At 43.6% G+C, this 106375-nt stretch overlaps 1 protein-coding gene across 3 annotated transcripts; it reads left to right on the top strand.

Annotated features, from left to right (window-relative positions):
- Positions 1-14144: 14144 nt before the first annotated feature.
- On the top strand, positions 14145-74754 carry Cd86 (CD86 molecule). 3 transcript variants are annotated; one of them, XM_057765160.1, is made up of 7 exons: positions 14145-14256; positions 49931-49977; positions 59248-59583; positions 61421-61723; positions 64127-64273; positions 73402-73443; positions 74695-74714. In XM_057765160.1, the coding sequence occupies exons 1-5, from the start codon at positions 14243-14245 to the stop codon at positions 64267-64269; spliced, it is 843 nt and encodes a 280-aa protein (XP_057621143.1). In that variant the 5' UTR covers positions 14145-14242; the 3' UTR covers positions 64270-64273; positions 73402-73443; positions 74695-74714. The 3 variants fall into 3 exon arrangements, with proteins under 3 accessions (XP_057621143.1, XP_057621142.1, XP_057621144.1); XM_057765159.1 differs by lacking the exon at positions 14145-14256 and adding an exon at positions 36383-36438; XM_057765161.1 differs by lacking the exons at positions 14145-14256; positions 64127-64273 and adding an exon at positions 36383-36438 and having other exon boundaries at positions 74695-74754.
- The last annotated feature ends 31621 nt before the right edge of the window (positions 74755-106375 follow it).

The following is a 106375-nucleotide window of genomic DNA, read 5'->3' as shown; positions in this document are numbered from 1 at the left end:
CAGAGACTACAGAGATAGCGGAAAAGCAAATATGCCACTCAAGTGTTTCTGTTCCCTGCCTGTGTTTCTCTATCCTCTTCTGGACCAAAACAGAAGATGTGAACATGAATTCCTCCTATTCAGTCTTGCTGCCACTCACTGCAACCAGCTATGAGTAATTTAATGGTTCCCTTTCCAGTGCCTGTGAGCTCAGCCCTGGAACAAGGGATCGAGGGGGATGAGGGGAATGTCCACACCACCATCACCACCACCCTGGTGCTTCTTGCTTCTCTAGCAGGATCATTTGCTCTCAAGCCATTTTAATGAGAAGCAGCCCCTGTGTGCATATTTTCTGTAAAGTGGGAGGAGAGTCAGAATAGCTATACTCACCAGTCAGCTTCAGAACGTATGATTCATTCAGTCTACGGGAAGGCCCAGGCAAGTGTTCCAATGTGCAGAGTTGAGAATCTAATGAAGGATGAGCTGAATGAGAGAATGTTGCACTACACATCCAGATAGGGCATTCCCCAGTGCAGTCCCTAAGTGGAACAGTTCCCAACACACATTTTCTAGCAGCTCTCACTAGAAACCATGGTGCCAGCTTCTATGCTGACAGAAGGGGAGAATTTCTACCCCTAAGACCAAGATTTATGATATGTAACTTTTCCCCTTTCTTGCTCCTCTACCAGGACAACATGACGTACTCCTCATATATGCCAACGGAAGTGACTTTCGGGACGTTTCTACCGAGTACTTGTGTAATTCACCACAACTCAGATTCAGAGATGTCTGATTGGTTCACTGAACTGCCATAATGCAAAAACCAGTCCCTCCTTCCTATTCTGAAGGTAAATGTCATCTTTTTTTTAATTAACTTTTTTTAATTTTTCTTTTTTGAGACAAGGTTTCTCTGTAGCTTTGGAGTCTGTCCTGAAACTAGCTCTTTTTTTTTCTTATTAATTTTATTGAGCTCTACATTTTTCTCTACTCCCCTCCCTTCCTCGTCCCTTCCCTTCTACCCTCTCCTATGGTCCCCATGCTCCCAATTAACTCAGGAGATCTTGTCTTTTTCTACTTCTCATGTAGATTAGATCCATGTATGTCTCTCTTAGGGTCTTCACTGATGTCTAGGTTCTCTGGGATTGTGAATTGTAGGCTGGTTTTCTTTGCTTTATGTCTAAAAACTACTTACGAGTGAATACATATAATTATCTTTCTGGGTTACCTCACTCAATATGATGTTTTCTAGATACATCCATTTGCCTGCAAATTTCAGCCATCATGGCTTCTTATATTATAGATTAGTTTTGCCTCCTTTTATATAAATGTTTATATAAAACAATCAAGTTCAAAATTCTGGGTGTGTCTCTTTTGCTTAATTATCTATTCATGAGCTCCATCTATGTTTAAGATTTATTTATAGTTTATTTTCATTTCTGAATAGTAAGCCATTATATTAGAATACACAAAAAATTTTAGCGAAGCTATTATTGGCAGACATTGGTGTTGTTTCTACTATTCGGCTATTGTGAATGATGGCATAATATTTTGTACGTCTTTCTAGATATGCACCTAACTATTTTTGTTTCTGAAGCTAAAAGTAAAAAAAAATGGTTTATCAGGTATGTGTCGCAATTTTTAGGATAGGTTCATAGATTCCACAGTCCTCCTCCCTTCAGAAGAAAGAGGATAAGTTCATACTCTCACATGTGAGCCGCGGTCACTCCCTTCTAATGAACAGAATAGGAGAAGTTGGGGTGTCTTGTGTCAAAGTAGAGCAAGTAGGCATTGTAGCTGTGAGAACCCAGTTGTCATTTCAGGAGAACATTTGAGCTGATCTATATAGAGATCTATGTGGTGAGAAGGCAAGGCCTTCTGTGGATAAGTCATGTGACTGAGTCATTGTGAAAGCAAAGTCTCCAACTGCAGTCGAGTCTGCAGAAGAGCTGCTATCTACTGAAAACTCACAAGAGACCCTTAGCCCCAAATCATACAGTAGAGCCCTTCCACAGCACTGACACCATGAAACAGCAGAGACATAGATGTGCATATCACTCCCAGCCACTAAACGGTGGAACCGTTCATCACCCATATGCTGGCTGTGCACGTGTTCAACCTTAGTGGACATAACAATCTTTTTCCTCTCAGACCAGTGTGTTTGAGACTATTTTACCTTTCCAAATACTTGGCCAATATTCAGAATCAATAGAATTGCCAATTTTGGCTCTACTGAGTGAGCAAGTTACTTACACTGTGGTTTAATTTGCATTTCCCTGATGACTAAGGAAGTTAAGTGTGCTTTTTTTTTTTTGTGGTAACTGAACTTTTAGACATCACTTTTGAGATTTTTGAAGATTTAGATATCACTTGCTCCAGTCTTTTTTATCTTCCTCTAAGGAAGTTTTCTATCTTCCTATATGGTTTTGCAGGACAGCCCTACACATAAAATAAAAATAAAACTTTTTAAAAGATCTTCTGGCTTATGACTTGCTTCTTTGTTCTCTGACTAATACTGGTTGATGAGCTGATACTTTTATTTATTTTAAAAACATTTAACACTTTTTATTGTGTGCATGAAAACATCTTGTTGTATGTATTGAACTTATATCCAGAGAACTCATGTCAGAATATACTTTTGTCAATTAATTTTTTTTGAATGGTCTCATTGGCTAACCTCACTATGTAGACCAGGTTGGCCTTTGAACTCACAGAGGTCCACTTGCTTCTGCTGGGATTTAAAGGCATATAACGCCTGGTCAGGTTTTAGAAAAAGTATATTTGGAAAAGTATGTAGATTAATCTGGCTTTATCTTAAAGATGTAAAGAGCTAGAAAGAGTAGCTCATGCCCTTATGGAAAAGAAAAGGTGTTGGACAAAATGCAAGCTAATGGAACTTCTTGAGCCCTTAAAAGAACTGAGGTCACAGAGTAAAAAAAATTAACCAAATATGGGAAGGCATTGGTTCATACCTGGGAAACTGTGTGGCCTCCTTCAGATGCCATCTAAACCAGTAACAATCATTGCTGGGAAATGTACTTATTTTTAATAATTTACTTATTTATTTTTATGTGTGTGGGTATTTTGCCCAAGAGGGCATCCAATCCCCTGGAACTGAAGTTACAGATGACTGTGAGCTTCTGTGTGGGTGCTGGGAACTGAACCCTGGCTCTCTGGAAACGTAGTCACTGAGTGCTCTTAACCACTGGGCCACCTCTCCAGCTACTCACCTAAAATCTTGTAATTATTACTCCAGGTTGAGTGTAGCTAGTGAGAGAGCAAGCATGCTGCTGTTTACCCCTTGCAGTTTTGCTGTTAGAATCCTGGTAGGAGTTCACAAGGAAACTTATAGAAATCATGAGGAAGGTTTTCCTCATTAGGCATACAAAGTTCCTTGGCTGGAGAAGAAGAGTAACCACCATCCTCTGCCAACAATTCATCTGTCCAAGCTAGGCGGTGGTGGCACACGCCTTTAATCCCAGCACTCGGGAGGCAGAGGCAGGCGGATCTCTGTGAGTTCAGGGCCATCCTGGTCTACAAGAACTAGTTCCAGGACAGGCTCCAAACTAAAGAGAAACCCGGTCTCAAAAAACCAAAAAGAAAAAAGAAAGAAAAAAAAAATTCATACGTCCAATCTGTCCTATCTTATCCTATGTGTCTAGGAAGAGTGCTTACACTGTTTGCAAAGACAAGTGAAAACATTTCCTTTGGTAATTCAGAATCTCACTGCTGCTGGGACCAGGAAAAGGGAAAAAGTGTCCCTGAGAGAGAGGCAAGAAAGAGAGTCTAGAATTGGCAGTAAATGTGGAGGAGGGGTGGGAACATCAGTGGAGGCTTCTAAGAAGCAGTGTCTGATTAAAATGGAAAATAACTGGAGTATCAGAGACCCCCCCCTTGTCATGGTGACTACTCTAAAGGAGTACAGCTGTATAGAAGATGGGTAGAGCTGCAGCAGAACCGACCACTAGAAGCGGCGGGGGCAATCCTCTCTGTGCGAGTTTCGTTTTCTGTTTCTGGTGCAAAACTCCTCACCATTGCAACTGGGGGAAAGAAAGGTATCTGAGTGTGAAGGGCTACAGTCCATCATGGAGGGGGGTATAGTGGGGAGGGGGAGAAGGGGGCAAACCTTATCTAAATAATCCCTCACAGCTGTGTCTGAAGGCGTGCTTGCTAGGTGATTCCAGATCCAATCAAATTGGCAATCAAGTAGGCATCATAGTCTCTATTAGGACGGACCAAAACGAAGAAACCATCCTGCTGCAGGAGCTGAAGCAGAGCGCCCACCCGAGTACAGGGAAGCTGAGGCAGAGATGCTGCAGAGTGTGGAGCTGCACCACGGCCTCACGGAGAAGGGCATGAAGGGCACGACACAGTTCAGGGACCAAGTCTGAATCCGAAGGGATTTGCTTAATAGAACACCTGAAGGAACTGCTTTAGGAGAAGCCTGTCGCTCTCATATGCCCCTTGCCAAGTATGGGGAGCTGCTAGGGATGGAGAATGTGCTACGTGGTGCCCATCCCATCCCAAACCCCTGCTGCAGCATCACATTGAGAGCCTGCCTACCCATAATCCTCTGAAATAGTGGGGAAAGCTGTCCTAGAGGCTCGGTCAGCCCTGTCTACCACTTAGCTGAACCTGTCAACCCTTACCTCCAAGGAACAGCCAGGAAGTCCACTCATCCTGAGGATATTGTCCTCTGAAAAGCAGCGAGGTGGCCCTGTCACCAAACTCAACCAAGAAAAGGAGCCGGGTGGTCCTCAACCATAAAGCCTTGCAAAGGCATTCAAGTGGCCTTTGGACAGAGAAGCCTCCCCCTTCATGGCTCCTAACACTACATGGCTTATGAGAATTTGTTCTTACTCTTATGGGTGCTGCATTGCACCTGTCTGGGCCCCTGCAGTGACTGACCAGTGGCTGTCCTGTTCCTGGCACCGGGTAATGCTTTGTTGGAGTGATCCTATCCCAGTGTGGCCTGTGGAGACCGAAGGCCTCCTTTGCCCTATTACTACACACCCTTCACCCAAAGTCAGCAGCTGCAGATAAAGAAGCTATACAGAGATGAGTCTACTGTGATCAGTTAAAGCCCATGTCAAGGCAATCAACCGAAATGATACCCTAAGATGCATCTTCAGGAAAAAGCCTTTTACTATGAAGACCACCCTATAAAACACATAGAGATAAGAGATCAGATGTCCAACGACACCAGAAAGGCAATTTGTGATCTGAATTAAAAATTGAGCCCAGAGATGAGATCATTAAAATCAGAACCAGATTGAAATCTCAGAGCTGAAGAATTCCATAGATCATATTTTAAAACAAAAGTCTAGCTGACAACCTCAATAACAGCCTAGATCAAACAGTAAGAGTTTCTGAACCTTAAGATTAGTTCTTTGAAAATAACCTGAATCATGCAACCACCTCCAACATGCCAAGAAAGAACAGGATACAGCTAGAATTATGGGATTCAGATTTTTTCTGGGGAGCACTACAAAGTGGGGACTCAGAAAAAAAATACGCAGAGAAACCCAAAACGAAGCAGACATTCAGAGAACAGCTTGGGCAAGAAACCGCTACCCCAGTACAGTATTTCTAGAAAAATCTGAGGCTTATCATTCACTGGGGTTAACCACAGCAACAGCAAATTTAGACTCCAACATGAGCGTGAACTAACAGAAATCCCTCTACCACCATCTGAATGAGAGATTTTATTCCATTACTAGGAGGAATTTTAAATTGGTGGAAGAGAAAGCCAGAAGTGAGCAGAGGATATTGGAATGACTTCCTAGGAACTTAGCTATCTCTTAGGTCTCACATCTCAGACAAGCTAGCGAAACCAACGTCACAGGACCAAACCTCAGGCTGAACTGCAATCTCAGAAATTAGACATAAAAAGAAGTCACACTTAAAACTGAGAACTAAGACTCTGTCTCACTAAGAGGGGTTGGGAAAATGTTTGAATTTTAATGTCAACATACTTGGAAAAGAATGTATAAAGATGAATATATTACAATATTGCCCATGGTTTTAAGTTCTGGAATGGGGTCTGGCTGGAGAAGCAGCTCATAGGGGCGTGTATGCTGAGGGGCCATCTTTTCCCAGGTTCCTCTCCCTTGCTGGTCCTGTTTCCTGCTGAGATGATTTGAAGAATCTCCCTGTTCCCACTACCACAAAGCTCCAAGCCACCAAGGGAACATGGGTTGGGCCCTTTAAAACCATGACCCCAAATAAATTTCCCTCCTTTAAATTGTTTTATCATATATTTCATACAGAAATGTAACTAAGACAGAAAACTGTTAGCGGAGAAGCAGGACATCTGTCACAGCAAAAATAATGGCCAAGAGAACTCTTGCTGTGGTGTTGCAGGCTGCTCTTGCCCATCCTAAAACATGGCTGAAGCTTAATTCTTCTGGGTCAGGAAGGTGCGGCACACCTACCCCAACCCCAGTCAGATAGTAGGAATTTCAAAAAAAATGATCTCTACCCCAGAATCCCTCAAAGGTGAAGAATAAAATGTTGGGGAACTGATAATTTATTTGGTTGCTAAGGGAGGCAGCCATCTTTAGAGAAAATGTTAACTTGCTTTTGAAGTACCCTGTCCTTTTGTTTCAGCTCAGACCTTTATGGGGGAGGGGAAAGTGAAAGAGAAAGTAAAGAGCAGAAAGTAAGAAATTAAGTAAAGGAAACGGCTGTGTGCTTTATAGGGGGCAGCTCCCTCCAGGTGCCCTTCAACTCCCTGCTAAATCTCTCTCATCATCCCTTTACAAAGGCCATGTTTTCCCTGTATGTTGAAAATACGTAATCTTTTTATTTTTACAGAAGATCACAGCTAAAAGTAGGTTTTTAATCTCTGGGGAGACTTTGAACATGGAATTTCAAGAAAAGGTGGAGTTGTGTGTTTATGGAGATTTCCAGGGACAAACATGACATTTTTGCATTGTGAGATGCGCATGAGTCATTGGGGTCAGAGATAAAATGTTAAGGTTTGAAAATGAAATATCACCTATGAACCCTCATCCTGAGGGTTTGTTGACAGCCAATGAGGTTTCGGACTGTGACTGATTTTGCATCCTGAAGGCTCTGATCACTGCTGGATTCATAGTATAATGACAGGGAGTCAGAAAAAGGAAATACAGTCTTCTTACAGGAAGTAGGCCTTCTTAGTAAGATGGCATCTCGCCCCTTCCCTTCCCTCCCCTCCCCTCCCCTTCCTTTCTCTTCCCTCCCCTTTCCTCTGTCTTGTGGTTTTTAGCTGCTACCACGCCCCACCTTAATTCACAACTCAAATGTGGTCCAGCCAATCCTGTCTGGATATCTCTGAAACAGTGAGCCCAAATAAATCTTTTCCTCTTTAAAACATTCTTTCCAGGTGTTCGCCTCAGTGATGAAAAGTCTGAGGAACACAGTTTCTCTGTCTACTGTCTGCATCACGTGTCCAATAATAAGACATAGTCAGCATTTTGGCTCCTAGCAGGCTTTGGTCATCTAGAGTACATTATGCCCAGTCACTACCCGATCTTGAATTACACAGAAACACGTTTTGTATGGTTAATGTTAACCACCAACTTGATTGGATGAGATTATATCTGGAAGGGTGTTTTCAGAAAGGAAATGAGGGTCATGAATGAGGTCCGTGAGGGTCATGAGTTCTTGAGGGTCGAGACCTAATAGTGTTATTGTTGGGAAGGGGTGTAAAATAAAAGGTGTGACCTAGTTGGAGAATGTAGGTCACTGGCTGCACATTTTAGGGGTGCATCTTGCCCTGGCCTCACCAACATCCTTTACACTGTTTTCTGCCCCTTTTAAAATGAAGAACTTTGCCCATTTATTCTTCCACTGGATGCTGTTCTGCTCAAGGTCATGAGGGTAAGGAATCACAGACAAAGCATGAGTCAAGAATAAATTACTCTTCCTTGAAGTTGCCCCCCCTCCCCCCAGCGTTTTGGTTAAAACAATTAGAACAGTGATTAATGCAGAGTCCCTCAGCCAGACTTTGAAAAGGTCAGAAGATTGAATGTACGTTTCTTGCTTATTTCCCCAAAGGAGGGGTGTCACTAAACTGTATTGTCCCTGAGGTACTCCAAGGCTGCTGGAGCAGGGTCCCACCCATTAATATCTTCTCAGCAGTCCTCGGGTATCTACAGTATGCTAGGTCCCGTCGGTGCACCAAGGCATACATGAGAGAAACCAAAACCTCATTTGTACCCCTCCCCCACAAGATAGGCACATTAGATGTGTGCTTCAGTCTTCCCTCTGAGGGCAAGTCTGTCGCAATATCAGCCTGTGTGTGGTAATGTTGAGAGCACTCTGGAGCAGTGGGCAGAGCAATTTCCTCATGTAGCCCTTCTCCAGAATCAGAGCTTTGCAAACATGATCCATCTCTGTCTCTCGCCAGGGACTATCCAATATTCGGAATTTTTTTTCCAACTGTGTGGTGCTGGACCAAGGAAGCAGATTCCTGCACCAATATGCTGTGAATTTTCCCTCTGGCTTAGATGTAGCTGGGTTTATGCTCACCTGGTGTGAAGGGGCCTCTTCACTGACTTCCAGATTTCTCACACAGAGGACTGTGAACTGTGGTTTATCATTAGTTGTAGTAAAGAGGCTGCTAGTTTGTTCCCAGCCACTTAGCCCCAAAATAATTACACAGAAACTGTATTAATTAAATCACTGCTTGTCTCATTAGCTCTAGCTTCTTATTGGCTAACTCTTACATATTAATTTAATCCATTTCTATTAATCTGTGTATCACCACATGGCTGTGGCTTATCGGCTAAAGTTCCCAGCATTTGTATCCAGCTGGCTCCATGGCTTCTCTCTGACCTCCACCTCCTTTCTCCCAGCATTCACTTCAGTCTTCCCTGCCTACCTAAGTTCTGCCCTGCTATAGGTCCAAAGCAGTTTCTTTATTCATTAATGGTAATCACAACATACAGAGGGAAATCCTACATCAATTAGTTTTACATTTTCATGTAGAGTAGTTTTGTTATTGTTGTTGTTGGTGTGTGTATGAGAAAGAAGAGAGAGAGAGAGAGAGAGAGAGAGAGAGAGAGAGAGAGAGAGAGAGAGAGAGAGAGAGGAATTGCTTTGGCATCTGTGTGGAGTCAAAAAACAACTTTCATGAGTTGCTTCTGTCCTTCCACACGGAATCAACTTTATTTCCTGAGCCATCTCAGCCGGACCATGCGTGCTGCTCTTGAATGGACATCTTTGTGGGCGGAGGGAAGTTTCCTATTCTGCCGACTTGCTGACGTTGCTGTGGTCATGGTTTGTATTTCCCTGATGATTAGTACTTTTGAAACATAGTTTCCACATGCTCATTGACTCTCTGTATACCTTCATATCTGTTTCTTTGTCTATTTTAAAGCTGAATTTATTCTGGATATCAATCCCTAAGCACTGCTTGTTTTGAGCAATTAAGTTTTAGGATAACTATTTATGTAGCAATGGATGACAAACAAATACTAGAAGTTCATATATAAATATCTTAATACAAAGTTGTTAATTTAAAAAAAATACTAAAAGTTATATACTATCTGACATTTGGGAAATAATTTTATTATAGTATTTTTGTTTGATATACTATCATATTAGTCACTTTTCTTTTGCTGTAATAGGACACCATAACCAAGGCAACTTACAGAAAAAAAAATGTTTGTTTTGACTATGGTTCCAGAAGGAGACAAAAATCCATCATGCAGAGTCATGGTGGTGAGCACAGGCATAAAGGAAAACCTGGCAGCAAGAGGAGGAAGCTGAGATATCATGGACTCAACCACAAACATGAAACAGAGGGGGTGAACTGGAAGTGGGACCAGAATATGAACTCACAAAGCTGGTTCCCAGTGACCTGTTTCCTGCACCAGATACATGAGTTTATGGGGGACATTTCTTGTCGTATCACAACTATTAATACACTAACACAGTACATACATAATCCTCCTTTAAGTATTCCTTAGTTGCCCGTAGTTCTTTTCCATGGGTGGAGCTCTGTGAGATTGCCCCCTTCCATGTCAGCATGTCTATCTGTATACTTCTTCAGGCCTTGTTTAGGCAGCCATATTGCTGAGGTATCATGCAAGATGCTCCCCCACAATTTCTGTGAGACACACTCTCACGGCAGATTTTCCCAGTCCTCTGGCTCTTACAGCCTTTTGCCCACTCTTCCGTGATGTTCATAGATGTGCGAGTTGTGTTGCAGGTGTGTCAATTCAGGCTGGACACCCCCCCCCATGCTCACCTGTTGTATTTCAACCTGCTGTGGTTTTCTGTAATGGTCTCAGTTGCAGAGAAGTTTCTTTGATGAGGTGTGAGAACTGAACGTGTTTTTGTGTGAGAGAATAGGTGTTTAAAGCAGTTTGAATTGTCTGGTTTAATGAAGTGGAGGGGATTCTCTTCTAAGGCCCATGACCTCACTAACTTCATGTGGTTGTCTAGGTTTCCAGGACCAGGCACAATTTCCCTCTTGATGACTTCAGGGAAACAAACACGACCTTGTCCCTTCATTCAACCCCAACGGGCAGAAAACAGCAGAAAAAATATCTATAGTTTTGAGTTTTGGATTCTTTACCTAGCTAAAATGCCAGGCAAGTGTGAAATTCATAGAAAGAGACCACCAAGCTGGTAAGAAAACAATAGCAAAAAAGACTGTTGCCAGTGTTCTTTCCAAGTTATTTTCGAAGGGTGCATTTTGGGGAAGTTGGGTGAGGGAATGAATTCCTGGAATGCCAGCATTCTGGAAGTAGGAGAATGGAGAGATTGGGGTTCAAGGTCATTCTCAGCTGCAGAGCAAGTTCAAGGCCTACCTCAGTCTACTTGAGATACTGTCCTTTCTTTTTAAGGCCCCACACATTCAGGAAAAATTAAGGAGAAAGAAAGCTCATTAATGACAGCATGATCCTGGTCTGACTAATGTCTGAAGAGGAACCACCGCAAACAGAAGGTTTTACTAACTTACATAATACACCTTAGGCTGATGCATTCCACAATGCTGGCATCCATAAATTTCTTTCTGGTGCTGCCTCTCTCTGGTTTATACTTTGAACAATTTAAACAAAGACAAGAAACTGCAAGACTAGCTACTTGGGCAGATGGGAGATTACACAGGAAAAATATTAAATATTTCCGGAATCATTTTAAGTACATCAGTGTTCCTCTTTTTCAAATAGTTTTTACCCAGGCTCATCTTGTCCGCCAGGCAAAAATATGCTTTTCTCAAAAAGGGAACTGGGGCTTTATGGCAGTCCAGGACTTAATGACAACTGTCACCCTGTGCTGCTCAGTGGAGTTGCCTGTTGGATGCTGGTTCTCAGATGGAGAAATGGGGATGAAGGCTGTTTGTAAGTCAGGGCTGTCTCCCTTTGTTATGGGAATGAATTCGAATGACTGGTGAATCCTGGGGAACAAACATTTACATCCTGGCATCCTAAATCTTTCTTGCCTCTAACAGGCCTAGCTAGAAGACCTTTTACTTTTGGAGTATTTTGGAGACAGTGCTCCTTAAGCTAAATTCTACTTTGTGTGACTAAATGTCTCCTAAGCAAATCTACTAATATCCTTTATAATATCAGTCCTGTTACTTTCAATCTCTTCTGTACTGTGAGAAGCACACAAAGTGGATTAAGATTGAAAGCCTTAAGATGAAGAAGCTGGAGTGGTACCAAAACAATACTAAGAAAAATGTTTGAAGTAAGCTATCTATATTATTTTAATGAAGCTTGAAAATAGCATGTCAACGTTAGCTGGAACAAAGAAGAAAATCTTGTTTTCTTAAAATAAATATGTAGGAAAGTTATCTCAACTTTGATAATTTCATCTAGATTTGAATATTTTTTAAAACTATGAAGATAGTGAAATACATTTGAAATAGAATAAAGAACCATATTATTTTTATTTACCCATAATTGTATACATGTAAGTCTGCATGTATATATGTATACATATATACAGTTGAAATAACAATACACCCTACAAGAACCATAAACTTAACAAAAACCCCAATGACAGAGTGAGAAACCCCCTTCTAGTTGATCAGAGCAGTTCAAGGAATCCCAAAACAATGTAGGTTGTTGTTGCTGCCTTTCAGAGGTTGAATAAAGGTAAATCTCTATTGCTGAGAACATTACGCACATCAGACACAAGACTCAGAAGACCCTAACTAAATTATGAACGTCTGTTCTCTGAGGACTAGTTGTCATGGGTTCAGAGGTGCTATTAATGTTTCCAAGGAGGGAGGTAATCAATAGTCTTACAGAGCTCTAATGCCTATGAACCATGACAAAGACCACATGGCCTACTGACCAGCTTTGTCTAGATAAGAATCCACTTCATAGAATTCTCAGTAGAGGAATCTCAAATGGGTGAGAAGCATTTAAGTGTTCAACAGCCTTAACCACCAGGGACATGCAAGTCAAAATTACTTTGTGATTCCATCTTACACCTGTCAGAATGACTAAGATCAATAACACAAGTGACAGCTCATGCTGTCAAGGATGTGGAGCAAGGGGACACTGCTCCATTGCTAGTGGGAGGGCAAACTTGTACAGTCGCTATGAAAATCAATATGATGTCTCTTCACTCATAAGTGGATATTAGATGTTAAGTAAATGATAATCACGCTACAATCCACAGACCCAGAAATGCTAAGAAACAGGAGGTAGTAAGGGGGACACATGGACCTTCCTGGGAAGAGGAAGTGGCGATTTTGGCGGTGACTGGGGGTGTGGTAGGGATGGGAACAGGAGGAATCAGGTGGAGGAGGGCAGTATAGGGAGAGACAATTGGAATAGGGGGCATTCATGGGGTGATGTGGAGGCCGAGTGCAGTGAGAACTTCCTGGGACCGACGAGGGTGACTTTAGTGAGGGTTCCTAGTAGTGGAGGATAGGGAGCCTGAACCCACCATCTTCAGTAACCAGGCAAAGTTTCCAATGTTAGGGCTGGGATACCAACCCAGCCACAAACCCTTCAATCCACATCTGCCTGCTTGCAAGATGTACTGGGGGCAACAGTAGTTCGGAGCTTGTGGAAGTGGCCAATCAATGGCTTGTCTAACTTGAGGCCTAAGCCCTGAGAGGGAACCCACGCTTGACACTCAAGGAACCAGAAACTTGATGGCTCAGAGATCTAGGGTAGAACCAAATACAGCTGACAAAAAAAAAAAAAAAAAAAAGTCAATGAGTTAATACCTAGTGATATTCTAATATTCTGCTATATTCACAGATTGGTGCCTTGTCCAGCTGCCATCAGGGAGGGTTCCTCTGGTAGCTGATGGGAGCAGATTCAGAGACCCACGCCCAAAGGAGCTCAGGCAACCCTGTGGAAGGAAGAGGGGAGGAAGGATTGTAGGAGCCGGTGGGGTCAAGGACACCAGGAAGACACCAGGAGAACATGGCCTAGAGAATCAAGCAAGCACCGCTCAAAGGGACTCACAGAGACTGCAGTGGCAATCATGGGGCCTGCATGGGTCTGTACCAGTCCTCTGAATATATCTTGTGACTGTTTAGCTTGGGGGTTTTGTGGGATCCCTAACAGAGGTGGTGGTGGGGTGTCTCTGACTCTTTTGCCTGCTCTTGGGCGCCTTTTCCTCCCACTGGGTTGCCTTGTCCAGCCTTGATGTAAGGCTCTGTGCCCAGTCTTATTGTAACTTTATTGCTGCCATGTTCAGTTAAAATCCCCGGGAGGTCAACTCTTTTGTGAAGGGAAACTGGAGATTGTGGGGGGGTGGGGGAGACTGAGAGGTGTGGAGGGAGGGGCGGCTGCGGTCAGGATGTATTGTATGAAGGAAGAACAAATAAAAACAGAAAAGAAAAAAATTAGCACCCATTAAAAAAAAATCCCACTTGGTAAATTTTGTTTTGGCTGTTTTAGCACAATTTCCAGACAGTGCCTTTTTTCATTCAGACAAGAAAACTTTATCTTATGTAGTTCCTGCTTTTTTCTTTTTCCTGTAGCCTATTGATTTCAGTGTCTTGGGCTTCTGAGTTTCACTTGAACATCGTGTCTGGAACCAAAGGCACTGAATTGTTTTTAAAAATTCAAGGTTTAGACCCAAATCAAATAATCTACAAAGCAAGGAAAGGGTTAAAATATCTTCCTCAAGTCTAAGAAAAGAGGAAGAACTCTTAAGTAAAAGTCAACGGGGTACACAGTCATTGCTGAGGAAGGCAGAGGAGCGAGCAAGAGCGCGAGAGTGACTCCTTGGGGGCAGCCACAGACTTAAACAACCGGACTCGCGGTGGGCTTGTGCCAGAACTTTCAGACACCTCAAGATGGATTCCAGATGGTGAGTGATTGCTTCTACTCTTTGTGCTGTGGCTTCTAGATTATGGCCTCAGCAGGAGTCTGAGACTGGAGACCATACTCTCATTTCTGTCCTTCCTGCCAGATGCCCCAAGCTCTCATGAGCAATGCCCAAGGGTGGCCCAAAGTGAGAGTCCCAAGAAGCAAGAGGGCGATTTATTGAAAAGAGTAACTGGAAAATGTTCCTTTTTTTTTTTTTCCCCTACAATGACTCTGTTTCTACAAATAAAAAAAGGGGGGGGGGGTAAATGCATAAGCGTTGTGGTGAGAAATTAGAAGCAGATTTCTTTTCTTTCTTTCTTTCTGTTTTTTTTTTTTTTTTTTTTTTTTGACATCAGAGTCGTTTGGTCAAATAGAGACTAAGACCACACAAGAGGAAAAAGGTCAAAGAAAATTCAGAGGAAGGGCATAGCCAGTTCTGTGAATGCGTGGGTTCCACATCCATGGACTCAGGGGCCAACTGTGAGCATCTTTCCATTTAAGATAGAAATGTAGCTGGCCTACAGCTGTGCTTATACAGAGTGAGCACAGGGCTCCCGCTGTAGCTCGTTCACATGGTATAGGCATTGTATGTAATCTAGAGATCATTTAAAGTATGTGGGGATATGCAAATTACTACCCCTCGTTTTAATTGGAAACTTGAATGGCCAAGAGTTAGGTATTTGTGAAGATTCTTGGGGGTGACAAAGTACAAGAAAAAAGAAAAACAAAGCAAAAAAGAAAAAAACCAAAAAACAAAAAACTGAGACATGGGCGACTGGAAGTGATTCAGTTATCCAGAGTCGGGGGAATGCCTGGTGTGCTGTGTTCTTAACTAGTGTCTTGTATTAACGTCACACTTCACAATGGTGTCCGGACAGACAGTATAGAATGTTCATTAACAGCTGAGTAGAGAAAAGGGAGAGGACTCTCAAGGCTACAGAGCTCTTGCCTGCTTTGCCGTGGCAGGTTCCCAGGACACGACTTCCTGGAGGGAGCCATGCCTTCCCTTCTCTTGCTCGGGCAGCTGGAGGCATCATCATTTGCTCCCCTTTATTGTTACAGCGTTTTGATGTCCTCCCAGATACCCCAGCATTTACTGATTTGAGAACGGCCTTTGCTGCTTTTGTTTCAGAAGATTAAAGACTATTTTCCAAGTAAAACTTATTTTCCTCTCTAGGAAAAAATTTTAAAATTTCATGTATATGTGAAAAAATTTCAGGATTTCGAGTTTTCATGGAACTGTAGGCGTGATCCCACTGAATTGTGCTGGTGCTGCCTGCAGATGTCTATATGATCGCAGACTGTTGTCTATATGGTTCTTGTTTAAGTCGTTCTTTGTTTCAATGCCCCAAGCACGTTATGAGCAATAAATAGCAATAAATAGTGTTGAATCTTAGCAGAAATAAAACTGATGTAACTCATAGGTGTAAATTATCATTTTTCTCTGTCAAGGCGGCAGATGTTAAATTTCACAAACAATTTCTCCATGTTACTAAGAAGAGAGGGTTATTTATCTATATTTCCCCCATGGCTATGTAATCCTGTCTAATAACAAACCAAATATACTAGCTATACTTTATGTTATACGTTGTCTAACAAAATGGTCCATCTTTTTTTTTGTTTTTTTGTTTTTCGAGACAGGGTTTCTCTGTGGTTTTGGATCCTGTCCTGGAACTAGCTCTTGTAGACCAGGCTGGTCTCGAACTCACAGAGATCCGCCTGCCTCTGCCTCCCGAGTGCTGGGATTAAAGGCGTGCGCCACCACCGCCCGGCTGGTCCATCTTTTAGGATGCAATAATATATGACAATAAAAGTTTGATGACATAAAAGTTGTTCATGCCATTTTTATAATGAGAAAAACCATAGGAACAATTATTTAAAAATAAATGACTATTTATGAAGCCTTCATAATGGAAATCATGAATTTATTTTTTTAAAAAACCCTCTATTAAAGAGCAATCTCTAATGTGCTCAGCTTATAGGGAAAAGCAGAAGGAATGGTGCTCTTTGACCCTTTGGTAAACGACTCTTGCGTGTGTACAATACTCATTAGAAGCATGGGTGGGTTTACTTTTTACTGCACTTTTAACCCTGAAGCATGTCTGTGGGAAGAAAATTAAAAGCTGATTTTTTTAAAAAAAGAAACCAAGAACTACAGTGATTTTTGTGTGTGTGTGTCTGTGTTCACTCAGAAATGGTGGGAGTCCACGGCTAGGGCTCCAGGCTTTTGCTTTGAATTGTGCTGTTCTGGTTTTGGTGGTTGCTGGGTATTTGAATACCAGACCCCACATAGACACAATTCTGGCTCTGGGCTTGGACAAGCTGCTCAGTCATTCTAAACTTCAGTTTCTTCCAGTGTGGCTGACAGTCGTGTGTGGATGTGAGGTTTAAATATGATGTTCTATATAAAGGGTTTAGAATTTTGCTTTATTAATTACCTTTATTTGTCACTTTATAGTTACTGTTATGGTTAAGAAACGAAAAGAAAATTACGTATCAAAGATTAAATAGCCATATAATGACATTCTTGGGACTAGAATTCGGGAAGCTTGGTGTCCTAAGTCCTGTTGTCCCTCCCCAGAAGTGTCCAGTGTCCTGGGAGCTTGGTAAGACAATCCTTAGCTATATTTCTAGAGGGCTGACCTGAAGCAAGCTGGTCCCAAGGACAGTGACAGCCTCTGTTGAGTGGCTGGTTCCAGTGGGAAGCTGAACCCTGGGAAAGGAAACAGAGGGCAAAAAAGGTGCGGGGAGAAAGCATGAGCAAAGGGTTAATGGAAGACAGGAAATGGCTCAGAATCTAGTTACGGCAGCATCAGAGCAGAAAGGACGAGTGAGCACTGGGATCCACAGGGTTTGCTTGGGCTTTGTTTGTTCTGGTTTTGTTTCTTTTGTTGCTCTTATTAAGGTTTTGTTTTTGGAGACGGTCTCTTTACCTAGTTCTAACTGTCCTGGGACTGACTATGGAGACCAGACTGGCCTCAAACTCACAGACATTGACTTGCCCCTGCCTTCTGAGTGATGGAATTCAAGGTGTATGCCACCATGCCAGGCTTTGTTTTTGTTTGTTTAGTTGATTGGTTTTTTGTTTTGTTTGTTTTTCACGTGTGTGGAGGCTGGGAAAGGGAGAAGAAGATACAAGCGTGTAGTAGCTTCTCTAATAATGGAGAACAAAGGCATGGAGTGAGTTTGGGGCAAATGGAGGGAGGAGACCTATGAGGGGTTCATTTGCTCACAGGGAGTTTGAGCGGCTAGATAGAGATGTCTGCATCGCACACATGTTAGTGCCGGCCCAAGGAAGACCTGGGGCAGGGCAGACGTTGAGAGTCCTTATCATAAGTAGAATTGGTAGTCGAAATTCTCATATGGGTGAATTCTCAGGGAGCAGGCTAGCGGGTTTAGAAGTTTCGATGAAAACTGGAAAACCTTGATGGAAGAAGATAAGGAAGAGCACTCTAGAATGAACATGAAAGAGGGGCTGGGGACTTGGAGTCAACCAGGTCTAAAGTGGTATCGTGGAGGCCGAAATGCAAGAAGAGAAGAGCAAGGATGTGTTCATGGAGGGACAAAGCATATTGGCCAAAAATTCTGCATTGAGCGATATGCACATGAGTTGTAATGGAGAAGGTGATTCCAATGGTTGTGTTAAGGGCCCTTCTCCTGCCTCTCAAGCCACATGTTGAAATCTAATCCTTCACTATTTCAGAATGTGACCATATTTGTAGATGGGGCTTTTTACGGAGATAAAGGAAAATGGGGTCATGAGAGTGTGTCTTAGCCTAAGTTTGTAAATGAGGCAAGGACATTTGGGTAGAGAAACAAACATCGGGGAAGAAAATAAGCCAGCTAGTCAAGAAGAGTAGCCAGGAGCAGAGTCCTCCCTGACAGTGCTCAGAAGGAGCCAACACAGTAGATGCCTTCATCTGGTACGTTTGGATTCCAGAAGAAAAAAGGAAGAAGAAAGGAAAAGGAAAAAGAAAGGAGGGAGGGAAGACGGGAGGGAGGAAGATGTATTGTTTCTTTATTTGGTCTTTGCTACTCTGTTACCACAACCCTAGCAAAGGAAGAAGCATGGTGAGAGTGCAGAGTGCAGCCTGGGAAACTGAGCAACCGTGTTCGAGAGATGGGTGAGACACTAGAAAGGGATTAGGTTGTCTTGGAGGACAAAAACATTACACGAAGGAGAAGGTAGTCTCGGTGTCAAATGCCATGGAAAGGTGAAGAAGTAGCATGTCCAGGAGTATCCAGACTCTCGGCGGCCTTTTCAGCGCTCTCAGTTGCACAGAGAGAACTGGCTTCAGGGAGCCTAGAACGGGGAGGCAGCCCAGAGGGATGCCTTCTAGAGAAAGTTTGATACAAAAATAATACCTGACTCCTGAGTAAACTGCACAGGGCTGACACAGGGTTGGGAGCTCCAGAGATAGCTCAGCAGTTAAGGGCACCCATGCCAGGCAGCTCACAACCACCAGTAACTCCAGCTCCAAGCGAATCTAATACCTCTGGCTCTGAGTACCCATGTGCTCGTACACACAGATAAACATAATTGGAAATAAGTCTTCATAGAAATGACATAAAGTCTTCAGCTGGACCTGAAATACCCTATTCCCACGTTAACAAACTAAGCAAAGAACAAAATCAATAATTCCTTTTCAACCCAAAACTGATTTGGAAAGGATTTCAGAAACAAAGGAATGTGTACAGCTACCATTTCACATGGTTGGTGTACCGACACAGATTCTGGACTGTATTGTTGCGTCTTATCTGAGGCTTCTCGGAAAAAGATTTTGGTGGTCAAACAGGCTTAACTGAAACCTCAGGGAGCGTCCATAGTTTATATCAGTAAGCAGACAGAAAAAACACAATAGAACTGGAAGACAGAAGTACAATCATTTCTTGGAAAGCTTTGAACAAAAAAGAATACATGGCCAGGTGTGGTGGCCCAGGCTTTAACCCCAGCACTTTTAAGGCAGAGGCAGGAGGATCTCTGTGATGCTGGACACTTGACTCTATCCTGGTGAGTTCTAGGCCAAACGAGTCTACCTAGTGAGCGAGACCATTTCAAAGAAAGTCCAAAATTTGGGATGGAAAAGTGGCTACGGGGTTAAAAGTACTTGCTGTTCTTCCAGGAGAACTGAGTTCAGTTCTCAGTCCCCATATCAGGCAGCTCACAGCTACCTGTAACTACAGTTCCAGGGAATATAACAGCCTTCCTGGCTTCCTTAGAAGTACTTGCACACACCTGGTGACAGGCACACACACACACACACACACACACACACACATCGGTAAAATAAGTCTTTTAAACAGGAAACATCTGTACTAATAGGAAACCATTGTATAAGTATAAGCAACCTGATTAGCATAGATCCATATCGTTCAGGTTCAAAGTATTCATATTTAATGAGAGTAAAGTTCTAATAAAAATAGAAATGAGTGAACATGTGGTTATGTGAGCTGGTTAGTAAATGACGGCCCGAAATTGGCAAAACTGGGAAAACCTACAACACTCAACTAACCAGAAGGTAAACCTAGTTTGTCCTCCCCATCTTACAGTGAGTTTCAACCAACTAAACAAATATTTATCAAGAATCTGAGAGTTTGAAAGCACCAGAGGAAATACACACTAAATGAGTGGTGTTTTATTTTATAGTGTAATTGGAAATAGAAGCAATTAAAAAATGGCTAAAGAAACCCAATGCAGTTAATTATTCAATAGGCAATATCTCTCTTACTGTGTCTCTGTCTCTCTCTGTGTCTCTGTCTCTCTGTCTCTCCCTCTCGTGTGTTTGTTAGGCAGGTGGGCTTAGGCTTAGATCTTTGTACCTCTACCTCTCAAGGGCTGGAATTCCAGAACTGTGTCACTATGCCTGGCTCTCTACTCACTTAGTTGTTTTTTTTTTTTTTTTAAAAAAGACAAAATATTCATCTTGCCAAAAATTAAATAAATAGCAATCAAACACTATGATCACATTTTCATTCATCAGCCAGAACAGTAAAATCAATAATCCAATTAGAAATAGACAAAGCATGTAAAAGGAGAGTCCTCCAAAGAAGACAAATCACCACATGGCAGGATGATCAGAATTATTAACTCTTGTTGAAATGAAAGTTAGCGCAGCAGCAAACTATTATCACGTCTCTATTAGTGTGTTCAAAATTTAAAAAAAACAAAACAAAACCAGCCACTGGCCCCACCAGTGCCGGTAGCATGCAGAGAAACAGTACCGTTCTGTTTGGGTAGGGTTGAAATGGCACAGGCCCTCTGGAGATATCTTTGATGATTTTTTACAAATATAAACACACTCTTACTCTATAACTGTGTGACTGTATTAATTGCTGTTTATCTCAGAGAAATGAAAACTTGTGTTCACACAAGCATTCACACTAGCTTTGTTTAAAACAGTCAAATTCAAAAAAAGAAAGAAGAAGACAAAGAAACGGCTCTTAGTGTGAGGAGTTAAACAAGCCTGGCACATGTCCACCATGGAATAACGCTAAGCAATGAAAAGGGATGAGCTATTTTTACACCTCAAAACTCCGATGAATCTCTGAGGAATTACCCTAAGTGAAATGCCAGTCCCCACGTTACAAGCTTCTTCTTCCACTTACCTGCCATTGTAACAGAGACAGAGACCAGATTGGTAGTTACCATGGTTATGGATGTGGAAAGTAGAACTGGGGGCTACTGGGATACACAGTTATCAAAGGTCAGCACAGGATACTCATGGGGAATAGCGTCATTCTTTATCTATTAAATATTTTGTTAGTAGTATTTTAAGTTGTGTGTGTCTGTGAGTAGGTACGTGTACATGAGTGCAGGTGCCCGAGGAGGCCAAAGGTAGAGTTGGGTCCCTGGAACTGGAGTTACAGGCAATTATGAGCCTCCTGACATGGGTGCTGGGAACCTAGCTCAGATCTCCTGCAAGAGCAATGCACACCTTAACCACTGAGCCATCTCTCCATCTCCTTGTTCTTGGCATTGGCACTCATTACATGAGCCTACATTACCGATGTGATAGAATTGCATAGCACGTCACACAGAGAAAGATGAGTATGTGTAACACTGGTGACATCGGAATAGGTTTTGTGGATTGTTCTTTGTTGAGTTCCTGGCTTTGCCACACTAAAAGTCACTTCCATTAGAAGACACTATCATTAGAAGTAATTGGTGGAAGGGGAGGTCTAGGAAACAGAATCGTACCTATAACCTAGAAAGTACACCAGCTGACCTCCTAACTGTAGACATGAGGGAAGGCTAAATGCAGGAGAATACGCTGAGCCAAACCACAGAGCCACCTAAACTTCACTTAGTAAGGTGGAATGCCCAAAACATTGAAGTAAAATCCTGCCCCATAATCGGGGACCTTGTTAAGATTTTCAAGAATTGCTTATGAAAATCTGTTTTCCGCCTTTTGGACTTTAATATTTACATCCGCTTCAAGGCTCTGTGAGTGCTGGCAATCACTCTGCAGCTGAGCTAATGTCTCTAGCCCCTTTTATACAGTTTCAGAACTCACTAGTAATCCAGGCGAGTCTTGAACCTGTAACGTTCCTGCCTTAGGCCTTCAAATATCTGAGATTACAGGCTTTTGGATGTGTGCCCTGTGTTCATCTCTCTGCTTCGATGTTGCAGTGACTGTTTTAAGCGTTAGTTCCTATGGATGGCTATGCCCACATTTCTACTTCAATTCTTTGAGACAGATGAACAACCATTTTATATGCTATCAAAATGCGTATATGCCTTGCGATAACTTCACCTTCGTGGAAGCTCATTAAATAATGAGAAACAAAGAAACAGATTTATGCACAGAACTATCACACCATTATTTAATATAATAAAAACCAAGACTCAACCTAAATGTTTAATAGTGTTTAATAATTGATGGATAGATCCAAAAATTAACCATGAAGCGGAAAGTAGCATTTTAATAACAGAAGATGGCACGGACTACGTGACGTAGATATGGAAGCGGCAAGCATGTCACACTCAGTGTCTGCTTCTAGACCGTGCAGTTATGAAACAAGGATTCTTTGACAGCAATTGCCAAATCCACAGTAAACTTACATCATCCTGCTAAACTCAGGGCAAGGTTGTTTATAGCAGTCTTGTGGTCAGACTGGAGAGTTGCCTCATCAATTAAGAGTACTTGCTCCCCTTCCAGGTGACCTGGATCTGATTCCCAGCACCCACGGGGTGGCTTGCAACCATCTATAACTGCAGTTCCAGGAGGTTAGACAACCCTCCTCTGACCTCAGGCACCAGGCACACGTGGTACGCAGACATCCATGCAGACCACACACCCACACCTATAAAGTAAGGGGAAGCTTTAAATGTAAAGTACTCCACTGGTGAAGGTGAGCTTCTACACAGGCCTGGCCGTCAAAGACCCTGAGATGCCAGACGTGAGTGTGTGGGTCTGTGGTTTCTGTCTAGCCTGTGAGGTGTGAATGGCGGAATCGGCATTACGCCTGCCAGTCTGCCCCTCTCCAAATTAGTCTCCATACGGTTGTCCTGTGGAAGGCAAGGCAGGACAGCCTGGTCTTGCTTTTCGGGAATTAGAAAGGTAAACATCATAATCATTTGATGAGATGCCCTGACTTTTACAGACCGGCTCACTCAGTGTCTGGAAGGGCTTGCTTTGGCCTCTGATACTAGTTTTACTTTGACCTCTTGACCTCTGTCAGGACAACAGGGATCCAAGGGAGAATGAGCGAGTGTGAGGGAAATGGTTTAGAAAGATCAGTGGGGCCAGGCTGCAGTGAGTCAGGACTAGAAAGGCCGAGGCTGGGACTGTTTGCTTATTAATTTACTCAGTAATGTTGGGGAAATGAGGGTGAATCAGACGGGGATCCTGTGTAGAAGCTACGGCCACTCTACAAAGGGTGAACACCGGAGCGGACAGTTCTTGCTCTCTGGCAGGAATAGTGTTACTTGATACTATATCATGCTATCTTATTTAATCTTCATAACTGCAGATGTTCTTTCCTATTGGTCACGGGTAAAATTTCAGTCTTGAACATCACTAAACTATCAGAACCAGTCTGATTCTAGGCCTTAGCTCTGTATGTTATGTAAGATTGGTGTGTGTGTATGCATGAACGTGGGTGTATATGCATGTAAGTGTGTGTGTATGTGTGTACATGTCTGTGTGCCTGTGTCTGTGTGTATGTGTGCCTGTGTGTCTGTCTCTGTGTGTGTGTCTATGTCTATGTCTGTCTGTGTGTGTGTCTTTCTGTGTCTGTGTGTCTGCATATGCCTGTTGTCTGTCTGTCTGTGTCTGTGTCTATGTCTATGTCTGTGGGTATGCCTGTGTGTTTGTCTGTGTCTAACTGTGTATGTCTGTGTGTCTCTGTGTGTATCTGTGTCTGTCTGTGTCTGTGTCTGTGTCTGTGCCTGTGTGTGTTGGGGAAGTTACTTCTAACAGCACAAGAAATTATGATTATCTGCAGAGATTTGAACTCAGGGCTCAGGAAATGGTTTAATGGGTAAAGTTCCTGTTGTATAAGAAAGAAGACCTGGATGCGATCCCCTGGGACCATGTAAAGCCAGCCATGGTGCACACCTGTAATCCCAGTGCTGGGGAAGCAAAGACAGGTGGAGCCTAGAGCATCCGTGGCCATCAGTCTAGTGGGGTCAGTGACTCCCAAGTTCAGAAAGAGACCTTGTCTCAAAAATTAATGTGGAGAATGGTTGGGGAAGACACCAAGCGTGACGTCAGGCTTATACACACATACATGTACACACAAACACGAGTCTTCATGTACACGGGCACACATACCCCCGCCATAGACTAGGTGGCATGAAACATGCTCTGGTGACCAAGCAATAGGGAAAGGAGCCAGGAGAGAGCCAGTAGTCTGGGACAGGAACAAAATTAGAGAGTGGACAGTAAAGGTCATAACCAAGAAGTGGTTCCCAGAGTCATCAAAATTGCAAAATAAAACAAAAGCCTTCATTAAAATCAATGGCCAATATTTCTTGTAATCTAGAAAACTCACATAAGCCTGAATCCTGTTTCCCCCCCCCCAAAGGATTTGAGTGTCTGTAGCTATAGGCCATATTTCCCACAGAGAATGCAGTCAGTCAGTAGAGCCTGCCCACCTTCAGTGAAGAACAGGGCTCCATGCCCACGTGGCTGCTTCCACCCGAGTGTATGACTTTCTTAGACTTTCTGTACATGCATCTAAGAACCTTCGAGTAGAGAGAATAACCACTAACCAGGGCAAAGCAGGCAGGAAATCTGTCAGAGACAGCCGCACGCACGTCAGAATCCAGTCAGACCACCTCCTCAAGGGAGTCAGCCAGGCTCTCCTCTGAGATCTCTGCCCTGGAAGGAAGTGATTTGGGTGTAGACAGGAACTATATTGAGAAAGCAGTGAAGAAAGGGAGAGTTCGGAGAGCAGAGATCAGAACAGTGAACATGCTTGGCCTGGCTCATTCCTGGTTCTGTTTCCAGGCTTCTCTGACTTAAGTGTTCATGACCATCAGGGAAAATGGAGGTCAGGAAAGAGGAGTGGAGTAGGGGATCCAAAACCCAGACTCGTAAATGCCTGTAAATGTATTTTCACATGAGCTTACAGTATTGTCTGTTTACTTACTTACTCATTTTTGGAGGGAAGACCAAATAAGAATTCAGTTCTAGGGGGCCTTAGGAAATATTTCCTCGTATTGAAGGAAATTTACACAGGTTGTTAACTTCTCTAAGCTACAGTTTCTGTGTCTGCTGGAAAGCTGAGTGGCTTCAGACTTTCGGAGGATAAGGAGAAAGTGAGGGAAAGGAGAGGCATCGAGGGTGGGAGGAATGCGACGGAGCACGTTGTTTCTGTGCCCAGGACCCATGCTGAAAACTCTCTGTGGTTGTCAACCCCAAATCCTGGCAGCTGCCTAATGGCTTAGATCTTTTCCACCAACGGAAAAGAATTTTATGATCCAGCTGCCAGCTCAAGGTGGCACAAATAGTAGGCAGAATAAGGGGCTTGTTTGCAAAGTGTCGAGCCATTCAGCAATCACGTAACAGTTTAAAAAAAAATAAAAAGTATGCTGCCATCCTTCTGTCGCTCTGACACCAGTCACATAGCATGACGCACTAGCAGTTAAAACAGACCCAATTCTATACCCCACTGGCTATTTGAAGTCACAGGCTGTGTCTGTGTCTGGTAAGGGAACTAACATCCTTGAAAGTCAGTTTCCTCACATGTCAAACATTTTACATTCATGATGAAGATGTCATAAAGAACTAGAGGCCTAGAGTAACAGCAGGATGCCGGCCTTGCTGGTTGGCAGAACCCTGCCTTCAATGAGCAGATACACTGAGCCACATTCTGGACCTGCGACTATGTATCAAGTACCATGAATCCAAAGGGGAGAGAACAATGGTCCCAGCCCTGTAGCTTGCAGGACAAGGAAATTGAACCCAACAAGAAACTGTTGTGACGGGTGAATAAATAGTGTTGTCTGAGTGTGAGGAAGACACGGATATCTTGAAAAGAGTGGATGAGGTCAACAGAAAGGCGGCAGGGATAAAGGATCCTTCATTATGAGGACAAGGAAGGGGTTCCAAGCACGAGGGCCAGCTTATGTGACATTAACAGAGGCAAAAAGTCTTCATGGGGCCTGGAGGTCAGAAAGGAGCAAATGCAGGATAGAAGCAGCAGGTACCTCGTAGAGGATGATCAATGAAGCCAGAAAAGTGAATTTGGGTTTAGACAGTGAACAGCACTGAGTGTCTTGCTCAGAAGAGGGACCTCACTTGTGAGGAACAAGGAACAGGTCATGTAAGCAGGGAAATGTCATGGCCAGGAGACTGATGCTATAGTCTAGCAAGAAGTGACAAGGAATCCAAAATTAACCACTAATGGATTAGAAGTAGATGATGAGGGGGAAAGGAGAGGAAAGAGTGACGCCAACACAATGCATGCGAGCCAGTGTATGAAAATGACCCCCCACTCCTTCCTGACCACAGCCATCCCAACGGACCAAAACAAAAACAAGAGGACCCCTCTTTCAAAAATAATCTCTTTTGTTTGCATGCAAATAGGCCAGGCATAGTGAAAGTGTAACCTAGATGCCGTGTTTGTCTCCAGCCCATGTCACACAGTGGTCATATTGGTCCTTCGGCATCTCAGCTCTGCACATCCCAACAGTGCCATTCCGTGCAGGCCTCATTTCATATTGCTTTTGGTCTAAGGAAGGCGGAAAGTGAGGCCCTTTTCAGAAGTGAGTGTCAGGTGGGGTGATGTTGGGTTTTACCAAGAAAATTTCTTTCAAGTAGCATCATCTGTTAGAATGTTCTAGATAGAGAAGGTACGGGGAGTAGAAAGGAGTTTAAACAGGATAGATAGACAGACAGATAGACAGATCATACCTCAGTGGTCCTACACTACTGATTTGAAATCTAAATCAACCTTCTTCTTCTTCTTTTTTTTTAAATAGACTCTGTTCTATGTGCCTGATCTATTTTCTTTTACTTTGCTGTGCACGTCTTATTTAGACTTTTGCACAAATATTTTGCATGAGGTACTTTCATCAATCCTTGGCTTCCTCAAATTTGCACTACGCTGCCATTTGCTAAAATGTGTTACTTTTGTTATGTGTGCTCTGCCTTCTTTTGCAAAGACAGAAAAATCATGGACCAATGTCTTCCAGCAAGTTTGACATTTAGAATATTACCTCATTCTGAGTTTTCTAAAAGACGACCCCAGGGAAACGGCAATTTCTCTGAATATATATGCCAACAGAGCACTTGTCATACAGAGCCTGGGTTTCTGCCTTCCCATTTAATGTTCTCAGCTAATGCTAAGGTTGGAAGGAAAGTGGATGTAGGATCAGGTATTTATTTTGAGTTCTAGAAAGTGACCTCGTATTGCTTTTTAAATGCTCTGTATGTGTTTTATTTGTCACAGAAAGGTTTTATGCTCTTTGCCAACGATGAGGCCACCCTAACTCAGGAAGTCCTAGGATAGTAGATGCTACTCAACAGCAGAGTTAGGATATACAGTTGTTAAAATGGAAGGTGAGTTGAGGATCCTTCCATCTGTCTTCGCCCCATAGCTCCTCTCTGCTTTGTTATGCACCGCCTCTAGTTACTTCAGCTGTGCTGTGAAGGGAGGCCATAGCTCCTGGAGAAGCCAGGTCTTGAATGGGGGAAAACTTTGAGTTGTGACCTGAACAGCCTAATTAGAATCCACTCTCTGCTTTCAATGTGGTATTTCATCTGCAGGAGGGTGGATCTGACTGAAGCTGAGCATGTTGACAATTGCCTGATGGTCAGCACCTGATCTTGCTGGATGGGTACAGGTCTCCTGCATTCAACTGCAGGCCCCCAAAGGGTAGAGAACCTTTGATCCCAAGGCCAGAACTTTCTAATGGCACAATGACATGTGTAATTTCAAGTATTGCTGGGAAATGAAAAATATGGCTGATATACAGAGGAATGAAGAGAAGTCACATATGTGTGCATCTGCGTACGTCTCTATAGCAGTTAACCCCGGTTCCTACGCAATACTGATACCCGGCCAGCTCTGTCCATGCGGTGTCTGGGTGCCCAGTAGGATAGGAAGGGTCCTCTGATGTCTTCTTACAGTACTCTGGTCTCCAGTGTCCCTGGGGAGTGGTGAGCCCCTCATTTCCCCCTGCCATGGTCCTTCTCAACCCTAGCCTCACTTCCCTGACCTTTGGTCTGTCTTCTAGTCTCCACACACTTCTCAGAAGCCCCTGAGTCCATTTTGCCATGTCTTCACCAGATGGTAGCCCTCTGCCAGCCCCTGGGTGTTGGGATCATGAGCCCCCAGTCCGCTGTGGCTGTCATCACTAGCCTGAGGTCCACCCTGGCTGACCTCCTTCATAGTCTCTGTTGCCTAGAGCTTTAACTATGTCTCTGCAGATAGATCAAGTCCTAGCCCAGCAGCACCCTGTCTAGAATGTACACACCGCATGGCAACTTCCATCCACTCAACAACTTTTCCATATAATCCCCTTTTACTATAAGTGTGTGACGTCTTCGGTTCACACACGTGTGAGCTGCTGTCAAAGTCCAGATTTTTTTTTCTCTAAGTATTACGTGGTGTGAAGAAACAATCTTTGCAGTTGAAAGTGCCCCGCAAATGCCCCATGTTGCTCTCCTTTCTGGCCTCCCCCTCGCCAACACCCTGGTGACCTGTGTCCCTGGGCTCCAGGTTTTATGTCAGAAACTAATAGACTACGCCCGAAGAGATTAATAGACCTCGGCTCTTTCCTAGCATGCATGAACGAGGGCTGCAAATTTGCATCGCGAGAAAGTGTGTAAAGGACACCCTAGGGCAACTAAGGAAGCAGAAAGGCCTGGGAGGAAAGTGGCCTCTGTTGGAGCTTGTAAGAAAGGGGCTCCCTTCCTGCCTCACTGACTCACTGGTATGACAAACTACTGAGGCTGAAAAATATTGGAAAAAAAAAAAAGGAAACTCAATCTCAATGCTTTTAACTGTATAAAACATGCTCATGGTACAGACCACGATCGCATCCTGCGCCCAGCCCCCAAAGAGCAAAGAAACTCACTCTGTTTCTAAGAATGCTCCTCCAGGGGGGAAAAAATGAAACTGGAAATTTTCATTTTTCTTAAGTTTACCTGTCCTATGGAAAACAGTGAATTTTTTTTCTTTCATGTACTTAAGGAATTGGCATTTAAAAAAAATCTCTTTCTGCACCAGAAGTATGCATAAATTAGTAAAAGAGAAGCTATAAATACGACATTGGAGATTTTTCTCAGCACTGCTTTCTGCATGGCATTTTGGTGACCAGCGTGGGACTTGGGGAAGTGAACCTTTGGACTGTGAAGTTAATGCTAATTCACTTTCCCACTCGTGTAGGAGCCCTCTGAAATGTCACATCATTAATTTAGTTGCTTTGCCAGGAATCAGGGTTTGTGGTTAGTGTGTGTATGTCTTTAAATTAATAGCCTTTATTTTTAGAACAGTTTAGATTCATTTTTTTTTTTTTGGTTGAGCAGATAGTACAGAGAATTCCCACCCTCCCTGTGTCTCCAGGCACCCAGCTTCCCCTATTGCTGCCCTCTGTAGTGGGATGATACATCTGTTAGGGCCAGTAAAGAGATGCTAACACATTAGTATTAGCCAAGTACACACTTTAGAAGACTAAGTTTCTCTCTTTGTGTTTTTCATGGTTTGAGCAAATGTGTACTGCCATGACCACTCTTATGCTTTCATACATGACATATGTGTGCTGTTTGTCTATCCCCTACCTTTGCCCTACTTTGATGGTTGCTCTGGCAACCACCAGTCTCATGTTATAATCTCCATGTGTTACCGTCTTCAAGATGTCATGTTATTGGAACTGTGTACTATGTAGTCTGCTCAGACTGGCTTCTTTATTTAAGTTGAAATCATTTAAGTTTTCTTCACGTATTTTATATCTTGGTCACTCATTTATTTTTGTCATTAAAGCACATTCCATTACATGGGTGTAGAAGTTGTCTGTTCACCTACTGAAGGGCATTTTTCTTTTTCATGTTGATCACCTGAATGTTTTCTTTGAAGTAATCTATTTAAATATTTTTAATTTTCAGATTTATTTTAATCTTACTACTGTGTGTGTGAGTGTGTGTGTATCAATGCAGGTACCACCAGAAGCATCGGACACCCCTGATGCTGGAGTTACTAACAACTGTGACCTGCCTGACACTAGTGCTGGGAAGCAAACTTGGGTCCTGTTGTTTGCAGTGTTGAAGCAGTTATAAACAATGTTGCCATAAGCTTTTGTGTGTAGGTACTCGTGAGGGTGTTTTCAGTGTGATTGTCAGCTCATACAACAGAAGCGTGTGCAGTTTTTAAGAGCTTGCTAAACAGTTTTCCTAGCTATTCCTATCATTTGTGTTCCTGCTGGGAGGACCGAGTAAGCATGCCTGTTTATCCACACAGTCACCAGCCTTTGGTAGTCTATGGCTTTTATACTGTCGTCATTCTGACTTACAGTTCTGTGATGGGGTGGGCTGGCCTTCTTTGCACATTTACCACCTCTGTACCTTCTTTGGCCAGTTACAGTGTCAGAGCTTTTGCCCATTTTGACATTGAGTAGTTTGTTTTCTTGTCATGGTATTTTAGACGTTCTTTGTGTCTTTTGCTCAGAGCCTCTTCATCATATGAGTGTTTGGTGAATATTTTCTTCCCAGTCTGAGACTTGGGCTTTCTTTCCCCTCTTAATAGTGCACACTTATGCTTTAAGGAGAAAGGCTTCCGTGTGTACAGGCACAGCAGCAGGGAAAGGAAAACCCGCTACGAATGTTTCGCATGTTGTCCCGGAGGATAGGAGGCTGACTCATCAGAGTTTCACTGAGAGAGCAGAGTTAGGTCCTGGGGATGGTGACAGCGACCCTGCTTTATTAGCTTGGGTAGCAGGGAAGAGAGTTAGAGAACAACTCAGCTCTGAGCTGCCTTGATTTGCAATTGAGGAGAATTCAGAAGGGGCCAGAGAAAGGGCTCAACAGTTAAGAACACCAGTGAAGCCGGGCGGTGGTGGTGCACGCCTTTAATCCCAGCAGAGGTAGGTGGATCTCTGTGAGTTCGAGACTAGCCTGGTCTACAGAGCTAGTTCCAGGACAGGCTCCAAAACCACAGAGAAACCGTCTCGAAAAACCAAAAAAAAAAAAAAATAAAAAAAAAAAAGAAAAGAAAAGAAAAAGAATACCAGATGCTCTTACAGAGGTCCTGGATTCAATTTCCAGCACCCACATGGTGGCTCACAACCATCTTTAACTCCAGTCCCAGGGGATCGTTTCTACACGTTTTTCTGGCTTCTGCAGGCACTGAACACATGGTACACAGACATACATTGAGGCAAAACACTACCATATAAAATAAAAATGAATAAGTCTTTTTATTCTTGGGGGAAAAAAAGAACAGTTCAGGAATTCTGTCCACAGGCACATTTTATTGCTCTTGCATAGGTGATATTTTGTATAGAGTTTGAACTCTGTACAGGAATATGAGTATACATGAAGCAGACATTTCCTTATTCAGTATGTGTGTGTTACTTACTGGGATTGAACCTAGGGTTTTTCACATTCTGGGCAAGTGTGTGTGTGTGTGTGTGTGTGTTATTGGGATTGAACCTAGGGTTTTTCACATTCTGGGCAAGTGTGTGTGTGTGTGTGTGTGTGTGTGTGTGTTATTGGGATTGAACCCAGGGTTTTTCACGTTCTGGGCAAGTGTGTGTGTGTGTTATTGGGATTGAACCCAGGGTTTTTCACGTTCTGGGCAAGTGTGTGTGTGTGTTATTGGGATTGAACCCAGGGTCTTGCACGTTCTGGACAAGTGTGTGTGTGTGTGTTATTGGGATTGAACCCAGGGTTTTTCACGTTCTGGGAAAGTGTGTGTGTGTGTGTGTTATTGGGATTGAACCCGGGGTCTTGCACGTTCTGGACAAGTGTGTGTGTGTGTGTGTGTGTGTGTGTTATTGGGATTGAACCCGGGGTCTTGCACGTTCTGGACAAGTGTGTGTGTGTGTGTGTGTGTGTGTGTGTGTGTGTTATTGGGATTGAACCCGGGGTCTTGCACGTTCTGGACAAGTGTGTGTGTGTGTGTGTGTTATTGGGATTGAACCCAGGGTCTTGCACGTTCTGGGCAAGTGTGTGTGTGTGTTATTGGGATTGAACCCGGGGTCTTGCACGTTCTGGACAAGTGTGTGTGTGTGTGTTATTGGGATTGAACCCAGGGTCTTGCACGTTCTGGGCAAGTGTGTGTGTGTGTTATTGGGATTGAACCCGGGGTCTTGCACGTTCTGGACAAGCACTTCATCACTACACTACACCCTCAGCTTTACTTACTCAATTTTCACTTTTTGGTTTGAGACAGTCTCACTAAGTTGCCCATGCTGGTCTTGAACTCACTCTGTAGCCCAGACAGGCCTTGAAGTTGGTATCTTCCTGTCTCCAAAGTATAGAAGCCCAGTTCCTTGGTTTCTTTTAATTCAGTGTAAATCCACCTCTGAACCAGCACTTTGTTCCTTGGGCAGCAGATTCCACTCTGCTGTTCACCCCAGGGTTTCTTTTCTCTTTTGTTCTTTTTCTTTTCTTTTCTATTCTTTTTCTCAGCCCAGGCAAATTTCGAGAAGTTTACTTGGTTTCTGATGAAGGGCCTTGCCTCCTAGTTTGTGCTGGTTGTTATGGGGATGTGAGAACCTGTTCTAGCAGAGCCCACAGTGGTCTGATGAGTCTCCCCACCCTCTCTCTCCATGCTGAGGGTGATGATATCTGCTGAGACTGCAACCCTGAGCTGAAGCTATTGCCTCTCTAGGTATGAGTCACCCACCTCTCAGGAAGTCATCACCATGGGAGCACAAAGGGATGGGTATTTGTGTGCCCACTGCCCCTATGGACCACATGTACTAGGGTGCTCACTGCCCCTACGGCCCACACACCTTTCCCTTGTCTTCTCTTTCCCTTGCAGTTTAAAGAGAAGAAAGACAGTAGCAATGCAGAGCCACCTACAAGACTCACCTATCCCACAGGTGTTCATCGCTCATGTCCCCTTGCCTCAGCACCCATCTCTGTATCAAGGATGCTCAGCATACACACAATAATAAACACCGCAATAAATACCGCTATTATAAGTATTTACAGGAACTACTGTGCTCTGTATTGAAGCCATTTCTACCACCATCAGTAATCCTTTTAGACTGCCTTCCATCACAGGCCATGGCAGGCCATTTAGCAAACACAGCTAAAATGGGAATATGGACCTAAATATTCGTTTGGAAGTTATAAATGTTTTCGGGTTTCTGGCTCTGTCACACAGACTAGGTCTCAAGTAGGTACTCCCTAGAGGCCAATCTCTTGGGCAACGATTGGGTGAGGACCTCTGGAAGGCATGCTCCCTGCACCTGCCTAATGCCATCTCTGGTTCCTCTCTGCCACTGCTTTTCCTTGTAGCCTTGACTCGATCTGAGAACATCTGGGAATGAGGAGGTGGAGTAATCAGGCACAAAGCAGCTCCCCAAGGTTCCAGTAACTTCTCCCTCGCCAAACGCCCAGGATTCTGTCAGTGTTCTGCATGGTTAGCCACCATCTCTGTGCCGCCCTTTTCACCCTTGCCACCGATGACAGGGATGGGAGCCAGAGAAGACTTCTGATTGGCTGAGAGCTGGCCCTAAACACTGACACATAGACAAGAGGGATGAGGGGGCAGGGATTTGACCCAGCGCATTCAAAGAAAGTCATGTTAAGGCAGCCCCAGTTGCTGTGTTCAGATAAACACGAGCTTTGACTGATCAGAGACCGTGCAACTCTGCACTGATGAGTCCACTCTGCTAGAATGTATGCTATTCTCTCTGGGAGAGGCTGCTGATGGAATGAATGATGCTGGTTATTGGGGTCCTAAAGACCACATAACCCATGGAGAGTGGCTGAGCCAGAGTTCCTGTCACTGGCTGAGAGGAGGAACTACTGAGGGACTTTGTATATGTTTTCAACTAATCTAAAGCAGTCAAATGATACAGTCTATGAAGTAGGACAAGGACAAGCATCTACATGGTGCTTATGGAGCCAGGGCTGAGGAGCAGTAGTGTTGAGATGATTATCAAAATGACATTCTCATCCAGCTCTCTTAGCAGGTGTCACGTCTTCTAGTTATGGCAAGTGAAAAAGCAAAGGCTAAACACGCATCCATAGAGGTGACATAGAAAGATCCTGACTTGACAGACGGGAGCTGTCTCTAGGGTCCCTCATAGCCTCACGACCCCACCTCTTAGAGTGAGAGGATCCTACGATTCTACCGTGTCCCTCTGCAGCTGCCCGTCTCCTCACTCAAGCATGTCCCTCTAGTCCCTGTAACACCCCCACGGGAAGAAGCTGGTCCTAGCAGGAACTGAAGTACGTAGATAAGAGATGTGGAAGGAGGGAAACAATGGGACAACCTCTTAAAAGAGAACGAGACCCCGCCCTAAGCCAGCATCCGTGTTGAGTGCCACGTGTATGCCATCCAGTTTAATCCTCAAGGCAAGCATACTTAACACAGCATTACATCTGTGAGAACGGCAAGGAAGGTTAAAACTCCGGTGAGAACACATATTAGCAGCACAGCCAGGATGTGAACCTGGGTCTCAGGAATTCCCAAACCCAGTGTAGTGTGTTATTTTTATTTATTTATTTTTGTTTTTAATAAAGGATACTGCTTTATTAAAAAAATTAATATTAATAAAAAGATTGAAAATAAATGTTCTCAAAATAAGTTAAAAGAAAAACACACCTCATGGTAAGTGGTATGAACAGCTACAATGGCAGAAGTTTGATATTCAGAATATTTTGATGGAGCTGGTGATGAAACTCAGTGGACAAGTGCTGGCCTAGACTGTGCAAGGTCCTGGATTCGAGACCCGGGAAAAGAAATTTTGATAACAATGCATTCAGTGAAACCTACCTTGTGTGTGTGTGTGTATTATATAACAAAGAAATATATTTATTTGTGTCTATGTGTATGTGCACGTGAACATGTTTGTGAAATGTCAGATCCATTGGAGATGGAGTTGCAGGCATTTGTGAGCTGCCTAATATGAGTGATGGAGTTCAGACCCCAGTCCTCCAATAGAGCAGTAAGTGCCCTTGACCGCTAAGCCGGTTCTCCCGCCCGCATCTTGTGTTTTGATTGGTGAGTTCATGGTAAAGAAGAACACTTGAAAATTAAGTGAATTATTAAAGAATTCCCCTGAACTGTGATAAGTGGGTAATTTTTATGTGCTCCAATAAAGAAACCACATGGACCTTTTCAAATCAATGGAAATTACGACTGTAAAATCCAGAGGGCACCCCCCCAATCGCAGTAGAGCCCATCCAATAAAGGATGTTTCTAAGATAAGTATATGGAGTCGTTGTAGGGAAGTGATGACCCGGTGTGAGTCAGGAGCCAGGCCCCAGCAGGAGCTGGCTGTGAGCAGTCCTGGACTGAGCTGGCTGTGAGCAGTCCTGGACTGGAGGTAGCTGTGTTTTCAGATCTGTCTGGGAAGACCCATCAGGAGCTCTATTAACAGAAAGATGGTCTCTGTGGAAAGTTCAGAGTAAAAACTGGGAAAGGCTCGAACGGAAATGAGAAAGTAATAATAAAAACGAGTTAACTTTGTGGTCTACTCCAAGCCAGGTGAGTCACCTGCAAGTTTTACCACCAAACCTCATTTGTTTCTCATGACCATGCAGCAAGGAAATTTATTTTCCTGGGGGTGCAGCCAGAAGTCTGACTCCAGGACAGTCAACAACTTGTCCGGAGTCCAGGCGGAAAGCCAGGATTTGATGGGGGACTGCCCACCCCAAACCCACACTTCTTCCCTGATTTAAGTCCCTGAGCCATTAGAAAAGGAAGGACCTTGACTGTTTCTGCAGACCTGCAGGGGTCACCGCTAGTCTCTAAGAAAGCTGGTTGAGGCTCGTTCTATGGAACTGAACCTCAGAGGCACATAGTATCCCATCCAACCCCTCTGATCCAAGCGCTTGGCGGGGGAGGGGCCAGGCATGGTGGACAGAAGCAATAGGAACGTTCCAGAGTCACACAGGATGAGATTCGACTAATCTAGCAGCGAGAGTGGTGTGTGGAAACTGGCTTCTAGAAGGATCTGTGGAGAGGTCCTACGAGAAGCGCTCCTCTGCGCTCTGGTTGGGAGTGAGACTGCACAGACCACACTTGTCAGCCGCGGGCTTCGCGGATTTTACTCCTGGGACTCTGGGTGCATCAGGGAGGCGTCTGTTGTGTTTGTGAAAGGGGCTGTCTTTGGGGTTTTCCTCAGGCTTTACACTTGCTGGCTCTCCAAGGGCAACGCTTGTAGTCATTCTCGTCAGTGGAAATGCCCACCTGCCAGCAGAAGTTATCTGGAACCAAGCACGGACACAGCCCCTGTCTGTGGTGTCGCTCTCTCTAGTCACTTCCCTTTTCTGTACCTGAGCTCTTCCTCAGTCCTCTGCTTTATTTCTCTCTGCACACGGAGTCCTGGCGGCCTGGGGAGCTGACAAGGCTCCTTTTACTTTTTTTTTTCTAATTGAAAAAAAAAAGTACTTTTTTTTTCTTCTACTTTTTTTTTTCTTTTACGCTTCTACCTTTTTTTCCCAAACTCCTGTAGTCCTCGGGAATGCTTCTGTGCTTGTGTGTGTGGTCCCTGAGAGCCGCGGTGGAGAGGCACTGGTGACATGTATGTCCTCAAGACATGCGCAGCCTGGTGAGCACGGGAGACAGAAGCTATAGCTGGGGCAGATGTGAGAGGTGGGCAGTCAGCTGGAGAGGAGATGGGTGAGAGAGGGGAGAGGGTATGTGCTTCAACCTTAGGCAATCACGCTTGAGTTTCTGACTGTCCACATCAGATGTGGGCCGTTACAGAAATGAGTCTCCTCCATCCAGTTATCCGCTGTCATGACCAAGAGACAGGACAGGCAGGAAATGGAAGGTACCACTTACCGAATCGCTGGCATCTGCTCTTGGTTGCGGGGTGCTGGGAGTTCCCAGCTGCTCTGCTGTAGAGAAAGCTTTCAGTGGGCACTGGCTCTGCCAGAGCTCCTATACGGGGCAATGAGGAGGGAGGAAATTCCTACAGTCTCTCTGCAGTGGCCTCTGAGCACGCTTTTGATGTTACTCTGACAGGCTCAGAAATCCTCTCCCTTCTTCCTTCCCATCTAACTGCCTCATCTCAGCATTAGAGACCATTAGCTCATTTGGGAGCAAAAAAAAAAAAAAAAAAAAAAGCTACTCTTCGGTCGAAAAGGGGTCCGGGCAGCGGTTTGATGTGTTCCTCATGCTGTGTACACATTTGCATTTATTTGCAAATAGGCTTAAAATATTGCTTCCTTTAATAGCAGTGTAAGCTTCTGGAGAGGCAGGTGAAAGACAGCTTTTGGCTAAGGGAACTTCCCACTCCTCAAGCTATAATGATTGAGGAGCCGGCCCCGTCTTCTTAGACCAAACTCTCATCTCAGGACTAAAATGAGTATCAGTTCGTGCTCGGGAGCTGGTTCTGTATCGAGTCTGCTGCTGTACACACTGTGGATGTGATTCATAGAGACTTAAATGAAATCTGTTTTGAATATCAGTTCATTTGTGCATTTAACATATGCTCGCTGACTTCATAATATGTCCTAGTTATGGGGAGTATCAGAGGAAGTTATATTGCTGAAGCTTCTAGCAGGAAGGTGATATTAATCACAGGGACATCACCATTAGGTGACAAGGAAATGGTTGTGTGTCTGCTCACTGAAGCCACGTCTAGCGCTTCGGGTATTTTATCATCCCTGGGTGGAGAGGAGAATTTGATTTTATGGATCTGCTGTGGATGGGGAGAGGGATGAACAATCCTGAAAGCCAGGCTACTGAAACACACCAGCTTCTTCAGGAGAAAAATCAAAAGTTCAGAGGCCGTGTTTCAAAGTAAGGCGGAAGTGGGAGTCGGGGGCGGGGAGTCTTTGAGATTGCTGGGGATTGCAGCTGAGAACTCACAGGAGGACCATGGAAACATATCTGACACAGGCCAGCAGGAGAGGGGAAACTCCTGGAAAGTCTTCCAGAACACGGGCAGGTGTTGGCCACCCACCTTTTCGAGCCAGGCAGATATGATATTAGAGACAGAGGGAGGAAGAATAGGACCACAGCTCAGACACACCACCTTTTACTGGACGCCTGGCCTCCTCTCTGCTCACCTGTGGAAAGTTCTTTCTGAACGATATGGTAGGCACTCTTAGAATCAGGCTGGGAAATTTTGAACATGAGTAGAGGGAGACAAAGTGTGCTTTCCGGACATTGTACCTCCTGCCAAGGTCTGGAGCCCTGAATCATGCTAAGTGTCCTTCCATTCCTTGTCTGCCAAACCATGCAATTCCCTTCTGCCTTCCATGTCTCAATTAGATAGATTAGCTTGAACTTAATTCCTGGTAGCTAAAAGCAGATTCTCTTTTTCTCTTCCACATGGCGCTTGCTTCGTATGGGGGCTTTCAGAAACTGCCTTGCCCTAAGGAATGAGTAATAGGGAATCCCAAGGACCGGAGTGCGCTGGAATATCATGGTGCATAGCATGAGGGAGAGGGGCTGTCCCATAGATTGTGCCCCGACAACACTGGTTTTTCTATTTGACCGTGGTTTTCATTCCAAGACAAAGAGAAAGGGGCTCCCCTGGGCGCTAGCATGGGCAGCTGCATAGGGTGAGTCTCGTGGCTCTTATTCCCGGCAGACGAAGCTCTTGAGTGGCTGGGAAGAGACCTAGGGAAGTAACTGTGGTGTGAGTTCCCCTTGGCACTTTTTGGTAAAAAGGGAAAACCGGCTTTGACAATCCATTAATACTTTGCAAGGGGGATAATCCCTGTCTCGGAGAAGCCTGAGTATAGATACAGCTAAGAGACCTAGGCATCTGTCTTATACCAAAACTTATGTTGGGGGGACAGGAAAAGCTAAATGATATTGTCATGTGCCTTCTGGGCAAGGGAGGGGGAAGCAACCTACATTTTAGTAGTGTAACTATATCAGAGGCGAGTCAAAGCATCCTTTTCTTTTTTTGTTTATGAATCTGATAACATTCTTAGTGGGCAGACATACTCTGCTTCTGAATGAGTGAAGAAAAGAACAGCTAAAAAAAAAAGGGAAAAGGAAAGCTAAGTGAGACAGTTCTCTACAAAAGAGAAGCCAAATGGGATTTGCTCCAAGGGGATAGGGATGCCCAGACACATGAATTGATGATGTTGCTGGAGCTAGGAGATGTGACTGGGGAGGGAGATGAGAGGACATGGAGCTCAAGCTGAGTGACAATAGCCATCGTCAATTGTGTACCTATAGACCCCAGGAAGCATTTGAGTTGCTGGTGAGCATCCTGTGCACTCAGCCCCTCCCTCTCATGCCCACAGCTTCTACACTGTTAATCTCTTCATTCAGGTCTATGAGCCTTTTAATCCTGGCCTTCCCAGTCACTCTTACAGCAACCCACTTTGCCCAGGTCACTGAGAGACTATTTCCTTTTATCGTTTTCTTTTTGTTGTCTCTCCCTCCCTCCCTCCCTCCCTCCCTCCTTCCTTCCTATTAATCCCAAACTTGCAATTTCCTCTTTAATCAGATATGAATCCCTTTTCTGACTTCCCAGCCTTGTTAAACTCTCCTGCACTATTCACAGAAACTAATTTCCCGTTATTTGTCCGGTCTCTCCCTGAGTTTAGACAGCTTTAAAACAAAACAAAACAACTTGCTGTAAAGAATATGGTCATTCTTCCATTTCCAAACGTCCTTAAAAGCTAAAGCCATTTCCAAGGGCTGAAAGGGTTGATCAGGGGTTTGGAGGTTAGGTACACTGTCTGCTCTTCTAGAGGACCCTGGTTTTATTCCCAGCACCAATACAGCTCACAACTGCCTGCGAACTGCAATTTCAGGGAATCTGATGCCCTCTTCTGGCCTTTTAAGGCATTGCACACATGTGTTGCACAGACGCACCTGCAGTCAAAACTCCTGAATACATAAAATAGAAAACAATAATTTTGCACAATTCAAGTGATTCTATTTGTTTGTGTCTCAGAAGCTTGTCAAAGTGATAGTGTATTAGAGGCAAATTGTCCCAACACAGAGAAATGATGATTTGAGGTGATATTTACACTATTTACCCTGATCTGATGATCATTGTTTGTTGTTTAAATGTTTTAAAATACCACATTGTGCCCCCCAAAAAATGCATAACCACTATATCAATTAAAAGTATAAGATTGAACTAAGAGTGTAGCTCATTGTTAAGATGCTGTACAAGGTCTGGGAACCATGCCCACACTGCAGAAACAGCTATTTGAGGGGGAAAAACTCTCAAAGAATATAATGCAAATAAAAACAAATACATTGAACTCAGGTACTTGCATGCATCAAGACTGCAAGTGTGGTGTTTAGCCAGGTGAAGCCATTAGCATGTAAGAGTAGCTTGCTGGCAGTTGACAATGGTTGTTTGGTTTATATTAAGAGGATGTATCGGTTGCCTGGTGTGAGGACTGCTCCATACAGTGTCTTGGAAAGAGTTAGTGGAAAGCTTGCAGAGCCCTTCAAAGACATAACAGGTGGTAATCAGGTCATGTTCTTGAAAATTAACAGTTGTTGATGATAAAGGAGGAACTCGTGAACAATGCCATGCCTCAGCCCACAACCTGCGTAAGTGTCAGAATGAGGGGTCAGCTCCAAGGTTAAGTCCGGTTTCATCTGCGGCAACAGAAATCGGCTCCAGTAGCCACTCCTTTACCTGGTTCCGAGACCAAAGCAGAACCACTCTCCAGACTCAGGTCTAGTACCCACTCTCTTCCTTTCCTGGGCCTTGGGGGGAGTGCTTGCTCTCACCCAGGTCTCCTTCGAGTCACTGGTAGTCAGCTGTGGTCTCTCTCTAGTTAGGGACATCCTCAGAGGGCACTGTCCTGCCCACTCTGTTCAAATGGAAGGAAAAGACTTGGGTGGGATCCAGGGAGATGGGATGCCAGGGGTCATCTTCTATTTTCTTTTTCCTGGAGATATGATGAACATCTTGGCTGTGGATGTTAAAGCTACAGAGCTCAAGCACACAGCAGTTCAAGAATCCCCTTGAAGTCTCTTCCGTATCATTAGCTTGAGCTGCTTTGGTGATAGAGCGCACACACCTCAGAAGAAAGTCCTGACTCTGATTGTGGCTATTAACATGTCCTCATCCCCTGGCACTGAAATCTGGCTCCCCGTGACTTCCAGTTGTTGGAACTGCTTGTCCTTCAAGAGCTGTCAGCACCTGCCTTCCTGCTGGAGGCCCCTCACTATTGGCCCTGGGTGATCACCGACCTGCAGCCTTCTCTTCTTCGGGTTCACTAACCAGGTCTTTGACTTGTTCCTCATTTGCATCAGTGCACTCTCCCCTGGTGAATCACCTGCCCTTTCACTTGGTAAGCCCGACTTCTGCCGCTGTCACTCAAGCGCAGCCCTGACCTCGCTGCACAAGATGCCACAGTGATGTGATCTGATTTTCACAGATGATATCGCTCGATGCTAGTTAAGACAGAATTCATTTGGTTCAGGGTATGGCTCAGTGGTGGGACACTTGACAAGCGTACCTGAGGCCCTGAGTGCCACCGCCCTCCAATGAAAAGGACGTAATTAGTGCTGATTTATGTAGTCTATCGTGCTGATATTATATAGTTTGTTTGAGTATGGTATTTCTCTACTGCCTGCTGTTCTACTTACACAGCTGTTATCTTAAACTCCTGGTTTAGGTCTTTATGCTAATCGTGATGGCTCATTGCATTCTCGGGTCTCTCTTCTTGGATTTCATGAATATTCAGTTGATGAAATTTTGGTTAATCTTGTGTCATTTGCATATTTCAAAAGAGTCATGATTTCTATTACTTTTATTCTCACTTTTAGTAAATATGTGAAAATAAAACTAAATGAGAGAGAGAGACAGAGAGAGAGAGACAGAGAGAGACAGAGAGAGAAAGACAGACAGAGAGAGAGAGACAGAGAGAGAGAGACAGAGACAGAGAGAGACAGAGAGAGAAAGACAGAGAGACAGAGAGAGAGACAGAGACAGAGAGACAGAGACAGAGAGAGACAGAGAGAGACAGAGAGAGAGCCAGAGAGAGAGCCAGAGAGAGCCAGAGAGAGCCAGAGAGAGAGAGCCAGAGAGAGAGAGCCAGAGAGAGAGAGCCAGAGAGAGAGACACACACACACACACAGAGAGCCAGTCCTATAGTGCCCAGAGTGCTGTTAATGTTTTTGTCAACTTGACACAAGGTAGCACATCTTGGAAGAGGTTCCCTCCGTTGAGAAAATGAGTCCATCAAATGGGCCTGCAAGGAGTTTGTTGACTAATGATTGATGTGGGAGCCCAGCCAACCATGGGAGCCTGCGCTGGGAAGTGTGTGAGTGTGAGGAGCGAGCAGGAAGCATCCCTCCCATGTGCTCTCCTTTAGGCTTTGCCTTTGGGTTCCTGTTTCTGCCCCTACTTCTCTCCCCAGGGGTGTGATTGTGACATGCATACCAAACAAACCCTTTTCTCCCCAAGTTGCTTTTTTCTATTATAGCAATAGAAGGCAAAGTAGGACGCCCAGAGAGATATGGGCTGGTTAAAGATGAGTTGACTGTTGAGTGAGTGAGTGAATGAATGAATGAATGAATCAATTAATCCTTTCTCATCTCCCACCCTAATCCATCAATATATCCAATTTACTGTAGTCCTAACTATTTCTTGATCAATCCACTTCTCTCTCTCTCTACTTTTTTTTAAAACCACCTAAGACCAAATTGCTATCATTTCCACTTAAACAATTGCAGCGGCCAACTTAGTAGGCTTCTTGCATCTCTCTGACTCCTCTATCATCCATTTATTATACAAAAAAACTTTTTTGATGTAAAATTTTATTTATGCCACTCTGCTATAATTTCTTTGGGGGTGGACATGTCTGTCAGGACAAAAGACAGATCTCTAACTGACCTGTGAAGCGACTGTATTCTGGCCCATGCTGAACTCTTTTTAATGTTTAATTTTACTTAAATAACTTTTTTCATTTATTTTACACACAAATCAGTTTCCCTACCTCCTCTCTTATGTGAGTCAGGAATTAGGACAATGGGGAGGAGTCTCCCATCCTCCATTCATCTGACAGAAGTAAGCGAATGACATTTTGGAAGGCAGCACTCTGCTAGGACTGTTGACCCAAACTCACATGTGGGCTCTGCCATTGTGGTGCGCAGATAATGGATCATTTTACACGGTGGGCTCAGATCGGTAAAAAATACATTCTAAAAAGGACATGTAGGAGTTTCAAGGCTTTTCCTGACCTAGTTTCAGAATTCCGGGCACATTTTTTTTTTAAATACTGCGTTCTACAGGCCAGTCTTAGAGTCAGGAGAAGTGATGAGATGCCACATCTTCAGGAGAGGACATCAGAGGACAGGTGACCACGTTGAGTCTACCATATCATCCTTCAAATCTCAGTGTAGATGAGTTTTATGGAAAGCTTTTCGAGCATCCGAAACCTTTCTTCTGTTGCACTTCTCAGAGTAAAAAAAAAAAATGCCTTTATTTATGTTTAATTGACAAGTATCTTGCTTCTTTACTAAACTGCACGAAGGAAAGCCATTTCTGACTTTGCTCACCGCTCTGCCCTCAGCACTGAGCACCGTGTGTGACTCAATGAATATTTGTTGAAACACACGAGTGATGACACAACCACCCGAATCTTGATGGCGGTGATTTCATACCACTCTCAAACATGTCACTGTGCCAGAGCCTTGGTAAGGACGAAAGCACACGACCATTCTCTATGGTTCAGAAACTCCCTATCAAAGGAAATAACCCCACCCTGTTCCTCCCAGAGCCTCAAAGATAATGCTAGCTGCAGTAAGCATGTGACTTCAGCTTTGGGGACTCTCTGAAGCACTCGGTATATTATGTCACACTAGAGACAGACAGAGGCTCCAACAATGGACATCCTCAGAATCTCTGTCCATCAGGCAGCAGATGGACCAGCTCAGCAGTCGACTTATCCAGCCATAGACATGCATGGGCATAGAGCAGTGGCCGGGCCCTAGCACACTCGAGCTGTCAGACTTGGTCCTTCCTCCAGAGGTGGCACCTGCTGTTTAGCCGGGAGCTAGAACGCTGTATACTCTGGGGGAAACTGAATGCTGTCACTCCCTGTCATGTTTTTCAACTTGACTTATTTGCAGGCACTCTGCCTTCCATTACAGTGTTATATGAGGGACCCAGGCCTATGATCTTTACATCTCCTGAAACTTTTACAAGGACTTTAATGCCGAAGATATTCCATAAACATTTGCCCAGAGGACTGTGTGAACGAACAGCCTTGCTGAGACAAGAGCCAACTTAGCAGCATTTCCCTGGTACCCCAATTATCTCTATGTTCGAGATGAAGACTTTTCCATTGCCGTCCTCCCAATTTCTCACAGGGAAATTTTTCGGAATTTCCCCTTTCAGAGGACTGTGATTCTTAGTGTCCTCTCCTGTCTTCTGCCTCAACTAGATCTCATTTACTCCTTCAGAACTGAGGAGATGTCTTCCTTATGCCCTCCCTTTCCTTCTTCCTTTTTCCTTTTCCCCAGAATCTCTGCAGTGTGCCTGTGCTCATAGCCTGGCCCAGAGGGGTTGCTCAAGCAGTGTCTATAGAATGAGTGGCCTATGAGGACAAGACCCCCTGATGCAAACAGATGCTTTGACTCCATCCCATCCCTGGGGCTCCCCGAGGGTCTCATAGTGGTTTTAGGGTATGTTCTGGGAGTGTGGTGCCTCCTCATACCCCACCAGATTCAGAATCTTTTTTTTAAACTATACATTATTGAATCTTGCTGGCACTTTTACAAGGGCCACACTGTGTTAAAAGTCAGAAGGCTTAGATTGGTTTAAATCTCAATTCTGCTGTTACTAGGTACATGGCCTTGAACATATCTTCACCCCCTGAAACTGGTTCTTCATCTGTTTTACGGGGATGAACCATCTCACCTTGCCATGAAAATCAACAGGGCAATCCGTCATTCACCCGACCATTCTTGATCATGCTTTGCAAAGGGCCCAGCACACAGAGTCAGTGGAAATGGTAGGGCGCTCTGGTTTCTAGAATGTAACTCTTCTTGTGTGAACCCTATTCCTTTTTAGGTTCTTCACTAGCTCACCCACCTCTCAGGCCTTATTCTGCTTCTAGTGACAGAAATCTGTCAGTGAATCCCCCCATAAATTCTTAGGTTCTTTCCTTTCCCACTGCCTCTGCTGAATGCTCCCTCTGATATTTCCATTTCTTGAACCACCTGGCAAAAGTCTTAACTGTGTTTGAAGTTGGGGGTAGTTCATTTCTGGGGAAGTGACATTTCTGCTCTTCTAAGCCAACAAGAGTGGAGGAACTGGCTTCCTAACCTTCACACACACGCACGTGCACACACACACGCCACGTGCAAACACGCGCGTGCATACACACATGTGCATACATGAGCATGCTCACATGCTCATGCACACACATGCATGCATGCACATGTACACCCTTTCTAACGGAGGGTTGTGTCTGCATTTTAGGAATGGTCACTGGAGGTGTCTTCCAGTGTTTGCCAGGCTGCTGTGAAGTCTTCACATGAGCATTAGAGGTGCTTTCCTAAAGAACCGTGACTGCCTGGCAGGCCAAGGTGTACAGAGGGAGAAGATTGCTGTCCTCAAGCCCCTGAAGGCCTTTTGCTGAAGCACGGTGGGCTTCTCGTAGGTAGTTTCAGAGAAGAAAGCCAGTACTCAGCTGGATGTGGTTATGCAAGTCTATAATCCCAGTACTTGGGAGACTGAGTTTGAGGCAAACCTGAGTTATAGAGCAAGGCCCTGTCTCACATCCTCACCCTGCAAAAAAACCAAAAACAAAATACACTCAACAAAACTGGTACCAGTCAATGCAAGGAAGTGCAGGGTGCTGTTGCTTCGGCTCAGGTAAAGACAAGGCTTCCAAAGAGAGAGATCTGTATCAACCTGGATTTCCTGGGCAGGGGCAGGGCTTAGTCCCACCCACTAAGTTATAGGAATCCATTTGTTCAAGATTCCCCAAAGCCACAATGCAGCTGTTCCCAACCTTCCTAATGCTGGGACCATTTCATACGGTTCCTCATGTTGTAGTAACACCCAACCATAAAGTTATTCCATTGCTACTTCGTAGCTGTAATTTTGCTACTGTTATGGATCATAAATATCTGACATTTGCAGTGGTCTTAGGTGACCCCTGTGATAAAGTTATTTCACCCTCAAAAGGGTTGCAACCCACAAATTGAGTGCCACTGTCATCATGGTTTTATGTGATTATTTGAGTTAAACCAGTCTGTTAAGTTTATAACAAAGCATAATTTGACTTTGTGTCCCTGTTTGTTTGTCATGTCGGGCGGGGAAAAGTTCTTTGTTTAGGTTAAATGTACTGATTTTTTCTGGTCTTAAAACAGACTCCTGTAGGTAGGAATTCAGACGGAAAGAGGCCCCAGCCTTCAGATTCATGATAAATAGGATGGTGTGAGTGACTTAGTGTGAAAAGTTGGCACCAGGTTCCCAGGCTTTGCCCTCAGACCATGTCAGCTGAGCTCAGCAGACAATGCTAAGCCTATTGCCCACACTGGGTTGCTCCGCCCACCCTTACTACCAAGGGAGGAGCAATTCCTACCTCAACTTGATGTTCTGTGTTTTGCTGAGACCCATGGGAGGCCTGCCCCTTTCTGAACAGAAACAGAGGAGAAGTAGATGGGGGAGGGGCAGAACGGAGTAGAGGAGAAACGGGAAACTGTGGTTGGGATGTAAAATAAATGAAATTAATTAATTAATAATATTAATAAACCCCCTAAAGTCCATTACAAGAGGGAAGGAAAGAAGGAGAAAGCTACTGGGCACCAGACATTTGGTTCATATATCAAACATTTACTATTTTTGCCACTGCTAGTTTTCTATGTGTGAAAAGCTCTTACAGTTCAGCAAGAGAAAGCCAGACTTAATAATAATAATAATAAATATGATGAACACATGGAATAAGCTTAATCATTTGATAGGATGCTCAGATTCATGAGAAAAATTAGTTTTGAAGTGACAGTGGAAACCACCTCACCTCATCAGGATGGCTTAGACTTTGAAAAACAAATCAGAAAAGTGTTGGCAAGGATGTGGAGAAGTCAGCCCCTGGGTGCCTTTGGTGGGAATGTGAACGAGTGCTGCTGCACGGTGGTTCCTCAGAGAGTTTAAAATAGAATTTCCATATGACCTCTTCCACTTCTCGGTGTTAAGTCTACAGAAGTGAAAGCAGAAAACTGGGAAGAAATGTGTGTGTCCACGGTCACAGCAGCGCTCTTCACAGGTCTCAGAAGGTGAACGTGATTCAAGCAGCCACCTGAAGAGGAGCTGATAAGCTAGGTGCAGTGTGATCATCTTTTAAAGTACGGAAATTCTGGCAGGCGCGATAATACAGATGATTCCTGATGGAGGGGTCCCTACGGCACTGAGCTAAGTAATACTGTAAGATTCCCACTCACATCTAAAGAAGCCGGATACATGACAACAGGAGGTGATATCGGAGAGGATGACAGAAGGGAAGAGGGGACAACCAGTGTTTACTGCGTCCAGAGTTTCTATCTTGCAAAATGAAAAGACTTCAGGAGATAAAGGCGTTGGTGATTCCACAATGTGTATCTATTACATGCCACTGCACAGTTGAAAAAGATCAGTCCAGTAAACTTTGTGTGTGTTTTACCACATCTAAAAGGATTTTTAAAAAATTTCAATGAGAGGCCAGAGGAGCTAGGTTAATGGAACACTTGCCTGGCATGCACACATCCCCTGGGTTCAATTCCCAGCACTGCCAAAAATTTATAATGATGTGTCATTTTAGCCTGTAGATGGTACAGATCACAAATTAGGAAATGAACAAATAAAAAGTGTGTGAAAATAAGCAGTCGCCTGTTGGTGGAAATTAATTCATAAGCGGGAGGGGCAGCTGGTCTATATCCGTGGAAGCTAAAATGTCGCTTTCTTTAGCTCTTGGTCAAGCAATTCTGCTTCTGAGAAACAACCAGTTTCTGCAGATGGGGGACTGTTCGGGTTTTTCATTACAACAGAATATTGGGAACAACTGAAATATCTGTCAAATGACTATTTGTAGCAAACAGACTAGAGCAGAATAATATGCAACTATTAATATGAGGGAGCAAAAAATATGGCTATAAAATTATCCGCAGTCTGGTAGCACGTGTGGAAAGCTATGCACCACACACTACTATTTGTGTTTTTAAATGAAATAGAAATGCATATGGATCTGTGTTATTATTTTGTTGTTCTTTTGTTTTTTGTTTGTTTTGGTTTTGTTTTTTTTACTTTTTAATTAATTAATTAATTAATTTTTTTGACTTGGCTTTTTGTCTAAAATAACTCTAAGTGAAGGCAAGAAACTGTAAGAGGCGACAATGATCATTCCAGGCAATCTATGGAAGGAAGTTCGATGGCCAGGGACTAGAGCTGAGAGAGACTTGCTTCCTACTCTTTATCACTGGGATAGCTAATAACGGCTGCCCACTTGGCAGAATCGAGGGTCGCCTAGGAGAAATGTCTGAGTGTGTCTGTGAGTTTCTAGACTGGTTAATTAAAGTAGGGCGAACCATCCTAAATGTGGGCTGCGCCACTCTGTGGACTGGGCTCTCAGACTGAAAAGAGAGGAAAAGGCTCATTGAGCACCAGCCTCTCTCTGCTTCCTGGCTGAGGGGCCCATGTGACCAGGTGCCTTCAGCTCCCACCCCCACGCCTTCCCTGCTACCATGGACTGGATCCCAAAACTGAGCTTTTTTGTCAGATGTTTTGTTGTGGCAACAAGAAAATTAACTAAATACATCACCTTTACTTTAACACAAACAAACAACACACCAAGGTCTCACTATGGACCCTTGCTAGCCTAAAACTGTATGGACCACTGTATTAATCCACCTGCTCGTGCGCCACCCAATACAAGCTGGCATATTTTCTTTTCTTTTTTTTTAAACTTCTGATTTTGTTTGAGATTTTATTGCTGTGAAGAGACGCCATGACCCTGACAACTCTTATAACGTAGACATTTAATTGAGGGGGAGGGGACTCACTTAACGGTTTCAGAGTTTCAGTCGGGAACGTGGCGGCGTGCAGGCAGAGGTGGTGCTGGAGCTGAGACTTACATCTTGCAGGCAGCAGGAAGGTGGCATATTTTCATAGTCCGCATTTAGCATTGGCTTTTTCTTGGGATCTGCCCCAAACTGCTGTAACTACTTTGTTTTCCCACCATTTTCTAATGTCGGCCCTTATCCTGTGTTTCCCGTAAGTCCCACAGTCATCTTGGTCTATGGGGAGGGGGTGAGCAGAGAAGCAGGGAGAAAGGGGGCAGGGGGCTGGATGTTATAAAGCCACGTGTGGCTTTTTCCTCGGATTATTTTATGGATGAAGCTGATGTACCATGCAGTAATTCTCAAAGTGTGGCCCTGGGAATTGTTAAACTTAGGTTTCATCTCAATTGCCTGTCAGACTCTCAGTGCACAGTCCAGGAACGCGCGCGTTTCACCAGCTCTCCGGGCAACGTTTATGCACGCTAAAGTTTGAAAACCCCAGGAAACTTTGATTTTACTTAAATGTCTGCGCTCCTCCCTCCCCCCCCCCCCCCCCCCCCCGCTCCCGCACCCTGCACTGTTCTAGGAAAGGGAGGAGCTATGCTCTAAGGCAGGTTGTTCCACAGCCTTATCGCACGACATCAAGTGCTTCTTGCTAATGCCACTCAGTCCAGATCAGTTGTGGAGAGGGTGGGGAGGGCCAGAGAGCACTATTTTACGACTTCATTCTGGAAACCAGGTCTCTGCCTTTGTGAGACTTGGCCATCTTATCTGCCCTTGGAATTTCCTGAATCTAGGAAGGAAGATGAGAGAGGAGGGAAGAAGGAGGGGGATGAGGGAGGAGGCCTCTGTTGCTATGTTTGGAAGCAGCAGCTAGCTTTTCTGCCCACAGTTCTGGTCAGGGCCCAGTTGCATGGCCAGCAGAGGAGGCTGGGTAATAAGGCCTGTGTGTGGAGCTAAAGGTAAAACCGGCTGCCGTGAGTGTTCAGCATTGACTCCACCATACCCTGGGTCGCATGAATTCCAAACGCCATCTCTAGGTCGTGCTTTGGTGAACGGATGTTCTCTATCTCACTTTCTAACTAAGTTGCATCTTCTCTTTTTAACTCTAGCACCATGGTATTGGGACTCCTCTTTATGACTGTCTTCGTCTTCTCAGGTAAGAACCTTTTTCCTGGATAAAGTCCCGGAGGCCTTCTGCTGTCTCCCAGTAAGTCAGACCACTGCAAGCCCAGGCCTGAGAGTTGGTGGGGTTTGCTCAGCACTGACTCGAGTTGCCTAAGACTCCATAGCAAATAACTTTCCTAGAGACCAAGGAAGGGTCAGGAGCAAGACCAATGTCTCCAGTCTGGGCGACTCTCTGCCCTTCCATCAAACCTCAGGATCTGGACACAGCACAAGGCAGAATGCCCCATCCAGGGCTCCTGGGGGGCTACGGAAGCCCACTGCAGCGAAGCCTTTGATTTGGCTCCACCTGTACACACTCTGGTCTTTCTGTCCCCATTTCCAGGATTCTCAGGGCCCTGGGAAACAGCTGGTGAGCCTTATAAAGCTTCTTGAAGTGCCGCTTCCTGCTCACACCCTTCTCCCTGAGCCTGTGCCTCAGTTCATATTGGTCATGCTTTGTGACTCTGGGCCCCCAGTTAACTGTGCCCGCCAATGCACCATGAAAGCATGCTTCAGGGCTCTGCCTTGCACATACCCCCCCCCCACCCGCTTTATAAACCTATAAAGACCCCCAGAAGGGCCTAGTGCACATTACAAGTCCTGTGACTTGGTAAGAAATGAATAAGATAAGGACAGTTAAATAAGATTACCTTTCTCTCCCCCACAAACAATGGCCACCCTCCCCCTCCCTGTCACAGTCTCCTCCTGCTGGGTGACATTTTTGCATTTGAATTGTGTGATTTTTTTTTCTTAATAGGTCCCAAAGTTTAGCATTGTAAGGCCTCCCAGGACTCAGCCCTTGCTGGGATGTATCTCTGAGCAGCTGGCTAGAGGCCTTACCATTCATCCTGCAACTCAGGGCTGTTTTATTTCTGCTGACCCCACCCTTCCTGTCACTCATTTTCTCCACCTCAGTTCTCAGAGAAGCCTCCTCAGTCTTGGCGACAGGCCAGGGTACCCGAGCTTGCGGTGTGCCTGAAGCATCCTCAGGTCACTCCTGACCATCTGGCCTCTGACTAGCCAGCTCAGCCACAAAACCACCTCCTCCATAATTGTCACATAGCAGGCCCTTGGCCACTGAACCCAGCCCTGGCTGGGCGAGGAGGAGCTGGGCATTGTGAACAGATATTCCCTCACATCTCAGCGGGTAGAGACGGGCCTTTTGTGATTTGTGGTTTCTTTTTTTTTTTTTTAATATTTATTTATTTATTATGTATACAATATTCTGTCTGTGTGTATGCCTGCAGGCCAGAAGAGAGCACCAGACCCCATTACAGATGGTTGTGAGCCACCATGTGGTTGCTGGGAATTGAACTCAGGACCTTTGGAAGAGCAGGCAATGCTCTTAACCTCTGAGCCATCTCTCCAGCCCTCCGTGATTTGTGGTTTCTGCTTAGCACCATAGCTTTCTGAGGCCACCTCTCTGACATATACATGCTCACCTATTCATCAGCAATGTAGGAGAACAGTAGCCGTCTCCTGCCAGGGCCAGTGACCTGGGGTCTCAGCTTCTGGGGAGGTGGAAAGGCAATGGGCACGGGCACACACACACACACACACACACACACACACACACACACATCACAGATGGGGGAGAAAAAGATAGGCTGTGCATGTGTATACATGAATATGGGCACAGGTGCTCATGTCTGCATGTGTGTATGTGTGCATGTCTGAATGTGTCTGTGTGTATGTGTCTCTGTGTGTGTATATGTGTGTGTGTCTGTGTATGTATCTCTTTGTGTGTATGTATCTCTGTGTGTATATATCTGTGTATTTGTGTCTCTGTGTGTATGTATGTGTGTGTGTGTGTCTGTGTGGCTGTGTGTCCACTTTATAAACTGTGTGTGCTGACTGTTCTGAGCACTTTATGAAGAGCAATTCATTTAAAAATCCCAAGAACTTGCTGCATTAGCTCTTGTCATTATTCCCCATTTTAAGACAAGGTCTCTAAAGTACAGAGAAGTTTGAGTAATTGACTCAGGATCAACCCAGCTCCTGATGGGAGAGCCCAGATTCATACCCAGCAGTGCAGGTTGAATGTCACTGATGTGTGACAGCAGGCTACTTATCCTAATTCCCGCTCTCAAGTTCCCAAGGCAATGAGCAGCAGGCTCTGTTTTTTTGTTTGTTTGTTTGGTTTTGGTTTTCTTTGTGACTCTAATAGCTTTGGTGGATGATATTGCTTCGGTTTCATTCTTTCTTGCTCACACACTACCTCCTTCACATCCTCCTCATATCTTAAACCACTCCTCAGATGTCCTTAAGGCTGAGGTTAGCCCTGCCTGCCACAGTGGCCAGCCTCGCTTTTATGACCCCGGAGAGAAATGCCCTGGAGACAAATATTCAGTGACAGCTTCACCGAGACACCTTCCCTGTCCCCAGACTTTCTGGCTCTGCCCTTTGAAAGCAAGCAAGTAAAGTTGAGAAACCCATCAAAACCAAAGGCAGGTGTTATTTCGCTTCTGACCTGCTTTGAAACTGTGTGGAAACTCCTAGCTCCTCAAAAGGGAGGTGATAACATTGAAACTATTAGAAGAAAGAAAAACTCTTGCACAATAACTGATTGGGTTTCATGGTGGTGAGGGGATGTGTGCAAAGATGCTGGGGAAGAACAGATTTAAAGAGGGTAGGAAGACAGCATCAGCCACCAGAACATGAACTTGCCAGTTCTTCACTCACCACTGAAAGTAAGGATAAGGCAAAGAGGCGCCATCCATTTTTCAACCTTTCTTTTCTTAGCTATCTTAATCATTTATAAGTATACTTCTTTAATTTGTTTTCTGAATATTGCAAACATGCATACAATGTGCCTTGGTCATATCCACCCCACTCCTTCTCTCCAAGCCCTCAGCTCCCTCTAAAATACCTCCCATCTTCCTCTCAACTTTGACTATGCATACATGGGACAGCTGTATGGACCACCCTAATCCCCAAGGCTCGACGAGCATCACCAGAGAGAGGAGGGATGGGAGGGGGGTAAGAGCCAGAGGACGGGGAGGAGAACTGTGAAAGCCTGGCCTCTGGACGTGACATGACCGCTACACACGTGAATTCACAGAGACCGTGCATATCTGCATAAACCACTCCAAGATCAAGAGAATTAAATGTAAACAAGGATTGTGCTTTTGTTTCCCGGTGCCTAGACCCAAAAAATCACACAGAAACTATATTAATTACAACGCTGCTTGGCCAATGGCTCAGGCATATTTCTAGCTAGCCCTTACATCTTAAATTCACCCTCTTCTATTAGCCTATGTATTGTCATGTGACTGTAGTGTTACCTCATTTTCTACATGTCTTGTTTCCTTGGCATCCAGCTGGCATCTCCTTGATTCCTCCTACTCTCTCTCTATATCTCTGTTTGGATTCCCTGCATGGCTTTACTCTGCTAAGTCATTGGCCGAAACAGCTTTATTCATCAACCAATAAAAGCATCCCACATCAGTTAAAAGTTTCATCAAGGAACAAGGAGGAGCTCATTCCTACCCCTAGCTGAAGAGCTAATGGCAGTTGATGGCTACTGAGAGAGTCACTATTCCTAGGATGGGGACATTGGTATCTATGCCCCAGTGAATGACCCACATATGTTTGCATAGGAACAGCACTGAATGGACTTAGAATGTGTTATTAAATTCAAAGCCACCCACAAGAATTCTCCAGGTTCTAGGGTTCTCATTTCTGTTCTCATTTCTGAACGACATCTGATTCAACAGCAAACCTAGAGTCTTTCTTCGCTTAAAAATGTACACAAAACAGTCTCACACTCTGATCCAATGCTCTGTGGAAAAGGCCACTGTCTTCCTCCAGGTTTTTGCAGGTTCTGGCCTGGATGGTTGGATGAAGTAGCATCTGTGTGTTTGCTTTGGGCTCCTACTGACTGGGCACTGAAACAGGTACCTGGGGTGAACTAACAGTTCACACCTATTGTGCCCAAAGAGTCACTTTGCTCAGTCACTGCCTCAGAACCTTTTCAAATGTACCTATCTTACTCAGTCCTCAGTGTCTTACCCCAGTTAGTCATTCATAAAAACATGTTTTTAGTGGATCCCAGAGAGAATGAATGAGCTGTCAGACAGGAGGAGGGTTGTTGAGGATTAAGAATGGAAATTGGTAAGAAAGAGTAAGGCTCCCTGGTGAGTGGGCTTCCTGGGAACAAACAAGACCTTGAGACTGTGGTTTTTCTTTTTGAGAAAGGGAATCTTAATTCTGTTTTTTAAATATGACCTGGGATTTGGCCCCGATGTTTTCAAACGTGTCTGCGGCATCAAAGGCCGACTTCACACTAATTTAAAGATCTTTTGTGTATGTGTGTGTGTGTGTGTGTTTTAATAGACTGTGTACTGTGGGTATGAATAGAAAGGAAAATAAAAGAACAAAACAATAAGGCTCATGAACTGGGTTTGTAGAAAGTAGGGGAAAGGAGGGATTCTAGGAACAAAAATGGGCCGAGAACTGAGGGAATTTTTATTAATTGTCAACTGTAGAGAGGGAGAAATGTATGCTATCAGATAACGTAAAACGATCCCATCTCTCAGGAATGGGCATCCCTAAGGGCTAAGCAAAAGAGGTTGGTTTCATGGAGAGAGAAAGGCTGAAAACAAAAACAAAAATAAAAACTGAAAACGGGGTTGGCCATTGCAATGATATTTTCTTGCATGACGGAGAGAGAGCAGTAGAAACTAATGCGCTGGGTCATAACAGATTGTTTCGTGTAAGATGTGTGGTGCTTGCATTAAGGGAGCCTCCCTGTTGTGCTGATAAACTAGTCTGAGAACTTTGGATATCCCATTCTCCAAATCTCTTGGAAAGTCAGGTAGCAAGGTGGTTTGGGTTTGGCGGTGTGGGATGTTAGTGTAGGTGACCCTGTTTTGATTTTTCTAGCCATGGAATGAAAACACTTGTAACCCTTCTTGCATGGACCTTCCTTGCTTGTAAAGGGAAACATAAAAGACAATGCCCCTAAGGCCTCCAGGTAAATCAAGATTCCTTTTCTGAGAGCCCTTGTTTTTGCTTTGTAGTCACCCACCACCCTTGGCTGTTGTACCTCTGATCCTCCCATGCAGCATCTGTGTGTGTCTCCAGGGCATTTCCTGCAGATAATCTGATGATGACGGGTAGAATGGCATGGAGTAGGAGAACCACTCTTAGAGATGGGGAGGGAGATTTAAGAGGAAGAAGAGAGCATCCCCTGCTTTCTAAATGAAAGGGTCCAGCAGGCCACTGGGTATGGTGTCCAGAACTCCAGGGAAAGCTGTGCACTGCAGATAAGTGTCTGCTAGGTTATTGAATTGATAACAGATTGGATTAATCTGTTAGCATTCGAATCAATGATCATCCAGAATAAATCCAGGCATGAGAACAGCCACATGAACCAGGGGTCAGCCTGAGGAAGTTCATTCCAGTTAAGCTGGACGCCAAAACTGAGCGACTTTTGGTGGACCCGTCAGGTCGGGAGAGGACAGGAAGAGAGAGGATAGGGATGCACTGGTGGGAGCTGCTAACATCTGTTATCGGGAATGCTTCATGAGAGATGGGCTTGAGCAGTGGGGTGGGGAGAGGAGGTGTTTCTGCTCACTAGGGGAATCTAACTGAAATGAAAAGCAGGGGCAGTGGGACCAGTTTGAGACGGGCAGGACCAGTTTGAGACAGGCCGCATTCAGAGAGACAGAACATCCCAAATTTCAAATGCTACCTGTCTGTTCAATGGAATTATTTCCTCTAATGGGGCTTGTCCGCCCAGTATAAGATCAGATCTATAGAACCAAAGCCATTTCTTCAATGTGACTTCTAAGGTAACAAGGCCTATTTACTGGCCTGACTGGTGAGAAATGGCTAAAAAACTGAATTATTTCTGTGCTCTTCAGTATCATCACCATTAGCCATATGCGACTTGTTAAACTTGAAGTAATTAAAATTAAATGAAAAAATTCAATTTCTCTCTCCAGCACTGTGAAACTAATCCGGTTTCTTGGTCACATTTAGTACGGATCAAGGATTCAAGAGCCATTATTCAAAACCAAATAAGAGTTCTCTCGTCTCAAAGCATTCTTCTGGGGAAATAATGCAGCGTGGAGGAGTCAAAACTGAGGCCTAAGAAAGCCTTTCATCTCGATGAAAGGAACAGATAAGAGGCCAGGAGAGTGAAGCCGGGAGGAATCAGGTTTTGGGTGGAGATGAATATGTTGAGACCAAGGTCTGAGGAGCTGAGCCTCAGGTGACACTGCTTGGGATCATATCATGGCAGACAGAAGGCTTCTGAACTAGTCTGTGGGTGAAGGTCTTTGCAACTTTGGTACACGGTTGTTGGTAGACTCATTGTTGATGGGCAAACTGGTAGATTATCTTGGCAGTTATGATGAAACTTGGTTAGAAAGAACAGCCTTGAATATAATGACAAAAATCCTCCTTGAATGAAGAGGTAGTACCCAATAATTAATGGCTCACAATCAGTGAGACAGGTTAGATAGGTTAGATAGTATAGATCCCTCGAAGTGGAGAAGGGCTGCTCAAAGTCCCTGTTGATGGAGCCAGCAGCATCTGGGGGCCACATGGAGTCCTTTGCGTAGATCCAGGTTTCATGGAAAGAACATTTAAGGATTAAGGATATATTTATCGAAGAGATTCATCAATAGTGGAGTTTAGTACAATGGAACAGGGCTTCCAACAAGCCTAGAAAAGCTTTAGAAAAAAAAAGTGTAACAAGCGTAGTGACATGAGGAAGAGATGATTAAAGCATGACCTGAGTCTGGGGGAACGACCAGGGAACACTGTCGTTCTGGTGGGGTCACAGACTCACAGAGTTCTCAGACCGTGAGCTCCGTGTGGCTTTCAGATGGTTTCCTTTAGTATTCGCGGTCTCTATTTCCTGGTTGGGGGAGTATATGGCTGAATCCCTATGTGCCTTGCTCCTGACATCATCATAGCAATCGGTCACAGGTAAATCCAAGCCATTTCTGTTGCCCAAGTGGTAGAAGAGGGAGGGATTGTCAGTGATTTCCACCAATGGAATCCCAGGGAGTTCACTGACTTAGTGGCCCCAAGCTCTGGGGACCACAGCAGTGGAGGCCCGAAGCCACTGGGGAAAAAACAGACCTGGTGTCAAATCTTCCCCATTTGGTCACAGTTAAGAAGATGTTTCTTCCTGGTTCAGAGTGACACCAAGAAAACCAGAGTCTGGTGATGAGCCCAAGCATGTAGACAGTGAATTACTTTCAGTTCCACTGAGGCTACAGAGCCATTCTATCCCATGGGGAGGAGAAGGGGTTTGGAGAGGGTGGAAATGAGTGTGTCCAGGTCTGCATCTCTGATTTCCTTGGTTTCCCAAATAGGAGTTTTTGGTAAAAACGCAGACTCTGAATCAGATCCTGGGTGGAACCAGAGAGTCTAAGTTTCTGTCCAGCCCCCAGATAAGGCCAATGTCTTTGGTCTACTTTGTATTTGTAAGTAAAGAGGAAACGGAGGTTATCTTCTGGAGAAGAAGCCTGTGTCGGAGAAGTCGCACTTGTCTGTTAGTAGAGCACATAGAAAGTAAAGCAGGGGCCGGGCAGTGGTGGCAGAACATGCTTTTAATCCTGTTTGCTTTTTAAACCCGCATGCTTTTAACCCTGCATGCTTTTACTCTCGCGTGCTTTTAATCCCGCATGCTTTAAATCCCACACGTTGGGAGGCAGAGGCAGACAGATCTCTGTGAGTTCAAGGCCAGCCTGGTCTGTAGAGCTAGTTCCAGGACATCTGGGACTACACAGGGAAACCCTGTCCAGAAAGAAAGAAAGAAAGAAAGAAAGGAAGGAAGGAAGGAAGGAAGGAAGGAAGGAAGGAAGGAAGGAAGGAACTGTGAGTCTTCATAGAGGAAAAGAAAACCTGTGTGTCAAGAAGATATAAGAAACTCAGGGTGAATTCACTTCCAGCTCAAGAAAATGTGGCTGATAGCTGAACAATAATGCCACCCCACCCGACAGCTGGTCAACGCTTCAGCTACCTGCTTGGTTTCTCTATTAGATCATCTGCCCAGAATCACACAACAGAATAGACCCACACCAGAATGGGTTCTGCCCACACCAACCCTGGCAGCACTATAAACATTTACAGTAGGTGGCACTCTTGCCTCGTGCTTGAGAAATTAACAAAGGTGTAACAGAAGGCCGGATGGAGTAAACTGTACTCAGGGTCCAGTTTCACTGCTGTGGGAACTCAGGGATTCCCCTCTTCCTCCAGCCCAGACGTGCATGTTTATGTTACTGGTGCCTGGAGCATCCCCTGAGATCTCTCGCAACCTCTCGATCCTAGGTTCTCACGGTGGTCTGCAGGCGGTTCAGTTTTGTCAAGTGTTATCTGTCTATTCACGTCCTATATAAAGGGAGGCCCACGGATCAGGTCAATTTAACTTGCCCTGCATCGCCGACACTCGAGTGGGAGCCCTCTCATCCCTGCCTGGAATCCTGAAAGATGAATGGCTCTTTATGTCTTTATGCAGAACGTTCTCCAGTCTGCTGCCCATGGCAGCTCCCAACTTCACGGGGACCAATAACAGCAGCCTCGCCTCACCTTTCACCTCTCGGCTTCCTCTATTTGCTTCTTCCTTGCTGAGGACCAAGTAGTTCTGCAGCCCAGAACAGCGTCCTACAAGCTGGCTGATACCAGCATGTCCTTTCTCTGAACTTTTCCAGCAAGTTCCGTTTGGGTTATAAAAGTTTCCAGAGGCAATGCAGCCTGGGAGTAGCAAGTCGGTTTCTCTGGGGTTTCTCCCATGTGACACATCTCCTCACCTTCCCGCTTAGAGTTCACTTTTGATATTCTACTCACGTCCACCACAATCTCTCCAAGAGTCACTATCTCTATCTCTATCTCTATTTATATCTGTATATATATATAACAGTAGCAAACCAAAGAGTAGGAGAATGGCATGGGACAGGAACGGTTTAGGGGGATGGCTTAGCAGCTATGGAACCCTGTGACAACCACAGTGGTCATGGTCAATATTCTGGTTTAGAAATCCACAGAATGATAGTGCCAGAGAGAATTCTAGACATTACTTCAGACCGCCTCCTTAATCAGGAGAGAGAACTGGGACTCACAAAGGCCACAGTCTGCACACGGGACCAGTGGAACGAGAGCAAGAGTCAAACCCAGATGCCCAACATGGATGCCCAGTTCTAGATGCTGACATCCATCTGTCTAGTACCATCGCTGGTGGCAAAGCTGGAGGCTGGGTGCTTCCTTCTTGTTTCCCCTTCCCTAATTCTCAGTTTCTCTATTTTAGATGCTGCTGCCATGAAGAAGCAAGCTTATTTCAATAGGACTGCATACCTGCCATGCCATCCTACAAAGGCCCAGAATATGAGCCTGAGTGAGCTGATAGTATTTTGGCAGGACCAAAAAAAGTCTGTTCTGTATGAGCACTATTTTGGCAGAGAGAAACTTGATAATGTGAATGCCAAGTACCTGAACCGCACAAGCTTTGATGGAGAAAACTGGACTCTAGGACTTCACAATGTTCAGATCAAGGACATGGGCTTATATGATTGCTTTATACAAAAAAAGACACCCAAAGGATTAGTTATCCTCCAGCAGACATATACGGAGCTGTCAGTGGTCGGTATGTGTCAATATTGTGTTCAGGTGGTTGGTCTGCTTACTGAGACTGGGGATCTGACGGGTCAAGAAGGCAGAAGAGAGCCATTTCTAGGAAATCCATCTTAGAGAAGGTGGGATCCGAGAGCGGGAAGCAGAAAGCCCTTTGCTCTTTGATGGTTTGCTTTTTGGGGACCTGTGAGAATTCTCCCTAGAGAAAATAAAGCTAGCTGAACAAAAGCGACACGGCTGGAGGAAACCAGTGGACGCTGTGGCCATTGCATCCACTTTCTCCTCTAGTCTGAGATTTCCTCACCCACAAAACCTCATCTGGGGGCTGAGGGATGACTTGGTCTATAAGATGCCTGTTGTACAAGCCTGACAACCTGAGTTTGGATTCCCAGAACTCATGGAAAAAGCCAAGCACAGTGGCACATGCCTGTAACCTCGACACTTTAAGATTGACTTTATTCAGATGTTTTGTGTTTCACCTGAGGGTTTCAGAAATTCGGAAGCATTTTTTTTTAATTGGTGAATTACGTTATGCCGTTTACCATCCAGTCACTAAAAGGCACTGGGTTGTCTCCAGTTTTAACTGATGAATTGCATTATACCATTTATTCATTCAGTCACTGAAAGACACTGGGTAGTTTCCAGTTTGAAGCTGTTACAGATCGAGGCACTGAAAACCAGCTGTCTATTTGTTATAATGTGTATTACTGCTACAACTTAATCCATGACTGCAAAGGTATTGTTGATGATGCTAGACAGAATCTGGTAACCCTCAGCAAGCCTTGGCAGGATGTCCAAGGAGCTTATCAATATTGCAAAATGCAAAGAAGATGACATACTAATGACTTCGATTTTAGAAACAATACAGTGCATTAACTTTTTGGTTATGAGTCTAGCCTTTAACGGCTGAGCCATCTCTCCAGTTCCATACTGAATTATTCAATTAGTGTATAGGATCTGCAAACACCCTAAGTGAGAACAACAGAATTTGGCTGGCTAAAGGCACAGTTTTCAGATCCAAGATCTATGTGCCAGTGCACTTCAGCCCAAAGTACACAAGTGAAAACAAAGGCAAGAATGGATTGAATTTGCCCCCAGATGGATGAATTCTTATAGCACAGTGGTTCTCAATCTTCCTAATGCTGCGACCTTTTAATACAGTTCCTCATGATGTGGTGACCCCCAACCATAAAATTATTTGCTGCTTGATAACTTGATAACTGTGTTTTTTCTACTGTTGTAAATCGTAATGTAAGTATCTGACGTGCAGGATATCAGATATGCAATCTCCAAAGGGTGGGGGGTCACATCCCACAGGTTGAGAACCGCTGTTATAATGCATGATGATGATACCACAGTAATCAAGTCAAAAACCAATAATCTGAGTTTGTAAACACAAAGGCCCCACTTCTTATTCTTATTCTTAGGTTCTTAAAGATGAGACCTAAAGCATGCAAGGACCGTAAACTCTGTGAGTTCCTGGTGGAATCTCAGTTCCTTCCCTGGATGGAAAGTTGAGATACTTCCCCATGGCAATAGAGGCCCGGTAGTCAGAGCGGACTGCCTCTCAGACTCCACTCCCTCTAATAGGGCTTCACTAGAGACCTTGGTGAGATCATTTTAGCTAGCCTGTCTCTCAGAGAGCATTCTCTTGACTGGGATAAGGAGTTAAGTGGGTTTCTTGAAAGATAAATGTAGGCTTATCAGGTAGCCATCACTGTAGGCTGAAGCCCACGCCTTAAGAGCACCAGGTGAGCCCCAACTAAGGAATTTGCTGTTAGTTATTTGCCGTTCCTTTGTAAATACATCTGCGTTTAGACTGACTGTTTCCATCTCTATTCTGCCTCCAGCTAACTTCAGTGAACCTAAAATCGAGGTTCAGTATAAAGACAGGATTTCTGGCATAAATTTGACCTGCTCATCTAAGCAAGGTTTTCCAAAACCTACAAAGATGTATGTTTGGATAATTAATTCGACTAATTCAACTAACGAGTACAGTGATGACATGCTGATATCACAAGACAATGTCACGGAACTGTTCAGCGTTTCCATTAACCTCTCCATCCCATTCCCTGACGACGTGTGGAGTGTGACCGCCGTGTGTGTTCTGGAAACTGAGTCAATGACGACTTGCTCCACACCTCAAGATATAGGTAAGGCTGCTTCCCAAGACGACTTATTTCACTGGGAGTTAGGTGGAAAACATTTTAGCCCAACCTCCCAATGTTCACTGCTTGCTGGAAAACCTTCCGGCAGGCCACTAGAAAGGACTCAAATAGAAGGCTTCTGCTACCCCTGCATGATCCTCGGCCCATGAGTCTATGAATCTGGGCTTAGCCCTGAAAATGACCCAGACTTTGGAGTTATTCTTGGATGATATATTGTAGTCAGAAGATAGAAGATATCTCCTAACAAGAAGCCTTCGACTGAATAAAATGCACACACATACATACACACATACACACACACACACGTATGCACGCACACATACATACATACACACTATGTTTAAACTCGCTTCCCAACAGTACTTACTGTGCATATGGAATCATTCTAGGCATTGTCAAGTATAAGACTGAAAACACAAAGATGGAAGATACCTTCTAGTTCTTAAGATTCTTCCAAGAAAATAAGAACGCAATGGCATACATACATGATAAACTGAATTTTTAAAAATGAAATTAAGTCTAAATTATAGTTTGCGGAAACAATTGCCTAAATTTAAAACAAGCTGATGATGAGCTCTGAGAGCCTTCGGAGGCAGGCAAGATGTCTGGAAGTCAGATAAGCCTTCTGAAGGCACCAGAGCCTTACCACACTGCAAAATGGATTACTGGGTTCGGTAAATACGATGGAAAAGGGGACGGGGTTCTAAATGAAAGACCCTCCAATTTGCAGTGACTTTCTGCACAGGAAAATCACGAGGCAGCAAGTGTTCTCAGCTGATGAGAGGACCACAATGATGAGAGGACCACAGCGAATCAGTTGTATCCAATAAGAAGCAGGAAGTATTTTTAAGACAGACTTAGAGAAGGAGGGCTTGTAGCATCTTCTTGGTGTGTTTCTGGCTTCCATCCTGATGGAACAACAACAACAGAAAGGGTTGAAACTCAGTCCCAGCTTTGTCCTGTTGAGAACTAATCTATGCCTGTACCCCACTTCTGAGAAGCAACCATTCTTTCTAGAATAAAGGCACCTTGTACCCACCTGACCCCCATCACTGTTTATTCTGAGCCTGATCCCATCCCCCAGCGATCTGCCTTTTGTTTCTGCGGTCCCTTATCCAGCCCTCTCCAGCCCTCTGATTTGTCCCTTCTGGTGCCATCCCTCCATTCATCTCTTTCTGCATTCCCTGGCTTTGTCTCCTCCTTTCTTCTTGTGCCTCCCTCAGTAACTCGGCCTATGGACATACTCCTAGAAGCATCCCTGTGACTAGTGCCCACAGCCAGTTTTACAACTAAACCCCCACTCCCTTTCCTGGTATTGATTTCCTTTTATTCAGATGTCTCAGTCACTGAAAGGGTCACCTAGCTGTCCTATTTGCTTCTACTGCAGTATAGATGACCATATAGATGACCTAAGTAGTGCCTGAAGCTCAGCACCTTCGTGTAGACACCAACATCATACCTCACCCCCACCACCCTTGTCCACAAATGAGCAGGAACAGATCAGCACCATACACTCATCATGGCTCACCTCTCCTTGGCAACTGTATAGAACTTCCCCAGGTACCACCTTCAGAAATGCTTCTGCTCTGGCTACCTCAACAAAAGGGTCCCCAATCTATGCTTTACTCAGAGATAGGTTAGCTACTGAATCTGAGTATCAAAAGGTGCAAGTCTTTCAATAAGAAGCATAATCCTCCTTTATTGGAAATTCCAAACAGGTTCGAGTGAGACAAACAGGGACACACTCAGAAGGTATTAAATATGACACGGTGCCAATAATTCTTCATCTTATTATTCTAGGAACAGAATGCGTGCCTACAAATTGTAGCTAGACTATGGAAGATCCTCCTCAGTTTTCCTAGAATTTAGGATTAAACAAAAGAACTGTTTCTGTAAATGTCTATAACGTGAGCCACTCAAGCTTCCATCAACTTCCCAGACTGCAGTTAGGCATTCCTATTCTAGGAAGTAATTCCTGGCCTTCAGGGATCTGATTCTCCAGAGAATGAGGAACTTTGGAAGGCTTTCTAACCAAGGAGGATTGCTAAAAGGCAGGCTGATGAATCCCCGGGCCACCTCAGTGGAAATAATAATCAAACACTTTGAAGTAGCTGCCCATGAGAAGGTTGTTCGATTTGCCCGAATGAGAGGTGATCTAGAGACTGACTTCAAGATGATGGTGGATGGAGGGACCATTACCAAGGGACTTTCTAAGCCTCCTGTTGTTAATTTCAGTTTCCTAAGACCCTAAAACTCAAAGAAATAATGGAAAAGAAGAAAGGAAGGAAGGAAGGAAGGAAGGAAGAAAGGAAGGAAGGTAGGAAGGTAGGAAGGTAGGAAGGAAGGAAGTTAGTTTTCTACTGACTGAAAACTTGTGGTCATTTCTAGTTCTTCCAAGATCAGAATCTAATCAAGACGAAAGGAAATCCTGGATTGCAGCTGTCATCATTGGTCTGACCTTCTTCATACTTGTGCTAGTCTACCTGATAAATAGATACAAGAGGAAGCAGGAACGGCCTGGCATCTCTTAGAAAGGTGACGAGTGTCTTTGTCCTGTCTGAAGATAACCAGTTAAAGTTTGTAATGAACACACAAGATGAGAAGGTAGCTCGGCCGTGCACTGTTACATAGCATATATAAGTCAAGCCAGTCTCCAATACTGAAAAAAGTGTTTTAAAATGAGACTATGAAACAGTGGGTTTCATTGTGATGCTCGCATGTGTATATCCTATGCTTTGCATACATTCTACTCCCCACTGTCATTTCTTGCACCCACCTCACACCAATGACCCTCTTTCTTTCTGACAATCTTCCTCTTTTCAGGAGATAGTGTTGAAGTGGGAGCGGCGGGGCTGCGTCCCCGGCACCCAGCCGCCCGCATGGCTAGCTTATGCCCCGAAATAATTACACAGAAACTGTATTCTTTTGAACACTGCCTGGCCCATTAGTTCCAGCCTCTTATTGGCTAGCTCTTACATATTGATCTAACCCATTTCTAATATTCTGTGTAGCACCATGAGCTGGCTTACCAGGAAAGATCTTAACCTGCGTCTGTCTGGAGTGGGAGAATCATGGCGACTCCCTGACTCGGCTTCTTTCTCCCAACATTCTGTCTGTTTACTCCACCCACCTAAGGGCTGGCCTATAAATGGGCCAAGGCAGTTTCTTTATTAGTTAACCAATGCCTTCCTCCATCACGATAGATGACTGGTAGATTCCACATGAGAAAAAACACATTATAGTTGCCTTTTCTGAGTCTGGCTTGTTTTGTTTAACATGATGGTGTCATTTCCTTTAAAATGACATCATTTTGTTCTTAACAATGGTTTAATAAAACTTTATAGTACATATATATGCATGCATATAACTCATGTTCTTTTTGCTCTTTTTTACTGTTGATGGTTCTATATTTTGACTACTGTGAATAGTGACATAATAAACGCGGTTTGCGTGCCAATATCTTTGTGGTGTGCAGACTTAGAATTATTTGGTTATACACACCAGAATAGTATAGATGTGTCACATGAAAGTTCTATTTTTAGTCTTTTGAGAACCTCCGTGGCAGTGGCCACCCTAATTTGCATTTTCAGTCTATAAACCCTTTTCCTTGCATTCTTTCTGTCATTTGTTTTCCTGATGACAACCATTCTTGACTGAAGTGCCATGGAATCTCATTGTCATTTTAAATTGTATTTCCTTAATGACTAAGGATGTTGTATTGTGTATGTGTGTGTGTGCTTATTAATTGAGTGCTTTGAGGGTTTCTTTTATATTGTATTTTTAAATTTTTATTTATTTTTTTTAAATCTACGCACACAAAAGACAATGTTTCTTGATATTATTCCTTACTTCCTAACTCAGTTCTCCTAGAACTCTTTTCATCCTTCTCCTTCAAAGTCTGTCCTTTCATAATTTATTCACTTATTAACCCACTGAGTCCAATTAGAACTGCCCACATACACATAGGCATGGGGTCATCTACTGGTGCACAGACAACGTCCACTGCCACACTCCTAAAAGTTAGTAACTCTCCCTTCAAGCCATCAACTGCCAATAATTTCTCAAGCCTGGGTGGAGCCTCGCAAGCCCATTGATGATGGAAATTTTGGCTGGTTTGATCGCCACAGCTACTGTGAGCGCATACTGCAAAGCCATGTTGTGTCCAGAGGACAGCATCTCACAGCCTTGCTTCCCATCCTCTGGCACTTACATTCTTTCTGCCCCGTCTTCTGTGAAGTTCCCTGAGTCTTGGAACTTGAGATGTAGATATCTCATTGATTGCTTGACATTCAAAGTCGCCTATTCTCAGCACTTTGATCAACAATGTGTCTCTGCCTTAACCACCACCCACTGCAAGAAGAAACTTCCCTAGCCAGAGTTGGGAGCAGCACAAATCTGTGGATAGAAATATAACTATTTAGAAGGCAGTTTGATAACGGAACTGTTTAAAAGAACAACATCAATAGATTCTCCCCTAGGCCCTGTGACCTCCTTCATCCTGTCTACAGCACTAAGTATGCATTTCCTCCTGCAGAGCAGACCTCAAATCCAATCAAGACCAAAAAGAGTCTTGCCACAGTGTTTACTAGTGGGCATATTTGGTCTGGAAAGCATGTAGGGAGCAGCACTAGGCAAGACCATTGATGATGTTTCTTCCCCAGCACCTTCTGGCAGGCACTATGAAGGCCATTTGTCAGGGAGAAAGTTTCCTGGGCAGTTCAAGATTGTTGTCTCAGTGTCTCGCAACTCAGGTATGTGGTGTTATCAGCAACAGAGTCTTCACTCACGCTGTGCTGATGAGCAGCTATGAGCAACAGCAAGAGCCTGGACTGTTTGGGGGTGCTCCTGGGCCCCTCTGATGAATTTCTTTATTTCATTCAGCTTTGGGGGCTTGTTTCTCCTCTGTGAGGTATCTGAACATGGCTAGAATTATTGGAAGTTCTTTCAGGCTGTTTTTATTAAAGACATACTTATGTGGGGGATTAGCCATTCGTGCATGAGATGTATTCTCTTGCTTTTTTGGGTTGCTTTTTATTCTGCACCAGGACATACAAATTTGAAGTCATTCATTGGTTTACACCTCCTTCCTTTTCTCCCCCCACCCCCTTTTTTCTTTTTTGTTTGTTGGCTTCTTTTTGTTCTGGTCATCTTTCTCTTTCAGTGGCGGTGTTTGCAATGTTCAGCGGAAGCCAGGGCTCCCTCCCTGATTCATGTGGCTGTGAAGCCTGTGTTCCTGGAGGAAAATAACGGGGTTCTTTGTGTATTTTAGGTTTGAATTTTCTGTTACATGTACAGTTGGCACAATTTCCTCCCATTAAGTGGGTCATCTCCCCACTCTGCTGTCTGCTTCGCTGTCCAGCAGTCTTTTCGTTCTGTTCTTCTCAAGCCAGACTATTATTTCCTGAGCTAAAGGGTCCTTTTTAAAAAGTCCTTGTCTGGCCCTTATCTTGGGTCTTTGCCCTACGTTTTCCTCCAAAGCATTTGTCTTAATTAAGGCCTACACCCATTGTCAGTAGATTTTCTTTACAAGGTGAAAAGCAGACATTTAGTCATGGTCACCTCTATATGGGTATCTAGCTCTCCGGGCACCATTTATTCTCTTTTTCTCTAAATATATGTTTTAGCACCTTTGTAAAATTTTTAGATGCCTATAGCTGCATCTCTAGGGCTAATTTCTCAGTCCTCTTTTCTATCCCGTTGGTCCATATGCCTAGTTTCATGCCTGCATCACGCTGTTTCTGTAACTGTGGCTTAGATAGTATAATTTGAGATCAGACATTGTAGTATGGTTCAGCTATTGGGGGTCTTTTTTTTTTTTGCTTCTATATAAATTTTATGATTTTTTTCTATTTGTATGTAGAATGTCATTGGAATTTTAGTGAGATTGAATTGAATCTGTATAGTGTTTTTTGTAATATATCAATTTTTCATCATAATTTTTTGGCCACCTGTAAGCATGGAAAATATTTTTTCCTTTATCTTAAATATAACAAAATATATCTTTTTGTCTTCAATGCTTTAAATTTCTTATTTTAGAAGTCCTTCACCCTCTGAGTTAGACTTATTCCTAGGCTTGTTGTTTGGTTTGTTTTTTGCTGTTGCCAAATTGAACTCAATATGTAGACTAGGATGACCTCAAACTCACAGAGATCTCCCTGCCTCTGCCTCCCAAATACTGGGATTAAAGATGTGCACCACCACAACCTGGCAAGACAGTGATTCTTTGTTGCTTTTCCACCATGTACTCTAGGTTAACTGGTCCATGAGCCTCTGAGGATGCTCCTGTCTCCAGCTTGCATCACCCCACAGACACATCAGGGCTGCAATGCTCCTGCTGCACATCTGTGCTTTACACGGCTTGTAGAAATTTGACCTCAGGATCTGGTGCTTGCACAGCAAACACTTTGCTCACCGAGCTGTCTCCCCAGCTCTGGTGCCATTCCTTATGCCTTATCTACCTTGTCTATTATATGGCTTTCCATATTCTAGGATTTTTTTTAAATTTAATTCATTGGATTTTCATTTCCAGCATTTGCGTTCATTTTTTCTTGAAAATCTGTTTGCTTGCTGAATTTCTCATGCATGCTGTTGACTTTCTCCTTCACATCCTGGGCTGATCCCATTGCATCATTGTTTATTCGTTTATGCTCTCTCTGAGCTCACTAATCATTTCCTAAGCAGACATTTCAATTATATGCCCAGCCATTTGGATGTCTTTGTGTTCACAAGTTAAGAAGTCATGGCCTTGTGGAAGAGTCATGTTACCTTGTTTTTCCCCGTGCTTCCTTGCTATGGTGTAACATCTGTTGGGATCTGTGTCACTTCTGATTTTATTTAGATGTTGCTTAGTGAGTAGCCTTTCCTCATGGGCTCAATCTCTAATAGCACTTAGAGAGAGAGTTAGTCATAGACATAGAAGCACTCTCTAGTCTGTTTTCACAGTGGAATGACCAACTTGCAGTCAAAACAAAGGACATCTGGAGTAAAAAAGTAAAAAGAAAAAAAACACGTTTTCTCCATAAGGCAACTAGAAATATTTGCGACCAGATAAGGAGGTCAAGGATGTTATATGTGCATATAAGACAGGAGTGCAAGAGGATGTAGAGGAGCTCAATGTGTGTGTAAGATGATCACACTCAACTATCTCATCAAAAGGCAGAGGACAGGAAAGGGTAGCACCAAAAGAATATGACAAAAATATTGCTAGCAAAACATTGTGTGGTCAGTTATACAGGACAATGAGTTTGGTCAAAGAAAGGCTCCTTGACATCTCCGGGAGGGAGACATACCGTGGAAAATCAAACCATGTGGATATGCGATGCTCATGAACTTGAGTTCTGTAGTAACTGACCTTGCTTTATGAATTCTTCTGCTCTTGGTTATGATAAGTAAATTACTACCCTTTTCCAAACTTCTACTTTTTATACTTAAAATTTTATATTATCTTACAAAATATTTATTTATTTTTATTTTATATGTATGAACATTTTTGCTTGCATATATATATGTGTACTGCATATCTGCCTCATTCCCTTAGAGGCCAGAAGAGATCCCCTGGAACTAGGGTTACAGGTAGCTGTAAGGTGCCATGTGAGTTTTGGGAACTGAATCCGGGACCTCTGCAAAAGCATCAAGTGCTCTTAACTGCTGAGTCACCACTTCAGAACCTCCATATGTTACCTTATGTAGCAAAAAGTCACATGAGCCGCAGAAATTTACTCACGTAGCTTAGAGAGCTATGCTAAAAGGAGGAGGCATATGAGGTTTGGGAAAAGCTCAGTCCATCATTATTGGCTTTGAACTTGGGAAAAGAAGGCCATGAACCAAGGGATTTGGATTACTTCTAAGGCTAGAAATGGTCCTCACTTGACAGCCAGTCAGCTAAGAACTGAGGAGTTCTGTTTACAGTCTCAAAGGACAGAATTCTGTCAACAGACAGATGCTGGAGCAGTCATGACCATCCTCATTGACAATAGGAATAGTTCCCCAAATGGATTTCCTCCAAATATGACAGTGATCTACTTCTCAGAGGACACAGCCTTCAAAGTAACTAACCAGACATTGAAAGTCCTGTCCAGTGTTTGCTAATTGTGTCTCAGTTATGTATGTATATTTACCCTATTTAGGTCATTTAAATGAATAGGAAGGAATTACCAAGTCTATACAGTGATTTCTACTCTGCTCTTCCCCCGGATTAATAAGAAAGAAAAGGCAGGAGAATGTATAATTCTGAATTATTGTTTTCATCCTTTCTGAAGTTACTCTCTCAGTTTGTCTATTTGAGGTTTTGTTTTACTGAAAGAATGTTCATAATAGTGCTTACAACGCCAACAGCTTTTATGGTTTGCCTCCCTACTGCTAAGTGAGAAGTGTCTACAGCTAAGGGAGAAGTATGGGAGAAGTATCTTGGTTCATTCACATAGCACAATTTTTTTTAGACAAGTTCTCTTTAGTTCAGGCCTTACTATGTAGACCAGACTGGACTTTGAGATCTAACTCTTGAGTCTGAGACTAAAGGCGTGTGTTACCAAACCTAACTAGTCATAATTTCTTAAAGGACAAGTGCCTTTTACCAAGTGATTAGTTTTTCATCAGCATTTAAACAGGAACCTCCACAGCATTTAAAAACTGAAAGTTAGTGATCTCATCCTGTTTCCATTTCAAAATACTGAAGTTACCATCCATTCCAAAAGTACGGGTCACACATTGTGTCTCCTGATCGTCGGCTTTCGCTTTTAAAGCAGGGGCTTTCTTGTAATTGTGCTGACTTTGTCATGGGTATGAAAAGATCATTTGATTATTTCATGTTCTATATTTATCTGGGTTACTATACCCAGCTATAAAACACTATGGTTTTTTTTTTTTGAGGACTTTGACCAATAATAAAATCTAATTAAATTTAGAGAGTATCTGGAAGCCCAAATAAGAAACAGCTCAAATGCTTCGGTTTCTTTGCATTGCTCTAACAAGATACCAAAGGCTGATGCCTCAAAGGAAACTGTTGTCATGGTTTATGGTTTGGGGAGGAAAAGCCCAAGATCAGGCAGCCACATCTACGGCACCATGACCTGCAGATTGCGTAGTGTGGTGGGAACAACATAAGAGCAGCGTGTGTGGGTGCACATGTGTGCGGAAGAAAGACCAAAGAAAGGAATGGGTTTCAAAACAGCCTGTGTATCCAGTGCCAATCCCTGAGACCCAACTCACTCCCAAGGTACTTACTAATTCTCCCAAGTATGGCTCGCATGACCAAATTCCCTTCAACAAGGTTACCTACTTGTCCTTATCCCCACATTGTGCTTCCAAGCGCATGAACTTTAGGGGTGATGCCACGTTGAAACCAGGGCATCAAATAAACCAAGAATGCTTAACCTGGGAATAGGCCTACAGAGGATAGAGAGCTTGATCTCAAATACCCAAAGGAGGAGCTGTCTCTACCTGCAAAGACCAGACTCAACATTGTACCCGACATGCATCTCAGCAGGCGAAGATTACAGATGTGAGGAAATAAGAGGAGCCTGTCTAAGCTCTCTTCAAATTGTACAGGAAAAAAAAATGACTTCTGCTTCCTCCCAACTGCTTCATGAATTGCTTCCTGCCACAGACAACTGGAAACCAGACAAAATGAGAGCGAAACTATTGTTTCGAGACCTTGGGCATCAGCAACAGAAAGACACAACTGTTACTTAGAGCAGAGAAAAAACAGCACGTGATTCTTCACAGTTCACTGTCTGTAGTCAATGAGCAAACTCTGAGAAGGTAGGGAAATTCCTGTTACCCCAAACTAGGAAAACAGATGAAGAAAGGAATCCTAGCAGAACCTCATATGAACACAGATTACAAAAGTCTTAACAAAATAAGAAATTAAAGTCTAGTAATATATTATGAATATATTACACCGTGATAGAGTAGAACATAGTCTAGGAAAGAGGAGAGTTGAACATTCAAAGCCCCAGAAGGGATAGTCATTAACAAACAGACTAAAAAAACCCATGTGGTCACGGCAATGGATATGAAAAAAGTGTTTGACAAAATTAATTAACGACCATTCATAATTTTAAAAGAGAAAGAAAAATTTTTATGAACTAGGAATTCAAGGGGAATATCTGAAAACCACAAAGGAAATCTACCAAAATCGTTTTGATCGCATCATAGTGATAAAGGGCAAATTGCTTTTCCCCTAAGACTGGGAGGAAGGCAAAGATGCCCATGGTTACGGCTTTTGTTTAGCATTGTGCCAGGAGTCCTAGCCAGTGTGAAAGAGAAAGGCTTACAGATTGGAAAGGAAGGACAAAAAACTCCACCTTTGAGGCAGATAACATGATCATGTCTGTAGAAAGCCTTTAAAACTATTAAAAGGCTATTAGAACTAATAAGTGAGAGTAACAAAGTCTTGCAATGCAAGGTCAAAAACAATTGAGGTCAATTATATTCTATATACAACAATAAACAAATACTGAATAAATGTTTAAGTACAGTTTCTAGGATCATCACATAATAATAAGGCATTGTTGACAATACATTCAACAAGACAAATGCAAGTCCTAAAACTCTAATTTACTATGGACAGAAACTGTAGACCTAAATAAATGGAAACATTCACTGTGTCCAAGGATTTGAAGACAAAATATTGTTGATACTATTTTCTCCAAATTGAGCAATGGATCAAAGCAATCTAAATCAAATGCCTGGGAAGACTTATCAGTAAAATTTAAAGGCTGGCTCTATAGAAATATGTAAGAATGCAGATAATCCACAGCAGGCAATACGGTTTTGAAAATTTAGGATTTTAGGATCCGGCATGGTGATAAAGCCCTATACTAGCACTCAGCAGGGGGAAGCAGGAGGATTGAGCTTGAGACAACCTGGGCTACAAAATAAGACCCCTATCTCAAAAAAAGACACTTATCAATCTTTCTGCTAAAAAAGTTTAAATCTTGTTCATGGATATACTTCCATGCAGAGATGGCCATTTTTAAATATGCACACACATAACAGAGAAGTTACAGGGAGTGTTCAGGAAGACTCTAGTATAGACTGAGTCACAAAACCATCAGGGTACTGGTGAATGGTCCCTGTGTTTTCTGTGGATGCCCAGAAGACTGATCCATGAGTCTCTTGGTGGGAAAGTAGTACCAACAAACCATCCATCAATCTGAAGAAATTTGAACCCCAAATTGCATCAGCAGTAAGTCCATTCAGGGAGCAACTGGGCCTTTGGAGATCAGCTGTCTGGAGGTTTCCTACTTTAGCCTGTCCATGCAACCATACATCTGTATGATTTGGCAGCACCATCTGGTTAACCCATGTAGGCATCAGCATTGTTGGCTCTGAATACCTTTCACCTACCTTCTAGACCTACTTAGATTTCAAATTTTGGAAACTCTTCCTGGTTATCAAAAGACTGGCAGAACTGAATGTGTTACTCCCATGCCCCTCCCTTTCAGTGAGGATACTGCTAGATGGGGGTGGGATTGTGTTCAACATTAGAACCCAAGACACAGTCATCTTAAAAAGGCTTTTACTTTGGAGATGCCCGGAAAGCTTCTTAGCCCCAAGTCATAATTTCTCTCTGAGAGCCAGGATTTTAAAGCCTCTTCCTGTCTCCTCTTTCCACGTCTGTGAGGATACAGCTTCTGAAACTGTTTTATGATCTCTTTCAGAAATCAGAATGGAGAGTGAAGGGAGTGGTAGACTGGAGAAAGGTGAGTCCCACCTGCAACCCGGCTGAAAGAGGTTCAAAGTCCCTCGTGCCTGTCTTCACGCACATAGGCTTTAATCCGAAGTATACTGGGGCTTATGAAAAAAGCTAATGGGGAGGAGAAAGGCAGCAAGGCAAGAGAGGGCGTGATGGCAAGTGGCTGTGAGCAGATGGCAACCTCTAATGATCAGTGCCTTGAGGATGTGCCGAGCCAGTCAAGGTCATGCCGAGTCAGTCAAGGTCATGCCGGGTCAGTCAAGGTCAAGGGCTAAGCAAAGCCCAGGGTTGTGATGTGGCAGACATAGCCCATATCTCATTCACCTTGGCAGCTTCAGCATCTAACAGTGACCAAACTAGTGAGCCCCTTGTCTATATAGAATGAATGAATGAAGAATCAGGCAATAGTAGCATGTTCCCTTTAGTTTCAGTGCCTGTACCCACCACTTGGCTTCTTCTACCACTTCTTCTCCCTCATCCTTCAGCTCTTGCCCCCATCAGAACTTTCTTCAAAACCTTTCTCTAAACTTAATCCTGTCCACCTGCTATAGTAGCATGTGGCTCTTTGCTTACTTATCTGAGATTACCTTAGGAAACACTAACTGAACTCTAGAAGGTAGATGTCACAGTGGCTGATGGGACTGTTGTACTTCTGACCCTCGCATCCAGTACAGTGTCAGGCATACCTGAAGTTTCTGGTGACTAGTCCTCAGACAACATGACACAGTTGGGTTGTCTATCTTTCATCCCCAGCGAGAAGCTGGGAGCTCAAGAATGCCAAGGCCTTGATTGCCTGGCCATGGGACTGAAGCTCCCTATTAAAGAGTCTGGTTGAAGAGACAATTATAGTAACCTCAGAATGCAGAGGCCATACGGAGCTCAGAATATCAGGTATTAATAGCAAGACTCCCTCCAGGACTTCTGGATGGAGAGCCAAGGTTGTTGAGGTGCTACTGGTCCTCTAAGACTTGGTTCTAAAATGTTCTGGAAGGGCGTGCAGAAGGAAGGGATCAAGGGTCAGCACCGCAGCAGGGTGAGGACCCTGGCTGGGTGAAAGATGGATACTTGGGTGAGAGTGTAGCCTGTATTTCTTTCCTTCTGCTTTCTCATCCTCTGTTTCAATGCTTCGTTTCTATTGGTTGACGTTACAATGGTCGCCTACATATATCTTATGTTTGAAATCTACCAAAAGAAAATGGTCCTATTGTGAAATCTCACTCAGCCTCTTGTCTTTCTGTTTCTGCTTTTGTTTTTCCAGAATAGAAATCTGTGTACCTGAAATAAGAAGCCCAGCATTGTTCAAAATCCAAAACCACCCTCAGATGACCTGAGAACCACACTTGATTAAAGAACACAATTCATCATAGTGTCCATACTTTATCCCTTTTCCTTTCCTAGCTTTTGGACAACCTCTTTGATTTTTCCAGAAAACGAGAGACTATAGTTATTAGGAAAGGTGGATCTCTGATTAAGGACTCCCTCTGGGTGAAAAAGTTTTCCGTCATTCCAGCTCTGTTTCCTGTGCCGGGAGCAGACACTAATTCTGTCTTGCTTTGTTTGACTCGGTTCACACTCAAACCTAATGTACTGAAATGGCTCTGTGCTGGGGAATGACTTTTTGGATCAACCTCTTTCACTGCAGATCAGATTCCTCTCCTAACTTTGCATAGTGTGTTTTCTTATGGAATCTCTTGTTGTCGGAATACTGGCTTTTATCTGTCTTGAATTCTAAAGTGATAGTCCACTTCATCTTGTATCCTTGGATGTGAACAAAACTACCTCTTCAGTCAGAGTAGGAATGGTGTATTTGATGATGTTGTTTGATGTGTTCATGTTAGTATGTTAAAATAGAAAAGCATGTCTACTATAGTAGCATAATTACTATGCTCTAGAAAAAACCCACCACTTATAAAGAACACTCATCCCTCTGTCCAGATCAGTAATAAATACGATGACCAAAGTAACGCACAGGTAACAGCACAGAATTCACAATGCTGGGAGATCGAGAAAACCAGCAATGGAACCATCCATGGATCCAGGGACCCCTCCTGTCGGGGCTGCTGCTGATATTGGGAGAATCTATCCAATCAGCCAGCAATTAACAAGCTTCTGCAGGCAGCACTGAAGAAAGCAAGATGTACTGTATGCCCTGAGTCCTTTTTGTCCTCCTGAGAAAGATGGGATGCTGGCGGTGATGGTCTGGGGTCAGCTGTGCAAGGCCAAGACAGCAAAACACTCAAAGCAAGAGGAAATCAATAGAGTCCAACTGACAATGCTCATAGAAGGATTGAAGATCTCCCCAGCCCTTGGACAAGTCCAGAAGCCAGAGACAGATGGTATGTCGCAATGGATGTGGACAGAAATTGCCTTGGTGGTGAACAGTCTTTCGATGATCCCCATGCTTCATCCAACTGGAGACAGAGTTCGGGAGAAGAGCAATCACTGTGATGAAATGAGGGAGGAAGGCTAAGACTCTTTCAAGTCACAGTTTGAATGGAATTAGAAAAAGCAGAAAGCACAACACCCCGAGGGTACCCTAGTCTGCAGATGTCCCAGCAAGCATATGTCGGCCCTTCAAATAAGGACTAAGAGCAACTGATGCTGAAGACAATGACAGGAAAACTATGTATGGGAGAGAAATAGCCTCGTAGAAAAGTGGTAGGACGTGGTGAGGACGTGGTGTGTTGATAAGCCATGGAGTAATCACCATCCAAGCTTAAGGAGAACTTTGGGGAGTCCAAGAAGCAAAAACTGTTCTTCATGTTTTCCATAAATGGCCATGGAGGGCTGTAGACTGTTCTGCTGGTGAGAGGCTCATGCTTGTACGTCTTGCCCCTGCCTGTGCAGGCTCTTAGGATTGACTGGTTACTAACATGTTCTGCACAGAGTAGATTCCAATAAAGTTTTCTGGCTTTTATTCATGTTTACTTAAAAAAAAAAACTTCCACATCAGTAGTACCATTATGGGCTAATGTTCCCACTCACGGTTCATCTTTCTGTGACTGAAAGGCTTGTATCTGGGACCTCTGAGTACCAGCTTCAATGTCCTACCAGGGTTCAGAAAAAGACTCACAGCAAGCACAGGACTTAGAAGGATCTGAGGGTGAAAATGAACCTTCCACTACATACTGTTCTGCAACAGTTTCTTTATTCTTCTGCTGGTCTCCTCCTGTTCTGTAAAGTTTCCTGTTTATATACACACACAAAACAAAGGCGATTCTCTGAGCTTGGACATCCCTTTATCTCTGAAAGTCCCAATGTGATCTATATGAAAGACTCCTTTCCTGGCTGCATGTCCTGCCAGACGGACAATAGTTGCAGGGAGGTGGCTTCTAATGTATCTCAGGGAACAGAATGGAGATATGGCTATGGAAACCAAGGTTTCTAGCTCTGTGGCTAAGTTCTCTCATTGGAGGTCTCATGGGGTAGGGAGAGTGATGGAGGAGTTAATTTTATTGGTTAAATAAAAAAACTGTCTTAGCCCTTTAATAGGACAGAAAATTAGGTAGGCGGAGTAGACAGAACAGAATGCTGGGAGAAAGAAGCTGAGTCAGTGAGTTGCCATGATTCTCCCGCTGGACACAGACGCAGGTTAAGATCCTCCCTGGTAAGTCACCAGCTCATGGTGCTACACAGAATATTAAAAATGGGTTAGATCAATATGTAAGAGCTAGCCAATAAGAGGCTGGAACTAATGGGCCAGGCAGTGTTTAAAAAAATACAGTTTCCCTGTAATTATTTCGGGTAAAGCCATGCGAGCGGCCGGGTGCCTGTGATGCAGCCCCGCCGCTTCATAATTCAACAGGAGAGCTATCCAGTAAGCACAAAAGAAGAAGGCAGGCTTTTAAATGTCCCCAGTCCTTGTGGGACAAATAGATATGATGTAAGTCCCAGTATATATTCTATATACCAGAACTATATAGCTGAGTGAAAAGTCATCTGCCTGACCACCCACAGATATCTGTGCCCATAAGATTGAGAAGCAAACATGGGATTACATATGCACATCACATGAGATTACACACTACAGTGCAGGTATTGGGGAGACACCAAGCTACTTCAACAAAAGTGATCAACAGCCTTTAGAGTCGATGGCCCTGCAGGCCTTGTTCGGACAGGATTAATCCTCCATCAGATAACCATACGTCTGCTGGGTTGATGTCTGAACACTAGTTAACATCTGCTTCTCATGGTCCGTGATAATCTCGAACTCCTCCCAAATTCTCTTTTCCTTCCTTCTTCTCTACACATTGTACAAGAGATGAGGCCTGTGTTTGCTTAAACGTATCTCTCCATAATGAGACATCTTTAAAAGCTGAGTAAGATTGACTTCCTGAGTCTCCGTAGGGAAGCTCAGAATAAGGAAACAACAGTTACATTCTGGCTTGTAACTTTTCATACTGAGAAATTTTTAAACTATGACCATATGTGCCTGATCAGCAAAAACTTCATGCAAAAAGCTTTCCTGAAAACACCCTGATTTTAAAATAATAATATAAAAATGTGTGCCACACAAAAATAATGTGAAAAAAAGCCAACAATATTCCGTAACAGGAAAAAGTATCTGGATTATGTGGGGCGTGGGGAGGGGAGGCAGGGCTGTGTCTGGCTTCCTCATCAGGGGACACAGGTACTGTAGTACCAAAACACAGTTATCTGAAGTCTCATTGAAACACACCTTTCAGTGAAAACATCTCTCTTTGTATATTAAATTCTCTAGACCTGTTGTGCTCCAAGTCTGGGCGGGATGGGGGGGGGGAGCAGGGAGTAAAAGAAGAGTTGGAGGGGACCATCCGGGAACCCTACAAATAGCATTGCCTGTTTGTCATGTGCTCGGTTCTTCCAAACCTTCTAAATTATGGTTGTACCCAGTCCTCAAGACAACTCTGAGATGCAGGTCGTGGGATAGTGTACCCATTTTGCTCATGAATAAATCTAAGCCCAGAGATATCAATTTAGTATCTGTTGTTAACCCTCTCCTGCTTAGTCCCCCACCCCATGTACACACACTCCCACGTTCTCTTTGATCCGGCTCTAGACAAGGTGGCATTTTGCTTGTCTGGGTTGACAGCATATCCCACATCCTGTGCGACACAACCTCAGCCCCTGGAGGTAGCCACTCCAGAAATCAGAAGCTGCGGCTACAGAGGCGCACGAGGCGATGAGTAAAAGGAGCTTTGGTCACAGGGAAAGTGAAATGCCTTTGCTGTCCCCCACCACTCCCTCTACACCCCCCCCCCCGCTTGTGAGTCTGTTGAAATCTGCCCTTCCTCTCCCCCGCCTCTGCCATGCTGAGGTCACTTTCACCACGCAGCGTCCTCCTGTTTCCTAACCTAAGCTTGAAAGCCAAGAGTCATCTTTGACGCCAACCTTCTGACTTCTCCCTCAGAAGCCTCTTCCAAACCTACCCTCCTGCTCACCACCAGGTCAGAAAGGGACTTCTCCAGCAGGGGCCCTTTGTCTACTCGGTCCAAGAGCCACACAACTAATCGCTCTGTCTCTCTCACTGGACTCTAACTGAAATGCCCAAAGGAATGACGTCATCCTCTCATTCCTTTCTCACTAGCCAAGCCACTCTGTTCTCACAAGCCGTCCCACTGACACACTCAACCTCCTAATTTGTGTGTGTGTGCATGGGTTCGTGTGTGTGTGTGTGTGCATGCACGCATGCATGTGTGTGTTCACGTGTGTGCTCGTATGTGTGCATGTGTGTATGTGTGTGTTCATGCACATATACACCCTTCATTAGGGCAGATTTGGCTTTATACCACACTCAAAAGAAGACAGAAGTTCTTGCTAAGATGGTTAAGAAAAAACTCAATCTCACATGTGACCTTATAGCAGCTGTGGTGTGGTTACCTGCACAACATTCCAGCATGTATGGGTGGGGTGGGCTGAGGCCCCACCCCTAGTTGAAGAGCTATGGGCAATTGCTGGTTCCCGGAGGAGAGAAAGGGGTTTTTCTTTGTGGGGGTGGCCATTGGTAGATTTTCCAGGTTCCAGTGGATGATTTCCACTCATGTGTAAATAGAAAGCATTAATTAGACTCCGTGTATTAAAATAAATGTATAAATAAATAAAATCAAAAAGGCACATGACAACAAAAAAGAAATGGTCGTGTTAATATAATTTCCTGATTCAAACAGATCTGGGTTCAAATCTAAATCAAATTACTCAACTTGTTCATCTATAAAATGGAGTAATGGCAAAAGCTTTTACATCTTTATTGTGTCAATTGTCAGTTCTGTCTCACTGTTGGTGCAATGACTAGTTTCAGTCTCTCACACTGTTGGTGCAATGACTAGTTTCAGTCTCTCACACTGCTGGTGCAATGACTAGCTTCAGTCTCTCACACTGCTGGTGCAATGACTAGCTTCAGTCTATCTCACTGTTGGTGTAATGACTAGCTTCAGTCTCTCACACTGTTGGTGCAAGGGCTAGCTTCAGTCTGTCACACTGCTGGTGCAATGACTAGCTTCAGTCTATCTCACTGTTGGTGTAATGACTAGCTTCAGTCTCTCACACTGTTGGTGCAAGGGCTAGCTTCAGTCTGTCACACTGCTGGTGCAATGACTAGCTTCAGTCTATCTCACTGTTGGTGCAATGGCTAGCTTCGGTTATCACCTTAATGTGGTCTAGAATCTCTTGGGAAGAGTCTGAGTAAGAGATTGTCCATGTTGGGTAGCCTGTGCAGACTGTCTTAAGTTAGTTATATGTGAAGATCCAGCCCACTGTGGGCAGCACTGACCCCTAGGCAGGGGCTCCTGGGCTGTGGAAGAGTGAAGGAACTGAGCTGAGCACAAGTGAGTGAGCAAGCGTGCATGGATCCGTTTCTCTCCGTTCTTGACGGTGATGTGAGGTGACTGGAGTCTCTGCCTCTTTCCTGCCCCGATGAACTGCAGCCTAGCACTGTAAGCCAAAGTAGCCCTCCTCCCCTAATTTCCTTTCTCTCAGATTGTTTTATCACAGCGACAGAAATGAAGCTAGAACAATGAGGATCTTAAAGAGAGGCTCCGGCTCCGTGGGTTTCCTCAATGTCCACCTGTTCACTCCAGGAGTTGTAAGAGCAGAGTGCCATGCTGTCCCTTGACACATTTCCAGGCTTCCAGTCTTATAGCTAATGTCATCAACAATATGACTCTAAAGCTAATGTTTTACCAACCTTATTTTCCCCTCTCATTTTGTTAGGAAACCATGATGCTACTAGATTTAATTGGCTTATACTATCTGAGTTGCCAACCACTTATGTTATTTCTTAGTTTTGAAATACTTCTCACCATTTGTCTGTTTGTTGCAGTCTTATTTGTGGGGTGTGTGTGTGTGTGTGTGTGTGTGTGTGTAGACAGGGTCTCTCACTAGGACTGGGAGTTCACTCATTTGACTGAGCCATCTGTCCAGAGAGCCTCGGGGAACTTTCCGTTGCCACCTTATCAGCACTTAGATTATAAGCACATAGCTGCTAGGACCATTTTAGCATTTTTCTATGCAGGTTCTAGGGATCCAAACTCAGGTCCTCAGTTTACATGGTAAGCATTTCACTTACCAACTAAGGTATCGCCTCATCCCTCTGCTTCTCTCCTTTTTAAGGGAAAGTTTAAACACAATGAATTCTATCTCACTACACATCACACTACCGGCAAGAGTGCTTATAGTTGACACCATGTCCTGGGATCACAGAACATCTGTGCTAAGAGGTTTTAGTCTCTATCTCAATGTTATCCTTTTCCGCTTAGATCCTTGACTCTCCATCAGCCAACAGTTAAAAGAGCTTCAGGTTTCCAAGGGAAGCCCCTGAATTCCTTACTCTAGAATATGTCTTCCCTATTTAGATATATACACAAACACAATGGATTGTTTTTATAAACAAGTGTTTCATGATGAAAGCATTATGCTACGATTATGAAAACACTCCTTTGAAAATAGACATGACCTTGGTTTAGAAAGTGGCCCTTTGGGCTGGAGAGATGGCTCAGAGGTTAGGAGCACTGACTGCTCTTCCAGAGGTTCTGAGTTCAATTCCCAGCAACCACATGGTGGCTTTCAGCCATCTATAATGAGACCCGGTGCCCCCTTCTAGCTTTCAGGCACATGTGGAAGGAATGCTATACACATAATAAAAATAAATATTAAAAAAAAAGAAAGTGGCCCTTTTGTTGTGGTTTCCTGTCTCTTTGGCACTCCCACTACCTCTGACCTTCCCGCCACCATCTCTCTCTCTTCTCTTCCTGTTCTCTTGGCGTGCACACATGTGTCTCTCTGTCTCTCTCTTTCTGTCTCTCTCTTTCTGTCTCTCTTTCTGTCTCTCTCTGTCTCTCTGTCTCTCTCTCTCTGTCTCTCTCTGTCTCTCTGTCTCTCTCTCTCCTCTAAGTAATAAAGACTCAGTTATGATTTTACACCATCTGTCTATCACATGTCCCTACCCACGCACCCGCTCGCCATTGGGAACTCTGCCGCCGCTCGGGTGCTGGACTCCGGCACCCTCCCGCTGGAGCTCGCTACTGCTCCGTGAGCCCGCCGAGGACCCGCCAACATTTTAAGAATAACACCTCTACCCTGGCCATGTTACCAGCTCGACTCTACTTTTTGCGTGTAGTTGTGGATTCTCTCCTCATGATTTGATTGTGTATATGCCTTTGATTCCACAATTCCACACTGTGAATTTATGAGGTCCCTAAATGACCAGAATGGAGAGAGAGAGAAAGTTGTTCCTACACTCTGTCTGAGATGGAAGCAATGTGCAGAGTGTCCAAACAGCCCTGCTAATATACAAAACAGGCAAGACTAGAACAGAAAAGTGATCACCAGACAGCAGAGAAAGACACAAGCAGGACTAAGTCCTTGTCACCCTCACGATGTCTGTCCCTCTACTCTTCCTATTAGCAAGGAGAGCGGGGAAATCGGGCATCAAGAAGTGTGCGTCAGACACAACAGTGCCGTGGACCTGATTGTGAACTTGGTCTCTCCGGCTCTGCTTTCTTGTTTATGAAATAGTTAATAACACCTGCTTACCTCGTGAAGACAGAGGTAATCCTGTAGATGTGGTCAAGTAGTTAAAGTGGTAGAGTGTTTTCCTAGCATATGCAAGACCCTGGGTTTGGTAACCCAGGACTGCTGGGGACCAACAACAAAAACCATGACTATAGTTTAAATAGGGAGAAAAGAGAGTAAGGGGAGAGGTGTGTAGGAAAAGAAAAAGAGAAAGAGCCTCGTCCAAAGGGCAGTTAGATCCTTGTTTCTGCAGGGTGGGGTTGGGGGTGGTGGGTGAGCATCAGCAGAGTCAGAAGGAGAAGAAGCCCATACATAGTGAGGATTCATTCATGTCACCCAAAGCCCAGACGCTCCTGGCCTTCCTTCTGAAAGCCAGAACTACGCCCATAATCCTTCCCACATCAGCTTCACATGATGTCTGTCTCAGCCCCTTAACCAGGGATGACTCACGAATTTACCACACACTCCCGCACTTTCCGGCCCCCATTGATGGAGGCCATCTTCCCAGGATCTCTTAATCTTCCATTTGTCGATTTTTTTTCCTCTGACCTCTAAGAGGATCTACTTTTCTGTTAAAGTGACAGGAAGCTCTGTTCTTACTAAACGGAACATAAATTTATATTTAGTAACTACGTGGCTGAAGGAAAAGGAGAAGTATCCTGAGGGCAGAAGCTGTTGGGGAAGATTTTAGCAGACCATTATCTAGAGGGAAGCCATATTTAGGGCCAGGGGAGTCAGTTAGGCAGCTGGCAGAATTAGCCTAAAAAAGAACAGAATTCCTGTTAATGAACTAAGAAAAGCCCCATGGCACTTCCACAGGGATCTGAGTACTTAAGCTTGTCGACCTGAGAAGGGGCCAGATGGACGTCATGACCAAAACAGATATGAAGAGGTGGCAGCAGAAACCGGATAACTCAGGTGGAGCTGGCAAACGGGACATAGAGTAAGAAAGCATGCTCTTTGGTTTGGTCACTAAGGTGAAAAATAATGTTTGGTCTATCACAGATGCAGCCCAGAACTAGGGCAGGTGTTAATAACAGGCTGTCAGATAACCCGTCAGGAGTTAATGGCCCCTCAGACACACACGGCAGGGCATAGGGCCCAGCTTCTTCAGATCCCTGCCAACCACACATACACCCAGACATTATTATTAGAACACATCGGGGTACTGGCCCTGGGCTGACTAGAATACAAACCAGTTCCGTGCTGTTCCGACCTGTCCATCTGCCACTCTTTAACCACACACGTCAAATACTTGCCCCAGGCTCCGGACCTCCAACCTCATCAAGAATACTCAGGCTGCGTCCCTTTGACGGGAAAACATCAGGTCTATCCTACTGAAAGAAAGCGGGGAGAGTCAACTCCAACAAATGAGTTCTTTCACGTCTTTTCTTTGTCCGGATCTACTCATTTTTTTTTTCTCCAATCTTCATCGTAATTGTCGGACTCCAAGACTCTTAAGTCTTAGGGTTATACTTAAGACTCTTGCTAGCAAATTACCAAGAAAAGGGGAGGGGAGGAATGCCACCTTTCGTGTTAAAAATAACCCTCGTCCAAACCAGCCATGCATATTAAGATGCATGAATGTCCTCAGGGCTTAAAGAGCTCTGGTTGGGGAAAAAGGGGAAAGGGTGTTGTAAGCATTATTAAACAGAGATCAGTGAGTCTTGAGAATTTCGCTCTCCCCGATACTAAAATGGTTTGTTTGAAACAGGAAATATATGCAAGATACAAGGAAAATCTTTATCTTTGGGGGGAAGCGTTGGAAACGGTAGTCACAAAGTTTTGAATCTAAGAGATGGCAGAGTATCACTGTCACCGTCACCATCATTGCCATGAGCAGCAGTGCTGAGCACAGAGCTGGACGCTGGGGGAAGCTAGAGAAATGGCAGTGTCCTAGCCATTAACCACACTTACAGCTCTGGCAGTGGACCTGGGCTTGTTCCCAGAACCCTCATAGCCATAACCACCTCTAACTCCAGTTCCTGGGGATCCAATGCCCTCGTCTGGCCTCCATGAGCTCCTGCATGCACGTGGTGCTCATAGACTCATACGAACAAAATAAGATGAAACTGACGCCTTGGCAATGTGAAGCATGCATGGGCAGCCCGTATATGGTAGTTCTCCTGAACTTGTCCATATTGTGTTTTACGGTCTAAGTTGATGAGGTCTCTTCCTTAAGAAGACACCAGGTCTCATTAAAGACAGTTGTGAACCACCAGCTGGCTGCTGGGAATTAAAATCAGGACCTTTGAAAGAGCAGGCAGTGCTCTTAACCGCTGAGCCATATTACATAAATCTTAGCTCTATAGGCATCATCTTGGTGAGAAAAGAAGAAAGCTTTCACTGACCTTTAGAATCTTCTGAAGTCATTTAAGAAGAACAGGTGTCCTAAGTGAGGGTTCTCTTGCTGCAACCAAGAGCATTAGGGAGGAAAGGGTTTGTTTCACTTCCAGGACACATTCCATACCTGAAGAACCTCAGGACAGGAACTGATGCAGAGGCCACAGAAGATTGCTGCTTTCTGGCTTGCTCCTCACGGCTTGTTCAGCCTGCTTTCTTCTGGCATCCAGGACCACCAGCCCTGGGGAGGCACAACCCACAATGACCTGGACCCTCAATCATCAATCAGAAAAATGTACCCCAAACTTGCCTGCAAGCTAATTTGGTGGGGGAAGGTCTAATTTGGTCTCCCCAAACGATTCAAGCTTGTGTCAAGTTGACATAAAACTAGCTTGTACAAGTAAGGGAAGCAAAAGGAAATAAAGGATCTCAGGTAGTAGAAGAGCATAAGGAAGACTGTGGTGTGGCTCAGTGATACTGCATTTTCCTGGCTTGTACCACGTCCTAAATCTGATGCTATACAGAAAAGTTTTTCCTTTTCATTTTAATTTTAACAAAGAACAGAAAGAAAACTAAGGGTGCAGCAGAACACAAGAGTAGTGTTTGTTGTCTGGAGTCAGATGAGGAAGTACCAACTGGTTCTACAGTGAGAGTTGTGAGTATGAGGTAAGGGGATGTCTTAGTTAGGGTTACTATTGCTGTTATAAAACACTATGACCACAAGCAGCTTGGGGAAGAAAGGGTTTATTTAGCTCATAGTTCATCAGTAAAAGCAGAGAGGACAGGAACTTAAGCAGGGCAGGAACCTGGAGGCAGAAACAGAAGCCATGAAGAAATACTGCTTACTGGCTAGCTCTCCAGCTTGTTCAGGTTGGTTATAGAACCCAGGATGGATCATCAGTCCATGGGTGGTCCCACTCACAATGGGCTGGGGTCTCCCTCTTAAATCATTAATTAAGAAAATATCCTACAGCCAGATCTTTATGTTTTTTTAATCCCAGCCACAGTTTCTTCTCCCTTCTCTCCTCCCAGTCCCTACCCCAACAACTCCTCCTCTGTTCCCACCCAAGCAATCCACTCTTCCTCCCTTTCTGTTTAGGAAAGGGCAGCTCTCCAGTGTGTGTGTTTGTATTTAAGACTAGCCCTTCTGAATGTGGTTGACAACTGAAGCAGATTGAGGGGCCTCTGATAGTGTCACTGGGATTTGTCTCTACTGCATGTACTGGCTTCTTGTGATCCTATTCTCTTGACTGTATACCTTGCTCCACCTAGATATAGTAGGGAGGGCCTTGGACTTTCCACAGGGCAGGGTGCTTGCCCTCTCTTAGGATTGGAGGAGAGGGGTGGGATTGAAGGGTGTGTGGAGGGAATGGGAGGGGAGAGGGAGGAGGGAGGGAGTGGGAATTTAGATTGGTATTTTTTAAAGTAATAAAAATAAAATTATAATAATAAAGACTTATGTTTTTTAAATTATGAATACAGTGTTCTGCCTGCATACCTGCATACCAGATCTCATTACAAATGGTTGTAAGACCATGTGGTTGCTGGGAATTGAACTCAGGACCTCTGGAAGAGCAGGCAATGCTCTTAACCTCTGAGCCATCTCTCCAGCCCTCTCCAGTGTATATTTACAAAGCAAGGTGTATCAAGCTGCAGGAAGGTTAAGCATCTCTCCATGGGCAAAGCAGCCCAGAATAAGTTTTCCCTTATTTTCCCCACTCCTCTCCTTCCTCCTCTTTCCACCTCCACACCTGCTCCCCATTCTCCCATTTACTCAGGAGATCTTATCTTTTTCTCCTTCCTAGGCAGATCCATGTATTTCTCTCTTATGGCTTTCTTTATTGTTTAAATTCTCTAGGGTTGTGGACTGTAGGCTGGTTATTCTTTGCTTCTTATTTCTAGTTCTGTTCATTTGCCTGCAAATTTCAGGATGTCATTATTTATTTTTACCGTTGAGTAAGTAGGACTCCACTGTGTAAATGTGCCACATTTTCCTTATCCATTCTTCGGTTGAGGGGCAACTAGGTTAATTCTAGATACTGGCAATTACAAATAATGATGCTATGAACATAGTTGATCAAATGTCCTTGTGGTATGATTAAGTATCCTTTGGGTACATGCCTAAGAGAGGTATTGCTGGATCTTGAGATAGATTGGTTCCTAATTTTCTGAGAATTGTCATACTGATTTCCAGAGTGGTTGTACAAGTTTGCATTCCCACCAGCAATGCAGGAGTGTTCCCCTTACTCCACATCCTCTCCAGCATAAGTTGTCACCAGTCATTATGATCTTGGTCATTCTGCCAGGTATAAGATGGAATCTCAGAGTTGTTTTGGTTTGCATTTCTCTGATGACTAAGAATGCCGAGCATTTCCTTAAGTGTTTTTGAACATTTGAGATTCTAGCTAGAATTTCTCTGTTGAGAGTTCTCTGTTTAGGTCTGTACCCATTTTCTTTTATTAAATCATTTGTTCTTCTGATGTCTAGTTTCTTGAGTTCTTTGTATCAGTCCTCTGTCAGATGTGGGGTTGGTGAAGATCTCTTCCCATTCTATAGGCTGCCATTTTACCTGGTTGAACATGTCCTTTGCTTTACAGAAGCTTCTCAGTTTCAGAAGGTCCCATTTATTAATTGTTGCTCTCAGTGTCTGTGCTACTGAAGTTATATATAGGAAGTGATCTTCTGTGCCAATGCATTCAAGGCTACTTTCCACTTTCACTTCTATGAGGTTCAGTGTAGTTGGTTTTATGTTGGGGTCTTTGATTCATTTGGATGTGAGTTTTGTACATGGCGATAGATATGGATCCATCTGCATTCTTCTACATTTTGATACCCAGTTATGCCAGCACCATTTATTACACATGCTTTCATGTTTCTATTGTATAATTTTAGCTTCTTTGTCAAAAATCAGGTGTTCATAGGTGTGGGTTGATATCTGGGTTTTCAATTCAATTCCATTGGTCCTCTTGTCTGTTTTTATACCAATACCAAGCTGTGTTCATTACTGTAGCTCTGTAGTAGAGTTTGAAGTCAGGGATTGTGATGCCTCCAGAAGTTCCTTTATTGTACAGGATTGTTTTGGCTCTCCTGGGTTTTTTATTTTTCCATATGAAGTTGAGTATTGTTCTTTCAAGGTCTGTGAATAATTTTGCTGGAATTTTGATGGGGGATCGCATTGAATATGTAGATTGCTTTTGGTAAAATTGCCATTTTTACGATGTTAATCCTACGAATCCAAGAGCATGGGAGATGTTTCCATTTTCTTTTTCTTTTTTTTAATATTTTATTTATTTATTATTATGTATACAATATTCTGTCTGTGTGTATGCCTGCAGGCCAGAAGAGGGCACCAGACCATTACGGATGGTTGTGAGCCACCATGTGGTTGCTGGGAATTGAACTCAGGACCTTTGGAAGAGCAGGCAATGCTCTTAACCACTGAGCCATCTCTCCAGCCCCGATGTTTCCATTTTCTGATGTCTTCTTTGATTTCTTTCTTCAAAGACCTAAAGTTCTTGTCATACAGGTCTTTCACTTTTTTTTTGGTTAGTGTTACCCCAAGATATTTTGTTATTTGTGACTGTTGTAAAGATTGATTTTTCTCTTATTCCTTTTTCAGCCCATTTATCATCTGTATATAGGAGGGCTACGGATTTTTTAATTAACCTTGTATCCTGATACATTACTAAAGGTGTTTATCAGTAGTAGGAGTTCCCTGGTGGGATTTTTGGAGTCACTTAAGTCTCTATCATATCATCAACAAATAGTGAAAGTTTGACTTGTTCTTTTCCAATTTGTATCCCCTTGATCGCGTGCTCTCTCTCCCTCTCCTTCTCCCTCTCTCTCTCTCCTCTAGCTAGAACTTCAAGTATCAGTAGGATCACTCTGAGTTTCTCCACATTTAGTTTGATGTTGGCTGTTGGCTTGCTGTATAATGCCTTTATTATGTTTAGGTATGTTCCTTGTATCCCTGCTCTTTCTAAGACCCTTATCATGAAGGCATGTTGTATTATGTCAAAGGCTTTTCCGGTATCTAATAAGATATATGATCATTTTTTTTTCTTTCAGTTTGTTTATATGGTGGATTACGTTGACGGATTTTCATACGTTGAACCATCCCTGCATCTCTGGGATGAAGCCTACTTGATCATGGTGGATAATTTTTTGATGTGGTCTTGTATTTGGTTTGCCAGTATTTTATTGCGTATTTTTGCTTCAATGTTCATGAGGGAGAATGGTGTTAGTTCTCTTTCTTAGTTGTGCCTTTGTGTGGTTTGGGTATCAGGGTAATTGTAGCCTCGTAAAAAGAGTTTGGCAATGTTACTTCTGTTTCAATTGTTTGGAACAATTTGAGGAGTATTGGTATTAGCTCTTCTTTGAAAACCTGGTAGAATTCTGCCATGAAATCATCTGGCCCTGGGCTTTTTTGGTTGGGAGACTTTTGAGAACTGTTTCTATTTCCTTAGTGGTTATAGGTCTATTTAATTTGCTTATCTGGTCTTGACTTAATTTTGGTATATGATACTTATTCAGAAAATTGTCCATTTCTTTTAAGTTTTCCAATTTTCTGTAGGTTTTTGAAGTATAACCTGATGATTCTCTGTATTTCCTTCATGTCTGTTGTTATGTCCCCCTTTTCATTTCTGGTTTTGTTAATTTGGATATTCTCTCTCTGCCTTTTGGTTAGTTTGGATAAAGGTTTGTCTATTTTGTTGATTTTCTTGAACCAACTTTTTTTCTCATTGATTCTTTGTATTGTTTTTGTTGTTCCTATTTTGTTGACTTCGGCTCTCCATTTGATTATATTTTGTCTTCTAGTACTTTAGAGTGAGTTTGCTTCTTTTTGTTCTAGGGCTTTCAGGTGTCTGTTAATTCGCTGCTGTGAGATTTTTCCAGCTTCTTTATGCAGGTGTTTAGCGCTGCTTTCATTCTCTCCTATAAGTTTGGGTGTGCTGTACAGTCATCTTAATGGAATTTTAGGAAGTTTTTAATTTCTTCATTTCTTCCTTGACCCAATGGTGATTCAGATAAGCATTGTTCAGTTTCCATGAGTTTGTGGGCTTTCTGCAATTAGTGTTGTTGTTGAATTCTAACTTTAAGCTGTGACAGTTCAATAAGACACAGGGGGCTTATTCCAATTTCTTTTGTATATATTGAGGTTTGTTTTGTTACTGAGTATGTGGTTGATTTTGAGAAGGATCCATGAGGTGCTGAGAAGTGTTTTCTGTTTGGGTGAAATGTTCTATAGATGTCTGTTAATCCCATTTGAGTCATAACTTTTGTTAGTTTCTTTATTTCTCTGTTAAGTTTCTGTCTGGCAGTCCTGTCCAGTGGTGAGAATGGTATGTTGAAGTCTCCCATTAACAGTATGTGGGACTTGATGTGTGATTTAAGCTTTAGTAATGTTTCTTTTACAAATGAGGATGCCCTTTTGTTTGGTGCATAAACGTTCAGAATTGAGACTTCATCTTGATGGATTTTTCCTGTGATGAATATGAAATGTCCTTCTTCATCTCCTTTGACTAATTTTAGTTTGAAGTCTATTTTGTTAGGTATTAGGATAGCTACACCAGATTGAAAAATCTTTTCCCATCCCCTTACTCTGAGGTTAATGTCTGTCTTTGTAGTTGAGGTGCATTTCTTGTATGCAGCAGAAAAATGGATTCTGTTTTTGTATCCAGTCTGTTAGCCTATACCTTTTTAAAGGCAAATTGAGTCCATTGGCATTAATGTATATTAGTGACTATTAATTGCTAGTTCCTATTATTTTTGTTTTTGTTGTTGTTGGTATTGTGTGTGGGTTTTTCTTCTTTGGGATTTGTTGGTGCTGGATTATCTATTGCCTGTGTTTTTGTGGGTGTAGCTAACTTCCTTGGGTTGGAGTTTTCCTCCTAGAGCTTTTTAAAGGTCTGGATTTATGAATAGGTATCGGTTAAATCTGGTTTTGTTGTGTAATAATCTTGTTTTCTCCATCTATCATGATTGAAAGATTCACTGGATGTGGTAGTCTCAGGTGGCATCCGTGGTCTCTTAGTGTCTGCATAACACCTGACCAGCACCTTCTGGCTTTTTTTCTTTCTATTGAGAAGTCAGGTGAAATTCTGATAGATCTGCCTTTATATGTTACTTGGCTTATCTCTTAAAGGGACAGGGTACCCAGGTGATAGGCCAGGCCAGCCGATTACAACAGAGATGATGTCAGGTAACTGTTGAGTGATGGTGGGGGCTTGGAAAGAATTGCTCCTCAAGGAAGACAGAGTTGTGGATAGCCATTTGACTTAGGAATCAGGAACTGTTTTCAAGGGGAGAGTAGATTTTTAGGAAACTGGTACCTGTCACTCAGTTGGGGAAGATGAGCCCAGAGCCCCAGCTTCTGTTTCTGTGAGCATTTTTTTGTCTTTGCTCCAATGCGGCTCACCTTAAGAGATAGCTGTTTGAGCTTGCTTGCATCACAAGTGCTGGAAGGAGTATCCAGAAGCAGAGATTTTCAATATTATTATATGGGATGGGGTGTTGTTCTCCCCTGCTGTCTCCAAAGAATCCCAGTGAGATGGGACCAAGCCAAACCTAGTTAGATGGGATTGAGGGAAAGTACTAAAATGAACGCTACTGGTTCTCACCCAGGTCCACTTCACTTGGCCAATGCAGCCGTCCCCCAGAGGCTGAATGTTCACGGATAATGCACAGCTCCTTCCCCTCTGAGAACTGGCCTTGGTCAAACAGGGAGCTTCTCCCTTAGGCTTTTAGTCTAGCTTTAAAATTTGATTGTGTTTATTATGACTTTTTTTGAACTGATTTGATTTATTCAAAATATTACATTAAAATAACATCCTCTTGATTACTGGGGTGTGGGGAGCTCACTCAAATGTTATCCTGTTCTCCTCGCCCTGGGCCTGGACCTGGTTAAGGAGCTGTGCTCCAGGCTTCCATTACCCCTCTGAGGGCAGACTTCAGCCAATGATTAACTAATGGAGGGGTACACAAGGTCACCCCTTCTGCCTCAAGGTAGGGCTTACTCTGGTGGAACAGCCGTGCTGTAGCTCCACCCACAGTCAGGTGCCCCTACCAGTCTCCAGCTAGGATCACATTCTTGATGAGTTTTATCCCTGCCTTATGGCTGCCTCCCTTACTCCCTTGCCCTTAGCTCAGTCCACAGGCATCACACGGATAGCATCCCCTTGAGCTCTGCTTCTAGGAGAGCTTACCTAAAAAAGCTGACATCAGGTGGAGTCCTACAAAAGAGATGCTATGTGTGGGGTTTTGTCATTGACTTTTGAGATGGATGTTGGTGCTACCTGGATGCAATGTGTCTTGGTTTGAATGTATGTGTCCTCCCAAAACACATATGTTGAAACCTACCATCCATAGTAATTCTTGTTAGAGGTGGGGGTTTGGGAGATGTGATCAGAGCATGAGTGCTAAGCCCTGGGGGACAAGCCTGGTGCTCTATGAAGGAGGTTGAAGGCAGTGCCATGGAGTTTCTTTGTCTTTCTGCCTTCTCCCATGTGGGGATATAGCAAGAAAGATTCATGTTAGGACAAAGGGCAAGCTTTCAGCAGACCTGCAATGTGCCAGTCTCTTGAACAGCAAGCAATGAGTCACTGCCGTTTACAAGTTACCCATTCTGAGGTGTTTTGTTGTAGCGGCAGTGACACACTAAGACATCATGGTAGTGGATCTCTGAGATATTGACCTGCAGTGAGCTGCAGTGGGATGAAGTGTAATGGGATGCTGTAATGGGTGTGGTACCCTTTAAAGAGAGTCTCTGAACCACTGGCCCCGGTTCCTGCCTAAGCCCAACCACATCTGAGGCTAATTATATCTCCTTTCGTGGAGCGGGACCTGGGTATCAGCCTTGTGGGAGCTCCTAGGAGATTGCTCCATGTTGATAGGTTTAGAAGCCATCATCTAGCCACAGTATATTTGAGGTGTTGGAGGGGAAATGTCTGGAAGGTAGGGCTGTGGAATTGGAGAACTGTCGGTGACCACTGACTTTGAAGAGAGAAAACAGATCACAGAAGACTCAAGTGAGAACATGAACGTTAAGGATGCTGGTTCCTTGCAGTGGGAGAGCAGGCATCCTCAAAGATGGGGCTGAGAAGTTGATAAGAATCTTGAATTTCCCCAACCTCTGGCTCCACAGAGGAGGCGAGCTTCCTTTTGACAATAGGACATGTCTGTTGTTTTAGGGCTCTAAGGTGTCAAGTGAGCCAGTGCTCTGCAAATACATTTGCCAGATATGTTGGGGAACATCCTGTTAAATTTTTAATTCTGGATAAACAGTAAACAATGAATAAATTTTAGGGCCCTAGTCCTTTATATACTGTATTTTTTAATGATTTATTTATTTTTATTTTATGTTCATTGGTGTTTCGCCTGCATGTATGTCTATGAGAAGGTGTCAGATCCCCTGGAACTGGAGTTGCAGATGGTTGTGAGCTGCCATGCAGATGCTGGAAATTGAAGCTAGTTCCTGTGGAATAGCAGTCAGTGCTCTTAACTACTGAGCCATCACTTCGGCACTGTATACTGTATTTTTATTTGCTGGATCTGGCAACTTCATACACTTACCCTCTTTAGGGGCTTCCCTTAGCTCCTATCTGTCTACCAAGTGGAGATCAGTGCCAAAAGAATCCAACTGGGGAGGTGTGAGGCTTGCTAAGGAAAGAGGAAATATGCAAGCTCCAGTTTACATCCCTGGAAGGCAATCCCCGGGGTTGCTAAATAAAGAGGCTCAACAAATGTCTGAATAAGGGATTTATCCTGGCAAGGGCTCTAAGTGACAATTCCAGTACACTGTTGACATAACTCTTTGAGGCCTAGAATAGAAGAATGGCCCATGGTAAGTGAATTAGAGGGCCCAGAGCGGCCACTGAACTCAGCAAAGAAGATGAAAGGGATTGGGGTTAGGGAATGCTTTGATGACCCAGCATTCTCTAGAGGGAAGATGCTTCACTAACGAAGCTGATAAGAAATAAGCTGGTGGGGGGAGGGTAAACATTGTTGAAAGTGCAGGGATTTCTGCTCTCTTTAGGTGTGGTTGATGGATGCTCTTTCTAATGTCAATGGGAATAATAGTATTGTGGGATACAAGGGGCAGAGGTAGCACCTGAGCTCCAGAAAGGCATAATCTGTGGGCTGGGCAGCAGCTTTGGACAGTCTCACAGAGCAAGGTGTTTCTATGAGTAAGGAAATGGGCAGCTATCGGGATCCTACTTTAAATATATAATCATGGGGGAGGAGCCAGAACAGGAGCAAAGAAAATCAAGGTGATGTCGTCAAGATAACATCATCTTGATTTCATGATACCCCTTGTTTAATTTGTTTTACAGCCTGTGCATCCACTCTGAACATTCCTTTAATCTGCCCAGTTTCCAGTTTTATGTAAACAGAATCAGACCATATGTTTCCCCATTGTTTCATGGGGTGAAGATGATGTCATGAGATACACTGTACAGCATCTTCAGACTGTATCCATCCACATCCTACCCTTGTATAACTGTCTGACACAGTTGCCAATGGCCCCAGGCTAAGAAAGGGCTGCTCCTGGTTTTTGTAAATTTCTGTTTTTATTTTATTTACTTGTGTGAGATATGTCTCTGTGTGCACAGCTCTGTGTGTGTGTGTGCTCATGTCATAGGAGATGGTGACGATTTTATCTCATCTTTTCCATTCCTTGTTTACTCCATTTTCTAAGATGTCCACTACAGTGCTGACGAGAAAGGACAAGGGGTATTGGTTTCTCTTTATTTTTAAAAGAAATGCTTCTCATGCTCACCGTCATGCATGGGGTAGGGGCCCTTACAGATGGTATTTGTCATACTAAGATTATTCCTACTTGAAGAGTTTTACGTGGTTATTATAAATTGATATTGAATGTGAATATATGCTTTCTGTGTTTTTACGTGTGATTTTTATGTTATTCTGAAAATCTGATAAATCATACTGTTCCTGAAGTTTTTCAATGTTATGAAATGAAGTCAACTTGGTCTTTATCCTTTTTCTGTTTTTGGACTTGGCGTCAGGTTTTGCATCCATTTCCAGAGAGATTATTTGGCAATTTCCCTTCCCCTGTTCTGTATGGGCACAGTTTTGATATCAATGATGCATTTGCTTCTGGAAGTGAGTTGTGGGCATTGATTGACATGTCTTTGTGCTTTCAGGAAGACTTCAGTCATTCTGGAGTCTGCACAAATAGTGGTTAGACCCCTGACGAAGCCGCCTCCACATAGGGTTTATTTTTAGGAGAGTTTTTGAATATTGATTCATTTTCTTTAGTAGCATAAGGTTATTTGAGGTTTTTTTTTCTTTTTGAGTCATTTCTCATTGTTGTGTTTTTCTAGGAACATTTCTATTTCATCTGAATTTTCACATATATTAACATAAAATTGTTCATGCAATCTTGTTATCATTTTAATGCAGGCAAGACCTGTAATAGCTCCCTTTTCAAGCATGATGCTAGTTATTTTTACCTTTCTTGCCTCTCTCCTTAATCTCTCTGTCACGCATGCCCTTAATCCCAGCTAAACATTCTCAATTTATTGGTCTTTTCAAATTAGAATCTTTTGGTTTCATTACTCTCTCTCCATTATGTATCTGTCTCACACGTCATTAATTTCTGTTTGTGTATTTATTACTTCTTTATGTATTTGTTACTTTCTCATTGTTGTGACAACATACCTCACAAAGGTAACTCAAGAAAGGAAGGGAGGGAGGGAGAGAGAGAGAGAAGGAGGGAAGGAAAGGGGAGAAGTCTATTCTGGCTCATAGTTTGAGGGTGCAGTCTGCCATTGCAGGACAACAGGTCAGCAGGAACATGAGGCAACTGTTGCACCACATCTGTCGTCAAGAAGGAGAGGGACGGGTTCTGGTGCTGCACTTGCTTTCTCTGCTTTCTTCAGTCTCTAACAATTGCTGGTGCTGCCCCTTTAGGATGGAACTAAAGTTTAGAAACTCCCTAATGGACAGCCAGAGAATTTTGTCGCCTAGGTGATGCTAGATCTTGTCAAGCTGACGATCAATATCACCCATCACAAATCTTTCTCTTGCCAACTTGATGCTCAAACACATCACCTTTCAACCATGGCTGTCCATCCCTTGTCTCCACTGGCTAATGGCCCTTGCCTAATGCGAAAATGTATTCAGTCCTACTTCAAACATTCCCACACTCTTTAACAGTTCCAACAATGTTTAACAATCCTCATCTGAGACCCAAGGCAAACTCTTAACTACAATCTCCTATGAAATAAAAAAGAAGCCATACACTTCCAATCAATATACTATGGTGTGGAATAAACTCTGAATTCCAAAAAGGAGACATAGGGACATAGCCAGAAATGGTAAGTCCAAAATCCAGCTGGACAAACACCAAATCCTGCAGGTCCATGTTTGTCATCTGGGGCTTGTGATGAGATCATCTGGAACCCAAAGGGTCTGGGGAGCCCCGCCTCTCTAGCTGTCTCCTGCAGCACATATAACCTCTGTCTTGGGCTGGCACTGCTCCATGACTACCGCTTTCTGCAACAGATTTCTGTCCCTGGCATCTCCAACATCCTGGGGTCTCTATTTAACATTAAGCTTCATCTTCACAACTTTACAAAACGTCCCCTCAAAGCCTTGCTATAGCGACTCTGAACCAGACACACATTGCCTGGCCCCAGTGACCTTCAGAAACCTTGGCACAAGCTACCATAGCCACCTCATCCTTGTAGCTTTTATGCCTATGAAGCTATGTATAATGCTTCCAAGTTCTGATGCCAGAAAATGTAGTCCAACACATTGTCTCCACGTGCTGGCCCCAGAAAATGCTCCCCAAATTTATTGTTCTGTTTCTTGTGGGGTTTGGAGGAAGAGCCTCCAGCAGCAGCCTCATCCCCTTAAACTCTATCCTGTCGATTGCTTTTAGAGCTTCACAAGATGAAAACGTTGAAGGGATCTTGCCCTTGAGGCTCCTTTTCTACTACCCCAGCACCAAGCATGCAAGGCTCTCCCTTCAGTGGGACCCCATTTCTTGAGCAACTGCAACTTGTTTCTCAGTCTCTACATTATCTGAAACTTTAAACTTACTCCCTCAGCCCCCAAATTGCACATTTTCCCTCTGTCTGCTCCATTCATGACTCCTCTCCTTATAAACCAAGAGCAGTAAGCAGAAGTCAGGACACAACCTGAGCGTCATTCTGTCTAGATATTTCCTCCTCCAAACAAGCTAGCCTACTCAAGTTATTAGGACACAGGCAGAATGCAGTCAGTCTTTGCCAAAAGACAGCATGAATTCCCTCTAGCCAATGGGCCCCTTGTTCCTCTCTGAAATCCCATGAGCTAGTTCTCTATTTTAGGCATTTTTCTCTCTGAATTCTTGTCTTCTCAACTCCCCCCAGAATGATTTATTAAGTTCTGCTTACAATATGCTAGGTATTTCCTAGGTTGAAGGTCCAAACTCTTTCACACGCCCCCGAAAACCATTTCCAAAGGCCTAAGAACCTCATGGTAGGTTCATCACAGACACAGCCCCACTCTCTAGTACCAATTCTCTTTTCTTCCTCTTTCTCTCTTTTACATACTTATTCTCTTTCAATCAATCTTATTGATTATCTTATTTATCAATCTTAAGATTGATGAATCTATTATTTTCAGACATTTTTTTTTACTGTTCTTAAAGCTGTCATCCCTGTCCCCAGGGGGGAAAAAAAAGCTGCCTTAAGTCTAACCAAAAGGTGTGCTATGCAGCATTTTCACTATTACTCACTTCAAAAATATTTTCTAAGTTCCCTTGTGATTTCTTGTATTACACATGGGATTTTTATAATTGTGCTTTGCATATGTAAGTAGAGATTTCAGATGGACTGCCTCTAGTTTTCCAAGGTCTAGCTTAACTCCTCTATGGTCCGATGACATGATTTGCATGAGTTCCAGCCTTTCGTTCTGTTCTGACTTCTTTACAGTTCAATATATGAGCAATAGTTTTAATGTATTTTTTATGGGCTTGAGAAGAAGTGTACCCTACAGTCATTGAAGATTGTGTTTTCCCAGTGTTCACTGTGCCATATAGTAATTATATCAGTAAATGTTTGCATTGTTATTGAGTTTTGGTATTGTTAGTCTATCCATTGCTAAGAGAAGTTTCTTAATTAAATAGAGTGTTTTTAATTAAAATATAATTTCATCGTCTTTCCATTCCTTTTTCTTCCTACAACCTTTCTCCTGTACATCACCCCTTTGCTCTGTCAAACTCATAGCCTTTATTTCATTCATTATGCTTAAACATATGTAAACACGTGTATTAATTTCTAAATATATAAATATAACATGCTTAGTTCATGTAATGTTACATATATATATATATAATTTCAGGACTGACAATTTGATATTGAGAAATGATTTAAGGGCTCTTCCCTGGGGAAGACTGTTTCTCACACTCTGAATATTCCTTAGCTGCATGTAGTTCTTTCTGTATGGAAGGGATCCCATGAGATTCCCCACTTCCATGTCAGCATCTCTATTGGTGTTGTTCTTATTCAGGTCTTGTTTAGGCAGCCATATTGTTAGGTTATCATGGGGAAAACCTGCCTGTCATTTCTAAGAAATACAATCCCATAGTGGGTTTTCTGTTCCTCTGATTGTTACACTCTTTCCCCTCCCTCTTCCTCTGTGATCCCTGAGCCTTAGGTACAGGAATTGCTTGGTAGCAGAATCATTTGGGCTGGGCACCACAAGGCTACTTGTTCTCCTCCTTTTGACCAGTGTGGTTTTCCCTTAATGGTCTCTGCATTGCAAAGAGACATTTCTTAGATGAGGGCTGAGACATTTACTTATCTGTGGGTATAAGGACAAGTGTTCAGAGTGTAGTTAGGAATTATGTTGTTTTAGGAAAGTGGTGGCTGGATGTTCTCCTCTAAGACCCATAATTTCATGAGCCCTGAGTAGTTGACTAGTTTTCTGGTACCAGATATGATTGCTTCTTAAGCAAACTTTAAGTCCAATTAGAGAGTTGTTGGGTACGGCCAAGATACGTGTGCTACTATTGCAACCGTAGGGATGCTGGGCTGTGCTGGTCTCATCAGTTCCCCATCATAACAATTGGCTGCCTCCCTTCTTTGGAAGCTTGTGTGGCACTCCATGGTACCATGCTAGTCTTCAGGGAGAGATATTGTCTTTTTGTGTCTGGGTTATCTCACACAATATTTTCTTATTCCATCCATTTACCTGCAAATTCCATGATTTCATCTTTCCTGACAGCTAAATAGTGTTCCATAGTGCACACATGCCACATTTTTATAATCTGCTGGTCAGTTATCGGACTTTAGGTTGTGGCTATTGTGAAGACAGTGCCAATGAACGTGGCTGAGCAAGTGTCTGTGTATAAGGATGTCAAGTCTCTTGGCCAAAGGCCAAGGAGTGGTACAGCTAGATGGCATGACAGATTTACTTTTAGCTTTTGACAGTTCTCCACACTGATTTCCAGAGTGACTGTGCCAGTTTGCGATCTCACGGAGTTAATGAGGGTTCCCTTCTCCCTGCATCTTTTCCAGCATTTGTTTTCAGTTGTTTTGTTGATTTTTGCCATTTTGAGTAGGGTAAGATGAAATCTCAAAGTTGTTTTTACTTGCATTTTCCTAATTGCTCATGACAAAGAACATTTCTTGAAATAGTTTTTAATCATTTTTATATCTCTGAGAGAAGTTTTTAAATCTACCACGATGGTTACGAATCACCTTATTATTGTAATTCTGCCCGTTTCTGCTTTGTATATTCTGAGAAAATGTAACTAGGTGCATTTAAATTTTAGTTACATTTTCCTGGTGAATCGAGTCTTTTACTGCAGCCTTATTGAGTAGTCTTCACTGCACCCATTAATCCTTGTGCTTTTAATTCTACTTTGTGATGTTAATGCACATTTTTATGCTGCAAACAAAAATATTAGCTCTGAGAAGGGGAAGTGAACACAAAAATCCCCCCTCTAGATAAGAAGCTATCTACAATTAATATCTTCTAAGAAAAGGAAGACCAGTCTTCTTCAATGGAGCATCTCTGGGTATATCAGCCATTCTTGAGGGCAGGCCTCCTGCCCAGGGGTCATTGACCAACACAATATAGACTCCGTGTTTTCACACACTTTTTGTTTTGTTTTTATAATTTTTTTCTCTTACTGGGATTTTTGTTGTTTGTGTTGATTTTCATTTCTTGTTTTTTGGGGGAACTGTGTTTGTTTTTTTCTGAGGAGATAGTAAAAGAACACAAAGTTTGGTGGTTACAGAGGTGGAGAGGAGGATCTCAAAGGAGTTGGGGGGAGAATATGATCAAATACTCTGTATGAAAATTTTTAATTAAAAAGCATTTGGATGCCATGACTTTTTTAGTTTTTTTGGGCTTTTGCTTTTAACTTACCAGTATCTTTATATGTTTTAGATGTGTCGAACAGCTTATTTTTGGTTTTTATAAAACTAATGATCAATTTGACTATATGCATTGTGATTACTAGCATTCTTCTGTTTAATTCTATCATTTTATTTAGTGCTTCCTGGTCCAACGTTCTATGTTTGTATTTTTATCTTTCTTCTTACCTTCTTCTAGATTGTTTTCCAGCATTCCAGATTTGTCTTTATTCTGTGTAAAATAAAATGTTCTGTCTCTATTAAAGACCGATGTACACATTATGACATGAAAAGTTAAACTTTAAATATCTTCAGTTAATTACTATATCTTTTTATAAAATATACAGTCCAAAGAACATTTAATACTATTGATGCCACCAAATTACACATTCCTTTGCCACATGTTTCAGCTTTGGCACGTATCCACGCCTTTGGACTTGCCACAGATTGGCAGCCTCCACCTCCTCATTTTTTTCTGCAGTGTAAACTTTTTCTCTGACATCATTCACTTCCATCTGAAGCATATGCAGGATAGATTTGTCTGATGAAGATCAGGTATGGGGAAACACCCTCTATTTGAATGTATTTAACTTTGTAAATAATAAAATTTCATGTTGGCAGATATTTTCTCCCATATTCAAAATATTCCACTGTTTTTTAGCTTCCTATAATGTCTGGAAATCAACTGATAGATTATTGCTTTTAAAAACAAACAAACAAACAAACAAACTTATTTTTTCTCTTTCTGACTTTTTTCAAATCTTTTCTTTGTCTTTGGAGTCCTAACCTTTTCACTATTGTGTATCTCTGTGTAAATTTCTCTTTACTTATGATACACATAGTACATTGACCTTCTTGAGTTAATATATGGTGTTTCTTTTCCATTGTCAGTCAACAATTTCCAGTGTCTCTTAGATATTCTTTCTGTTTCTACTAAAACAGTTCAAATGACTCAGAACTTGTTGTGTTAACCTTCTTTATAACCTTTAAAAGTTTAATCCGGGATATGTGTGTGTGAGTGTTTATGTGTCTGTCTGTCTGTGCCCCCCCCACACACAGAAGAGTGCAGAGATCAGAGGACAACTTGCAGAAGCTGGTTCTCTCTCTCCATACATGGGTTCTGGGGATCAAACTCAGGTCATCAGGCTCGACTGCATGTGTCTATACCACTGAGCCCTCTGGCTGACCCTCCTACTTTTTTAAAAATTTCACATATATTTCTCAGGTTTTTCTGTAGACTTTTTTCTGTCCTATCTTTTAATTCACTCCCTACTGTTGCCTGTGTCCAGCTTCTACTAAAAATTTCCACCGAGTTTTCATTTACCTTTTATAATCTCTGCAGATTCCTTTCTCATAATTTAGCTTCCTGTTCCCTGTTGACGGTTCTTAGTCCATTTGAAATACTGTAACAAAGCAACACAAACAAGACGGCTTACAAACAACAGAAATGCAGCCCCCACATTTCTGGAGGCTGGGACTCCCAAGAGCAAGGTTCTGGCAGATTCAGCATCTGATTGCAGCCTGTTCCTGGTTCATAGATGACCAGCTTCTCAGTCTGTCTTCACAGCGGGAGGAGCAAGGGGTTTCTCTGAGCTCCCCTCTGTAAGGACACAGAATCTTCTCCATGAGGGCTCTTTCTTCATGACAGCCACCCTCCAAAGTCCTCTTTAAATGTCACTGTTCTAGAGATGCAGACATAGTTGCTTATAGATAGTAACAGATGTCCCAAATCTTGGTATGTCTGTGAACCTTGGTAGTTTTTTTTTTTTTTTTTAACAAAAGACAAAACCAAAACCAAAAAAGACATTATTCTTTATTTATCCTTTGGAAATTTCATATCATACATTCCAATCCTGCTCCCCTTCCAGTCCCTCCCTATCTGCACCTCACCCCGCAGTATGCCCCCCAATTAATTAAAAACAAAACAACAGGGGGAACACCTCGCTCCTCAATTTTTCCAACACCTCTTCATTCATCTTATTGGCATCGGGAACAGCAGTTTTTCAGGCAGTGTATTCCTTTTGTCCGATCAGTGCCACCCACAAAAACGTTTCAATGAGTCATTGGTCTTGTTCAAGGCCTCTGGTTTCTGGCACGCCGTCAGCACTGGGCAGGACCCTCACCGAAACTGTTGTTGCCTCGAGTCATGGAGATCCTGCGGTTATCGGTCTGCAGAACCAGTCCATTTGTGCGCTCCAGCAGACCAGAGATGGAGCAGCTGTCAGGGTGGGCCAACCCAAGGCCCAGGATGTGATCTGGGTGGTAGTCAAGCTGGTTGGTCTGGGTCATTGGGATCACACCGTCAGATGAGGGCCAGAGTCTGCTCCCCTAGGACCATGCCATCGGGGGCCAATTCTCCCAAATCCATGGTGCAGGGTGGGGCCATCTCTTCCCTGAGTGCTGGGATCAGCTCTCCCATGGAGGGGGGGGTGAGGGCCAGCTATCCTGGGGACCGTGAGTGACAGGGCTGACTCAGAATTGCTATTGGATTTCAACACGTTTGGTTCCTACGACCCCCTGTGGCCACACGAGTCATGGACATCAGCTCAAACCCTGGATGCTGTTGTACCACGGACCCAGACACGGTCCACAGCAGCAGCCTGGGCCCAGGGCCCCCATATAGGGCTGAGCAGGCCACTCGGACTGATCTGACCCACATGATAGCGAAGCCCTCAGACACCAACATGGCCACAGGTGGCGGCCCAGACTCCTAGCATCTGCAGTGCCTTTGATAGTATCACAAATCATGGATATTAACACAGACCTTGGCTGCTGTAGGGCCACGGACTCAGACAACACCATGTCCCCTGTGGCAGTGTGGCTTATGCAGCCCAGACTTGCGGCACTCGTGAGAACCTTGGTGGCACCACAGGCCACAGACATAACAGACCCGGATGTGGCAGGACCACGGAGCCAGACATGGTCCCATGCAGCAGCCCAGGCTTGGATGTCACCATGGCTCCAGGTGGTGACCCATGTCTGTGAATCTTGCTTCCTCTTTGCACATGGCTGTCTTTGACTTTGTTGGTTCATCATTCCTGATTTTATAGAAATTGTTGTATATCAGAATGAAAATTCCTTCTTCTGGAGTGGAGAGGGTCCTCACCCAGTCTACAGGAAGCCAAGATCATGGATGGAGAGGCACACGGTTGGCCCGAGGGATGGGAACTCCAGCTGCACAGCCATGCTACTGGAGTTGGATTGTCTCTGGTTCTCCTTATCGCCAAGGAGGTAATCCTGCATATTTTCCCTGTGTTATTGTTTGGCTTTCAGTTAAAACCTAAGGAAACTGAAGAAGTAACCATGTACTCTTAACCCCCAGTTTGTCTGTCACTCAAAAGGCAGTGTCCCTGGGACAGGGCTTGACCGAGCACTTACCATCTAGGAACATAAACTCAATGCTGTCTTTGGTTCCTGGAAGTCTTAATCACTTCTTCTACATACAAGAAAGGTCTTTTCAGGATTCCCAAGGAAAAGACAAACCTGCTTCTATAAGGGCAATGCCTTTATTTAAAAATAAAATTGTTTTACTAAACCAAGCCTTTACTAAATAATACAAATGCCACATTTTTTGCATCAACTATTATATTAATTTTCACAAAATTGGTGGCTTAATACAAAAAAGTTATTCTCTGACATTTCTGGAGGGCAGAAGTTCTTTCAAATTTTTTTAAAATTTTATTTGTGTGTATGTGTGTGTGTGTATGTGTGTGTGTATGTGTGTGTGTATGTGTATGTGTGTATGTGTATGTGTGTATGTGTGTGTGTATGTGTGTGTGTATGTGTGTATGTGTGTGTGTATGTGTGTGTGTATGTGTATGTGTGTATGTGTATGTGTGTATGTGTGTGTGTATGTATGTGTGTATGTGTGTATGTGTGTATGTGTGTGTATGTGTGTATGTGTGTGTATGTGTGTATGTGTGTGTATGTGTGTATGTGTGTGTGTATGTGTATGTGTGTATGTGTGTGTGTATGTGTGTGTATGTGTATGTGTGTATGTGTGTGTATGTGTGTATGTGTATGTGTGTATGTGTGTGTGTATGTGTGTGTGTATGTGTGTATATGTGTGTGTATGTGTGTGTGTATGTGTGTATGTGTATGTGTGTATGTGTGTGTGTATGTGTGTGTATGTGTGTGTGTGTGTCCACATGTGCCACAGCATGTTCGTGGAGTCAGAGGACAACTGTGGCAGCAGGGCCATGCTCCTGGCAAAGGCTCTAAGAGACAATCCGTCCTTGTTCCTTCCGACTTCTGGTGGCTTCAGGCAACCCTCGACTTCTTCAGTCCTCATGGTCTTTTCTATGTCTGTCTTTGTGCCTTCTGTCACTTGCTAGGACTCTTGTCATCGGATCTCTGCTACCCACACTAATGCAGAATTGTCTTCTCCAGAGGACTGCACCTCCCAACTGTGCTGGCAAACACCATTTTCAGGACAGGACCAAATCCACATGGATGCCGGGTTAGACGTGCCCAAATGGTTTTAGAAGTCACCTCGATCCTCCCCACACCATCTTTCTTCTCCAGTAACCAGCTTCTTCTTATTTTGAAAGTGTGTTTTTAAGGAAACACGCCTGCTGAATATGAGCTGCTTCCATAGAGGTCGAGACCATGCCATTGGCATTGTTCTTTTGCCCACAGCTGCATGCCTGTTTTCTAACTTAGGGTCCAAATGATGGGATAAATTTGATTTTATTCATTTTCTGTTTCCACTTAAAAAACACACAAAGACTTGAAGTCAGTTATTGACATGCATTGAAAGTATTATTAATGACTGTCCTTGAGTGTGCCTCCTTAGCACACAAGCAAGTTTTTCTCTACGGTATTGATAAGGAGAATTACTAGATAAGACTCGATAGTGATTTTTTTAAATGAGTATTGCCAAATTGCCTTCTGTATTAACCACCTTTCTATTACTCTACCGGAACACCTGAAATAATCAACTTAGGGAGAAAAAAGTCTTATTTCAGACCATGTTTTCAGAGCTTCAGTCTATGGTTGCTTGTTCCTATGGCTTTGATCCTGGGGTGAGGCTGAGGAGCAGGATAAGAAAACACGAAGTCAAGCTGCTCATCTCATGGCCAGGAACTGGAAAAGAGAGGCAGAGGAGGGGATGTAGTCCTGCTAGTCCCTTCAAGAGTATCCCCCCAGGGATCACAGATATCCTGATCCACCTCAGAGCTTTCTAAGTATCACGTGACAGCAGCTCTCTTCCTGGGGGGAGGGGGCACTAGCAATCATTTTGTAATGGCCAGGATAGAAATGGAGGTTACTTGACCCTACGCTTCCCTGATGACCAGTGAATTCCAGCTCCAGTTCCATGTCAGGGAACCCTGTTACTTCTACCTCCCATGTTTCCCTGGTGAGTTCTCTTTACTCACTAACTTGTAAGAGTTATTCTTCCTAATACATGCTATACATCGTGGGCCTATTATATGTGCTTCAATCATTTTCTTTCACAGAGTTGCCTTTTAGCTCTGTTTGTGGCACTGGGTGACATTCTCAGGTGTTAATTTTCAGTGTCATCAAACTTATCAATGTTTCTCTTATCTGTTGTGGTGGTTTGAATGAGAATACCCCCCATAGGCTCGTATGCTTGAATATTTGGTCCCCAGTTAGTAGAACTGTTTGGGAAGGTGTCTCAGTTAGAGTGTCTTTTGCTGTGAAATGGCACCATGACCATGGCAGCTCTTATAAAGGAAACATTTAATTAGGGTGGCTCCCTTACAGTCTCAGAGGTTCAGCCCATCATCATCATGGTGGGACATGGTGGCGTGCAGGAAAACATGATGCTGGAGAAGGAGCTGTCTCACTGGGAGTAATTTAACCACAGGAGACCTCAAAGCTCGCCTCCACAGTGACACACTTCCTCCAACAAGGACACACCTCCTAACAGTGCCACTTCCTTTGGGGACCATTTTCTTTCAAACCACCACAGAAGGATTAAGAGGTATGGACTTATTGGGGAAGGTATGTCACTTGGGCTTTGAGATGTCAAAGACTCATGCTGTTCTCAGTCTCTCTCTCTCTCTCTCTCTCTCTCTCTCTCTCTCTCTCTCTCTCTCTCTCTCTCCTCTCTCTCTCTCCTCTCTCTCTCTCTCTCTCTCTCTCTCTCTCTCTCTCTCTCTCTCTCTCCTCTCTCTGTCTCTCTCGGCCTCATGGTTGTGTATCGAGATGTGAACTCTCACCCACTGCTCCAGGGCCATACCTGCTGACCTGCTGCCATACTCCCTGCCATGA

This window comes from Chionomys nivalis, chromosome 3 (assembly GCF_950005125.1).
Source record: "Chionomys nivalis chromosome 3, mChiNiv1.1, whole genome shotgun sequence".
In the NCBI taxonomy this organism is placed as follows: Eukaryota; Metazoa; Chordata; class Mammalia; order Rodentia; family Cricetidae; genus Chionomys; species Chionomys nivalis.
Note: the sequence above shows the minus strand (reverse complement) of the source record. Positions and strands in the feature narration are given on the sequence as shown.

What these genes read in the sequence shown, in the direction of transcription:
- Cd86 (XM_057765159.1), top strand. Translation starts at nt 36,410, where the DNA reads ATGTATGTCCTCAAGACATGCGCAGCCTG. An exon ending in CTCAAGACATGCGCAGCCTG is followed by an intron (nt 36,439 to 49,930) that starts GTGAGCACGGGA and finishes TTTTAACTCTAG; the next exon opens with CACCATGGTATTGGGACTCC. An exon ending in TACGGAGCTGTCAGTGGTCG is followed by an intron (nt 59,584 to 61,420) that starts GTATGTGTCAAT and finishes TTCTGCCTCCAG; the next exon opens with CTAACTTCAGTGAACCTAAA.